Genomic DNA, 107,530 nt, shown 5'->3' on the forward strand with positions numbered 1-107,530 from the left:
AAAAGACAGACACCACATTAAGTTGTATCATTCCTTTCATAAAGCAGGACACCCAAACACCTTCTCCATTGTTTCTTTTAAATCTTCTCTTATATCACCTGGCAATACACTCTATCTTACTGTGGTGGTATAGAAAGTCAAAAAACAACTCTTCCCACTTCTTGCATATACGGAAAAATAAATAGAAACAAGGATTAGAGTATCATGAGAGAAGAGGAACAGATCTCCACCTCAATATATCATATACCTCCAATGAAAGGTGACTCATTAGAAAAACAAACAAAACTTCACAAACAAAGGAAACCCAAGAAACAAACAGTGGGACAGACACGAAGATATTACAGAGTGAATGCCAGCTGCTTACAAGCAGGGAATGTGCATAGCAATGTTCACTGTTTTGCTTGTATGGCTTATGCAAAAGAGACAGGAAAAAACTGCATTAAGAGACCTTAAAAGTTTAATTTTAATCTAACAATTACAGTAATGCTGCTGCCAAATGAGACAAACTTCACTTCCCCTGGAGCAACTAACTCTCCACCTGCCCCACTGTTTTGTCTCTACTCCAAAGAGCAAGATTAAAAGTGAACACAGATGTCATGTGTGGAAGGAGACCAATCTCATTCCCTCCTGAGGACAAGCATCCATCCTTGCAGGCCCAAGAGAAGACATTATTTCCTTTAACAGCAAAACACCAACAAGGAATCTTTCCTGTTCTCATGAATACATGAGTAAGATGATTCTTTTATGGAGAAAGTAGCTTGCACAACTTTTCAGTCTCCTTTCTTTTCTGCCCCACACGGCACAGGCTACTCATTTTGCATATGGGACTTGCAGTTGTTATCAAGTCCTCTAAGACATACCCAGAACTATGCTTCATTCATCTGGGAAGCCACAGGAAAGATGCCTTTCACCTGAACATCTTAGGCACTGAATGCTGTGATCCACTGAGGACACCAAAACATTAAAGTGCATTTCTTTTTTTTTTTTTTTTTTTTTTTTTTTTTTTTTTTTTGTAAAACCTGAATGTTTTAAGGGTCACTCATCCCACATTGCAAACTGGACCAACAGAAAACATGCTATTTTTAATGCTCAACTACAAACAACTTGACTTCTGAAACTACATTAATACAAATAGCAATGCAAGTTAGGACAGAAGAAACAGGTTTCCACAGAACATTCAAGTTATGGAAGAGCAATGAAAGACTGGGAGAGACCTTTTACAGTTAAAACACTAAGCAGCACAGAGCATTTCAATAGTACCCAGCATTTCTGGGGCAAGTAGCAACATATGGCACACAAGTGGAAGCGTCTGGAAGCAATTTCTGGGGGAAGAGCACTGCAGCTGAAAGAGTATTAGCAGTGCCCCTAAAATGCAACTCAGTTTACCACCTCCCAGACAGGAGGCTAACATTACTCCAAACTCTGTGCTGAAAGAGCTGCCAAAGAGCAGCTGTGCTTCAGTTCCCAGGTTGGACCTATTAGAAGCCTGATGTGAATACCTGAAATACTCATTACCTAAAGCATGAACAAAATGGAGGTAGACAGGACAAAAATGAATCACTGTGGATGAGAAAACCTGAAGGACATCTGACACATTTTCCCTTGTGTGATAAGGAGTATTTGCCTTGAAATTAAGAATGGGGAAAATGCAGTCTGTATTGAAAGACGTGCAGTGGCCACAGCCTATAAACATGCTGCAACATAACCTGCCAAGGACAAGCACACTGCACAAACCATCTTGCCTAAAAGATGGATATAGATAAAATGTGTAAAGATAGAAAAAAGAACTTGTATGATAAAGTATAAAATAGCTGATAAAGTAACTTCCCTCTGACAACTAAGAGCAGAACTGAAATAGGCCTAAACACTTTGCTACAAATTCAGAAAGGGGAACAAACACAGAGCCTGGGACAACAGCTTCCAGGCTTCCCTGCTTGGATTCCCATTTCTGGGGGTTTAACCCAAATGAGATACAACTCCAGTTCCAGAAGAGATCTTTCAAAGTACTGGGACAAAACAAATAATCTTCCCCAAAGTGAAAGATTTCTCGCCTCGTTAATTTTACATCATGTTATCATTGTCTGAATCCCACTGAGACTACCTCAGTTTAAGATACAGCCTAGCCAAGACTATCCACCCTATGAATTCTTTCATGGTCATAACAGATGTTTAAGATAAATCAGACAAAAGAAAACCTTGAATTAACTGTCCAGGTATGAGAGAGTATGGTGGGGCTTGCTTTTTGTTTTAACTATTTCTACCACCTTGGTTTCTTGTCATATACCCAACTTTTACCATTCAGTATGTCATAAACACTGCTTTAAAAAAAGAGTCAAAAGGATATGTTAAACACCAAAGATTCAAGTTTAAATATGGAAAATGAGGATGAACACACTGATACAGGCTTGTAACTTTAATTTTTAAAAGGCCCCTACGGTGGAACTAGCTATAGATGGCATCATGCTAATGCAAATGGAAAATAGTTAAAAAAAAAAACCAAACAAAACCACTTTAAATAAGTATGAATCATACCATACATGTGTACATACTTTAAAATTTTCTATGTCAGCTTTGTTTGAAATATAAATCAAGTCTATACTACTAAAAGTTCAGTATGTGCAACATTAACCCGATCAAAGCATTTTATAAATACAAGCTTTTTAGTATTGCAACATACTTCACTACTTAACATACTGAAAAACAAGTCCTACATTTAAAATTCTGATGTAATAGTTCTATCTGCCAATTAAGATTAAAAATGGAAAAATACTTGCTAATCTTTAACATTTTGAAAATGCAAATATATTTCGATTTTTAAAAGAAACAATCTTGGTTATACTACTGATGCTTCTTTAGACATTTGAAAATACTACACTAACAAAATACAAACTTTGTAGTAAGCTTACAACATGTACTTCTCAGAGGCAAAAAGAAAAAAATCTGGTTTGTATTTATGAAGGAACATCCATTTATTATAAAACAAGATAAAAGATATTAGAATTAAGTTGAAACAAGGCAACATTAGAACAACCACTTTAGAGCTTTGTGAACGAAGTGTAGTTTTAAACTTGCAAATCGAGGTGAACGTAGCTCTTAACATGCTGTCCTCTTCTCTATAAATGGGATGAAGTAGAGAAGCAAAGCTTCAAGGTATACGGGTTGGAGCCATCTGTGAGGAGACAACACAGAACAGACTGTGGGCATCTTGCGGAGCCCGGCTCTCCTGCTGATCAACATCACCTTCCATAACCTGACAAGTTCACCAACTCCGTATATTTAAGACTCACACCTCCCTGCCTACCCCCACCAGTGTCCCACAGACACCAGCTGACCTGTTAGTAGATGTTACTGATACTCTACCAGCATTTTTAGACATAAAAACGAAGTGATGGATCTGGCTGCAAGGTAATATACATCAAACTCCAAATGCTGTACTATACACAAGAAAGAATTTGCCATTATCACTGCCCCTCCTCCTGGCTGAACTATTTATAAAAGTAGTATTCAATAGGCAAAAGAGTTCTAAGACAAAAGGCACAGATATTTAAGGAAGTCAAGACTTAAAATGAGGCAGAGCTCTACCAGAGTGGCACTGGACAGTGTTTACATGTGTTTGACTGAGAAAAGAACAGCAGGATGTCCAGCACACCCTTCGGGCCTCTCCAGAAAGCAAAGCATAGAACAACCCCTCTCATTTGAAAAAGGTGTCAAGATCCACAGATGGCAGCACACATCTGCCTCTCGGATAGTGGAAGCTAAGCCCTCCTGGTTCAGCTATCTTACTACAGCAAGTCTGGACCAGCAGTTCTTGGTTTAAAACACTGCTTTTCCCTGTGATAGCTGTATCTGGGATTATGCATTAAGGTTTCCCTTTTTCTTGTTGAAAGAGAAAGATCTTTTGCTGTTACCACCTCTTCAAACTGAGAAAAAAATGAAATTGTGAACAGTATGTTATCAATAATATCTTCGAAAATATTCTGCCCCAAAGTAATCTCAGTCTATTATTAAGATGGTGGACCAAAAATGTGGGAGAATAGGAAAGATTAAACTGTTAATACTTCACAGGGAGAAAAACTCATAATACTTTGGAGAAAGTAGTTTAGAATAGTATTAGACACTGGCTGGATTCAATGTTTTGTCTGTGAACACCTGGAAAAATTCCATTTAATCCAGTAAACTATCTTAATTGTCCAGTGCAGACCTGGTCTACTGTGTATTTGTTCGGCAGGTGAACTCCCCCTGCTCTGTTCTTCCTAGTTTGGAGCTAAATTCAGCTGGGCCTCACAGTTTCTAGTTTCAAAGAGAACCCAGTACAGAAGCAGTAAATTCAGAGTAATAAGCTGAGTAACTTAAAGAATCTCCTGCCCAAGACATTCAAGATTTTTCTCCATTTACTGTGAAAGAATCATAGAATCATATAATGATTTGAGTTGGAAGGGTCCTTAAAGATCATCTAGTTCCACCCCTTGCCATGGGCAGGGATGTCACACACTAGATTATGTTGCTCAGAGCCCCATCCAACCTGGCCTTGAACACTGCCAGGGACAGAGCATCCACAACTTCTCTGAGCAACATGTTCAGTGCTTCACCATCCTCACAGTCAAGAGTATCTTCTTAACATCTAAACTTTAAATCTCTCCTCTTTTAGTTTAAAACCATTACCCCTTGTCCTATCACTATTTGCCCATGTGAAAAGTCGCTTGCTCTCTCTTTTTTTATAGGTCCCCTTCAAGGTACTGAAAGGCTGCAATAGGGGCACCTCAGAGCCTCCTCTTCCCCAGGCTGAACAATCCTTATTGTCTCAGTCTTTCCTCAGAGGAGAGGTGATCCAGCCATCTAATCATCTTTGTGTCCCTCCTCTGGATTTGCTCCAACAAATCCTTCCTGTGCAAGGACTCCACAGCTGGGTGCAGCACTCCAGGTGGGGTCTCACCAGAGCAGAGCAGAGGGGCAGAATCACCTCCCCTCGACCTGCTTTTGACGCAGCCCAGGGTGTCGTTGGCTTTCTGGGCTGCGAGTGCACATTGCTGGGTCATGTCCAGCTTTTCATCCACCAAGTCCTTCTCCACAGAAAAAAATTTCTAGCAGTAAGAATAGGAAAATTTACTTACTTGGGACTCTTATCTGGTAGTGATTAAGTACAGTGAGAGCTTCCACTGCATCCGTCTTACATTCCCATTCCAACAGACCAGACAATGTTTTGGCAGAAGCTGTCCAAATGAGAAATAAAAAAGGGAAATAGGGGATCAGTAACGTCTCCTGGCAGCATATGTTCAGATCACAATTGGAATTCAAATAATTCCCCAAACAGGTCAAATTTTACTTACGTTTTGGATCAAACACTTTGTATTTAATAAAGCTGAGAACTTCATGATCCTCACATAACTGTCACAAAAATAAAATAAGACATAAAACTCCATTAAAAATGCACATAAATACATTAGCAAAAATTTCAAGTTCCTAGAAGAGACACACAAAACCAAAAATACTGACTCTTTCAAAGAGTTTAGAATTTATGGCAAGTTATTATTTTAAATGTTTAGATTATTCTTATTTAAATTATTCTTTAGAATACCATTCTTTAGTACACAAAACAAGGCTCCTATATCTGTGATATCACTACTATCTCAAAGAACATATTTAGATAGTAAGTTCTAATTTTTGACATTCCTACTTTAATACAGTAGCTCAGACGTTGTACACACAAGGACACCACTTGTGACCCAGAGTTAACTTTCAGACAGAGTCAGGAAAAAAAATATTTTTATTGAACTGAAAAAGAACTCACTGAACTGTCAGCAATTTTACCACTGCCTCCAGCTAAGAGGCCCAGTATTGCATGTTTTAAGCATCCAGAATTCATTTAGGACTCAACTGTGCAAAGTGTTCCAGGTGCATTCTTCTCTCCATTCCAAAACATCCTAGCAGTCGTTACAGTAACCATCTCAGGGAATCAGTAAATCTTTTGTGAATTGTAGTCCTAACTTTCATGTATTTGGTTTTGTGTGTCTCTTCCCTTTCCTCCACAAAAAAAAACCACATTAAGCTCTTCAACTTTATTTCCAGGATTTTGTTTCTCACATTAAAAAAAATAAATTAAAAAATAAATAAAATTGAAAGAGTAACTCCAGCATTGTGAAAATATCGCATCTTCTATAGAGAGGGGCTACAAATGTATTTTAAAGAACAGATTCTCCTCCAGTGCCTATGCTATAACCACCCCAGTTATTTCTTTTTAAAAGCAGCGCCATGTAAAGCTGGGATAGAGCCCAAAAGCACTCTATGCCAATCATTCCAATTGCCTACCTTTACAAATGTTTCTTCAGTTACACACAGGGGAACATTATAATAATGCAGCACACAGGAGGGTGGTTGGATGATGTTCTTAGATGCCTGGCCAGCGCTGGTGAAGCGATTGTTCTTACTCATTGCAAAATCCTTGTAACTACTCGTGCCATCCTCTAGTTCAAATATCTGGCTTGGAACTACTGAATGCTGCTTGGAAACACTGGAATTTAAGGATAGATAGAAATAGATAAAGTTTCTTAAATAATTAAGATTCTTAAATAATTGCAGATTATTGATCTAACCGGAACAGAGTTGACATTTCTTTGTAACAATCTGAAATACAGTAAGAACAAGATGTGTTGGATTTGACACCTTGCTTAAAAAATACAGAAAAGATGGATAAGACACATTAGGGAATACAGTTTACTAAAGGCCAATCCATGTAATGCCAATATGCATTATTAATGTAAATAAATAAAATTATAAATCGTAATAAATCAATCTCAGAATGGTTGAGGTTGGAAGGGACCTTAAAGACAATCTAGTTCCAACCCCCATGCCATAGGCAGGGACACCTTCCACAAGACCAGGTTGCTCAAAGCCCCATCCCACCTGGCCTCGAACACTTCTAGGGATGGGGCATCCACAGCTGCTCCAGGCAACCTGTGCCAGGGCCTCACTACCCCCACAGTAAAGAATTTCTTCCTAGCATCGAATCTAAATTCACCCTCCTTCAGCTGAAAGCCAAAACAAACAGCTGAAATTGGAAATCATAACTCCAACAATGACAGCAGAATAATGAGATATTGTCTGAAATCTCATTCCATCTGCTCACTAGTAGACTATTAATCTGATAAAACATATTTACCAGACATTAAGTCTCTTTCCAAACAACTTGACGTTATTGAGATGTGTGACTGCTCTTTCTACAGCATACTCATCACCCATTTCCACCAGTGCTGTGCCTGGAATAGTCTTCATAAATTTCACCTGAGATAGATAAGGTAAAAAAAATGACATTGCAACAAACAGCCCAACCAATAGTTTTATAAATTAGTAGGTAATATTTTTAGACCATCTCAGACAGGTTTTGCCAAAGCATTTAAAAGTAGTAGTTTCCAAGTTTCTAATAAATGATGCCTTACCTTCTCAATGTTTCCATACAAGCAGAACAGGTTGAATACCCTTGAACAGTTCATCTTGAGCTGATGCAACCCACTGACCATGACAACCGACCCAGAAGGATTTCCACCATGCATGTAAGAAGAGGATGCCTGGGGCAATGGATAAGCAACAAGTTCTGGAGTGTCCCGAGATCCCATTCGGTACCGGCTTGGCAAGGGCAACAAAGGACCATGTGATCCTAAGGAGATGAAAGACCATGTTTTCATATTGTTTGAAATAAGCTTCGCTACTTAATCAGGCATTTAAGCCCACATACATAATGCATATTTAAAGGAGACGTTGAAGGTTACGGTAGTTGCCATTAATGCTTTTTCCCTTTTAAAGACAACAAAACAAAGCAAAAACAATAACAACAACAAAAAAACCCCAAACCACCAAACAAAGAAACCCTCTTCTATTCAATTTAATGTTCCAAGTCTCTTCTTACACTACCAGGTAAGATATATCCAAGCGAAAACAGGTATTTCAGTAATTACAAAAATAGTATCTTCCCTGCACCATACAAAATACTTGTACATAAACATATTGGAAGAAATATTTAAAATCAATCTTCAGAAATATTCCCATGTCTACTTATAGAGCTACATGACACCAAGAAAGAATATTACAGAGCAGGGAAAACTAACCAAAAGGAGTGAACTTTTAGCCAGAGATCAGGAGAGATGACACAGCTCTTTTTTCCAGAGACATGAGATTAAGTCAGAAGACTGCCTTCCTACAAAATGCTCATTTGGAAGAAACAGGAATACTTAAACCCCCTACATTAATGCAAAATGAAGCAGTCCAATTTTCCACTACAGGTAAAGTGACAAGTTTCACCGAAAGAGACAATTTCTTTTTTTTGTTTAAATGATGAGACACTACTAGTAAGCAATACCTCTATTTACAGAAAACATTGGAATTACAGACCAAGAGGAGGATCCCTGCTTTCCTGAGACAAAAATAATGTGAAATTCACATAAGCTAAGTATAAAAGGAACCTCTTGTCCTTTTTTGCCCAGCAAAAAGCAGTAATGACAAGGAGACAGTGATATAGGAGGAGACAGACACATTACTTAAGGCAAAAGGATATATCAGAAGAATGAAAAAAGAACATCACTGAATCAAGGTGGAACTTGGAAAATCTGGAGATCTGAAGAACCTTTCAGAAAGAGTAGATAGGATGTCAACCTACATTGTAAAATATCATAAACACCTTTGCAAAGAAAGAGGCAAGGCACATCACATTGCATCTGACAGCTGAGAGAGAAAATAACTAGAAAAGTTATGTGTAGGTGGGAACATTTGTTTCTCAACCCTGAGGTCTTGGTCCAGACAGACCTTCATCTACAGAAAGCACTGGTAACAACTGCAGCAGTAATTCCAGACCATCGTTCCTATACAGTCACACAGCTATACCTTTTCGGAATTAGCTGAATTAGAAAAAACACAGCACCTACAAGTCATAGCTTTGCATGCAAGAGCGTCAGAGCTCTGTGTTGCATCAAACCATTGATCAAGCTATGTTGCTGTTTTCTACAAGGAAACTGCTCTCCCAATACATTTGTCATTTTCTATCCATTGCTAGGCTGATGGCAACTGAAAGGAAACATTCTTCCAAGCAATAAATACGTAGAGCTGGATGCTCTCTATGAAAGGAAGAGGGAAGGCAATGAATGTGCATGGGTTTCAGTGAACCAACAGTGTTTTCAGGACGTAGGACTGACAGCACCGCAGGTGAACTGCTCATGCTGAAGGGATCCACCTTCAAGCATTGATTGAATATTCAGAATTCCACACAACATGTAAAGAAATCATAACCACCTTTCATCTTACGTCACTTACCATAACCATCATGTCTAAAGGATGATGGGTGCTCTCCCAAAATAGCTTGCCTCTGCCGGCCCTTCCCTCTGTCTAACATGTGGGAAGGGAAAGAAAACAGTTTAGTAATCACAACTATGCACTTGACTTCTCCAGTTAAGACACAAAGCTTCTAGTTAAGAAGCAAAACAGTAATCTGAGTCCTTGTTAATTTTATAAATGATTTCTCATTCACTGTATGTCTAAAACCACAAGCTGTAGCCCTGGGACACCAAAATTAAAAAAGACTGCCATCTGTATAACAAAATTGCACTTAAGTTGATTGGGGGCAGTGGCCAATGAGGAGATGCAGACATTTAAAGTTTATGGAAATACCCAATAGTTTTCCTAAACAGACACCACACATTAGTATAGAAAACACCATACAGCAGAATTTACCTATGTGTCTCTTAAAACAAATTTGAAATGCAGTACTTTTGAAAGACAGTACCTGAATCATAATATTAGCTTCAACAGCAACACATTTTCAAAGTGGGCTTCTTTCAAGAAGTTTCAGCATAAGCCAACAACAACCTGTATTACATGGTTTCATAATCAGTAAACAGAGAGCATTACATATGTGTACATATATATTTACAGAACACCTACTGATTTATGGGCGTGCTGAAAGGATTGTACATTATGGCATTATCAGCAGCACGTAACAGTTTAATTGAAGAAAAATATCACTGAATAATGCACTTAAACAGTCAATCCTTTAAGAAAACCCAGTTCTCTAGGACATAAAGTTAAGCAAGGGATCTACATTAATGGAGGAAACCAATGCATCACAGCCAAAGCTGTATTTTCTAATAAGATCCATGCTGCACAACAAAGAAAATCTAAACTTCCAGACTTCTTTGCGGTAAGCAACGATTGTTTTCTTACAATTAAAAAAGCCACATTGAAAAGATGGGGCAAGACATTTATCAGTCTATAACAGTTACCAGGAAATTTAAGTATGACTGCTGAAAATAGTAAATCCAGTCCAATGCAGTTGGAGGTATTTCCCCTGAAAAACAGGAACTATCCGCATTATACAACAGTGGGAGATGAAAACACATGTGCCCTTTCTGCTCAGGATTTTGAGGACAGGTTCCAAGTCAGATATTTACTTTGATAAAAAAGACTGAAGAGAGAACAGTCCTGAACACTTTCAACTATACAGAAGAGAGACTACTGTTGTCAAGTTTTGCTTTTCCATTCCCTTTTCAGGGTAACAGCTCTGGTTCGTGGCTCTAGAAAGCAAAGGGGTGTCATATTTTGAGCATTTAAACTGTATGTAGTAATCATCTTTCAGAAAAATCAGTTCTGTAATTCCAGTCTATGGAGCTAAATCCTTTGAAACTGCCCCCAGTAAAATCCAGTAAAGGATCACATTTTTCAAATAAAGAATTCTGGGAGAACAGTCTGACAAATATTTCCTCCTTGTAGTAGTGTACTCCACTGCTCTCTCCTTGCCCTACACTTGTTCCTTCTTCCTTGAACAAAGTCCCTTGATTGTGCCAGTACAAATACTTGTGTAAACAAGCACAGAAACATACATAAGAACTCATTCTGTGTTAAAAATAATTCTGAAAGGAAAGGTTCTTTATAATCTTGTTTAAGTTTGCTTTTGTTGATCTTTGGGTTTGTTTTTAAATCAGGTCCTTGAGTCACTGACTGTGCTGGTATTACCACCAAAAGAAATGCTCCAAATTATAGTTTGAACATTCTGACTAAAGGCAAGGAGAATACTAAGTCAGGTGTGGGTTTGGTTTAATCTAATGCAATATGGGTTCATAGCAGCAGGCACTTGTAAGGAATTTTACTTCAGTGGAGAAATATTATGTGCAAGTCTGTAATTTGTTACCATAAAGCACTGAAACCAGTTCTTAAAAAAAAAAAAGGAAGTCATTAGCAAAATGCATTTCCTTCCTAACATTTGAAGGGGAGATGTGAAAATCTGAAAGGATTTATCAGCATGTCTGTCCCTGGAATGAAATTCCTTTGGGCTAAGATCTTCCTGCAGTGAGAGCCCTACAGTTTGGGACCCGTGAAGTTCAAAACCCAAACAATGATGTTGCAAGAGTAAGTTGAAGCACAGATACAAAAACACACTGGATCTCTCTCAATGAAAACCCCAACTCCTGAATTACTTTGTGGGCAAAATTGCTCTAGATGTCTGCTTTCTCAAGTACATTTCAGTGTTCATTCAACAATTTATATTCTCATTTTCTAGATAAGTGGATGTGAACCACCAGTAAATGAAAAATCATGCTATATACAATATACAATGAGATATATATAAGGCTAATTTTTTTCCTCTTACGTGTAGCAGGGTGATGTATAGAGAATAGAGAAAGTAACAAAAGGAAAAGAGTAGAATGAGAGTTCTTGAGAAAGAGCAAGCCATTCCTATCCTAAGTTTTTCATTTTCCACTGTTTGCTCAATTTGGGGGAACCTTAAGTTCAGACAGCCATACTTATCTGCAGACCAATTACATAATATAATTAGATGGACAATCTTACAAGTCAGTCTCCAAACACTGCAATAACCAAAAGATATGAGGGTCAAATTAATCCTTCAAATTTTTCAGATTTTTTTTCTTGCCCTTGAGTTTTGAGTTTCTTCAGAATCCCTTTATTTTTAACTCAAGAATTTGAGAAAAAAAATTGAATCCCAATACAAATAGTCATAATCTACAAGCTGCAGCCAATACTGTAGCTCCCTTGTTAACTTTTTACAAGAACTTCATTTTGAAAATCCAAGCCCTAAGTTTTTAGTTGTACAACAGTTTTACAAGCCCAGCGTCTCTGCAGAGTTACTTTGAAAGTGCATATCTCTTGAGACAGCGAAGCCCTGGTTCTCATATAGCCTTTGGTAAGGAGATACTCTATCTTGGTCACATTATCTTCACTTTTCTAACTTTACATTGAACACATTATTGTACATAGATAACTGAACACTGCACTCAATAGTTACAGATTTTTGTTTTCTTCTTTTAAATAAACACTTTACAGGAGTCAGGCTACACAGCAGTTTGACTGTACATATATAATCATAGATTCCACTGACATGAATTAAGCTCTGGTAACTTTTACAGCTGAGTACTTAAGAGACAGTACCAATTATGAATCTCCCTGCTTTATTACTTTTGTATAGCTGAGGGGGGGCTAATGATATTGCACTGCTCAGTTCCAACTATCTACATATAAGAATTAAATTTCCCTACTACTAGACAATATTTACACTGTTAGGTCTGAATGCAACTCTCACATACAGCAAGTAATAAAAAGATTACAATGTCAATGATATCAACAAGAGTTTCTTAATTTTGGATGTTCTCAATTTTTCAGTGGTAATTTTAAGGGAAATAAGACCAGCATACATACAAGCTTTAACAGAATGGGTACAGTCTATCATGTTATTCATCCCATACAAATCTGAAGTACTGAAAATGTCCTCCTTTAAAAACTTGTGGTGGTGTTGCATGCAGTATGCAGACAAGGTAAACTGCAAGTCTGAGTTTTTTTCAGAGGGTTTGTTTGTTTGGGGTTTTTTTTGCTGATGCCGATGTGGTGCATGATGAAGTGTAGAGTCAGCCTGCTGAAGTCCTCTATCCTTCTTAATGCCTTGTCCAACATAGGGGAAAAGAGTCCTTTCGAAGGAGAAGCAGTGTGCAAGTTTGTAGTTTATAAGGAATAGTCTGTGCCAGGTTTCCTCTCCTCCAAAGAGAGAGAGCTGCTTGGAGAAATGCAAGTCCTTGAGAACTGCGAAGGTGCTTGCAGGTGTGGGCTCCTTGTTGAACTAAGTGGCTCAAGCACACGGCAGTAGGGGGCACTAGGGCTCAGGGTTAATTCCCTGGCTGGTGACACAGCCTTCAGCAGCACTGGCCTGCTTTGGAATGACTATTGCCATACAGCCTGACCACGTGTGAAGGATTGTCATTAGTACAGTCAAACATCTACGGGGATAACGTATGAAAACCTACCTCGTCGGCCCAGATATGGCTTAGTGTAGTCCCAACTATCGTTGTCGTTTCTAATGACATTAAGTCGAGTTGGCTGTTCAAATAAAGTAAAAGTGAAAAAGGTTAAGTCTTGACTATATATATTTTTCTAGTAAAATTAAAAGAAAAGGTCCAAGCATTACCCTTGCATATTCAATTTTTAGTGTGCAGCATCCTGCATAGATATCTGCTCCATTGAGTGCAGCCTTCGCCTTCTGGGCACAAAACACTGATTCAAACATACACATCATGTTAAGGATTTTTTTCCCTCAGGTGTCTCAATCATGTCCCTTTTATCTGATACGGCTTTATTTTTGTAGCCTGCAGATATTTCACTTTCGTATACACTACAGGAACTCCATACAGATTTATAAACAATGACCAAAAAGTACATTTGGGTTCAACTTATGTGAAAAGATGTGCTCAGCACACGGTGACACCATTCATAAATTAGTAAATTCCTCAGTGGATTATATGGATGAAAGCTTTGTTTATGCTCTGATCTTATGCCATTTAGAAGGGGATTCTGGTGCAGTTAGTAATTTTCATCAGAAGACACGGAGAGTTACCAGCAAGTCTAGAGAATATTTGATGGGAAAGTTCAAGCTGCATCATTCGGGAAGGAGTCAGAGTTCTGGTGTGAGAAGGTGTGATTTAAGACAACGCTTCCCTTCTCACAGCATTGGCTAGAGACTTGTGGGTAGGGAGAACATGAACTCAGAGAGTTACTTTACAGCAAAACGAACTAAGAAAGTGTACATCCTTTTAGCTTGTTAGCCAAATAAAACCACGTAACTAAGAGAACTTTGAATGAAGAAATCATCATTTTGCACCAAAAGAAATACAACAGGTAGATGCATGTACCAGGCTCCAACCCATAAGTTATTTCATATGCTCTATGTACTCCAAGATTACTTCTATGATTAACAGAAAAATGTACCTGAGCCTTGGCACATCACAACCCATGATCTCATACACACTCAATAACACATGGTGTCAGAAAGCCTGACATTTGCAGCAGAACAGACCTTTTGCACTATGCTTTGATATCATTTAGTGAAGTTTTGGAAGTAGTCTGTAACAATAGCACATGCCTTGAGTTTTACCACATTCCTGCGGCCCAACTTCTTCCAAGGTGATGCAGGTTCACTGTGGAATTTAAAAGTGAGAAAAGCTAAGCTTCCCAGACCTATAAGGAAGTGACACTGGCTAGAACTGTGGGAGCACATTTGCAAAAGTAATGGGTACTGCAATTAGCATTTAATTTTTAGTAAATTTTTTAACTTTTCAGATAAGGCTTGTCTTGAAGCTCACTTTCCTCCTCCCCCCGTTTACTTTTGTAATGCTGCTGCATTACTCACTTGTATTTGTGAGTTTTCTTTCAACTGCTGGTTGTTTTTGTTTTTAATAAAAGGCACGTTACAGAATTTAATTCAAAGGACATAAGTATGACAGTTTCCAAGTGTGGGGAGGATCCTGCACACAACTTCCCTAATCTTTCACAAGACACAGAATAAGCCCTGACTGTACAAGTCATCTGATCCAGACAACATCACTTACCACAAACTTAACAAATACAGTAAGTCAAACTACTATCTGTTAGGACACATAGTTTGTTTAAGTCTTCTACATAAATAGCAATTAGTTTGCTTTTATGGAAGTTAGGGTAGCTGTCTTTGCCTGGGAAATCACCAGTGCAGCCACTGGTTAAGTCCTGTTTTACAAAAAGGACTCAACTAATAAAGCTTGCCCAATTAGTAGCATCTGAAATCACAAAGGAATGATGGAGATTTTGGTAAATTTTGTCCAGATAACAGCTCAAAAATGGAGAGTAATCAGCCTTTAGAAAGATGGCTATCAGAGTTTTATAAGTGAAGGTATATAATCATATCAGACTTTAGACTTTGCGAACGCCAGTAACACACAACCCTGAACATTCGACTCAACCCACATACAACTTAATATCACAGAGTAAAGAGTAGGATAACAGAGCAGGGAACTTCTTCAACACATGATGAACGGGGTAAAGGAGGCCTAAGTTGGTCTTGTGCTTTACTGAAGTCAGAATAGCAAGACAAGCAGTACATGCTGGAACTAATTTAGAAGAGTCTGAAGTCAAATTGCATCCCTGCAATCCCTTACCCACTTCTTGAGTATCAACACAGGCAGAAGCCATGAAACTTTTATGTACAAGGGGTTGTCAAATCTATGACATATTTTGTGTCTGCAATTATTAGCCTTAGGGGCTATAAACATGGCTATCAAGACCACGACTGACAATGCCATTTTCCCACAAAGATGACATGTGTAAGTGCTACCTTGTTTTACAGACATACAGAAATTAGAAATTACCACATCTTAGACAGAAATTAAAAATAATTTGGTCTCAAAATTACATGGTATTTTTCTGACATTCTCACGTTAAACCCATCTGGAACCAAGAACCTATAGAAAAAAAAATTGCACTCAAAAAGGATATTCAACCATGGCTTGTATTCCATTTCTCTTGAATATAACAATGCGCTGAACCTTTCCAACAGGGTTGCACACTGTATACAAAACATCCTAAGGAAATAGAAAAAAATATTTTAGTCAGATGTGAAATTCCGAATACTTTCGGTCCACAGAACATTGGCATTTAAATGCCAAAGAGCAAAGAAAAGGCTTGTTAACTTTTCATTTCTTATTTTCCTCTATACAATTTTTACATTCATGATTAGCATTTTTTATGGATTAATGTAATACAGGCAATCAAATCTGAAAACCAAGAAAAAAACTCCTATATGAAGTACTCATGCAAACATCAGTTTAACAAGTATCTTCAACTGCGTTAAGACCCAGTAATTGCATCCATGTCTCAAGCTCTGCTACCTTTGAAGCCTGCACTGCAGCTGGTCTACCAAAGCAAAGAGAAACAAAGTGGCACTGTAGTTACAGCACATTTCATTTCATGAGACTCTAGCAGCTGAGTTCATGTTCATTTTCAGAGAGTAACCGGGGATAGTCCAAGATGTAAACTTGGGTAGCTTATCAGAAAGAGAGTTTCAATCGTTTTCACCTGAATCAAAGACAGTCCAAGTGTCCAGGTGCTATGTTTCTTCACTTAAGGCAGAGAAAACTTCTGACAGGAAAGCAAATTCATGACTGGATTCATGCAAACCCATTGTTAACGCTCTGCTTTCAGCAGCATTTGTCTGTATTACAAGGAACCAATAAAATTCAAGACCATCCTCAGTGCTGCAGGGGAACCAAACAGTAAGGGGTAAAGGTCGCCTTACTGCACATCAGGCCAGCCCAGGATGTGGTGCTGGGAGTAACTCAAACTACAGTCGATTACACGTAACAGAAACCAGTCTCCAGCATTCATCTCGCCAAGAAAAATAAGTTTATTTTAGAGTGATTATACACCCAAACTCAGAATTCCCAGGATTCAGGCTTGAGAACCCAAACAAACAGGAACTGTGATTTCTGAAAACAATTCACCCATTAGACCATATTCAAACAGCTGAAAGCACATAAGCTTTACTGGACAGCCAGTTTCATAACTACACCTAGCAGGCAAAGGCACTACACCTTGGTGAAACACTCTACTGCAATCCATTTTTTCTTCCTTTTCTTTATATCTAAACCAAATACCTCCAAAATGCTCATTCCAGGATCTTGGGGTATATCCTCAGGTTTATTTGGCTGACATGAGGGAGAAGGGGGAAGCAAGTAGGTACAATACTTATTATTATGTTTTGCAGAATAGAGGAGCAACTGGGAGGCACAGGGGCAGGGGACATGCTGGATTTCTTAAAACTAAAACAAACACAGCCCACGTACCCCCCCACGCACACAAGGAGAAACTAGAAAAAGAGTATGTATTATTGCTGGCTAGAGCTGCAGTAGTGTAACTTCTAGCTCTTAGAAAGTACCATAAGCTTTAATATATTATCTCTAAATAAAAACAAACCAACCCCAACACACACAACAAACCAAAAACATTGGCCATACTCAGGGGCCTTGCTCCAGACACTCTGGTGGAGTGTTTTGCATAGCTAAATGAAGCAAACAGAGGAGATTGTCAACCTTAATATTTTTAGAAAATGGACGGACATTTTTGGAAAGAATTCCAGCATCCTGAACCCATAAACAGTAGGATCTATGAGATCATTTATAGGTATATTTTCTATGCACGCTCCACAGCACAATCGGCTGCCCTCCATCTCCTCTTGTTTGGGAGAAAAGATTCCCAGAAACTTTCCAGCCCCAAGTGACATTAATTTTCAGGCATACGACTTTCTTTCATAATTTTGGCCCATTGGCCAAGTCCAAAATTTGTGTTTTTCTCGTCACATTCTTAAGCTGTTACAGGTACAGCTGCTCTTTCCCAGCTCCTGTGACCCTGCTAGACTACACTGTCTTCAATGAGCTCTGATGCTTGCCAGTAATTCTGGAAATTTGCCTGCTTCTAGCACTCATTGGTATATGATAAGCAAACAGCTGGGTGCAGTGGGAAGGAAGAGGTTGGGAGGCAGTGTTTGTTTTTAAAAAGGAGCTACTCTGCTCGAGGCTTCATCCTCAGAATTTCCATGAAGTCTCCTAGCCCAGAACCACGCTGCTGCCACCAGTGCCTTCAAGCATCTATGTTCAACTCAGCCGCTTATGCAAGGCAAATTTAAAATGCATGAGTGAAACAGAGTTTCCAAAATTTGATCACGGTCACGTGCAAAGAACATTTTAACTTAGTGGATTTGTTGACACAGCTCCAAGCAGGTTCGTTTTTAAACACTAAAAAGCAACTCATACCTTGACATGCTTTTCTATAAAGAAAACTGGCAGAAGAAAATTCATCATCCACTAATGAATCAACAGGCAAAAACCTATCAATATTCACGAAACACTGAAGCACAAAGCACGACATGTAACTGACTACTTGAGGTAATTCCAGGAATACTAAGTTGCAATCAATTTGCTAGCATAATATACAGCACATTAAACAAAACTTAATACTTGCATTAAGTTACATGGTTCCACACAACCCAAACACTTTGACTGATCCATACTGTCCTACATACTTCCCTAAGTAATTTGTGCTTGTATCATAGAACACAATTTCTAATTTTTTCCTGAGACATTTCTGTGCAATTCAACACGTACTATAAAATCTCTACCAAAAATATAAGCATTCAATGCATGATACAACATACACTCTTAAATACTAGCAAAAAAAAAAATCTGTACCTTAAAAAAATCCATGTATGTGTGCCATAAATAAATGGCAATAAATTAGGATGCAACTGTATATATGGTATGACTTGAAATACTGGAAAGGAAAATGTATTGGCCCAAATAAAAATAGGAAGCTTCCATCAAACTGGAGTTGATCATCAACAGATGAAGGTTTCAAGTTTCCACAAAGGAAATACTCAAGAAGGACTGCAATAAAATAACCCTTCTTGCTGGAAAAATTACTTGCTCTTTAAACATACACTACTCAGAGCCTAAAGGCTAAAGAACAATCTTGATGTTGTGGCAACACATTTGGAAGTATTTCAGAAGCATGCAGCAACTTAAAACATTTCAAAATCCTAACCTCAGAAGTCTTCAAATGTATTGTGAAATATCCATACAACACTGAATCATCTCAAAAAACCTTCCCTTTAAAACATTCACATTACCTATGTGAAGATGGTATAAAGCTTTGGTAGGTGAAGTTAATTTCTGACTCAAATTAACAGACAATACACAATGAAAATAATATAACAGAGATTGCTGCTCTCTGCTTTGTATTATTTTATTAAAAAACATCAAATAAAAGAAGAAACATACCACTGTAATTGGGTAGAGAGGATTCTGAATTGACAACAGGAGAACTTTATTTCCACCAGATGGGTCATCAGTGTTCCCTGGCCGAGTAATCCTCTTACTTGTGGAGTAGTTGAAGAAGGCCTGCTGCCCAGCAATATACACAGGTTCATCTGCTGCAAATGTTACACATTTCTTTGCACTTTCTACGTTTTCAAACTCCACCAGAGCCTGGCGTTTAAATGGCATCATCATGACGTAGCTGGTGAGAGAAACATCACAGTAAGTTTCCCTACATGCTTACTCAAAACAACTCCCAAGCCCCACAATGGTCACACATGACATGTTTTTTTCTAAACAAATCATCACAAAGACATACCATATGGTTCCAAACTTTTCAAGAGCTTCCACGAGATCTGCTTCCACAACTGATTCACACAGCCCTCGGACATGGACGACAGGAGAAACAGAGACTTTGTGATGACTTCCCCCGGCATCCTAGCAACAAAATGACATTTTAAAATTCAGCACAGAACAAGAGATACTGTTATCGTTAACTAAAATTAAATTTGGTAGACACCACACTAGGTCCAGAAGCAGCCATCTAAACGCACAGCCTAAGCACATGTTAAATAATTTAACTTTTCTTTCCAAACAGATTGCCAAGTTCCGCTGCTGAAGTCTACTTAAAATAAAAAGCTTTTCAGATTTAATTAATCTGTTGGCACAAACAAGATTTTTCTAATATAAAAAGAAGTGGCCTATTTAACACTGGTTGAATTGCAGGAGGTCTTACACCCTATTCATTAAGAGCATAAAAAAAAATTAGGACATGCCCAATAGCTAAAATATTTCTGACACTCTTCCTGTTTGTTGCTGCCAGTATTTGTTTGAGACAGGTTGGGGGAACAAAAAAAGCAAGAACAAACAAGGGCCATCAGTAAACTGAATGAAAATTGTGTATTTTTCTAATGTATGTAGAGCTGCGCTCCACAATGCAAGAAAATGCCGGTTTTGGACTATACTTGAAATAATTCTGAATATTCTTCTAATTCTGAACACTGTTCATACATGTTTTTAAAGACTCACAATGCTCTCTCCTTTCACCTCAAGGTTGAATACCATTAACAGATCCAGACATTGTACATTAGCATGAACATTCTTCAGAGCTACTGCCATGACTTCAGACAGTCTTAGTGTTCAGTGTGACTGGAGAATTTGGGCTGGAATCAGCTAATCTTTTCATGCAAAGCCTGAAGTAAGGCTGAAATTTACCTTATATATTTTAAGACACTGAGGGTAAAAAAAACCAAGAAATTATGTACTCTAATAATGAGAGAGAATAAAAAAAGATTAGAGATAATAAAGGGCACGATAAAATATACTGCAAATATCCAGCACTCAAATTTCGTATGTGTAACAGCAGTGTAAAGTTGATGTATTCAAATTTAGCAACTACATCAACGTGTTCAATCTAGCAGATCAAGTCTTGTTGATTTTTCACTTTCTCTTAAACAGTAGTATAGCAGAGAGATTCTCATCTGTAGCAAAAGGAGCATTAAGCTCCAGTAATTAATTAAGTAACCACAACGATTGCTACTACTGCTAGACATTCCTCTCTTCCCTGTCCACTTGAACAACAGATTCAAGGAAAGAAACACATTCCAGATAATTACAAATTGAATCGTGTGTTTAACTCCTGTGTTCCATATGCAGTTCTCACTAAAAAATGACACATTTTTTTCTTTAAGTCAAGGATTTGACCATTCTGTTTGAGCCAAAAGCCAGCACTTCAGACTTCCTCAGATGTCAGAACAATCTGCTGTGTAACTTTTTAAGCTTAGCTTACATTTTATTTGTTTGCAGTATGAAAGCATTTTAAGTGGCAACACATTTCTTTGAATAAGAACTCTGACAATGCTGGTAAAACAGCACCAGTGATATTGGCATAAGATATTTATATCCTGAATCAATCAGCTCAGGTCTACAGCAGCAGCAGTGATCAAAGTAGTCATGAAAGGTTAGTACTTTGAACTCCAAATACTTAGGCAACTGCAGAAGGAACAAAACTACAGAGAGGTTTTATTTTCAGCTTATATATTCTTAAATTACATTCATATTTTTCAAAGCAGAAAGAAGCACCTAAGGAAACCTTCAAAAGAAAACAAACAATAATTACCACTTTTTCCTGCAAAGCCTATTGCTCTAAGGTGTTAAGATAGCAGGCACTTTTACTTTATTTACGGTCTACAGAAAAATCAAAAGTTATTAAACTGGTTATTCATTGCCCTGCATAACTGCTACTATATTAAGATCCCAGTCAGTGCTATGCATTTTCTGTTAGGGTTTTTTAATACATTCAAGAAATCTCACCCAATAATATTTCTGTCTAATCAGACGGTAAATATAAGCAATGATTTGCTCACTGAAGCAAAGATTCACTAGAAAGAGTTACTAGCAGGTACTAGCAGCTTAGTACTTGCTACTCGCTACCTTACTGAACTAGTACCTCCAGAAATCAAGTCAAGCTTTTCAGAAAATGGATCATAAAGGAATAGTATTTTGCTCTTCCTCCCCTTCCCAATTCAAACTTCTGTTACAGTTTCAGTTCACATTTGTCATGCATAACCCTTTGTATTAGTAGATACAAATCTTTCTAACTCTCTCAAAAATGAAGACTTTCATACTTGCATCTTCAAATCTGTTATACAGGAGTTATATCCACATATACAGGTGTTCCCACTTCTGCAATTTGAATTATTCTCAGAACCACCAACAAATTCAAATTTTGCTACCTTTTGTGGTTAAAGCAACATTTGGCTTTCCAAGCCGAACTTCTTTCTCCCATAACATCATACAGAAAAGCATTCTTTTAGCAAGGTTTAGTAAGAGATTTAGCAGAAATCAGAAGCTGCTGCTACTAAAGTAACCTGTTCAGAAGCTCAAGCAGCATGGAATAAAAAACAAACAAACAAACAAAAAAAACCCCAAACAACAATCTCCCCCCCCCCAAAAGAACACAAAACAGGGAAATCTTGCCATGAACTTAAGGACTTACCTACATAGCATTTCAGAACCTCATTTACACAGATAAAACCACTGAGGTGGCCAAATCAGAGGGGCTCTGCTTTACTTAAAATAGTTTCTAGCCAGCAGCACAGGAACTGAACATAAGTCAGTCCTGAGCCAGGAAGCCTCAAACTAACATTCACAGAGCATACTGGCTGTTATTGTTAAACAGGTTTTGCAGCTACAAAGCTGCAGTATCAAGCAAATCTAAAATGATCCTTGATTTCCTCTAGAAGGAGAAATAAAACCACTAGACCACATGAAAAAATCAAAGGTGTCTGCATAGCGTAAAGTGCATCTACAGCTGAGGTCAGAATGTACACAACTCATCCAACTGCTGCTGTAATTTCTTTCCAGAGATGGAAAATACAGGATTTTGACCAAGATCTCACAGTCACTGTACCTTGAAAACTACACGAGCTGGCACATAGGCAAAGGTCACATCAAAGCATCTGCTCCTGTACAGACTAAACCACCACCAGTATTTCTCCGCCTACAAAGGAGTCTTGCAGTCACTCAACTCCCATGATGGCACAAAAGCCCCAGGCAAAACTCCACCATGACCCTTGCATTCCCTCAAATCCAGGAGAACAGAGTAGCTGATGCTACTGCTGTACCATTAATACATATATATACAGCTTAGGGGGGTTTGAAAGCTCAATAACAATTTCTTGAAGATCATCAGCTGGAGAGAAAATGCAACTATTTAAATAGATAACAGAAACAGACTTCCTTTCTGTGTGCTCAGGACCAGTAACCAGGACAGAAAAGGTCTCCCTCAAGAAGGAAGCTAAGAACATAAAAATGCTTAACCTTGAAACAGAGCTGAGGCACAAAGGGAAGCACTGACATAACCAAGCAGATGAAGTACAAACAAGTGACTTCATACAGGTAAGACTGTAACAGAAGCAGCTTCAAAGAACGGCTGTAGCATTTTAACATCCATTTTTTGTGACCTACATAGCTCTAGACAACATTTGAAATATATCAATGGTTTCTTGACAACTAATTATGATCTGCCATTCCAAAAAAGAAGAAAGTAATCATGGGCTCTAGGATGATGTCTTTCTTGCTCATCAATTCTAGATTGAAACTTTTTCACCAACTGTTTGCACAAAAATGCATCCTTTGCCCTTTCTCCAGATGCTTTCCAGTCAGTATACTCACATTAGTCCCACTAATTTGTAATACCTTTTTTGAGCATCTGCTTCTTTATCTTTTCACTGCTTACCTCCTCCATCTCTCTTTTTTCCTTACTGCACAAGGATGGCACTCCTCTCTCATATTCTCTCCCCCAGGTACGTAAACATATTGTTATTTAATTTCTCACCATTCAGATTATCCTATTCACTCTCAACTTTTTTCCTCTCTCTGCATGCCTCTTAATTGCTTTGAAATTTCTTTTATAAATATGACAGAACTGGAGGCCGAGAGGGGAAGCCCTAAAAGGTTGCTTAGTAAGTATATAAGTGCCCAAAACTTCATTAATGCCTAATTATGGACTGATCTGCATCCAACTACCTTGCAGAGTAACACAGGTAGCTAAAATTATTGCACTAAAAAGGCAAAGAGAAGGTACACAACACATTTCCTGATAATCTCAGCACTGCCCACGGGGAGTGGTCTGATGACCCCATACTCTGGAAGTCTACCTGACAGTTTAGTTTCATTTTAGATGACGAGTTTGGGTATAATTTCTCTCGTTTAATGCATACTTATTCCTAGCATTCTACACTTTTAATGATTTCAACTGCTACAGAACAGAATATTAGCTCTCTGCCAATTCTGAATTTGCCCCGAAGTGGTCAGGGAGTTGGACTAGATGATTGATGCAAGTCCCTTCCAAATGAAATAGTCTATTATATTTTCCTCTCTGCTCAGCACAATCTGAACATCCTTCAAAAAAAAAAAAACAAACAACCAAAAACAAAAGCCAAGCAAACACCACCCTAAAACAAAACCCCTCACAACACAGTGTGATCAGGAGATTCAACCTGAGATACTGGAAGAAGAACTAGCCTGAAGGTAATGGTTACTTTTTTTGAGAGAGAGGACAACGGAGGGAAGATGACTTACACTTACTCCAAAACCAATTTCTAGGATGTACTTCATTTAAGAAACAGGTACTTGAACAAGTCACTGGAAAATAGGTCAAGATCTGAATTCATTGCATCCAGCTGCTGCTACCACACTGTCTGTGACAATCACCAAGCAACTGAGTTGCAAAGAGAGCTGCCTTCCACTTACCACCAGGCAAGAACACTGCCCAGGAAGTTTCAACAGAGCGGATGAGAAGCTGCACATTTACGTCCCTATCTTACCTTGCGGTAGCTCGTAGTTATGTTTGTGTATTCAAACACCACATCTCACTTCCCCAACTGTAAAAACAGGTATAATAGATCTTCCCTACCTCACAGAAACGTTTAAGAATAGGTATGTTAGAGACAGCGATGAAGTGGATGTTACAGGTTGTATAAATAAAACATTAATCAATAAAACTGAAATTTAAGGGAAGGAGAGGGGATGGAGCTGAAAGGCCCCCTCAACTCCCTTAAACACAGCTCTTAGCCCACATCTTCCCAGTGTCCTGACACTCTGCTACACTGCAATTCTGATTCCTCTGCCAAAGCCTCACTACCATTCAACACTGCCTCTTATAAGGGTCCTTCTTCCAATTCATACTCTCCCTCACTGAATATTTCTGCAAGAACACGTGCTGCTCTTTCTCTGGTCAACATTCTAGTCTGTTCCTGGCTCTCCATGCTCCTCAGCCTGGAGATGAGCCATGAAGAAGAGGGTACACATCTGGGTTATGAGAAGTGTCCACGTGAAAGTCTTATTCAGCCAAACGAAACAATCCCAGAACAGGAAACTGCCACAACAATAAATATAGCCCAGGAAGGAGACCCCACCAACCTGCTCAGCAGGGTCCTACCACAAAAGAGCTTTTATACAACAGGTGCATTTAATCCATATGAGTGTACAGTTCACTGATATTCCAGGGCATATGTCAGGGGAAAATTAAAAAAAAAAAAAAAAAATCAAACAGTGAGGCTACCAGACTTCTACCACTCTTTTTACCCTGGTCATCCATTTTCCCATTTCTCCTCCTAGTTCCCCATTCTCTATAGTTCCTCCTACTTATTCTTTTTCTGTTCTCTTCTGAGCAATCCAGGATACTTCCACTTATTCCTTCCTCTCAGCCTACCTTCATCTTGTATGTCTGAACCCCATACAACTTTTATAAGCTGAGAACATTTCCCTGTAGAAAAATTAATAAGATATGTCACAGAATAAGTAAGTTTCCTGTACAGTTTTGTACCTATTAGAGAAAAAAAAATAATGAAAATTCGTACCAACTCTATTTAATAGATGCTGGCATTTTGCTATTAAATGTTTCACAAAAATTACTAACAAAAGCACTCAGACATTCATTTTTCATATATCCACTTGATGTTATAGCTTACTTTTAAAAAACTAGTTTGATCTCTACTATCAGGACAACTTCTGCCTCTCCAGTAGTGAATCTGGGAACACAGCTTTGCCAATAAATCCCCACAGACCACGTACCTCCTTGAGGTACACTACAACTGACACAACAAGCTGCCTAAAAACCCTCATGTTCTTGACCTGCTACACATTTGCTTCAGTTTCTTTGCTCACAAGACTCAGCACATGCCATTCTTGAGAGCCTAAAGGTAAAGTTACATACTCCATACTCTCATTACCTAAAGGGGCAGGGCAGCATTACTGCACATTAACTCAGATAAAATGAGATACTGATACATCATGAAGACACTCTGAGCCAGAACCCAGAAAGAAGGAAAAAGAGAAAGGTAAGAACTAGTTGATTTCATAAAGTAATGCAGAAAAGAGGAAAGGCCAGAGCAGAATCTTGTTGCAACTTGAAACACTCACTGCAGGATGTCCAGCTCTCCTACACAACACAAGCCTTTAAGACAGAGGCCATTGCTAAGTCTTGACTGCAACAGAGACGATGCTGCATCACAAGAAACTGGAGAACTAAAATAGTTCTCTCCAGAGATGTATTTTGTTGCAGTTTATCAGGGAACTTTTGCAATAATGTGCTACATTTGGCTGGGGTGAAGGTAATTTTCTGCATTGTAGTATGAGATATAATTTGTATTTGTGCTGGAAACAGTGTTGATTAAATACAGACACGTCTTCCTTACTGCTGAGCAGTGCTTACTGCACAGAACGAAGGTTTTCTCTGCTTCTTCTACCAGCTCCACCAGTGAGCACAGCCAAGAGAGGTGACCTCAGCTGACCTAAGGGATATCCCAAACTGTATGACATCATGCTCAGCATATAAAGTGAGGGAAGAAGAAGGAAGAGGGGACATTCTGAGTTTTCTCACTTGTACCCTTCTGATTCTCTCCCCCATCAGACCGGGGGGGGAAGGAGTGAGAGGCTGTGTGGTGCTTGGTTGTAGGCGAGGGTTAAACCACAACAACAAATTGAGCAGGTACCCTCTCCATCAAAAGATTTAACTGATGGAGAAATGGCAACAGCAAATGCTCTCTCACTAACTTATCCCAGCGCTAAGCAAGTTCATTTTAACAAACCATAAAACAGGTATTCTAAATGCCGAGGTCTGCCGTTAAACCGACGTTTTCTTGATCTGGTTTGTTCAAGTAAGAAACAGAAAGAGTCACCAAGACAGTTAGTTAAGGAATCAAACAGCAGACACAAAAGTGTTGTTAGCCCAAATTCATGGCTCGAGGCTATCTTGATACTCAAATGCATATTCATGAAGAAAAGGTACGTCGCAAAAAACAAAATATAGCGAACCAGCGTGCTTATAGCAGTGCTCGTGGGGGAGGAAGAAAGTAGAAATACAAATGAATTTAAAAAGGAGGCAATCGTTTATGAGCAGCCTTATCACTGTACGCTGCCGGACACAAAGGTAAAGCGGAAGGATGAAAGGTACCCTCTGCCTTGGTTTCAACACATCCCCCCATGTTTCTATAGTTACGATCAGCAACAGGGCAGGCACAAAATTTGCAATGGCGATATTCCCCTAAAGGCAACCCAGCTGCCAACGGGAACACCGGCAATCCCTGAGTCTCAGACCCCAAATCCCTCACATCCATCCATCCATCCATCCATCCATTCATCCATCTATCCATCCATCCATCCATCCATCCATCCATCCATCCATCCGCAGGCTCAGCCCCTTCACGCGGGCAGCTCCGGCGAGGAACAAGCGCACGTCTGCGGAGCAGAGGACCCATCCCGGCGCCCCCCGCCATTCCCGGCCCGGAGCGCCTCCATATCCTTGGTGGTCCCGACCCCGGGAAGGCCTCGTGAAGCCCCCCGGCCCCCCCTCGCGGACAGGGCCCCCCCGCCGGGGCAGCAGCGCCGGGGGCGGGCGCGGCCTCGCTCGCGGGAGGGGCGGGACGGGCCGGACGGGCCCCCTCCCCCCGCCCGCATCTTGAGGGGAGACGCCCCCCGCCCGCCGGCCCCGCGTCCCTCCTCACCCCGCCCGAGAAGCCGCTGCCGCCGCGCGGCGCGGGGGGCTTATCCCGCCGGCCCTCGCTCTCCTCCGCGCCGCTGTACTCGATCTCGCCCTCCTCGGCGGCGGCGCTGGGCTTCAGCCGCTTGGCCTGGCTCTCGTAGGCGCCGTCCTCCTCCTCCTCCTCTTCCTCCTCGTACCGCTCCCCGGACGACGGCGACGACATGGCCGCGGGAGAGGAGAGGAGGGGAGGAAAGGGAAGAGGCGGGAAGGGGCGGCGGGCGGTGAGGGAGACGCGAGAGCAGGGACAGAGCCGGCGGCACCGCCGACCCCGAGCGATGCTCTGCGCCCCGGCCCCACACACAGCTCGCCCCGCGCCGGGTCCCGCCCCCCCCCGCCACCGGTGTCGCGATTGGCTCCCAGCCGGGGAGGGAGCTAGCGCGTCGCGGCGATAGGTCAGCGGGGATGTCCATCAGGAGCCAGAGCGGCGGCGATTGGGCGGGGAGCGAGCCCATCAGCGCGCGGTGAGGCGGACCCGGCCCCGCCCCCCGCCGTGCCTCAGGGTCGGGCGGGGGAAGGCGGTGGCAGCGGGGACGGTCTGAGGGGCCTCGGGCGCTCGCACAGCGCCTCTGGATCGGCGGCCTTTTCCTTGCCCACCGCCGCCTCTTGCAGGCCCCGCCGCCTTTGTCTGCTTCCCGGAGCCACTGAGCTGATTGGGCGGCGGAGGACGCGGGCCCCGGCGTGGCCGGCGTGTCCCGGCTGCGAGGGCCACGGCATCCGCGAGTTGCCAAGGTCACGGAGGCTTCGGGGAGCTGTGAGGCCGCTCCTGAGCACCCATACCTGGCCCTCGGCCCCTTGCAAGAAGTTCAAGTGGGCCGATGGGGTCCGGTGTCCACCGGTGAGAAACAGCAGCGCACTTTGTGCGATCCCTGCGAGCCCGGTGAGCATTAGACTTGCTTGCACACCTCACATTGTGCTGCACGCAGGTCTGTGTGCTGGCAAATGGTAGGTCTGCTCAGGTTCCTTTTCAGGGCGATGTTACCGAAGGTGGCTCTGGGAGCCCATTCTCTGCATGTGTGCAGAGAATCGTACAACCATCCAACAGCCCAGGCTGGAAGGGAGCTGGAAAAATCATTGGTCCAACTTTTATGGGAGGGAGCCTAGATGAGGTTATCTAACAGACTGTCCAGTAGCAGCATGGAAACCTCCCATGACGGGGACTCTACCGTCACATCCCTGGGTTCCAGTCACTGGTGGTTCTTACTGTAAAAAAATTCATGTTGCTCCTTGTCTTCTCCATGTGGCTCTTTGTGAAGAGAGATTGAGATATATTGAGGTATATTGAGATTAGCCCCCTGCCCCCAAGCCTTCTCTCCTCCAGAGAGATGAGACCTAACTCCTTCAGTCTTTCCTCATAGGGCAGGTTGTCCTCACCACCCAGTTTAGTGTCATCAGTAAACTTGATGAAGGTGCTTTCAACCCCCATCATCCAAATCATTGTGAAGATGGACAGCATGGAGCCCAGTGTCAATCGGGGGAGGGCACTTGTGAGAGGTTGCCAACCCAAGTTAAAAACATTAATCACCATCCTCTGAGTGCAGCCTGTTAGCCAATTTTCTACCCATCTTGCAGACCACCTATCCAATCTGTGTCTTGCCAGTTTGTCTAGGAGAAGACTTCTTTGTGAATGGAGGCATGGCAAGAAGACTCCCAATGTTATAAATGCCTCACAGGACTTTCTAGCTGAATTAGTTTCTGCAGCTGTGGCTGCCAAACCGAAATGGATGTGGAGTGGAACCTTGCTTGAAGTAGATCACTGGAGAATGGATATATGATTGCTTTTTCACTTGAGCAGCCAAATAGGAGGGAGGGAAATGATTCAGAAAACAGCCAAAGTAAATGCTATTATTTTCTTCTTCTTTTGGTGTGTGTGTGGGGAAAAACCCAAAGCCCCATACCTATCAAATAAAACACGTTGTTCAATCTGAAATGGTACTTGTACGCTTTGAAAGCTAGAAAACAAAGCAGATAGTGTTGTTTACACATTTTCTGTTATTCTGAAACCCAGTAGTAAAGGCACTCCTCCAAGAAGTAGGAGGAGGTTCAGTTTCCCATTCTGCCTGGCATGATTTGAATCTGCATCTCTCAGCTCATCTAATCACCTTATCTTCAAGCACATACACTTGATTTAACTGAATTTGCTGTGTTTCTCACCTTCTCATTTTCTCTTTGGTCTTTGTTTCTTAGTTTATGTTTTTCTTTCAGTATTTCTTGTACTTGTACCTGTTTTTTAACAAAGAGCATTGCAACTTTGAGAGCATACAGTCCACAGGGCTGAAGCTGTGCGTACATCTGTTGTAGGTTGAAACAGTCAATGAGGAACATGCCATCTATGAACATAAAGCACTTCTTTCCAAATACACTACTGATATTTCTGCTTACTTGCCAGATGAAGTTGCTAGTAAATTAGTTTTATGTGGTAGAGCTCTGGGATTTTAGCAGACATTTACACCATAACATTGCAAAAAGTAACAGCCTGAGAAATCACAGAATGTACCAGAGTCAGAAAATGGCATTGAAATGCTGCAATAATTAGATTTTCTTTAATAATATCCTCCATGTACTTAGAAGTACTTTTCTGAAAATGGAGAAATGACACCAGACCCTTCCATGGTCTCCATAAAGGTTTGGAACGAGATGATCTTTAAGGTCCCTTCCAACCCAAAACCATCCTGTGTGTTACTGTTTAACCAAATTCTTATTTACTGAGTGTTCCCAGAAACAGCAGAGTTTCAGGATGCCTCTGTGCAGTATATGGGTTCTAGTGCCACTGGGTAGCAGACCCTGCTTTGCTGACTTAGTACAGTATTTAATTATATGTGGAGATGTTAAGATGTTTTACTTTTTTAACTTGTGACATTGAGGCTTCCTTGCTCACTACTGTGAGCATCCTTGGAGCAGTCCTTTTTTCTGCCTGTGCCTCGTGGGTAGGAAAGGAGGGAGGGAATATGGAAATACACTCCAATTATGTAAGTTTGTAACTGAGCATCTGACTCAGCAGACAGATTTCACTGTTATGTTGCTCGTCAGACCTGCTGCTTTTGTATAAAAGAGAGAGAGAGAGAGAAGAAAGATGCTAATGCTGCCTGAAAGAGTTCTTTTCATACAATTTTTGTTACCTGGAGGTGATAAACAGAAGTCATGGTTTCAGTCCGCTACCCTCCAATAAGAACAGCAATTAGTTTTATTTCTTGCCACTGTGCAGTCGAGTATAACCACATAATTACAGAAAGAGCAGAACAATGATATGAAGAAAAATCCCCAAACCCTGCAGAAATTTAAATCCCATAATTACACTCATAGTTTGGAATTACATGTTGTTACCAGTACAATTTTCTCTCCTCTTCCTTTTGTGCCCTGCCTTTCTTACATCCTTTACTGTAATTTACATTACATTAAGCTATTAGCTCACTGTAGGAGGAATGTGTCTTACAATGCTAAAGCATTACACTTTCAGGGTTTTTGTTCCTTCTTGGGAGTTTAGTCTCAGCAGTTTAAGAAATGAGTGCTCTGACCACCCTCCTGCTGGAAGTTGCCTCTGCCTGAGTTGCAGAGGGATGGTGAAAACACCAATATACCTGGGCAAACCAAACTGGGAATTGCTTCTCAGTTTTAATTATTTTATTATTTTCTTTCTGATTTGTCCATGCTCTCCTCTGGGCTGGACAGTGCTTGCTTCTCCTTGCTGCTTGCTACTCTTTTCAATCCACCATCAGCCTAGAGACCCCTATGTCTGGGTACTCATTGTAGGACTTCTGAAACCAAAGCTTGGTAGTACTAAGCATGTGATACACTAGTTGTTGTCAAGAGAAACCGTGACTGCTCAACATATTTGACACTGGCTTGAATACCTAAATTGGTGTGTGCTTGGGTCGATAAACAACTGTGGTAGAGGTCAGATCCACTGACCAGCAAGGACTTACATTGCCTTACATGGCAGAATCACCAAGCCTTGCATTGTTGCCAGCACTTCCAAAAGGATCACAAATACTGGGATATTTATTGTTTCTTAAGGCATCAGACTCCAAATAACTCCAAGTTTTAGTTCTCTAAGTAAACTTAGAGAAGTTTATCTCTGTCTAATGAGTACTTCTGAAAAAAAAAATTAATTCCTTTGATTGCACCTGAAAAACATGATTTTTAAATGCTTCCATGCCAGGGGCAACCCAACAGTAGTCAGTTCAAGTACACAATCCATAAAATCACAAAAGCAGATCTCGGGTTTTCTTTTGGATCACCTGACACAAAGTTTTCAAATGTTTTTGTTCATTACCACTATGTTTCTGTCTATATATAGAGTCATTGTGCACATAGATGCACACATACACAAGGAGCTTAAAAGTGATGACACTGCTTTCTCTTCAGACAATGTAATATAGGCAAGTTACTTAAACCAGTTGCTTACCATCAGTCATTGTTTTTAGCTCATCTTCTTACACGTGAGCTGGCAACCTCAGAATTGGTTTTCAGAACCGAGTGCAAAATAAAATTGCATTATCTGTGAAATCACGCCTTAAGCATTTCAAATGGTCCCTTGAAAAGTGTATGGCCAGAACACATATGTCCAAAATCTGTCTACATATCAGTCTTCTACCCCTGCAGCAGACTGCAGCAGCTGCTCACTCACATTGCAGTGATGCACTTCCCTACAGCAGTGAAAAATACTCAAAAGAAAACAAGTCAGTTTTACCAGCGATGAGCTGAGGAGCTCTGGGCTCCCTGTCTGAGTGGGAGGAAAGCAAAAACTGAGCACAGCCTGCTCAGTACACAAAGTGAGCCTGAGGCCCCATGAGCAAATGAATCAATGGCTGTAAAATAAAAGTACTTATCACAACAAGTTAGGCATGACGGGACAAAATCAGCTTGCATTTGAAACTTTCATCTTGGCGTTTTCCATTATGTATGTTTTTGACTTTGCATGCTTTATTCTTTTTCTTTGTTATATACAGCATGTGTGATTACCCTCTGTTAAAAGGATAAAAAGGCAACCTGACAGGTCATCCTGTGGGATTTTCAGACTTGAATACAGCAGAGATACACCAGCAGACAAGAGCCACTACACTTGTTTGCACCGTTCAGCCACAGCAAAGATAAAAGTCCCAGAGTCGCGGCTCTTCCCCAGGTATGGGGCCCCTATGGGGGTGATGGTTTTTTACCTTTATGGTTTGTTTGGTTACCAGCACTGGGTGGACAGTGTAACGTATCTGTCTAGCCAGTACTTCCTCTCTCTGGTTCAGATCACTTTTTCTCCATATACAGTAGACACCATTTGTTGTTTAAACACTGTAACAGAATATTCACATCCCCGTCAAGGGATGGCTTTGCTTCTTTGTGGCTGTAGCATTAAATAACTGCAGTTCCAAAATTTCTTCCTTTTGCTGGCAGGTTGCTGGATTGTTGGCATGTCCAGGAGATGTGGATGTGCTACACACATTGGCTGTGCCCTGTGCATAGTCAAGTGCTCTGAAAGAAACCCAGGCAACTTCCTTGTCCTGCCTGGCTCAGGAAATGTGGACACAGAATCATGAGGAGCGAGCAGGACACTGGGGTGTGTGGAGAGAAAAGAGGGCTGACCAACATGGCCTGCAAAGGTAAGAGGCCCTAGCTACCTGTCAGTGTAATGCTCCAATCCTGGGGCAGCCTGTCCTGCTGAGGAGGTCAAAAGCTTTCCTGTTCTGTGGACACAAATCATGCCCTTAGCCGGGTCTGATCTTTGCTTACAACCTGAACTGCCATCTGTGGGGAAAGTTGTATCCAGATACCAGGACTGTCCTCCCTGTCTTAAAATAGCTGCTTCATTTTAAATGCAGAGATCTTGGAAGCATTTTTTTGTTCCCGAGTGTTGCATCCCCAAAGGAGGAATGGCTCACGGTTCTGGATTTATATTAGGCAACACTTCCTAGAAATGACCAGTGCTTAATTTGTGAAGCAGGGGTTGCTTCTCAGAATCACCACTTGGTAAGCACCTGTGAAGAAGAGCTACCAGAGCTACCAGAAAGGATATTATTTGCTAATATAGTAGTTTAATTGAAGTTCTGTGGTTTGCATTTTGCTCTTCAATGGTGAAAACTTAACTGGAGCATAAGGTTCAATATCTAAGTGAGAGAATGTCTGAGAACCAGGTGCTTTCCTACGAGTTATGGTGTTCTATTTCTAACCTGGATCTCCTTTGTCTGTTTCCATTCAAGATGGTGCAGCACCACTGGACTGCTTTGCTTGCAGTGACAGGAATGCAAACTGGTGATGGATTTTGATCTGACTGGTAAGAAAAAATGTCTGCAGGGTGAGATTGGGTGCAGAACAGATGTTTCCCTATCCTTGTACAGGTGGGAGATGCTACAGCCCCAGAGCACAAACCAACCTCTTATACATGTCTTTGCTTGGGCAGTGGTTTAATGCACATTATACAGCACAGATACTTTGTAAGAAAAAAGCAGTTCTGCTGTATGTGGTACATCAGGATTAGTTCTATTGATTATCATTAAAATGTTGTCTACGCTTATGTTCACCTATTCCAAAGAAGGTTCTGGTGGCTAAAGCCATAAAAAACATTTTGTACCATTTCACCTAGTTAGCTGCAATGACCTTGAGGTAAATCCCTTGTGATTTCCCTACAGCATTACTTTTGCCACCTTCCTGGACTCCCCAAGCATGACACTAGCACAAGGATTTTGACTATAACAAAGGGGGTGAGTTCACCAAGTATTGCTTCGCAAGAAAGAAAAGCAAAATAAAATTAAATTAAATAATTCCCACTTGCACTTAGCCCTAACTGACAGCATCTAAACCTGTGACAATGACATGGCTGCTGCTGCTGCTGGCAGCACAGATGACAACACTGTGTGGGGGTGGAGGAATCGGGCTCAGTGAACTCGTGGTAGGTATCTATGTGCAGTGAGCTATCTCTTATGCAATTGCAATACATATTACCACCTGAGCTACTCCATGACTATTCATTTGTCTGGCACAACCTCCCTGCCTGAGGAAATGCTGTTTATACAGATAAGGTCTATGGACCATCTTTGCTACCCCTCTAGAGCTCCCAGTGAGTTGACTAGGAAGTTGCACTTGATGAAGCATGTCCTTAGGGTGCCATTGACACTCTTTCTTGGGTGACACACTTCAGCTTTTCACACTCCACAGGAGCATTCATGCATTGTCCAGCAGTTGCCACCCATTTAGACAGGCTACCTACCATACAGTGATGTAAGTCATTTTAATGACATGTGACAGCAAACTTTGGAGACTTTTTTCATCTTATGATGTCTTTCTGGGAGAATAGTTGCTGCTGAGAAGAAATCGTTATTATGCCAGCAATAATACTTACCTAGCACAAACTGTTTCTCCAGTAGAGAAAAGTTTTTGCAGCCTCCCCAAATTTTTAATATAGCTGCAGTTTTTGCTTTTAATATAACAAGGCTTTCTAAAGTGCAGGTTCTGAGTCATTGCAAATGTCAGATATAAAATAATTAATAACAAAATTGACTCCCAAATTAACCCAAAGAAAAATCTAGTGGTCCAGAAATACTCTCATTAATCATTCTTTAGACCAGTACTGCCAATCCTAGAAATCAAAGGTCATGAATTACACCTGCTCCCCACCTAAACCATGGTTTAAAGATCAGAAGTCACATTTTTGTGGCTAAATCAATCTAAACTATTTTGTTCGCCTTGTGGTAACTTGAGACTGTATCTCATCCTTGGATCATGTTTTTAATTATGCTTTAAAGTCCCCATAACAACTGCAGATTTCCTGTTTAAGGAAAGCCAAGATTCTCCTACATCTGAGGCCACTGTGGTTAAAGAAACAAATTTTGTTACTCTGCTAAAAGTGCAGGTGTTGGCCACCATGAATACAGCTGTTTCAAAGACAGATGACATTCTGTGGAATCAAGTAATACACTGGACTGATTGTGAAATTTTATCTTCACATACCTTTGATTTACTTTTTTTGTTCTTAGAGCATCTTGACACATAAATACTTTTTTTTCTCCCTCTGCATTTAGGATTTTGTAGCTTAAATATTGTCTCTACTGATGTGCTTCAGGGACAATTTTGAGTTTTTGGTATGCCACAATCCACCAGGACTAAAAACACAGCCAAATTTTCTGATAAAAAAGCAGAAAACTTAGCCTAAGGGCTTTATAAAAGGGCCATAGGAAATTCCTAGATAAAAAAAAAAGAAACATCACTACAAGTTTAATACAGAACAGACACTTTACATGTTCTCATAGTTGAAGCCTGCACAATGGGACAGTTGTGAGTTAAAAGTTTGGCTCTCTAATCATAAAAAGAAATTTAAAAATACAATAGAGAGCCATAAGTCCTTGCAGTGAAGCACTTCCAGATTTCCTGTATCATTTTTTTCAGGGATTTCCTTAACAAAGTCTATCATCCTGTCTTACCCTGGGATTTCCATGATCTTTAAGCACTATCCTTAGAGACACTACCCAAGTAATCTTGGCTACATCCACACTGTGAGGGGAAGAGGGCTTGGGAACACCAAAACCATGTCCTCTTGAATTCCAACCAGCCTGGTGTCAGCTGAAGGCAGGGTACAACAAGCCTGTCCCAGGCTGTAGGGACAGTCAGACAAGGCAGGCTGAGCCCCCATGCCCAGCATCCATAGGCTCTCTCTGCCTCCACGAGGCTCTGGGACATCAGAGCAGTCCCAGACTGCCACTTACTGCAACAACAGCATCACCCTTGGCTTTCCAGGGCTATCCCTCCATAAAAAAAGTCACCTAGCTTTAGTTATACCAGTGTTGTTGTTGTTGCCTCATATAGGAACATGTTGGCATGCCAAAGGGTGCTTTATCCAGCATTGCCTGAGGAGAATGGGGATGCTCATACAACTCCCTGTTGCTTTAGCTCTGTTGGTAAAGCACTGTACTTCAGCAGCACAGCTGTGTAGACACAAAACCTGTGTATGCTATGCCTAAATTGGGGAGTGGGGGAATGGATCTGCACATCTGCATGTGTGAAGTAAGTTCTTATCACCATCTGCCTGCAAGCCAAGCACATCCCCCTCGCACATGAAGGCCCCCAGTTTTGCCCTGTGGTTTCCACAAACACCCTCCTTCCCTTTGACTCTGTTTCTTGCTGTTGCTCAAACAGGAACTGCTGTGCATTCACAGCCTTTAGTAGGCGATGCTCTAATCTCCCTTTGGCATCTCCCTGCCAGCTGCGGGTGCAGCCATGTATACATCTGAGAGCAAATTTTCTAGGACAGCACCATGAGGCAAAATGCTTTCCCTATTTGTTTTCTCTGTCCTTTCATCTTATCTCCTCCTGCCCCCCTCCCCCAAGCCCTTTTTTATATCCTCCTCCCCTTTTGCTGTCCTCTGAGTGCAAAACCAAATTGATACTTGTTCCTGGTGCTGGGACCCTTATGTAGGTCAACCCCTGTGAATCATGAGTGTGGTCTGCAGTCAACCTATAGCTGCTTCATGATGCAGAAGGGTAGTTGGGCTTATAATTTCTTGTGCCACTTGCCCTTGCCTTTCTTCTTCTACTTCCTTGGCAGATCCAGAAGTGCCAGCCCATCTGGCTGTGAGCTGCAGTTTTGTCAGTCCAGCAGCCCAAAGCAGCTTACAGGCCTTCCTGTTTGGTGCCTCCTCCATGACAATGCAGAGCCCTCTTCAGAGATGCAGGTCCTTGCAGTAGTGACTTTACCAGTGGAAAAAATATTGAATGAAGCAGAGCTCTCCTACTTGTCATGTTCCTGCTTGACTTGCTGAGGCATTTTCGAAACTCCTCTGAGCCCTGCACCCACTGTTTTGTAGGGTCCTCAGCGCTGTGCATCAGTCTCAGTGTGAGCCTCAGTCTCTCTCCCACAAGCTTTCAGTAACAGAAATGGAAAGCAAATCCAAGTCTTCGCCCCATCAGAAACCGCAGCTGCAAAGCTGTCCTACTGTTGCATAAGCTGCTTTTATTTTTGAGCCTTTAGACCTGTAGCACATCCTCTACAAAGGTTAAATTCAAAATTAGCTGCACAAGCATAGAAAGGAGAGAGGAAAGTCTGTCTCTTGGCATACGTTATAGTCCCCAGCCCCCTCCAAAACAACATGGAAGTGTCTCTGGTTCAAGGCAGCCTACACAACAGCGAGCTGCAGGAGCTGTAAGCTATTATTTTAGTTCCCAAGGAAAGTAATTACTATAGCAACCAACACATCTGAATGGCTCTTTGGCTGCTACTGAGATACAAACAACTTGCGCACAAAGGCACATCAGAAACGTGCTGTGTAAAACGTTCTCGGGGAGCTCTGCTTTTTGTAGAGCTTTATAAAACGTGCATAACAGGCTTCTGAGAAATGACTGCCAGAATAACAGCAAGCAATTGTACCATGCCATGATCCCAAAATAACCTAATCAATGGCTCAGTATATTTGCCCCTGAAGAAATGAAGCAAAAAAACTGCAGGCTCCATTTTAAGCCTGTGTGCCGGGAAGTACCCAGCTGAGCTGAAGATACATTCAATAAGCAGACAGTAAAATGGTGGGGAAACGTCTCCCCTTTTGTTCTGTGTACTGATGCAAACTCCCAGCAGGCTTCAAGTGCCAGCTCATCCCATGGGCTTATACAGAGTTTGTCAGAAAAAGGGATTTAATTACAGCCTTGTAATGCTGGAGGGTGTAAGAAGTCATGTCTGCATTCTTTTCTGTATCTGTGCAGCAATCAACCCCCACAGACCCCATCTCCAGCTGCAGTGCTGGGTACATCACTGTTGCTATTACTGAATAAGGAAGCTTCTTGAGCAACAGCAAACTGTAATCATTGGCCATTGCTTAAGTATTACAGCGTCTGGAGTGTCTCTGTCACCTTCAAATCAAAATGCCACTGGTGAAATAACAGCTTGATAGTTTCTGGTACCTGCCTGCAAAGCAGCACCACTTCATGGTGCTGAGACAAACAGCTTAGATCCCCAAAACGAGATCTGGTCCAAGCAATCTGGCCCAGGAATATTGTCCGAAATTTCCCCACAGGAGACATACACACATGTCACCTGTCTCAAGGATGGCGAGCAACATTAACATTACACTCCTGCTCCATTGCACAAGGCAGCTCTGATGAAAATGGTGGTTATGGGTCTGGGTAACAGAGACAGATAACAGAGATCTCTGTTACAGAGTTAGATACTATAAGGGAGCACAGAGTTAGATACTATAAGGGAGCACATGTCCTTTCCCAAATCTGAACTGCCTTTTAAAATTATCTTTTAATCAGTTGAGTCCTAAAGTCTTGCTCTGGGCCCAGAATAAACTGAAAATTACAGCTGGATTTAACATAAAGACAAAATTAAGGAAGGAAATGTAGTGATGTAATTTATTACAGAAGTGCCCTATGACCAAACAGAAAAAGGATCTTGGCATAGCAGGTTCTGCACGACAGTTTTGGTTGACTGTAGCCTTTTAAGCAAAGTCACTTTATTTTGGATTAAAGAAAAACATCTGAGAAAAGCACAAAAATAAAGAATTCCTAAGAAAATAGCACAAACATATATAAAATCCAAGGACTCACTTCTGTCTTGCAAAATGGTAGCCACCCTATAAGCACCAGGAATTTCCAAACTGCCGATCCCAGGGAAGTAAATTCTCCTCTGTAATTTTTCTCATGATAAGTTTGTTTTCTCATAGTAGTTCCCTCTCAAAAAAAAATGAAAACCCAACAAAACAGTTCTTTATCACAGTGTACCTTTTTATAAGCTCTTTGGTTGGGGAAAGACAGGACCACTCACTCACAGGGTGACTTCCCAGTTCGCCTTTGCTACTAGACAGGAATATCTTGCCTGGTTTAGAGGAGCTGGGACCAGTGGGACCAGGCTTCTGGGCAGCATGTAACCTGCCTTCATGCCACACCTCTGCTATTTCTGCAGGGTCACTGGCTGCAATAGAGCAGATAAATCCTTGTTCCTCACAAACATTTTGTGGTTTGGGTCGGAAAAGGCTGCTGCAGTGCCTTTTCAGTGAGAGCAAGGGAAGATACAGAGTAGAGAGCTATTGCACTGCCCGGCTGCTCATGCAGAGCTGCATGGCAGAGAAGTGAAACCAAAGTCTCAGAGATGAACAGCAAGCTCTTTTGAACACTCACCACCTGTGGAAGTGCCCTGCTACCAATGCCAGGTGGGTCCAGGCCCAATACTGCAGTTTTCTTCTGCAAAGAAAGAAGAAAAAAATGCAAGGAGCTTGCATTTGACCATCACTGTAAGCAAATCTCAGTGCCACAGTGAATAAGGCCCAAAACAAACTCTTCCTTAAAAATAGAAATCCTCAAGGTCATGAAGCAGGACTCTTGGAATACCTTGCTCAGATTCTAAAGCTGACATTGCTTCTTACTGTTACCTGCAAGATTCAGGCTTGTGCAAGCTGGTTTCTTTTCTAGTTTTTCTGCTAGCTTGAAAATTGAGTGGCTACTTCATTAACAGATTTGTCTGTGGTATTGCTTTTGCACTTGGAACAGCCTTAGATGTCACCGGGGCTCGAGTGGTCTTCCATCTGTGAAGGTAGGTGAGAAAATCAGGGTGTCCATGGCTATTACATCAAAGAGTTTGATCTGGACCTTCTCTGCTGCAAATCAGAGAAGTAAATCAAAATGGCAACCCCTGTCATGTTAAAAAACCTCACAGGTCAATGAAATCTGGTCTTTGCAAAGCAAAAATGCTTCCTATGTCTGGAGAAGCACGTTAAGGGAGAGGTGTTGAGGGAGTCAAGGTGCTAAGGAGTGAGCTTCTGGGAACACTCTGCATGTGAAAACACTTCATAAATCCGTTATAAATGAGGTTGTCCTCTCTTCCATCCATCAGGGGCCTTCCTCACTCCAAGGTTTGTGCTGCTCCTTGTCGTGTCTCAAATGGGAGGCAGTATAGATGAGCAGTAAAAAGCATGTTTACTTGCAATGTTGTTTTTGGATAGAGAGCACTGGTTGAGAAGGTGCAGAAGAAAACACAGGAACAGACATTTGTGTTACACAGCAAATATGAGGCCGTCACCAACAAAGAAGTGCAGGTTTCCAAACCATCTCTGCTCAGGCCTGGGTGGGAGGTTTTGTTTCTGTGTTGGATTGGAATTTGTAGTTTGTCTCGTCAAAGGATGATGGCTGTGTTGGAAATTAAGATTTAGCAACCACTGGTTGGTTGATTGAGGCTTTTTGGTGGCAGTTCTAGGAATTATTGGTTCTTTGAACAAGTTCTGAAAATGGGCTCTCACAGAAATACAACCATATCAAATTGTAGTGAGGTTCTCTAGCCTTGCACTTGAGCCTTGCCAAGAGAGGTCAAAAATATGCACATACATTACTTACATGTTGCCAGGGTTTTTCCTGCAGACTGAAATTGCCTGCAAAGACCAGAGACAGGCAGAGGTCAATATTTTGAAAGACAATGATTTTTAATGGAGTCTGGGTCAGAGCCACAACTTGGAGAATAACAACACCCTGGCCAGCAAATACCCTGACCCTGATTTACAGCAGGCACTGCCTTGTGCCTCTTGTGGAGGGGCTAAGGGGGAGAAAGGACAAAGGGAGAAAACAGCATTTTGTCGTGCCACGCTTTGCAAGGGCCGTGAAAGTCGTGTCGGTGTGATGCAAGTGGGGCACAGGAGAGGGTAGAGGCGACGGTCTGTCCCCCGGACTCGCGAGCTGGCGGCTGCACGGCCCGGCTTGGCAGCGCCCGCCTGAGCACCGCATCCTCGTTCCCTTCTTTCCGCATCCTTCCCGCTCCCCTCGGCCATCTCCCGCCGCCCGGACCCGGCGGCTGCTGCCCCTCGGTGTCAGCCCAGGGTGCCCAGCGCTCCCTGCACCGGGCGCGGCGCGGCTCCTCCCCGCGCCGGGAGGCGGCCGGGCCGGTGTTCTGGCCGCCCTTTGGAGCCCTGTGTGCTCCTATCCCGGCCGCCATTGTTTCTTCCTCCTCACGAGCGTCCTTCCCGGGCAGCGCTGCGGCTCCCCGGAAGGGTCGGTGGCCGGCTTTTGGGGAGCGATGACAGCGGTGCGGAGAGAGGCGTTCGGGCGGATGCCCGCGGAGCAGGGAGGGGGAGAGGTGGAGAAGTTCGTCTTACAGTCGGACAGCGTGAAAGTGGAGATCCTGTCCTTAGGGTGCATCATCGCTGCCCTGGAGACTAAAGACAGGGATGGGAAGTTTTCAGATGTTGTCCTGGGATTTGACACTTTGGAAGGTGGGTCTAAATCCGTTTCTTTAAAAAAAAATAAAATGACCCCCCCCCACAATCAGGCAATTTAGCAATTTAACCAGCGTTTACAGCGCGATCTGCTTCTAAGGGTCCCCTCCAAATCATGGGCTGAACAGATACACTTCCTGCTGCCTGTCCTGGCTGGATGTGGTGGATGTTGAACTGGGACACTGGTGGCTCCAGCTTGCAGTGTGTCCCTCTGATGGGGCAGCTCTGAATCACACCTTGACTGCAAGAGCCCTTTTCTGCAAATCTGCAAAGAATACAAGATCCCATCGGGCTGTTTTAATCAGTGGTGAGCTGTGTGTCCTGTTAAACACTGGGAGTGCAGTCATGTATTTAGTCCTGGAGGGAAACAGAGACACCTCTGAGTCCATAAGCACACCCAGAGACCACCTATCCTGTCCCAATCCTTCTGTTCAACCGTGTGCTGTTTTTCTGGACAGGTTACACAAGGAAGCACCCCTTCTTCGGTGCTGTCGTGGGGCGTGTTGCCAACAGGATTGCGAAGGGGAGGTTCACTTTGGACGGGAAGGAGTATCAGCTGTTCCTCAACAATGGGCCCAACAGCCTGCACGGAGGAGCCAAGGGATTTGACAAGGTGAAAATCAGGCTGGCAGTCCCAGTGTCCTCCCAGCACACAGTCTGTGGGGTTGTGGCAAGAGGATATGATGTCTTCCCTCCCGACCCTGTAGCATTTTCTGGTGGTTATTGAGTTGAATCAGCTCAGAAAGTGCTGTGAGTGCAGGAATGGGAGGAAGTGAGATGGATCCTGTGAGCTGCTGGGTTGGTTTGTCTTTGCCTGAGTTTGCAGGGCTCGCTTATATCTTCCTTGATGTCATGGTGAGGGGTGCTGTGCTTCCTCTGTGTGACTGCAGCCCTGAGGCCTCATGAGCCCAGTTCTGATAGGGTTGTCCTGGCAAGGTGCTGCTCCTACAGAGCCTGGCTTGGGACACAAAAGTGAGGACCAACCTCAAGTGCAATGGAGGCTCCCTGGGCACCCGCTGTACCACCCTGGAGTGGGTACTGCAGGTGTGCCAGTGCCCAAAGAAAGTGTCCTGGGGAACAGGGATCCACACAGGCTGATTTCCACTTGCAGTTTAAAGGCTGGTACATGCCCATACCTCCTCCCAGAGTCAGAAGGACCTGGGTTTGCAGAAACTGTCATTGCTACTTGCTTATAACAGCACTTCCAAGTAAGAGGAGAGCAGGGTGGTGCTGCAGGTTCAGTGCAGTCATTGCATGCACCCACCTGGCTCTCACTCTGACTCACAGCAGTGGGGAACTAGATCAGGCCTGAAATCCCAGGATCCAGGACCACTGTGTCTCCTTCCCAGCCCTCCCCTGTGACCTCATGAGTTAAAATAACCTTTCCATGGCACCCAGGCACTCAACCTTTTCCATCTTCTCCCAAGAGCTGTTGCTGAAGTCAAATACTGTCCCTGCACTACAGATGGTGAGAGCAACAGAGTATTTCCTCTCTTGAAAGCCTTGCTGATTACCTTGCTTCATTGCAGAGCAGACTCAGAAGTCTCTGCTTTCCTGGGCTTTGTCAGATCAAATGTATTTGTGACCAGCAGGTAGCTGATCCACCGTTTCCTCAGAGGAACACATGCGAATGTGCTGGTGCAGCTGCTTTCCTGGGTTAATGTTTTATTTCATGAAAGGACATCCAGGCTGATGGGACAAAAGTCAGAGTGTCTAGAAAAAAAATCACTTCTAGGCAGTACAGTGTGAACCGTCATCAGGTTGGGATGAAATGCTCCTCAGCAGCCTCAGGAAAAAGGGAGTACAAGGGTGCCTTGGCTGTTGTGCCCCAAAGAGGACAATTTGGTTTAAGGTTTCTTTATGCACCCTGACTCCTGTGATCTGGAGCTGAAAACATGCACTCCTTTGCACCTGAGGCTTCCGGGCTGTCTTCTGCAGGTGGGAGATGTGGTCTCTTCCCCTTGCTTGCTGAAGGCACACCAGCCTGTTGGGGACAAGGCAGTGACATCTCCCAGCCAGAGCTGTGTGTCCTCTGGCCCACAGGGCACACGTGGGCACCCTCTCAAGACCTCCTCCAGCCAGAAAATAATCACTGTTCAGAGATAACCCTAACACAAACAAGACACACTGGCATTTGGCTGTGACTATGTTGACAGATCTTGTCAGTTCTTCCTGATCTTGCAGATCTCAGTGCTGCGGTCAGTGTGTGGTTTGATGAGGGTCTTGCAGCTGTGCTTGCATGACAGCAGTACATGACCACACTGCTGGGGGACTTCAGAAAATAACCCTCTTATCTTAAAAAAATGATGATACCTCTATGCTTCCTGGACTTTAATAGCTTTTTCTTCAAAGAACTTAAATAGAAACTCATATTTGAAACCATAGCATCTGTAGAGCAGTGGGAGCTGCAGCTGACCTGCACTCTGTGCAGGAGGACCTGCTCTGCAACCTGGTATATTTGGCACCCTCAGTTCCTATGTTTGGTGAAAATGCTGGCTTTTGACAGTGCCCCATTGTTTGTGATCTCTGGGTAGGACGTGAGAAGGATCATCTCAAAAGCATTATCTGGCCCCCATTCCTAAATCTCTCCTCTTTGATTAGACAGTAACTATTCCTTAGGTAGATGCAAAACTCCAGAGCCCAGACACCTCACCTCTTATCACACATCCATCCTTAGCATCAGGCCAGGGTCAAACAGGCTATCTGGGCATCTGTGTGTGGTGAGCTGCCTTGCTTCACTCGCTGGCATGTTTGGCTTCAAGCAGAGCCCTGGTCCGTGTCAAGGGCAAGAATGGGAGAGGTGCCAGCTCTCTGGAGAGAGACTTGTAGATGTGTCTGGCAATACATCTGGTACTATTTAACCCAGTCCCAGCCCCTGAGCAAGAGCTCCTGGTGTGTACTTACATTGTCCTAGAAGCCAGAGCCTAGTGAGCAGAGGGAAGGGTGGCAGCTCGTTGAAGTGATGTTGTACATCACAAGATCCATGGAAAGGGGAATAAGTCCAGCTGCAGGGCAAAAATCGAACATGTGGACTCTCTTAGGCATGCAGTAACACAGGCTGGAACAGACCACCATCAGACTGCCAAACTGCCTTGTTTGTCTGGCTGCTCATTGGAAAACTTGTTCCCTGCTGCTGGTCCTGGCTGACCAAGAGCAGGCTGGTGCCTGTGTTTTCTTCCTTTTTTTTTTTCAACAAGGGAATCTTGGTTTTAGTCCTTCACATGGAGAAAAAGATTGATTGATCTCTTTTTTTTTTTTCCTTTTTTCCCTTCTAGGAGTAAGGGAAGGAAAGGTGAATGAAAAAACCTTTGTTTCAGTGCAACATCCCTTGAGTGCCTTCTGTCCCTGGGTTTAGCCCAGGCTGGGGCAAGAGAGAAGTGATGTTTCCCATCACTGTCCCACCAACAATCATGCTCCTTGCAGGTTCTCTGGAGCCCCGAGGTACTCCCGGATGGTGTCCGCTTCTTCCGGCTCAGCCCCGATGGTGAGGAAGGGTATCCTGGAGACCTGAAAGTCTGGGTGACCTACACCCTTAGTGGCAGGCAGCTGGCCATCAACTATCGAGCCCAGACCAGCAAGACGACACCCATCAGCCTGACAAACCACGCGTACTTCAACCTCGCAGGGCAGGTGAGCGTGGGGAGATGAACTCCGTGGAGAGACATTGTGCAAAGGAAGAAAGGCTGGGAATCCATGGGATGATCTGTGAGCTTCCCATGGGATCATTGGGACCAACATGCTGGTCTGGGGACACAGCATGTTTTTGGGGGTTGTCTCTATGCATTGTGGGCTGCATGCAGGGACAGGACAGAATTGCACAGACCTCAACTGAGGACATGTTGTCTCAGTGCTTCTTGAATATTAGCTCTCCTTTTGTGTGTAACTGGGGAGCTTCAGTCACTCCTGTTCCCTTGGGGAGATTACAGAGGAGGTGCCCTGGTGTGCCCTAGTGCTGGACTGACATTTCTTAGCTGTATTCTGTTGGCACTTCTGAGACAACATGCTGAACCCTTGCATGAAGTGTGTTCCAATCTGCTTAGATGCAGAGGGGAGCCAGGTTCTAAAACATTCTCATAAGCAAGATTAAGGCACAAACGAGGCCAGATGCTGGATCCCAAGACAATAATTCAACTTTATTTTGTAGCACAAGAGAGCAGAGAGAAAGAAGGAAGATAGAAAAGTAGGAAAAGCTAAGGGTAACTGTTTAAAGCACAGGACAGGAGTTACCACCACCATGAAGTTCTGCTGGCTTGCAAGCTAGTAGATCTCTGCTGGGCTTCTTCCCTGGTCACCTTGTATCCTCTGAGGAACGCAGAACCAGCAGGGTAACAGAGTGGCAGCAGCTCCCGCAGCAGTCCTCAAACAGTCCCCCCAGCAGTCTCCGGACAGGGCCTTCAATACCCTCCCCGTGGTAGCCCCCGGATGCCCACTGGCCAGTTCACCAGTATCCAAGCAAAGGTCATCTGCTACCAAGATGGGCCCTGAGTGTCCATTGGCCGGTTCCCCTTTCTCTAAGCAAGATCTGCCTGGCATACCTTATTTGGGAGAGTAAGTCCTTCCCACGTTTTTTGATTGTAACAACCTTTTATGTTTTTTGCTCCTCTGCCTGCCTCTGCTGGCTTGCTAGGTGTCTCCTGAAGCTTTTGCAAGTAGCTCAGCTCCTGCAGCAGCCTAGCTGTGGCATCAAGGGTTTTTAACTCCATGCTCCAGACAATGGTGAAGCAGACTCCATCTTGTAATCAGACTCCATCTTGTAATCAGTCCACTACAGGGTGGTGCAGTTGAGTTCAGGGCCTCTAATGCCAGCACTGAAATACCCACATCAAAATGGGGAGGAGAAACATCATGGAAACGGGATGTGAGATATCTAGCCAAAGCTGCAGAGTAGCAAGGTTGCAGTAGCCGGGTGCAGAGGGCTCCCACACCCTGTTCTGGGTCCTGTCAACGAAATAGGCTGTTAATTGCAGCAGTGTTTTAGTCTCACCCTGTTTATAACTGAGGAGGGAAAAGGATCTAAGAAATAAAATGTTGCTGGGCAGAGTAATAGGATAGTACAGTGCAGTCACGCTTGGACATGAGACAAAGACACTTAAAAGTGTTAGTGAGAGACAAGCCAGCTCCTCTGTGCAGGAGGCTGCTGTTGATAATGGCTGTGCAGTTGTAAGTGTACCCTGTGCTTGTACTCCCAGAGGTACAGTAGTATCAACGCCTGCAGTGTGCAACTCGGGTGTGTTCCAGAGGAACAGGAGACCTTTAGGCACGAAATTACTCCTCAGATTAGATAGTGACCTGAAGGCTCAGCTTTGATCCTGCTCCCCTTCCAGCCCAACAGGTTGCCTGACAGCATTTCTGAGGCTGTGGAAGAGGAGGAGCTCACCCCTGCTGCAATGCAGGAGATGAGCCAGGAAGATGGGTTTCATTCTTGCTTCCTTCCCCCTTTGCCCTTTGCTGGATAGTCAGTCTTCAGGGTGGTACTGCTTGGTGAGGTACAAGCCCTGTGGGATTTACAGTTCTTAGGGCCCATGAAGATTTTTGCCTGGGCCAGTACCTTTGTCCTGTGCCCAAGGTCAGGGTAGGATGATGGCCAGGCACCACCAGATCAGCTGTAGCACCGCTGTGGACGGTCACTTCCCAAATGAGCTTAGGGCTGCTTGAGCAGTGGAAGGGCTGCAGCAGGAATCCCAGCATTTCCCATCCTCCTGCAGGGCTCCCCGGATGTCTATGACCACGAGATCTCCATTGAAGCAGATTCCTACCTGCCTGTGGACGACACCAAGATCCCTACCGGTGGGTGGCGTGGCATGCGCGGCACATGGGGGGAGCGGTTTGTCGGAGGAGTATGTTGGTGTTGGGAGCAGCAGTGCCCAGCAAGGGGGACACACCAGCACCAAGGGGATCCCAGGGGCCCTCATCCATGGGCACAGTCCCGCTGTGCCTGAGCAGAGTGGGCAGAGCCAGGTGCTGGTTACATCACCAGGCCCCAGACCTGGAGACTAGGTCTGCCTAGGGAGTGCAGACAGGAGCAGCAGGAAATGGGGCCAGAGGCATGTGTGATGTGAGACTGCAACATGGGTCCATACAGAAGACAAGCTACCTGGGCCACCTGGAGGAGTGGATTCCTTGGTTCATGTGGCTTTTGCTCAGCTTGGCATGTCATGCCTGTGCACAAGCACAGGAAAAGCTTAAGGACCAAAACCACTGCCCTGCTTCTTCCTGCTTCTTTCACCATGAAGATGTTTCGCATCATGGTTGTGGCCAGCTTGCTACCCCTGCTTTTTGCAGTTCCCTTTTCTGTGTGTAGTCTTAGTCCTGGGATGAAGACAAGATTTGTGCAAGTATTAAAGACACAGCCCTGGCATGCAATGGCTGCTGTATTTTATGTGAGTAACTGAATCAGAACAGTTTCATTTTTTTCCAAGGTGTTTTTCCACCTCATGGCTGAATTGAGTAAATGTGTTCCTTTTAGACAGGATCAGGAGCCACAGAAATGTGCTGCTTGTCAGGTGCAGACTGATGCTTCCCAAGGTTTGCAGGGCACACCTGGTGCAGAGCCACAGCCAAGCTGGAGTGAGCAGAGCACAGCTCATGGGGCCTGCAACAGGGCTGGGATGTTCCCACACCACCATCCCCAATGCTGGCAGCTGCCTGCTGACCTTTGGAAACATCTCTCTTTAGAGAGGGGTAGAAAAAATGTGACTTTAGGAAAACATCCCTCCCCTTCCCTTCATCTCTCCCCTTTCCTATGCCAAACCCATCGCCTTTGGGTTGGCGTGACTGTGTTTTGCACTGTGTTTAGTATGTCTTAGAGCTGTTCTTGCTTCACAGGACTTCATTCCCACAGCAGGCCTTAAAAAAGACAAGAGAAAATGTTGGGTTTATGGTCTTGAACCATTTTCCTGAAACAATGCCCTGTGGCAGCAGGGGACTGGTCCCACTGGTCCCATATTCACCATCCCATAGGTAGACCACCTTCATGGCCATCTCACAGATGTTTATTCAGAGATCTGGGAGGATTAATTTCTTTGTACAGAGATAGATAGTGTCTGTATGTAAATATTATGCATACACAAACATTAATAGCTAAGAAGTTTTGGGTTTATATTAATTGGCTTGTACGGTTACCAATACAAACCTCCCTTGAGTTTTCTTGCTCCGTATCTGTGCTTTGCCCCTGCTAAGAACAGCAGCGCCCCCAGGGGCTGCCAGCTGTGCTGGGGACAAGGTAGTGATGTCCCAGCCCAAGTCACAGTGGCCCTTGCTTGAAGCAGGACACCGCACCGAGACAAGGATCACAAATGGCTAAAACCCCTCGGCTCATCAAGCCAACAGATCTCAATCCTGCCCAGGACCAGCCCCACAGGGGTTTGCTGGTGTGTGGAGGAGTGGCTGACGCTGCTGTTCTCCTTGCTTAGGGGAGGTGGCCGCCGTGCAGGGCACCGGATTCGATCTCCGGCAGCCGGTGGAGCTGGGAAAGCACTTGCAGAAGTTTCACCTGGATGGCTTTGACCACAACTTTTGCCTGCAGCAGGTGCAGTCTCCACGCCTTGTAGCCAGGTAGGCTGGGGCCTTGGCAAGGGGTCCCCAACCCCTAAAACTGTGGGGTGCCCCTTCAGCCAGTCCCTTGGCATCTTCCACTGGCATTTCCCCAGGGCTCGCCACCCACCCACCGGCAGGACCATGGAGGTTCACACCACCCAGCCTGGCATCCAGTTTTACACCGGGAACAACCTTGATGGCTCCCTGAAGGGCAAAGGTGGCATCACATACCCCAAGCACTCAGCTTTCTGCTTGGAAACCCAGAACTGGCCCGACGCCGTCAACAAGGTGAACTGTCTGTTCCCCCCACAGGAGCTACTTGGGTCCTGTGGCAGGCGACCATACCCCCACCACCTTCCTTGTCTCTGGGGCATTAAATATATAAACAGTCTTGGAGAGGCTTTGTAGACACCAGAACAAGCAGGCACAGGTCACAGCATACTGTGGCCTTAGGGAGGGGTCAGCCAGCGCAGCAGGGACTAGCCCTGTGCAGCCCAGCTTCCCAAAAGCATGGGGTCTAGAGCAGAAGACCCCACTGGGGCCTTGCCACGTCCTCATAAATCTGGATTATTTCTCATGGCCTGAGTTCAACCAGCGGGAGGACTTGCCCACTCAGCCAGCTGGCAAGTGACGGGAGGTTACACACTGCTGCTGGAAATGGCTGGGGGGAGCTGTAGGATGATGCCCTGGGAAGGTCAAAGGGATGCAGCTGTGCTTTTATGATTCTTTGCGGTCCTACGGAATTCACTCAGTCACTGATGTGCTGCTGCCTCTCCCCAGCCCCACTTCCCCAACGTCCTACTCCATCCGGGTGAGGAATACAACTCCACCACGTGGCTCGTGTTCAACAGTGCTTGAGCAGAAGGGCTGCTGACTCCTACCAGTGAGAGGGGTAAGTGCCTCCAGCAGCTTAGCCAGAAACCCTGCCAGGTGCTGAACAGAGCTCTCCAACTACCTTGGGTGATGCATCCCACTTGGGAGCATTTTTCTTCCTCTGTGGTTTTCACCCGTGATTTCTGCTGGCTTTAACTCCTGTCACCACCTCTGCTGCTATCTGTTCTATGCAAAGCTCTCTCACTCTGCCTAGCCTCATCCTGGGCACTAGTAAAAAATGCACTGAAAACACCTTGTTTAGGGATATGGCATGTCACAGCTCCAACTACAGCAGGGGAACATCTGTGATATTCAAGCAAAGCACGTGGGAAGGCTGATGCAGTTGTGGTTGTTCATTACAACATCTGCAAAGTGCTCCGAGCTGTGCTGGCTGCTGCTGTCTTTACACAGTGCACAGTGCAGAATAGCTTTGTGGAGGACATTGTGCTGGGATTATCTCACCTGGCTGCCCTGGATCCTCTGGTTCAACTCCTATTTCGAAGCCAGCAAGAGCTGCACAAGAGCATAGTATGGAAGATGCCTTGGCTGCTGAAGTGAAGCAGGCACATCTATTTAGTCCTGAATATACAACTGCAGGAGGAAAACCATCATCTTAATGTTGTGTTTCCACATGAAACATGTAATCTCAAAACCCCTGTAAGAGGGGCCTGTCTGATGAAAACCTCCATGTTTCTGAGGTTTCGTAAAAAATTAGCATAAACCAGGGGATGGCCGTACCATCATATCAGGGAGCTGACAGCCCTCTCCCCAGGGAAACAGGTCCAATTCTTGGGCCAGGCACCCACTTGGAGAGCAAAGCCCAGTAGCAGGGAATGCCAGATTGCAAATCAGGGGAATCCTGTTATGAGAGTGGGGTTTGCCCATCGCACCAGACACCTTGGATACGTGTCCCCTTGCCCCTGACCCAGGCTGTGTGGGGTGTGCACACCCTGCCCAGAGGTGCAGGGCCCAGGTCACAGCAGCAGCTGTCACACAACACACCCGTCAGGGGATCTTTTCCAATTGCTCGCACTGTATGGAATTTGTGGTGAAATCCTCCCAGACTCAGGTGAGAGCTGGAGCTGCGCAGCCTCCAAAGATGATGATGAGCTAAGGGAGACAGCACAGCCACCCCGTTTTGGACACCACAGCTGCACAGCAGCACGGATGCCAGCTTTGTCACTGCTCCCTCTCTGCACCTTGAAGTGCTTGCTGTCCTTTGCAGTGGCCGTCCCTGCCAGCATAGCCCTGCCTCCTTGCTCACATTCTTGCTGCTACACCCGGGTTTAGAGGAACCCCAGCCCCCTACAGAAACCCTGGGCTCCTCAGCTCAGTCTTCCACAGTGTCTCTGGGTACTGAAAAACAGGTACCAGCATAGCTGTCGTGTCAGTCTGCAGGTTTATTGTGGAGTAGTTTTGCCGTAGGAGTACAGAAAAGAAAAGGTGATCAAATTCCAGAGTAGTGGTGTACATGTGCCTCTCACCAGGCACACCATAAACTGGGCAGGCAGTTTATTTACAACCAGTAAATATTCCAAACACGGATCACAGGCTTTGAGCATTTGGGCTGAATCACTGCAGGGTAACATTCGTGCCACCCCCTGCTCTCCCACTGCGGCAACAACGGAATTTAACGGGTATTGCTGGAATACTGGTCATTGCACCTGGCACAGGGAACACCCAACGCCCATCGTGGGCACCAGGGAGGATCCAGGCACAGGAAGCACCACAGCAGTGAGGACCAGGCACAAGGGCCAGATGATGCTGCAGCAGGTCAGCACACTCAGAATCTGGACTGTTAACACTGGAAAAGCTTCATGTTAACAGTAAACCTGGTTCTTGAAAACCACATTACCCAAGGTGTGACCCAAGTTCATCTTGTAACTTTGTTTCCAGGTGAGCTGCTCTGCTGTGGTTTACACATTGGAAGCAAACTGCTATGACAGATTGCATTAGAAGCCCAAACAGGCCTTGCTTTTCATTTCAGTGCTTATTTACTGCTGAAACTGGGATATCTGCTAGATATCCCATCCTAGCAAAAAAAAAAGTTTGCTTTTCTCCCCTCTGCCTACCAGTTTGTTTGTGCAGTCTTCTAACGTTGTTTCCAGTCTTTTACTGTGATCTGTGTCAACAAAGTGCCTTATCATACAATTCTTTTATACAGAATGAGGACAGAGTTTGACACACCTATACACAAATAGTTAGTCCTGCAGGTTGTACATCTGCTGTAAGAAATTAGCATAATTCAACAAAACCATCTCCAGGATATGGAGGCTGCTTTAAAAACACCAGTTTCTGTGAAGCAGGTTAGAACTCCTGAGGTCAGTTGAGAATCTTAAAGGAGGAGAGTTTGAGTGAGCTGCAGAAAGACAGGCAACAGCTTTCTTTCACCTCTCAAACACATTTTCATAAGGTCCTTCAGAAAGTAGCTCAGAAGGCCTTACTCCTTCCCTCAAAAAAGGAAAACCCGCCTTGAGATATTTTAAGAAGTTTTCTTTATATTAACATCCTAAGGAACTAAAAAATGAAACAAATGAAAGTAGCAATTGTCAAGTTATTAATGATTTCTATTACCTTTAGAGGTTTCTGCAGATGTTATCTGCTTAAAAGATGTGTTTTGGAGAAAAGTTTATCCTTAAATTTTTGAGCATCTGGTATCACCAGTCAAACACCAGGGAATAAGCTTTGCAGAATAAGCAAATCAGAGAAAAAAAAATGAATGCCCACTAAATAATCATCAAGGAATGAAACGGTCATATGCCAATTTTTATCCATCTGTAAACAGACATGGATTTTAAATTCCATTTTAAAGAAAGCAGGAACCGATCCTTTCACCAAAGACCATTCAACAGTAGATGTGAAAAGTGGCTGCCTTGAGAAGACACTGACCAGTGTTAGTCATTCCCATTTTAGACATTTGTCATCCACATTACATGGCACACAGCTAAAATTACCCAAATGTTAACAGAAGCAGCAGGGTTACTACAGAGAGGTTTTAGTTAAAAATACACATTTTATTTCAATGTGCCAATAAAAAAGTCCCACATTTTCATATCACAGGAAGTTATTTCATACAATAAAAAGAGACCTGTGCTAGTCTATTGGTGTGACTAACTCAGAAGACCCAGATCATGCCAAATTTTAGTCGATATACTCTTCTATCTACATTCTTACATTTACAAAGACACCACAAAATCCCTTATAATAATGTAAGCAAAATAACTTTCTTCCTAAAAGATTAACTTCATAACTTTAATCCATTCTTTCAGGACTTGCACTTCTTTGCGGGCTTCCTGATGGTGAGCGGCTGAAAGGAAAAGAATCCACAGTTAACATTTCAGCAGTCCTTTGGGATTCATGAATACAGTCATGAATACAGGAAAAAGCCACAGGACGACACCTAGACTCTGGCACTGTTTTTTAATAAAATAACCAATCAGTATGGAAAATGGTAATAGGTTGATGATTTAGACATAATACTTTTTTCTTCTTTCAAATTTTTGCATTTCTTTCCTGTTATTTTTTTATAATACAATTTACAAGTGATTACTGTCAGGCTATCTAATTACTAACAGTGACCTTCAGAGAGGTAGGATACCTCTTCACTGTTCTGAAACATCAGCTTGTCAAAACCTATTGTGATCATTCAGCGTTTGTGAGTACCTACTCATACCCTTGTGATTGTTTGACACTGAAGTTGTAAAAATGAACTATTAAAGAATTCAAATTAGGGAGAAAGTGCTGCTGGTTCTGTCACTACACATAATGCATACATACAGAGAGAAAACTTTACGGAGTTATTGGGATAGAACAAATAATCTATGTGACAGCAGTAAAAGTCACAGGCTTGATCTTCCATTCCTGACTGCTGTGCCAGGTTACTCCACCTTCCCCAACCTCCATGTAGCTTTTAATGAGACTGAAAGCTGATTTCCACATTTATTCTGTGTTTTAAGCTTATCAGTCTCTATGCAATGAAACTGTCAGTGAACTGAAAGGAACAGGGGAGCAGACAGATGGGACGTAACACTGCTGCGTAACCAGTACCCTGAGGAATTACTACCATGTATGCATATTATCATATATAAAGCCACAACCATGACATTATTTCTGTCAAAGAGATTTCAGCAAAACACCTTTCCAGTATTTTCCTACAAGCAGCAGTCAAACTCCTCAGCAGAAATCAGTGCAGATACTAAAATGCCAGCTCTACGGAGTCTGTGTTACTAGTAGGGAGATCAACATACCTTCTCTTTGGAGATGGTGATCGGGACTTTGACCGACTGTCAAAACAGAATATCAGCAATGCAGCTTAAAGATCAAATACTTTCACATTCAAAACTTTTATATTAAAAAAAAAGCATATCAGAAAGCAATTCAATTATTATGGGATCTAGCCAGAAGGTCCTTCCAACATCAAATTTTTCAAATCAACTTTTACTCTGACAGGGACTCTCTATTCATTTAGCGAGGAGATTAATTTTAAGCAACTGTCTTCAGCAGACAGAACAGAAAAGCAAGGGGTAGTACTGACGTGAGGCTTTGAGAAGAGAAACATCACCACAGGTTCCTGCTGTTTTATCAACAGCATTAACAAAGCTCAGGCCCTTTTTCTTATGGATAGAAAAATATAACAACTGAGCACAGTCCCACAAAAAATTAGTAATATGTTGGAAACCACAAAGAGTTAATGAAAACAAAGGGACAGCTTTGGGAACATATTCCCAAGAGTTACAGAGAAAATTTTATAATCTCTGTCATATCACAAACAGATTAGGTGGGGGCCCATGTCGGGAGACTTTTTTTCTAAAGGACCAGGCTCTGTTAATCATGCAAACCTAGCACTGAAGTTGAGACACTACTGCAGGCTCTATCTGTGCATGCTCACCTCTTAGCTGGAGAGCCAGACTTTGATCTGCCATGAGACCTAGACCTACAACAAAGAGAAAAAACACAGCTCAGCATGGAAGCTGATAGCACACATGTTCCCATGTTTGAGACAGCAGCAGTCACACTCAATGTATGAGAATTGTCATGCTGAACACAAAGAATCCTGCAACTTTCCAGGGCTTTGCCTGCTAAGTTTCAGAAGAAAGCTTTAAACATGGATGCTGCACATGTTGCTCAGTACTTTGGTCCCTGGCTGATGACCAGTGTTTGCTGATGCAGGTGGCAGGAATACATGAACAACCCAAATCCTGACCAGTATTTTCACACAGCTAATATAAAGCCATGCTCTAAACTTGCAAGTTTTATTAGGCTTGAGAGACATCTACCACTACAGTTAAACTGGCTGCAGACAGCACATTCCTCAAGTATCTTTCTCCTCTGTGAAGTTCATCTTATACATACACTTGCTTCAAATATTTTTTGAAATGTCTGAACTTGATCCTTGTGAAAATAACTGTCCTAAATGTCAGTCTTTGAGATAAGACTGCTGCACCATGAGAAACACTAATACTGCCTGAAAGCCTAACTGAAATTTTTAGATCCCCAAAGGAAGCGTTCTATATTCCACATCCAAGGCTTTCCACAACAACTTCCAGATGTATGTTGTGATGCTGTCAAACCAGCAAACATCATGTACTTGTTTAGTCTGTCCTTCTCATGAGTACAGAGCTTTTCTCCAGGTGTGACACATTCTTTGGACTCTTCTGTAAAGAAACCATCTCTCAACTGCCTCATGTGAAGTGTAGCAGTGACCTCCTTGGAGTTAAGCACCATTATTTTGCCACTTCTTTACACCTGTACATCTGTAACTTCCTCTGCCTCAGTCACCTACTTTCTACTTACAATGAAAGATGTCACACAATAGTCCAGAAATGTCACTAAAGGTATCTTTTACCCTGCAGAAAACCACCCGGGTATTGAAAAAGAGAAAACAATGGTGGTAAAATCAAGATGTTTTTTCCTTTGAGAATCTGCTGACTGTAGCTGTTTTCTGCTCATCACCAAGAATGAACATTGATGAGCCATGATTAAGTCATGTTGAAACAACTGGTATTAACATTCAACAAGCAGAAAACTGTACCTGATCTACTGCCTTGGGGAACTTCCTTCTCTCTCTTTAGTAGCTTCTGGACTACTCTGTGTGAGTGTCTGCTCTTAATTAAGCCATCTTCTGGTCTTCACCTCTCCCTTCCCTCAAAACTCCCATGATTGCTTGCTGTTCCACTGTCAGAAAATGCTGCCTTCAGCTTTAGGCTTTTCTACTTTCTCCCTACAGATAAAAGGCTCTCTTTATTTTTCTGTGTTTCTTCGTGGTTAACCATTATGTTACTTGTTTCAAAGAGTAGCCCCCAAACCAGGACAGCGGGCACGGGGATGGGCTGAGGCATAAGCAGCACCATCTCCAGAGCAGAACTTCAATTTACTCTTGTTCTCCTGACAGTCCATCCAGCACATCCAGCCTGTCAATCACACTGCCTGGACAAGGCTCTGTGAAACACCAGCTGCATTTACTTACTACGAACTAGAATTTAAGAGAACAGATGACATCTTGTGTTCCTTTACAATTTGATCATTACTCATTACACGTTTATTGGTACAGAATAATTCTAATAGGTGTTTATCTCAAATTGAAGTCAGCTCCTGCAGACAAACACTTTGTTATTCAACAGCGCTGGAACTACATCAGCAGCACTCAGGGCACTACCAAGTCCTTCAGGACTTGCCTGGCTACATGCATTAATACGCTGCCAGAAGGGCATCCTGAGTTCTCTGAAAAATAATGGGAAGAATCCACAATCTTGTGTGTGCTACAAAAAGAAAAATAAACTTTTAAGATAAACGTTTGCTCTGTTAGCTGCTAATGCAACCAGATCAAACCAACAGCTGTGATAACTACGGGGACATGGATGTCAGTGGCATGTAAAACAATAAAAAGAAAAAGAACAATCTTCTGCATTGCTTTTTAAAACTACAAACATCTAAGTTAGTGGAGAGAAAACACATCTTTTTCTGAAAATGTTAACAGTTGTTAGAGAGCCTAAACAGACTTTTAAGCAACTCTAACCAAGTATCTGCAGTCACAGAAGAGATCTTACCTGCTTCGGGGCCATGTAACAGATCTTGACCTAGATCTGGATCTTGATCTAGACCTGAAATAAAAAATTAAGATAAATGAAAAAGGAGTCAACTCAACCAGAAGAGACGACAATTACAGCACTACAAAAATTAATGTCACATGTTGAATTTAAAACCTACATGATTACTAGACATTTTACACATAGAAATTCATTACGGGAGATGCTGCTGTGTAAGGTCTCAAAACTCATTGAATTACCACACCAGGGAATTTAACTAGGATTATCAGAAACTTTATAAGAAGCTGACTTCTAGAGCTCAGCAGCTTTTGAAGTCTGCTATCCAACACCTAATTAAAACAAAAAATTCCAACCTAAGTAAAGCACAGAGTCTTTTAAAAATTTCTACTAATTACCTTGATCTCTTCAAGGAAGCCGATCGGGACCGGCGAGGAGACACGGACCTAGACCTACGAGGAGAAACAGACCGGGACCTACGATAGGAAGCTGACCTGGACCTGCAAAGAAATCAATTAAAGAGTTGTACAAGTGCAGCATTCTCTAACCAGAAGAAGAAAACTGGAATAAAATACAAACTGAAGCACACCTCCTACCACGGCTCCGACTGCGTGACCGAGAATATCTCCTTCCTCGGGACCTTGAGCGGGATCTAGACCGGGACCTGGGTTTAGGTTAGAGAAAACAGATATCAGCAAACAGCTGCAGCAACCAGTGCATGTGAGGCCCTGCTGAAGTCAAAACTTATTTCAGACAACTAAGGAACTAGCATCTGTCATTTGGAAAAACTCTCTGGGCCTACTCGTCTTGAGCATTTTTACTACCTAGAAAAATGTTAAAAGCTGAATTACATTTGCAGAATTACATTAGAATAGAAAACACTGTAATGCGTATTTAAAATAAACCTTGCAAGTTTGCAGGTCGACCCTCTTTGGCCCAAGGTCTAGCAGATCTAGACGATCTAGAAGTATCTATAGCCGATCGCTGCATCTAGGTGTTCTCTTCAATCTAACGACGATCAAACTGACAGCCCAATGAGCCAGGGTGAGGCTTGATTGACGCAAGAAGATTTTTCTAGGTGGGAATGTGGTCAATCTGGTGTTCCTCTTTCTAAACCGGAGGGGGGCCCCAATTGAAAGCCAAATTTACTGTTACGGCGGTCACCGTCTCAAATTTTCTGCCCTTAAAGAATAAGGTGAAGCTACGTGTAGATGGCTCGAGGGGATCTGGCCTCTTATGCTGATCACCTCAAGGTCTAGGAGGATCTTAAGTGTCGGATTTGCAAGGCGCCTCAGCATGAAATCTTAAGGCTCGTGACATTCTGAATCAAGGCGACTGACTCAAACGAAGAAACCTGAAAGGTTTTGACCAGGTTGATTATTAAGATATTAACATTTGATAGAAATAGCAACAAATTGTAATATACACCTATACATTTATTCTAGAGTTAAAGTTTAAAGAAAACTGGTGTAACATTCTGTTCTTTACTAACAAGAACTACACAAAAGCGAAACTGGCGAAGCAACGCGGCCGCCCCGCCCCGCACGTACCTGCTCCTCCTGCGGCGGCTGTAGCGGTGACAGTCATAGGCATAGTGGCCTTTCTCACCACACTCGTAGCATCTGTCGTTGGGGTCAAAGGGGCGCCGGGCAGGGGGCCTGTCGTAACGGGAGCGCCGCGGCATTCCCGTGGACACTTCCACTCTCACCCTCGAGCCACATATCACCCTGCAAAAGTCCGCGATGGCTCTCAGTTAAATGCTACAGTTTACCACACGACTACAAAAGCAGAAGAACCAGAGAACCTCTCTCTGTTCTTAAAACCGGTAAGCATCCGAAATGCACACGTACTTCCCGTCAAGTCCACGCACGGCATCTTCAGCGTCCCGCGGGTCCTCGAACTCCACAAAGGCGAACCCCGGCGGGTTCCTCGCGATCCACACGGTTCTCAGCGGGCCGTAGTAGCTGAAGGCTCTCTCCAGCTCGCCTTTGCCCGCGCCCGTGCCCAGGTTGCCCACGTACACCTTGGTCTCTGCGGGAGCGAAGCGATGTCAGCGTCGGGACCGGGCTCAGGTCCGCCCCCCCTCGCCGCCATCTTGTCCGCGCGGCCCGTTCCCGCCTTCGCCGCGAGCGCGGTGCGCGCGGCCGCGCCCCCTCCCCCCACGGCCGCTGACGCAAAATGGCGGCGGCGACAACGGCAGCAGCGGCCGCCTCGCCTTCCTCCCTTCCCCGCCAGCGCCCGCGGGCCGCTCCGCTCCCCGCGGTAATCGCCCCTTCCCCAGACCCTTCTCTCCCTGCCCCCCGCGCATCCCCCCGCCGCTCGCGGCGCCCCGAGCGCTCTCACCGCCTCCATAGCGGCCGTAACGCGACATCCCGACGGCTCCGCCGCCCGCGCGCACGCGCTACCGCATGCGCCTGCCCCGCGCTCCTGTCCCCGCCCGGCGGCGGCGCGCGTGCGCGGGGGGCGGAGCGCCTGAAGGGGAATTGCACCTTTCCTTGGGAAAGGAAGCACCTGGGCCTGCTGTTGGTGCTGCGCACGATCATCTGGCCAAGGGAAGTAAGGCCAGCAGTCCTTTCTGTCCTGGCATCTCTTGTGTGGGAGCAGTCCTTGGATATATCCAGTATTGGAGGCGATATCCAAATCAGGAGCCAGTGGCACCCGGGAACCACGGCCTCTCCGGGCTGCCCCTTAGCTGGGGGAAGCGGTCCGAGCTGGTGCTGACCCCTCCGAAGGGGGAGTCCCACAAGAAAAGCGAGGTTTGTCCCTCAAATCGAGTGTTTATGGCTCGATCCGCACCAGGAGCTTCCAATGGCAGAGTCACGTGAGTTGGGAGAGCCTCACCTCTCTGTGACTATTGATTGTCGCCTCTGGCGACTGCTAAATTCAAGACGGGAGAGCTGTGGTAACTACACTTACAACAGTGGAGAAAAAAGATCGGTAGGGATTAAAACTGAAGACTTTTGGAGTATTCTGCTCAAAAGGGACATTTAACAAACCACTCTCCTGTCTCTGATCCAGAAGGGAACCAGTTAAACAACTAAAATGCATATATATAGATAAAAACAAATTATGTTTCTTCTTCCCGCTGCTGCTGTTTTAAACGGGAGCTGCTTTCCCATTGTGCTGCTTGCTCTTAGAATGAAAGCAGTTAGATTTGCTATCCCTGCTTTCCAATAAACTATTACTGAAAGAAAGCAGTAGCTGAATACAGTGACACAAGCCATTCATGAGTAATCCCTGTAGTACTGCAAAGTTGAATTGATACTTAAAAACGGAAATTACCTCGTCTGCAAAATACGACTATCTCATTTCATAGCATTGATATATTTTTTTATGCTCACAAAACCATTGCATGCTCACTTTCACAAATTACTGCCATGACTGGCAGCTTGTTTGGTTCATCCGTAGGAAGCTTTTCCTTAACGCTGTTGAAATAGAGCAGCCGGGGTGGGTGGGGGTGGGTGTTGGAATCAAGCTTCTCACCTTCACAGCGGCACAGGGAAATTTGTAAAGGCAACTCAAAAACGGGGAGCAAAAATATCCTGTTTTTATGTACGAGGTGCACACAGCCTGCATCCGTCCCTGTTATGCACAGGGATTAGCGTGCATCCATCCCTGTTTACGCACAGGGATTGCTTGAAAAGGCTTGAGGTTTTGCTTGCTGAAGCTTGCAGTTCCACTGCACTGTCGGCTCCACCTCCTCGTTTTCCAACCGGGCCTCGTACATGTAAACCTTTAAGCAATTTATATGTACACCCGTAGTTAAAAACCCTCCGCATCGGCCCATTTCGTGCTCGCAAACCCCCGGACCGTGGCGGGGAAAGGCGCTCGGCAGCGGCAGGAAGCAGATCCCGCCCGGGCGCAGTTCCCAAGAGCCCTCGGTGGGGACTGGAACGGGAACGGGGCAGGTGAGCGGCAGGGCGGGTTGGGGGCGGGGGGGGGCTCGGAGCGCTCCCGTCTCCTGCTCCCGTGAAGCTGGGATGCTCCAAGCGCTCCCCTTGGCATCGCCAGGGAGCCTCCGGGGAACAGAGCTGCCCCCAGCCCTTGGTCCTCCCCGCACCGCGCTGCCCACATCTCCCTCCGGCCCCTTTGGCGGGGAGAGGAGGGAATGGAATCCAATGCTGGACCAGAGGTAGCTTTGCTCTTGGTAGTGCAGCTGTTGGAGGGGGAAAGAGTGGAACGCACTTGCTGCTGCTCTGCCGTAGAGGATGCGAATAGAGCCGGGATTCGGGGGGATAACGCTTGTCCACAGGCAGCGGAAGGACTTGGACCCCAGTGCTGTGCCAGTACACAAAGCAAAGGCGGTAAAATTTTACCTTCAAGGGATGGCGATCCCGATGGTTTTGTAAGAGGGCAAGAGCAATAAATGGAATGTTTAAAGCGTCGAGTTACCAGAACAGTGATTTTTGAGGCTTTGCTGGTGTGCCTTTAAAAACAGGTGAACTGTGTGGGAAATTACAGAACTGCAGCTGTATGCAAAACACTTGTGGGAACGTCTGCTTTTTAAAAATGGTAAATTTTACTTAAGACGAATCTTTATCCTGGAGGCAAACTCAGTTCTGATGTGAAAAGCAAAGCAAAAGGATTCACTGCGTCTGCTAGTTGCTCTGGTTGTTTTCTAGGTTCTGGATGTAGGAAATATGAATGACTGGCAGAAGAAGAGCCCTCTAGACTGGGAAACATATATGAACAAATTGGTGAAGGTTGTTGCAATTGAGAAACACGAATATGAAGGATGGGTTTTAACAGTTGATCCAGTTTCTGCCAGGTGAGTACCAAAGCTTTTATTTCTGTAAAACTAATAGAAAACAAGGTGGTTTTTTGGAGAAGAAAAGATCCCAAAACTGAAGCAAACTCATTTGGAGCAAAAACTGCACACTGGGGCTGTGTATCTGGGTTTATTTAATTGGCAAGGCCTAAGAGAAAGCAACATTGTAGTTTATAAAAATAAATAATGTAATACAGTGGTACAGCAGGAGGTCAGCATGAGCTGGCACCTCTGGAGAGGGACTCAGAACAAAGAAGTCCTTGGGCTTTTATACCCTTACAGCTCATGTGCCCATTGCTCACATGCTCCTCATGCACTTTGCATGTGCTTCTTGGTCCAGTGGTGATTTCTGGTCTGGGGTCTTCAAACACCTTATTGGATTCTTTCTCTGTGTCCCTGCAGACAGGCCATTAACTGTTCTTGTCGAGTTGCAGCTTCTGCTGATGGCTGCAGCCTTCTTATCGTCTGGTTTGTACTTCCTGTGCACCTACTCACTGACTGAGCATGGGAAACTAAAAAGTCCTTGATTTAGAGTAAGCTCTGCTTAGCAACAACCAAAACATCAGCGTGCTATCGACATTATTCTCATACTAAATTCAAAACTCAGCACTGTACTGGCTTCTAGGAAAATTGCTAAGAAAATTAACTCTACACCAGCCAAATGCATATGTGCAAGTTGAAAGTTCACAGCTTGCAGCCTAAGGCTTCAGCAAATCCATCTGCTCATGTTAAGCAGGTAAAGCTAAGGGAACAGCATACTAAAACACACAATATTGTAACTCTGACTTTCTCTTATTTAAAACTTACAAATGAAACGAAACAAGTATTAGTTCTCAACAATCCACATCTTTAGGACTGCTTTTAATAATATACCAAGCCCTACTTTACAAAGAGAGCAGGAATGCAGGAATATTTTTAATGCTTTAGGTGTTGAAATCCTTATCCTCTGTCCAGAATTCTCACATCAGTGTCCTGCTTTCCCCTCTAGCCAGACACCCATGGAGGTGTAGTGGCTTCTTTGGAGAGGAAGCAAGGAAAATTAGCAGGGGCATTGGACAGAAAGTGGTACCACAGGTCTCTAGTATCTCAAGTGAGTAACTTGAAAACAGGGTTTGAGAGGCAGAATGCGCCAGGCAATCGGCAGAAATTTGTCTCTTTGCTGCCAGAGCTCTTTCATACCTTTTTAGTTTTGAGCTTGTCCCAGACGAGCACAGGATGAAGGCTAGAAACGAAAGCATTCAGCTTCTGATGTGTATCAGAAGAATTGGTTGTTGCTTCAATTCTGGAGTAGCTCTGATAGTCTTCTCTTGGAGTTTCTTACCATTTCGGTAGGAAAGGTGCATGCAGCAGTGAGTGATTCTGGTGAAATCAAGATTTCTCTGGACATAGCCCAAAAAGTCATTACTTCCACTAAGGGTGGTAACAATAGATTAGTGAAGTGCTGGCATCAAATTCTGGAGTTTTGGTTCCCAGAAGAGGAAGACAGTTGTTTGTTATATGAGGAATTGATCCTAGAAATATAACAAGCTGCCTTCCTACCTGCATTTAAGGACTTCTGGGGTGCAAGTGCCCTTAGGAAAAGACGAAGCTTCTACAACATGAACCTGAACCTGCTGTAATGTGTCCCTTTGTAACACTCAAACTATTATTTTCATTTGAGAAACTAGCAACAGTAATTTAAAAAAATATTTTGTTAGTAATGATCAATAAATATTAATAAGTTTTCATTAAAGGTTCTAGTGGAGTTAGCTGTCACCATTGCCTTTAGTATTGAAAATGCTAAATGTATTGAAGACTTCATTGTTTCTGAAAACTTCAGGTTCTTCAGCAAGGTTGGGAAAGCTGCACAAAATTATTTAGATTCCGAGCCCTGGTTTTAATGTACAGTTCACTTCTTTAATGTTCTGCTTGATAGTGTCTAGAGTAGTTTCAAATTCAAGACCACCAATTGCTTGCAAAGCCCACATTTTTAGTATTTTAAGAGTACAGCAGCATTCTTTTCAAAGAAAAATGCTGAGTGCTGTCTATTGCCTAAGTACCTGGGATAGGCTGATGCCAATGAGCACGATTTCCAAGAATCTTGGCCTGCGTTTCTCAGTCTTCAGTTAAGAACAGAGACTTACACATCCTTCTTTCCTTGACAGCATTGTCCTTGCAGCATTCCCGGAGAATGAAAAGGTGTCCATTTCGTTTGTCATGGGCCATGCTGTCCAAGAGGTCGAAATACTGAAAGAAGGGGACAGTGAAATGAAGCAACGCCTTTCTCGCATATTCGCGCCCAAAGAAAGCAAAGCCTACAGCCCAGAGGAACTGGAGAAGAGGAAGAATGACTTGAAGACGTGGCTGGAAACAAACCACATCCCTGTGACGGAGCAAGGGGAGTTGGGCAGGACACTGTGTGTGGCAGGGGTGTTAACAATTGACCCCCCGTATGGCCCCGAGCAGTGCAGCAGCTCCAACGAGATCATCCTGTCCCGGGTTCAAGGTTTGGTACAGGGTTATCTGGAGAAACAACAGTGATGTCTGCTGTTTAAAGCATTTGTCTTTAGGGAAGGGTCTACCTGCTGTGTTTTAGGAACCGTGCTGGGTATCAGTATTCACTGTTTGCAAAAATGCTGGGTTTAGATACTTTTGTCTGATTTTTTTTGTCTGTAAAGAAAGGGATAAAACAAGCGGTATAAACCAAAAGCACAAGCATTTTTCATGCACTATTTTTTATTAAAAGCGAGCCATTAGGTAATGATGCTGTATTAAACTGATTTATCACTTAATGTATCAGTTTAGTATTTTTGTAACAGTATTGTGAAAGGTGATATACAAGAAATTTAAGCTGTGTTTTCCTCTGCCTTTAAAATTAGTTTGATTAATTATCTAGTGGTGTAGGCATGTTTATTTTATAACTGCTTACCAGATTATTTTTTTCTTTTTTTTTAGAAAGAGAATTGTGACACTTGGACTTCCAAACCAGATTTTAAAAAGTTAGTTCAGAAAGCTGTTTTATTTTGTTTTCTTTTGTTTTTTTAGTTGGTTAATTGTTGTTTGTTTTCCTCACAACTGTTCTGGTTTAGAACATGAATTATGATGTTGCCCAAATTTGTAAAATTCTTAGGGAAGGTTAGCAGGCAAATTGCAAGTTTTAAAACCACTTAAAAGCATTCCCTATCTATATTTGTTATTTTAGAGCAGCAGCGATTGGAAAATCAGTGTTCTGTAAAACGAGAATGTCTTGCAATTCAGTTTGTGGTTTCTTTTGCTTTTTTTCTAGTTTATGGCAACACACAATGCAGGAATCATTGTGTGATTATTCCTGAGATTATTAATCCAGTGAGGAGCCTTTAGAGCCCTCATTTATCTCAGGGTGTATTTGTTTTGCCCTATTAGGAGCCAACACCAAAACACATTGCTGTGCTCACATGCAGCTGAAAAGTCTGTCTGACCCTCATTGATAAAAGGCTCTCCTCATTCCTGCTGGGATTTATCTAAAATTACTTTGAATCTGTCAGGTTTGTGTCAGTTTTTCTTAAAAAATGTCTACTGCACGTGCACTCTTGTACGTGTCTCCCTGGAAAGGCTGACACCTGAAAGCTTCAGCTGCCTGAAGGGATAAACCAGTGCCTGAACTCTGCAGCACCCAAGGGGTGGTTGGGATGGATCTGATGTGTGAGCCACTGTCAGGTCGAACTCCGCCCAACAGGTTTGGCACAGTTTGGGAATGCCATGTTATTTGGGAATGCCTTGTTACGAGGTAGGAAATGCTCCTGCCTCCATGCCGTGGAATAAGGACTGTGGTCTCAGCACCTTTGCCCCCAGCCTCAGCAGGGCTAGAAGCCCATATGGGTCACACATGAGGGGTGTGAGGCAGAACAAGGGGCTCTGGTCCCCTCTGCTCCCTCTTGGCACCGCCAAGGCGGGAGCACTCACATGGGGCTGGTGGGGGGCGAGCTGCCCGTGCCCAGGAGGAGCCTCCGGGGAGGTTCGTGGCTTAGGGGCTGCCACGGCCACTACGAGGCGATCACATCCAGCGCCGCCCTCCCGTCTGGAGGCGGGAAAGGCGGGAAAGGCCCGTCCCTGCGGGATTCCACACGCGCGCGCGCGCGCTCAGACAGCTCCGCTCTCGCGAGACCCGCGCGTGACGAGGCGCGTGCCTGCACCGCCCCGCCCCCCGCGCGATGCGCAGGCGCAGCGGCAGCTCCTCTATATAAAAGGTCGCGCCTGAGAGAGCCTGGGCTGTGGTCGGGAAGCCGGGACCATGTCGCGATATGGACGTTATGGTATGGGCGGCGGGGGAGTGGGAGCGAGAGGGAGAGGGATGGGGATCGTGTGGGAGCTGCTACTGCTGCTGGGGGGGAACAAGAGCGAGGAGTGGAGCGGCGGCGTTCGCGCCGCGCTAAGGGTGGGAGAAAGCGTCCGTCGCCTCAGGTAGCCGCTGAGAGAAGCGACGGCGGCGGCGAGGAGGGGGGCGCGGCGGACACACGCAGGGCCGCGGGCCCTGTGGGGCTCGGGTCCGGGAGGGGGGCGCGGCCCGGCGGGAGCGCTCTAAGATGGACGCGGAGTCAAAGATGGCGGTGGGGGGAGGGGCGGCCGCGTGCCTGGCGCGGCCCTGACATGGCGTCCGTTCGTTTCTTCGTTCGTCCGCAGAGACCAAGGTGTACGTGGGCAACCTGGGCACGGGCGCGGGTAAAGGCGAGCTGGAGAGAGCCTTCAGCTACTACGGCCCGCTGAGAACCGTGTGGATCGCGAGGAACCCGCCGGGGTTCGCCTTTGTGGAGTTCGAGGACCCGCGGGACGCTGAAGATGCCGTGCTTGGCCTCGATGGGAAGTACGTATATGCCTGGAACCTCCTGGACTGCTACGGCCGCAGTCTCTGATCCGCCTGCCCTACACCAACCGTTGATTTCTCGTGCTCGTTGTATGAGCGCAGTTATTCCTGTGGTTAACACATACTATGTCTTGTAGGATAATATGTGGCTCGAGGGTGAGAGTGGAAGTGTCCACGGGAATGCCGCGGCGCTCCCGTTACGACAGGCCCCCTGCCCGGCGCCCCTTTGACCCCAACGACAGATGCTACGAGTGTGGTGAGAAAGGCCACTATGCCTATGACTGTCACCGCTACAGCCGCCGCAGGAGGAGCAGGTACGTGCGGGGCCGGGGCGGCCGCGTTGCTTCGCCAGTTTCGCTTTTGTGTAGTTCTTGTTAGCAAAGAACAGAATGTTACACCAGTTTTAACTCTTTAATGTTGTAAGTCAACAGGTGTATATCACGGTTTTATTTTTTGCTAATACATACAAAATGTTAATATCTTAATAATCAACCTGGTCAAAACCTTTCAGGTTTCTTCGTTTGAGTCAGTCGCCTTGATTCAGAATGTCACGAGCCTTAAGATTTCATGCTGAGGCGCCTTGCAAATCCGACACTTAAGATCCTCCTAGACCTTGAGGTGATCAGCATAAGAGGCCAGATCCCCTCGAGCCATCTACACGTAGCTTCACCTTATTCTTTAAGGGCAGAAAATTTGAGACGGTGACCGCCGTAACAGTAAATTTGGCTTTCAATTGGGGCCCCCCTCCGGTTTAGAAAGAGGAACACCAGATTGACCACATTCCCACCTAGAAAAATCTTCTTGCGTCAATCAAGCCTCACCCTGGCTCATTGGGCTGTCAGTTTGATCGTCGTTAGATTGAAGAGAACACCTAGATGCAGCGATCGGCTATAGATACTTCTAGATCGTCTAGATCTGCTAGACCTTGGGCCAAAGAGGGTCGACCTGCAAACTTGCAAGGTTTATTTTAAATACGCATTACAGTGTTTTCTATTCTAATGTAATTCTGCAAATGTAATTCAGCTTTTAACATTTTTCTAGGTAGTAAAAATGCTCAAGACGAGTAGGCCCAGAGAGTTTTTCCAAATGACAGATGCTAGTGGTGTGTTTTTGTTGTTTTGTTTTGTTTTGTTTGTGTTTTGGTTTTTTTTTTTATTGCTCTCTTTTTTTAGTTGTCTGAAATAAGTTTTGACTTCAGCAGGGCCTCACATGCACTGGTTGCTGCAGCTGTTTGCTGATACCTGTTTTCTCTAACCTAAACCCAGGTCCCGGTCTAGGTCGCGCTCGAGGTCCCGAGGAAGGAGATATTCTCGGTCACGCAGTCGGAGCCGTGGTAGGAGGTAGGGGTCTAGCTGTTGTGTTTTCGTTGTTTTTCTTACTCCTCCCTCTGCCCCTTCTTTCCCTTCTCTTTTGAAAAGTACCTTGCAGTGATTTGGTTGGTTTTTCACTTTGTTTTGTAGATCAAGGTCAGCTTCCTACCGCAGGTCCAGGTCAATCTCTCCTCGTAGATACAGGTCATTTTCACCTCGCAGATCCCGATCTGGCTCACTAAGAAGGTCAAGGTATGTGGGTTTTTTGAAGTTGGAACATTTAAGTATTTATATAAGACATTTAATATAAGCATTAAGTTTATATTTTGCAATCTGTGTCTTTTTAGGAACCTTTATGGTGTAACATCTCTCAGAACTAGTCTGAACACTTTCTTTATGTTAAAAACCTAAGCATATGATATAGCTTTGTACCATAGCTTTGTAATAGAAGTTACTTCTGCAAAGCCAACAGTCCAACAAAGTATTGTGTGACTTTTGCAATAACCGATCTCTATCCCAGCTGTATGAATCCTGCAGTATTAGAGCTTCCACTGCTTTTTTTCCTAGATCTCGGTCCAGGTCACGCTCACGGTCCCGGTCTGTTGTGTGGCCTCGAAGCAGGTGAGATACTTGTTTTAGTTCAAACTCGTAATAGTTCTGGTGTGTCGTTTGATTGTGGTTGTGTTTTGTTGCTTGTTTTTCTTCCTGGGGGAATTTGGGTGGCAGGAGTTAGAAGGCTGTGTAGCGTAGCAACGCTTAATTTGTGCCTTTTCACAGACTGAAGTAGTGATCAGATTTCTTTTAATAAACGTGAGCTTGTTTTGGTTTGTGGCTACTATATATAATCTGTGTATATATGGCCATAAGAAAGCATATGTGTGATTTGAGGTCCGTGGAGAGAATTTTTGAACACTAGTTAATGCTTACGTATGTAGTAAAATGATGATGGTGGTGTGTTCTGCCTTACTGTTACTTACCAACAGAAGTCATACTTGTGTTACGAAGTACCAGTTCTGGGTGATTGTGAGTAAAATTGCGATCCAGTGAAAAAGCTACTGGTTATAATGGTAGGAATTGGGAAGGATGGTGACTCGGCACAGTGACTACGAAGGTTTCAAAGCCGTGGCACATAATGTTTCATTTAACTTACACCAAGAGTGTCCATACAGTATTTCTGTAAGTTAATAGACCAGGTAAAGGTGAATCTTATTTACCCTTTAAAAACAGTTCTTAGCAGAAATAGAATAAAAATTGGCCAAGTCTATTGAACTGGGTGTTTTGATGTTGAGTAATAGCACGTGCCTGAATTCTGACAGTCTAGGAAGGCAAATATTTTCTAAATAATAGCAAATATTTGAGTTGATAAGTAACATGATAAACGTGGGAGGAAAGTGTCACTGTTTGAGTAGATTTTAATTCACAAGATGAACTGGGAGTAGTTTACACATCAGTAGCCAGGTACTGAAGAGAAAACCGAAATGTTGTTTTCATTGGCAAAACTGATGAAAAATCTGTATTATAATAATTGGAATAAAATAGGCATTGGAACTTGACCTGAAGAATGCATCAGTTCTTCAGCACATTTTTACTTGTGGCTGATTCCACACTCTTAATGTGCTGTTAAATTTTCTAAGATGAAACTTGAAATTATTATTCCCTTTATAGAAGGGATACTTGCAGGTAGGAAGAAAGTCTTGTCAGTCTGGTCTTCTGTTTTGTGAAGGTGGTAGCTGAAGCTTTGCTGAGGAGCTTCATGTGCTTGCACTCCTGTCTTCTGATAAATGGGGTCTCTGCAATAAGAGCTAAAGGATTCTCCTGAAAAGTCACAAGGAAAGCCTGGAGCACCAGAGCCTTCTTTCTCTCTGTTTTTTGATGCTATGTAATAAGAATTCGCTGTTGCTGTAGCTAACTTTCATTGTATATGCATGCTACTGGCTGCTTTGCTGAGCTTTATTTTTCTCCTGTTGTAGGTCTGAGTCTCATGGTAGATCTAAATCTGGCTTACCTGCTAAAAGGTGAGCGTTTAAATACAAGTAGCACTCAGTTGCTTTTTGTTTTGGTTGGTGGTTTTTTGTGGTTGTTTTTTGTTTTGTTTTATGGGTTTTTTTTCCTCATTATTCAAAATCTGTTTGGAGCAATATTTCAGTTGCATGTGGAAGAGGGTTTTTTGTTGTGTTGTAGTTTTTTTGTTGTTGTTCTTTTAATAGCCGATTTCAAAAACATTTTTCATACAGTACTTTAACATATTTTTTTAATAGCTGATTTTTGTGGGACAATAGGCAATTCAGAAGAATTGAGCATAGAGGTTTTTGTTTCACTCAACATTGTGACAAAAAAGGTATTTGTGACAGGATTTGGGGCATCTCTGTTCCTACCTTTTTTCTCAACTGACTATAGTTCTCCCTCTTCCTAACTCCTCAGTTCAGTGCTCCTGCTTTGCAGGGTTGCCATCATGACTTTGTAGTTGGTTTGAAGTTGTTTTGCTCTTTTCCAAGGGCTCCAGCTTTCAGCATTTTTCTTTCTCACCTGCAGCTTCTTGCTTAAAGTAATCAGGTACACTTGCTACTGGCAGTCTTAACCATGATGTCTTTTAATGCATTTAAACAACACCAAACTGTTCTGGGTTTAAATGGTCAGAAGTGGTTACTGAGACTATCCAAGTGTACAATGTTGATTGTTTGGTTTGTTTGTTTTTTTAACAGTCGCTCAAAGTCCAGATCTCCATCTCCAAAGAGAAGGTAGGAATATCTTTAAAACTAGACTGTGCCATATGGTTAAATAGCACTAAAGTTGGAGTGGTTCCTGTGGAATTTAACTTGGGCAAGGATAAAAGCTTAGTTTTTTTACTAGTCTAAATGTGTGAATTATGAAAAGATGAATTGTTACGGGCACTTCCTGCTACCAGTAGTCAAGATGTCATGATAATAGTTCTAAGGGAATCTACTTCAATGAAATGTTAAAGGACAACAAAGTGTGGGCAAATGAGAATCAAGTATCCCTAAGTTCTTGAGGAATTTAGAATCTGGAGAAGAAGTGAGTAATGTAAGGTGTGGAGCAAACCATGAAATATGTTGTAGGATTAAATTCCTGCTGGTGACTCCTGCTGGCTCAGCTGCACAGCTGCCAAGTTGTGCTATCCACCATGAAGTAAGAAGTTTTTCTATGTAACCAGAGAAGTATGTGCTGCAGTTGAGATTTCTGAGCAGTCTTCATGTCTCACCTGCATCTGATCTTTTAAGCTTAAAGCAGTATTTTTATACAAAAATGTAAAATATAACACTTCCCTCGTTATTTGTGAGCTGTATATGAAAATGGGGCTGGGACAGAGCAGCGGAAGCCTGAGGTAGCATGGAAGGTTTCTGTTGGTTTTGCTATAGGAGTGGTTTTTAATCTCTTCTTTCTCTTTCAGTCACTCACCATCAGGAAGCCCTTGAAGGAATGAAAGTCCTGAAAGAACAAATTCGAATTTCAGAAGTTTAAGAAAAAATTTATTTTGTTTACATTGTAAGGGATTTTGTGATGTAAGGGCTTAGTCCTAGAAGGCTGTTTCTGTTGACTAGCAATTGGCATGAATACTATATCTTTTAAAAGTCTTACTAGCAGACTAATACAAAACTCTTGTTATGTTCATGTTCTGTGATCTGGAAATGTTGGGCTCTTTTTTTGTTAATTGTTGCATTAAAACAAACTGTGCATTTCTAACTAAGAAATAGACTGTGGTAGCCCTACTGTTTCTGTTAATATGTGGCATGGGGAAGCAGGTTGTGTGCCCGTGAGGTGAAAGGTAGAAGGCAGGAAGTGGCAGTCCCTTGTTGTGAGTGGGCTGTAGTGCAGTGGCTGTGCTGCAGGTGTGTGCCTTCATCCCTGCCTGGCACCAGTTAGAGTGGAAAGTTACCAGTTCCAGCTGTCATTCCTGCTGGTTGGTCTGGATCCTCGTGGTATTCCTTGCACCTCATCACAGCTCGGTGAAGCGGAAAAACCTTTTGCGGGGGTGTTCATGTGCTCAGTAATTTGACTTACAAAAATGTCTACGAAGGACATTATCGGATTGGAAGAAACAAGGAATGTGTGAATGCTGGTTGGTCTGTCCTGATGATTAAAGGACCGGTCACGTTCGTTCTCACCTGAAGGTATTTGAAGTAGTTCTGGAATGTAAACTGTCGAAGTAAATATTTTTAGAAATCTTTTTTTCTGTCCTGGTCATCCAAATAGTACTGCTTCTTTGTGATACTTAACACAAAGTGGCAGTTCTGATGCAGAAGATATAATACCTTTAGATACTATTTTTAGGAAATTTAAGTTTTTTCTTATAGTTGACATGTCATAAGCAGAATCTGCAGGTCATGTTTCAGTAGCAGTATATTTGGGGAACCGAGAACTTGCGTTACACCTGTCTGACCTGATCTGCCTGGTTACGTTTGGCAGTGAAGTGTATCCAAGGGCCTTGATGCTGTCCTGATCAGGGGTTGCTTTGGGAAGCCAGACTGTAGCTGCCTGTATATGGATGGTCCCCATCTGGCCAGGGATAGGTTACTGAGAGATTTAATAGAAGTCCGGTAAACAAGTGCAAGATGTTTTCCAATTTGATTTATCTTTGCAGCTGATAATGGCTATTAACAGAGTAGTGAGGATAGAGTGCCAGATAATTTTGACTTAAAAGTCTTTCTTTTACTGTGTTCTGCCCTATTGCTGTGTCTTACCAGCGTGGGAGGAACAGTCAAGTCTTCTGGGGCTTCTGTTTGGGCAGCAGTGGGTGGATACCCTGCTGTGCAGTGGAGCACTGCAGCTGTGCATGGACACCCCCCCAGGGCTTAGGATGAACTTTAATCATTGTTGCTTTATAAGATGTCCAGGAATTAAAAGAATGATAATGAGCCCCTATACATATGACTTTAAAAGTACTCTTCCTCTCTGTCTTACCCCTCCTCTCCCCCATGTTTGTTCATTTCAGTGCACTGGGGCTTAGGGGGGAGGGTGACTTCCCTGCCTGATGATGCTGTGGTTACTGCTTTGCTGAACCATACTCCATTATAGCTGCAGCAGAGGGAGCTGGAAGTAACAGCATTAAACAAGGGTGCCCTCAAAGCCCCTGTTAAACACAGCTGGGGGACAGCATTTATTGGGGTCCCTGCCCTGCTGCAGTGTGCAGCATCAGTGATGAAATTGCCCCATGCAACAGTGCTTTAAAAGGAGGTAGTGGCTTTTTTTCAATTTTTCCTCTCTGGACTGTTGAAGCAAAGCTGACTCCACACCAAGCCTGTAGACTAAAAACTCCTCTAATAATCCCCTCCTCTAATGGGAGGGGACACAGCTGGGACAGCTGACCCCAACTCCCAAAGGGGATGTTCCAGACCATATGGAATGTTCACCATATACATTTGGGGGGAGGAGATGGCCAGAGTGACAGTGCTTGTCTTCCAAGTCACTGTTGGGCATGATCACACTGTGCTCCAGGAGCTGGTGGAACACCTTACTGCCCATAGGAGGCAGTGAATGAATTCCTTGTTTTGCTTGTGTGTGCAGCCTTTGCTTTACCTCAGCCCATGTCTCTCAGCCCATGAATCTTCTCATCACTCCCCTTTCCCACTGCCAGGTCATGGAGATGGGTTGTAGAGGAGGGAGTGGCCCTCTGGTGCTTAGCTGGCTAAGGGCTAAACTGCAGCAGCAGTTCAGCTGCAGAGGCCCTTCTGCTGCACAGGGATGTTGGTCTTGGCACTCCTGTCATCTTCCTCATGTGAGGGTGTGTTGGTGTGAAACTGCTTCTACAAACATGCAAGTCTGTTTTTTCAAAACATCCACCTATTCCCCAAGCAATGTGCCTCCCTCAGCTCATTCCTCAGCCTGAGGGTTACTGCTGGGTAGGGCTGGTGGTAGAGACTGCTCACTCTGGTTTTACCATTAGAGATGACAGCCAAGTCCTGGCACTTAAGGCACTTGCTATTATTTGCAGTTGCTATACACTGAGCAGCTTGGCTGCAGCAATGCTAAGGGGAAGAAATAATAGTGCATTATTACTGCAGGATTTTGCCACACTAGCAATCCATTCCCCAGAGTGTGAGTTTGGATAAAAGTTTCCAAAAGTGGGACTTTTTTCCAGCTGTGTAGGGTGGCAGAAGGACCACCACATACCAGAGCAGGTTAAGAAATTAGCAGTGTCATCCATCCAAGAATTCATTTTTAATGCTCTACAGCAGTCCCTTCTCAGCTGTTCTATTTCTTCCCAGTGCAGCAGGGGCTGGAACAGCCTTCAGGGAAAATGTCCACGCTCTCCTGCAGTTTTACTTTGTCACCAGAACAGCCTGCACTGATCTAACACTGCACTCCAACTGATCCACTGCAGTCTCTCATCAGAGGACACCGTCTGAACTTCAGAACCTCTTGACACAAATCAAAAGGTGCTCATTTGTATGATCGCTTTGGGTTGAACCATGAGCAAATGAACCCCGGTCAGCCCAAACTGACTGCCTCAGTAAAGTCATGGTCAAAATGTAGGAGTGAGTTAAACCAATTTGGGAGTAGCTTACTATGTCACACGCTGCCTCCAGACATTAAAAAAACCAGCTGGATAGCAGGTATTTTTGTGACCAGAAAACACTACTGCTAGGGTATAGTCCCAGGAGAAAACATTTTCTTACTTGGAGGTTTCTACTCCTCCTGGGAGATTTGCTGTTTTCCCATTTCCCAGAGTGTACTGTAAGCCACCTTACTTCCAACAAGCGAGCAAACAAAGGGGAAAAAAAAAAACAACGAAAAAACTGTCAACAGTACAGTTGCCATCCTGTTTTTCCAGAGATTAATGCCATGTTTTGGACCAATAAATATATCAAGACATGGATGTTACTTGGCCTGTAACAGTCTTTAGAGAAAGCTGTTCTGATTGATGTCACTGTGTGGTCACAAGCTTTACAATCATCCCGATGATCCGAGATCCACGGGGGCACATGCACAAATCCATGCTGGGATTCTTGATTTTATCCTGCAGCAGCTGGTCTAGTTCACAGCGCAGCTCTTTCACCAGCTCAGCCACCTGATACAGTAAAACACAGAGGGAAGTGTAAGGCTCGGGACATTCCAAACACCAGCACAGCTCTGCAGCGCTCCCAGGATTATCCTTTCTTTTCCTTACCTGGTGAGAGGCAGCCACAAACCGTATCCACCCGTCATCGAGGGAAATGACAAACTCCCCCTTCTGCAGCTGCATGTGCACCTGCCCGCCCCCGAGCAGCACCAGCGGGTACACGGACACCATGCTGCAGTCCCGGATGAACACACGGCTCGTCTTGATCTTCTCGTGGTACACCAGGTAGGGGCTCTCAAAGTGCCTGGTCTGGAACACACACACCACAGCCTCATTAAAGGGATGCATCTCTTCCTGCCTGCTCGGGTCCCGCCTCTCCTACAGCTGCAAAGAGCAGCAAATGTGCCTAAAATGCACCTGCCTGACTAACAGACTCTCTCTGACCCATAAGAGCTGCCAATAACTTCACCAGTTACCCCATGCTCCTTGCAGCGAGCACATGAGAAATCAGCTAATTCACCAGTGTTGCCTCAAGGCCCCAAGTTCTCCCATGCTAAGGACATTCTCATGTGTGCATCTGTTACGCTCTTTCACAGCAAAAGTGAAAAACAGTTCAAAGACTTTATAACCCAATAATGACTGAAAACTCACTTTTTTTAAGACAAGTAACTTATATCCTGGAAAAGCAATGAATCATCAAACATGGAGACGGACTTCATGAGACAAATATTACCACGTCACGGCAAAGAGAGAGAGCTTTTATCTAAGAATTAGCTATTAAGCTGGAAATTAAATTAACTTCAGAACTTGAGGACTCAGAAACCAGAGTATGTCCCTGAATTATTTAACAGTAGATAATCACTACTGAGAAGCCAGGGCAGCATTGCAGCTTTTTTGCATTCAGCTCTGCAGATGCACCTTTAGAAAAGCTGAACAGGGATCTGCTGCATCCCTAGTTCCACTCCAGAGGCTGGAGTTTAATTGTGTGCCCAAGAAGACACTCTTAACTCAGGAACACACCATTATTTGCAATCCTAATGCAGGACTGTTCAGTTATTAAGATCTTTTATTTAAACATCAATAGGGATCCTCACTGCAATCTTAAATACTCAAGCAAAGATGATTTCTTTTATTAAAGAAAAAGAGTATGCTTTGCAGAAAAAAAAGAATCCTGACCTGATAATTCACAGATGAAGGATGAATGTGAACATAACCATCATTTTTGGTAACAAACTTCAGCTCTTCTGCTTTTGGTTGCATTTTGACTGCTCCTGTACTGGTCTTCTGGTATTTACCCTCTGGCTTTTTCACCTGTATGGTAAGAAAAAAAGTAATAAAAATCTGCTGCACCAGAAAGCCTTTTAACCTTATGTTTTAAATTTTTCAAAAACAGAAATTCTGTAGTAGTAACATACCAAGTCACTATGCTCCAGGTGCTGTCTAACCCTGACTGTTTGTGACCTCAGCCTTCTAAAAAGCTGTAATTTAACATACCTTCTTAACATCTGGCTTCTGTGAGACACTACAATCAGCCTGTAGGAACAGCAAGGTCTCAAACAATACAAACTGGGGCTCTGCTGCCTGTCTCTAACGCTACAAGCAGCAAGCTTTGGCAACCTAAGCCAGGCTCAAAACTACCACAACGAGTCTAGATTGAAAGCAGGTCATGTGGATATGAGAGCAGAAGGAAAAATGAAAAAGCATTCTCTTACCTGGACAACGTTGGGATACAGAGCAGCACACAACATAGCTGAGATCAGCTTGAAGTTCTCTGCATTTGAATTTGCCTGTGAAATCAATGCATGCATTAGGTATTCTACAGTTCAATGTATAAAGATAAACCCCTGCTCCAGGAATGACTGAATTCCTGAAACTGGTTGACTTTTACAGCTGCACTGCTGTGCTCTGTAGAGGAGGACAAGTCACTGCTCCTGAGGTCTCAGGCCAGAACTGGGCTGTGTTCCCCCCACTATCAATGGAGCAAACTGGCCACCACTAACCTGATGCAGTTAGTGCTGAACCGAACTGCTCTCTGGCTACAAAGCAGCTTGCAGTCAAGAGAAAGCAAACACAGGTTGTCCCAATGCACAGTGATATTCTACAGCTACCAAACCCATATTACCCTGATCATCATGTACCCTCAGGACATCTCTGGCCCCAGAGGCAGCACTTTCTGAAGACTGTACACATGAAAAACTGCACTGAAATGCTGTGAATTACCTCTTCTCCTGTGGCATCCAACACACCATCGCCTCCTTGGGACCACTTCTTCTCAATGTCCCTGGCTCTTAATCCCTCCTTCACAAACCCAATGTCAGAAAGCAACTCTGCAAACTGCCGCTTCAGACTGGCAATTTCCTACAAAGAGACAAAGAGCTGATATGTGGTGGCTGCCACACTGAGCAGGGAGAGTCTGCCCTATCACTTACTTCTGTCACTAGAACTCTGCCAGTGTCTCAGCCAGTCCCTGTGAAAGGCCACAAACACTGCCTTACCTGAAGAACTCTTCCTGACAAAAAGTTCTCCCTGCAGTAGTTGTAGCTTGCTTGAGAGCCCTCTTTGATACTTAAACGCCACCCCTAATTGAGAGGATGAGAGGAAACCTTTAATAAAATATTTCCGCTTGAATTTCAAACATATCACAAACCCCCAAGAGAGGCTACAGAATTTTATCTCACCTTATAGGCCTGGAGAAGAGCCAGGTAGTCGCTGTTTCCTACTGCAAACTCCAACTTCTTTTTGTTTGCTTCTTCCCTTTTATCCCATGGTGACACCTAGACAGGCAGTAACAGATTGTATGTGTTCTTCCCCTCATCACTTAGACAAGCCACTCTAGAGCTACATGGCACATTATCTTTGGTATTTTCACAGCAGCTCATGGGTCAGAATGCAAATTTTCTCCATGCAAAACAGGAAATATGAGGCATTCAAAAAGCCAAAGTGACAGTGAGCACACAAACTGAGATCCAAACTGCTCTGCATTCACAGCTCAGACATGTCAGCTCCATCCTTATCATCACTGTTTCCTAACTTATATTACCACTAATTTTCAATTTTTACACCAAATTTCAACAAAATGTCTGCACTTGTTAGTTAAAAATGAAAACTAATATTCACTCTGTTTCTACTGTACACTTACAACATAAATACCATTCTTGTTGCTGCCGCATGGTTTTGAACTTCTGCTGGACCATTTTAACAAGCACTGTATTAACACACAGACAATATAGGCTAAAAAGAAGAACTAAAATACTCACTGCAGTGTAGTATGCTGCAAGTTACAACAGCATTTTGCTGCTGCACAAAACCACAGCACTTTGGTTAAGAATACTTACAAAAGGGGACTTAAAGGCCAGGCTGGCAGCGATCGTTAGTGCGGGATCCAGGCAGCGGAAGATGGTGCCAAACAGCATCAGCTTCCCAATCCTGACATCAACAGGCAGCGAAGCTAAGTGATATCCCAGAGGGGTGAGCTTTTCATCTGGAGTTAACGCTCCTAAGTCTTGTAGTCGCACCTTTGATGCTTGCAGAGACTCGGTTCTAGGGGGCTCGATTAGTCGTGATAGGACAGAGTGAAGACTCTGCGCAGAAAACATCTCCAGGATCTTAATTCTTAAGGAGGGGGGGGGAATTGAAAAGAAAAAACAAAGAAAGAAAAAAAGCAGCTTAGTTCCATATACAGGATAAAAAACCAAGCTTTTGTAAAAACAAAACAAAAAAAAACAAAAGAAAACATGCTTTGAAGCACATGCTCCCTAGAAGAGGGCCTGTAAGACATATTTGAAGTCAGGAAGCAATGTGGAATATGAGTCTGTAAGAACAGATTTCTATGTAGCATACTAAGGTTTAAAATAAAGTTTTTACTGTTAAAATATAATTTGTGCTGTTTTGTTTCCTTTTAGTACTAAGGGGTGCACAGTGTGAGCGAGGATAGGGAGGCCTCTTCATTTAACATCTGCATGATGGTGGTGCTTGATGCAGATTGTAGCTTTACTGGACTGTGCTGCACAGAAACACTGCAAGAGTTCACAGCAGAAAGGCACAAACATCTGTGGTAGGTCTAGGTTACAGGAATGCAACTGTCTTCTCTGTGATGAGAGATCTAAGAGACGTTATTTTTTCCTAGGATGAGGTGAGAGATAGGGAACTTGGAGAACGGGGAGAATTGGTGGAGGGTGCAATTAGAGTGGGGCTCTGGATGCAAGGCAGTGTGACAGTAGGATCAAAGCAACCACTCAACAGAGACTCAGATCTACAGAGCATGTTTCTGGGTTTTGTGATGTGAGAAAACACTGAGGAGTCAAAACACCTCGATAATGTCATTCCAAGTGCTCCCTGCAGTAAAGTAAGGACATTTTTCACACTGGCTTTTTCAAGAAATACAGGGACAACAGCTCACCTTAGACAGAGCTGCTCCAAAGGCACTCTTTGTATTTCTGGTAACTGTTGTTTTACAAGTTGATGGTTGTAGTGGTGGCTACTGAAAAGATGAAAGCAGACGCCTGAGGCTACACGGCCTGCTCGCCCTTTCCTCTGCAGGGCATTGGCCTTGGACACAAATGTATCTTCCAGACTTTCCATTCCTTTGCCTGGGTCATATCTGCAGGAGAGCAAGAAACAGACTTATATTCATAGAATCATAGAATGGTTTGGGTTGGAAGGGACCTTAAAGATTATCCAATTCCAACCCCACCTGCCCTGTGCAGGGACACTTTCTACTAGATCAGGTTGCTCAGAGCCCTGTCCAACCTGGCCTTGAACACTTCCAGAAATGGGGCAGCCACAACTTCTTTGGGAAACTTGTTCTTGTGCCTCACTACAGTAAAGAATTTCTTCCTAATATCCAATCTAAACCTGCCCTCTTTCAATTTGAAGTCATTACCCCTTGTCCTATCACAACCTGCCCTTGTAAAAAGTGAGTATTCATGAATGCAGAGTGAACAGGCTGGAGGTTAAGCAGGCAGATGCTGCCAACTTCTCTGTGGATACAATTCCCACCCCTGCACTTGGATCTGAGTTTAGACTGGCTTTCTCCACTTTGTAGCAGTTTTCTGCAGACCAAGTTTCCTTCAAGTTTTTCCCAGCTCTTTGGAAAACTAAAGTATACAGCTCAAGACATATAACAGCTTCCCAGTTCACAAAACACTGAGGAATGGATTCCAGTACCTTTTCTCTTTCATTTTTCCAGAATCAATCACATAGACCACATCATCAATGGTGACAGATGTTTCTGCAATGTTTGTAGAGATGATGATTTTGGTAACCCCCGCAGGAGGCCTGAGGAACACAGACTGCTGTTCTTCACTAGACAGTGAAGAGTGAAGCGGATAAACAACACACCTGGAAGGACAATATGACAACATGGTCAGTGCCTTTGTCTCTAGCCTTTTCCCTCTTGGGAACAATTTGCCTGCACACACTATTACCTCACTTAGACACTGCCCACAGTCATTCAAAGCAATATAAACCCACAAACCTCCCTGCCATAGCACCTTTAAGACACAGAATCATAGAATCTGTGAGGTTGGAAAAGACTCTTAAAATCATCCAATCAGTAACGCTACACTGCCAAGTCCACCACTAAACCATGTCCCTCAGTGCCACATCTACAGAGCTTTTAAATATATCTAGGGATGATGAATCCCTGGGCTGTTTGTTCCAAGGCCTGACCACCCTTTCCATGAACAAATGTTCCAATCTAAACCTTCGCCAGCACAACTTAAAGCCATTTCCTCTGGTCCTGTCACTTGTTACCTGAGAGAAGAGGCCAACCCCCACCTGGCTACAACCTCCTTTCAGGTAGTTGTAGAGAGTGATTAAAGTCTCCCCTGAGTCTCCCTTTCTCCAGGCTAAACACCCCCTCAGCTGCTCCTCATCAGAGTTATGCTCCAAACCCTTCACCAGTTCTGTTGCTGTTCTCTGGACACGCTCCAGGACCTCAATGTCTTTCTTGTAGTGAGGGGCCCAAAACTGAAGCCAGGATTTGGGGTGAGGCCTCACTAGTGCTGATCACTGCCCTGGTCCTGCTGGCCACGCTATTGATGACACGTTTTCTAAGGGAATGTGGAGTTTATTCTGAGACCTGTCACTTCTGTAGAGTTGAGCAAATATTCTGTCTCTTTTGAAGAGTCTAAAATCTGCCATTTTTAATGCCAGACTGGAAGAAGTCAGTCCAGCTAACCTGGCCATGGACATGTGTGTAGAAATTGTTTAGTCAAGGATATATAATTACTTCTCCATGTAACAATCTGAGGCCAAATAAAACCACAACTGAATGTATCCCAGTAAACATTCTGAAACAGAACAAGGGCTGAGATGAAGTTTCAACAGCCCACTGGATCATGCAGAGCACAAAATGGAAAACACTCATCACTAGGGTCTCCAAGTACTTCAACAACTAACCTTCCTGAGTTGAGGACGAAAAACAAAAGAAGCAAGCCAATAAGAGTAGAAAAGGAATTACCCTGATTGGACTCAACTCACACACATTTAATAACCTTTATTTATCCCTGGATAAAGGCAGGCTTTGTGCAGGAAACAACTATTTATGGGTAAAAACTGATAGTTTTGGAGCTTTTCTGCCTTACCTCTTGCTGTGCCTGTTATTAAAAAGAGCATTAGTCTGAAGCTGCTCATAAAGCATCTTGATTTCTGCCAGACCAGGCAAAAATATCAAAACAGCACCTATATATGTAGATTAAAAAAAAAAATAAATCACTAAACAGAAAGGACAGCATGATATTTTATTAATGTGTAGAAGGCCCAAGTCAAAACTCCAGCTCTCTTTTGCAACTATTGTACCAAAAAAAGCACACAGGCCATAACAGTCCCTCACAAAAGACTTTCCAAAGTAGACAATTCTCTCACTTTCCCCATCCCATGTACAGCAGGACCTTTGTTACTCAACTAGAAATTTATTTTTTTTCCAAAATAATCAGTAGCTACAGAAACCCTGCGTGCAAATCATTAGCTTTGGGCTGTCTGTAAGTGCACAGCTTCCAAGAATCTCCTTTTGTTTGTCTCCCAGGGACAATGAAATTACCTGGTGGGTATGAATGTCTGCCGGCAACTATCCATTCCAGCAAGGCTTCAATTAACTCCAGATTAACTTTGTCCAAGTCCATGAGAGACATTGTTTTCAACACTGCCTTGTTAACCCCTGGGGAAAAAGAAATAAAACACCCAGTTAATCTATCTCTTGTAAAAAACAAGATGCACTGAACCAGTGTGGCTGCACAACCGGGCACAGCCAGCTCAGTTTAAACAGCACCTGGCTTAGACCAGACAGAGGTAGCTCCACAATGACTCAATGTGTCACGTTTTCCTTTCCATGCTTTCCTCTGTTTCAGCCCTTCATTTCTTTCCTCATGCTTACTGGGGCTCAGACCTGTCCTGGGCACAGCCTAGACCAGGATTCATCTACCACCAGAATGACATACACACATACCAGGAGAAAGAGGAGCCAAAGCACTTCATATGTCTGCTTACAGATAAGATACCCCAGGACTACCTTCTCCAGCTCTCTCTTCTCCCTTCCAACGTTTCTTACACCAACTCACAACGACACCCAAATTCCCTTACTCTTCTGAGATGTAACTGTCTAGCAGGAATCTGAAGCTTTTAAGTAATGGCTCTCCCTCAGTACCACTGTGGAGCTCACCATAAGGGTGTGCAGGGATGAACTCTTCAGGACTAAGCATGAGGAGGATTTTGATGATGGCAGAGTACACAGTTCATGGAAATATCTGCCTCTCTGATTAAGTCATTCACAGGGTGACTGAATTTCTCAAAGAAGGCTTGCCATGATGAAGTGACCTCCTTGAAGTAGGCAGATACATGCTGTGCTCTAAGTAAAACTGCATCAGCAAGAACAGATACAGAGCAGAAAGTGGAATTAACAAGGCATCTGAAAAGGGATGGAAAGAGACAGCATCTGAAAATTGTCCATTTTCAGATGCTAAGAACTGGTTTCAGCCAAGATGCTTGCTCCAGTTTAAGAGAACAAAGAGTTCTCTTTTATTTTTTTAAAATGGCAGGAAGTTTCTCATCTAGAACTTCACAAGTACAAAACTCTGAATTATATATAAGCATTCAATTTATAGTATTATATGCTAACATACCATGTTGTCTAGCAAATGTTATTGTGCCAATTCATTAAATATAAGAAGGAGCTCACCTTTATATCGTGTAACGAGTTGCTTCAGAGTTAATTTTTGGTCTGGGTCTGAATCTCTGACAACAGTGTCTGTGCCTTCCAGAAGGCCAGCACGTCTCAGGTCCTCCTCTACTTCTTCAAATGCTGTCCTTTTGTGTCTCCCATTCTGTTTGCTTTCTTGCTTTGCCTTCCGCCTGTAGGGACTACAGTCCTCTAAAACATACCTGGACAGCAAGAGAACATTTGGTGGTGTGGAAAGAAGCCTAACAGTCTCCTTCTAATAATTAACTACAGAGATAGGGTATCAAAAATATTTATTTGTAAGTCTGAAAGGAACTTTGTATAAGCAGGTTGCAAAACCATAGATAATATGAAGGTCAAGGTGTCCTTTTATATGGGGATGTTAGTCTATTAAGAGCTGTGATGTGAAAGACTAGGACTGCAAACTTGATTGTGACAGCTAGGTGGGCTTAGTGTTGCTCAGAGCAACAGAACAGCTGATCAATTTATCTGGAATATCTGAACTGCTGTGACCCTCCAGCAACTATAAATGGTAAAAGGCATCTGCAACCTGAGATGCAAGGTAGGGCTTACAAAAGGTAATTGTTTGGTATCCTACATTTTTCACCTTCAGTGCTTAAATCTACATTAAAATTTCTTTTGCTTGTCAATATCTAATCACCACTGAAACAAGTAGAGCACAAGCACCAACAAAGTATTCTTAGCAAAGCTCACCTTTTCTTGAGTACTAATGTGGTATCTAATGCAGAAAGGCTTGTTTTTGCATGAGATCCTAGACCCCACTGCAGTACAGAAGGTATGGTTTAAAGTCAGTGCTTTAGTAGAACTCTAAGACTGCAGCTGATGGGCAAGATTTGAGAGGATTTGCTTTTTAAATATATGCAGAGAACTACTCAGTCTCAAGGTCAATAGTGCAACCTCAAAGGCCAAATACATTCAAGAATGTACGAATTTCATACCTTGTCATTGCAATCACATCTTCCAGAAAAAACTGATCCACAGGAAATGTTCTACCTGAAAGGAAACATGAGAATAAATCTATCTACACGCCACACAATATACAGAAAAGAGGAAAAAGACCAAAGATTATTATATCATTTTATACAGGTTATTATGACATACACTGGCTTCACAGCTCTCACCTACACTGCACCCTTCAACACAATTTCTGATCAGGACAAACAGTGGGTGTCCTCCAAGCATGGTCTGGAGTTCTTATGGACATCAAAAGCAGCGTGGTCAGCAGGACGAGGGAGGTGACTCTGTCCCTCTGCTCTGCCCTTGTGAGACCCCACCTGGAGTGCTGCACTCAGCTCTGAGGTTCCCATCACAGGAACAACCCTGACCTGTTGGAATGGGTCCAGAGGAGGCCATGAAAGGGACTAGAGGGATGCAACACCTCTTCTGTGAGGAAAGGCTGAGAGAATAGGGATTGTTCACCCTGGAAAAAGAAGTCTCCAGGGTGGCCTTTCAGTACCTAAAGGGAGCCCACAAGAGAGCTGGAGAGGGACTTTTGACAAGGGCATGTAGTGATAGAACAAGATATAATGGCTTTAAACTGTAAGAAAGTAGCTTTAGATTGGATATTAGGATGAAACTCTTTCTTGTGAGGTTGGTGAGACACAAGAGTTTGCCCAGAGTAGCCCTGAGTGTCCCATCCCTGGAATTGTTCAAGGCCAGGTTGGATGGGGCTTGAAGCAATCTGGTCTAGTGAAAGGGTGTCCCTGCCCATGGCAGGAGGGTGAGACCTTCCAAGTCCCTTCCATCCCAAACCACTCAAGGTTTCTGTGGTAACACGCACAATGCACTTACACAGACAGAAGGGCTGATACACTTATGGGGATACATCCATGAGGCTACAGGTTCCTGTCTTGGTCCATGTAATAACTTAGCAATTTAAAAGGCACATTTGGCTAAACGTGTACACATCCAGCTGGATCCTCTCACTGATCCTATTTTCACAAGGATACAGAAGAGTCTTCAGCTGTGGTGAAACTAGCCCAGGGAACCATGGTTCTTGTCTTTTGGGGAGGGAAATTCCTCTGGTATACAGACAACACAAAAATATCTCCATTTCCAAGTCCTTTCTCTCCTAAATATCATCAGTCTTTCCTCTTAAGCCTTTGGAATCATATTTCTTGTGTACATCCTCACCTTGCCACTTTGCAAACTAGCCCCTTGCACTTGAGCTGAGAAACGCTTTGCAAGACGAAATACTGAAAACAAATTTCTAAAACAATGAATGTGATAAGATAATAAAAATGAATGGTTTTCACCTGGTATGTTAATAATTGGACAGGAGTGAAAGTATTGAGAAAAAAGCTCTGCATTCAGGGTGGCACTCATGAGTATAATACGCAGGTCTGGCCTCTGAACCATTATATCCTTCAAAACCAGCAGCAAGAAGTCACTGCAGAAAACAAACAAAAATATATATAAATTTCTTCAGTGTTAACTTTCAGAGTCTCTATTTTTCTCCCCATTCTGTCCTCCTTCCTAGTGTTTTCAACAGCACAGCAATACCATCACAGAAGCATGAGCTTCTCAGAAGGGAAGGCAATCTCAATCTGACTCTTCTTGGTTGTCCCTTACTAGAGTGTCAGGATTACTTAGCAAATTCATTTAAGCAACAAAAAGCCTTATAAATTTCTTACATTAATGACAGTGCAAGAACATTAGATAAGAACAGATGAGTCCTTTTTGCTCCTCTTCTTCCCTGGAAGAGTTATTCAAACTTAGCCACTCTTCCCTACGAACTGTATTCTTCCCTGTATGTTTATAGCTTTTGTGGCATTCCTGGAAGACTGGCTTATAGTGATTTTAGATGACAAGGAAAGAATTCTTGAGAGACACAAGCTTTTTTATGAGGCTACAATATCATCTGAGCTGTAGAGTAACGAGTCACAGACAAAGCCTTCTGGAAACCCACTGCACTGCAATGTTTCTCAAGGAAAATGCCAAAGAAAAGGATCCTTGCCACTTAATTTACAGAGATACTGACAGACATTATCTTTTGCCTGTCACCAGGAGGTAAGCAAGGTAAAACTGCAGGAGCCTAGAGCAGGATAGGATGAGACTATGTAGAACCAGTAAAATCCATAGACTGGAAGAAAACACGAGCACTTGTTGCTTGCAGGTGCTCTGCTGAAGCCTACATCAGGAGAAAAAATTCCCCAAAGGGCATGTGAAGAACTATGGTATTTGATAAAAGCTGAAACAAGGGAAGTATAAGAAACAGACAGCTCTGGTTAAAAAGTCACTTAACCCTTCAGGCCCATCCAAAATGTCTTTTCAACACCACTGCAATGTAACAGCACATTGAAGGCATAGCAATTTGAGAGATATGTTTTCTTGTAAGATGTGCAACATAATTTCCTACTGCCCAAGCACAGGAACCTAAAACCAGACTCCTTCCACCATCCCACATTACTGCCACAGGATCAGTTACTTGCACCTCAGTCACCTTTATCCTTCCTTTCTTTGTTTTGCTTACAGGATAAGAGATTATTTACCTTTCTTCTGTTCTTTCGTGAACTTCATCAACAATAACATGTGTGACTCCCTGCAAAGTCAGATCTCCTTCCAGCCTTCTCAACAGCACACCAGTAGTGCAGTACAAGAGTCTGGTAGCTGAGGACTTGAAGGGTAAGACAAAGCATTCAGTTGACTCTGGGCAAATCAACACAGCGCAAAAAGAATGTATGTTGCATTTGGTTTCAGCTGAGCGCCAGGTTTGACAGAAAGGGAACAAGCAATCCCTGCTGGAGACGGGCTGATGGATTTTAAGTTCTTGACTGAAACTGAGAACACCTGCTTCTTACCAAGGGGCACTGTAACTATCAAAAAGTCCGAACCGTTTTTCCTGTGGATATTGTTTTCTGATAAACAATCAGATCTCTGGTCCTAGAAAGATCCAGTGAACCTCTTTTTTAGCATACTTCTTGGAAAAAGAATCAGCTGCAATGCAGACAAAACTTCTTCCAAGACAAAAGTTTGAATTCAACCACCCCTTCTGGCTGACTATAGCTGTACCCTTGGGAGACAAATGGAAATGACAACAGGCAGAAAAGAAGCCAGTAGCCTTCCTAAGGACAGCAGTATTACTCACAGTCTCAAACTCCATCACCTCTCTCAACAGAAAGCAAAACCACAAGACATAGGACTGCACTCTCATTCTGCAAAGTGAACTGTGCAACTTGAGATGAAATAAAATATAGAATATGGTTCATAATATAGTGTAAAATGTAGATGATACAAACTTGCTTATCTCAGTACATGGCAGGTATAGGGCAGAGATTCTGGACACTAGAGAAGCACTAAGCACATTTTAATAGAACTAAATGAAAACCAACAAGCAAAGCATACATACCTTTACACTTTCTAGACGGATCTGATATCCAACAGTGAGTCCAATCCTTTCTGTTCTTTCTTTGGCTACACGTTCAGCCACAGAAATGGCAGAGATCCTGCGAGGCTGAGTGCAGATGATGTTTGCAACTCTGCTTGGAGATCCTTGCAATGAAGCATCCAAAATAAACTGAGGAATCTGAGTGGTTTTGCCACATCTGCACAACAAAATCAGGGATTAAAAACCTCACAAATCCAACACCTTTATCCATGTAAATTAAGGTGACTGCATTCCACTTGATATTTGCTTTGCTTTACTAGTGTGATCCGTCACATGAAGTCCACCTAGGACTGCTGTCACTGGTCACAGATGGACCACCACCCTAACTTTTCCAGGACGTGGATATGTATTTCACATTCTTCTGTCTGTGTTTTGATACATAAAGTCTGTATGTGCAATCACACTCTTACCCTGTCATGCCACTCACAACAAGAACTTGGTGGCTCTTCAGCAAATCCAGAATGTTTTCTCTCTCTTGCCATGCAGGGAGCTTCTGTCTTTCATACAGCATGGACTGGAAGTGCCTAGAAGACTGATGCACAAAAACAGACAGCACAGCAGTAAGAACACCACTGGAGCGGAACAGAACCATTTGAAACAGCAGCTTATGCCTTAAATATTCATTTTTCTAAAGTAAGCAAGAAAAAAAGACATTATGTTCTGCACATTATACCTTTCTCTGCCGAAACTGTGCGCAGAGTTTAACATTTTCGTTATACAGAGACTTCGCCTGCACATCGTACTTTTTGGAAAGCTTTTTCTTGAGGTTCACGTAACTCTCATTCTCCACAACAACTTGTTCAGGCTCTTCTTCCTCCTCCTCCTCCTCCGCCACTGCCTCTTCTTGAGGCTCTGACACTGTTGAGGCTTGAGACAGAGAGTGTACAGTTAAGTATTCTTATTACTAAGGAACAGGACCTCATCAGCAAGGCAGAGAAGAGACACATGTTCCATCAGCATTCTCAACAAAGAACTTTGGTAGACTGGACCTGAGGGCCTGCAGGACTGTTTTTGACAAGCATTTAGTTCAACACTACCAGCAAACCTCCCCTCACCTCATCAAACCACAACTTCTCCAGCCCCATCCCACTTGTCACTACCTCCATCAGCTGTGCTGCCAACACCATGGTCTGGATGGCCACAGAGTGAACCAGAATGGGAACTTGGTTTGCCTTCCTGAATGTTTTTCATGTGTCTCAGCTCACCTCTTCAATCCAACCCACAACCACTTCTACAGAGCACAAGACTTTGACGGCAGCACCAGCGTAAAAGTTACTGCCAAGTACTTCTAAACCAAAGCTGAAACTGAACTAGGCACTTTGGTGCCCAGTGCCTATGAACTGAAGTGGGATTTGCTCAGACTATCAGCCAGCCCTTAAAATTTTAAGGCTACATTTATCTATGCAAGTTATTTTATAGCATAACAAAGATTTTATAACTAACAAAATTATTTGGAATCTCTGATTTCAATTTCTGGAACATAGCTGTCATTCTGCAGAGCTGTTAAAGAAATGGAATAATTTGTTTTACTGTAACAAAAACATAAGCTTTCACTACTTAAGTGCTCTAAAATGTGATGCAGTTGTTCTAGAAAACTCTGTTAAAGAAAGCTTGGCTTAGATAAAACAGTTTTGGAATTGAGAGCTTGAAAGTCACCTGTGCCACAGAGTTGCTGTCACCCTGCTGTGACAGCCTCAGCTCTCCTCCTGTGAAATCAACATAGTTGCTCTTGCCTACATAAAAAGGGTCGATGCCTTTTGCGACATTCTAGAACCACTTTTAACATTCACTTAGCCTTAAATCCACCTTTATAAAGTTAATTTTGAGGAGGCAATTTTAAGTAATTTTAAAAAAAAGTTTCTGAATTGATGAGTAGCAGATGCACCACAGTTTTGCAAACAACCTTCCCCCTTCCCTTTCAAGTCTCTGGCCCATTTTGGTGAGCTCACACCGTACCTCTCCATGCCATTTCATGGATTGTGTGGGAGTGGGCATCACGCACTCTGCCAAACCAAACTCATTAGCTCTGTGCTCCTTTAACTCAGTTCTGGCCAGCACAAAACCCCTTTGCTGCAGCTTGATTATGGAAGGGACTTCCTGAGGCACAGACAGATCACGGATCTGGCTCACCACATGACATTAATCTCCAGAAATAGATTTGGAACAGATGGATGAATTGGGGGCTCTGCCCTGTCTCTCTCTGTTTTTTTTTTTTTTTTTCCTTTTAAATCTTTCTGACTGTTCTTAGCCCAGAAACCACAGAAGGAGATTTGGTGTACCTTCAGACGGTTGATTTGAACCAGGTGTACTCTCTGTTTGTAGCTTTACAGGAGGTGTTGCCAGCAGGGACACAAGAGGAACACTGTACTTGTGCTGAGTATTGCCAAGTAACTCACTTATTTCATGTTCATCTTCTAAGCAAGTCACTAAGGTATATACCACTGGTTCATGAGACTCTGCAGCTACCAAGGCCTTTCCAAAGAGGAATTCAGCAATGTGTAAACGACAAGCAAGAGGCAGATTCTCATCAGTGGAATAAAATGCCACAAGAGGTGCTTGAAGCGGATATTTGTTTTCTTCAGGAAATCTTACTTCAAGTTCATATATGGGACCATCACTATGCCTGAGATGAGCATCATCTACAGAGTTCTTGGATGGTTTTAGTGGATGGTTTGGAGGGAATTCATGTGCAAATCTGCATTTTGAACCAAACCTGCAGCCTCCTTGGAGATAAAATTTACATATTTCCTTTGAAGTCGGTTTTGCTGCGTCCCTACTACAACCACTCTTCTGTTTAGATTTGCTGAGTCTGTTTGCTAGGTACTCCAATTCCAAACTAAAAGTCCAAACGTGATTTTTAATTCTTTCTACAAATTTTTCTCCACAGATTGACCGGAGGGCAAAAGCTTCTTCTTGTCTCTGTTCTAAACATTCTTCTTGACTGGCTTCAGCAGCTGCTGCAGAAACCTGCATCTTCTCTCCATATCTTTCGGTAAAGCACTGCAATAGCAAATACTCCAACGATGCCCCAATATTACCATTGCAGGATCTCAGCACTGTCCTACAACGCTCACAGTCAAAACCATACCTGCACCAAAACAGAGACAACATGGCAACGAGTGAGAGTGAGAAACTCTCTTGAAACAAAATAACTACGCGTCTGCTTGATCAGGCTGAAAGTGAGGAAGCATGTATGGCACGAGATACTATCACTACCATTAGGGGAAAAAACACACCAAAATATTTATGCTCTTTTAAATGACAGTGGCAGGCAGCAATTTGGTGTCTGTAAATGCCAGTCTGTGGTTTGTAAGATGACAAGTTAGTTTATGTGGCAACTATCTGACACCTCAGAATGTAGCACATAATAGTCACAGGATTAGGTTTTCCCATTGAACTATATAAATTAAACCCTTCAGAAAAAGCTGCCACACATAAAATACTCTCAAACAAAGCAAAAATAAATAGTCATGTCTGAGCAAAATGGATGAAGAACACTTACAAGGTTTCCCCCTACCTGGGAGAAACATACATATAAAAGCAATGCTCCCTGAGCTTTCCTAATGTCTGTTCCACTGCCTTGGAGAAAGAATTTAAAACATCACTGAAAAAGGCTGGAATGATTATTTTCATAAAAACATTATGTTAAATTCACCTAGCTGAGGATTAGATTCTCAGGAGATACAAACTCACCAGTTCTGCACATAGACCTCCCCAGTATCAAGAGGAAGCCCAAGACCCGAGGGTTTACAGTATTGAGACTAGTGATTTAACTCTTTGGGATACAAATTACTCACTAAAAAGCATCACCTGGAGAGTTTGTGCACAGCAAATGAAGACACTTCATTTTCTACAACTCTGTGCTCAGCTGGCTCAGCAGACAACCTTGGTATTACTTCAGAAAGTTCCTGTTCTGTTGACCAGCACTGTTCATCATCGAGGTAATCAGGTTCATCATCATCTTCACCAGCTACACTGATAAAAAGAGTTATCAAATTAAAATGAAACAAAATTATACTGTTGAGTAGACACAAAACTCTGCCTCTGCAGTTTTAAATTCTTCATTTAAATGGAAGATTTGGCTACCCCTTTCCCAGAGTTAATATTGTAGAAAAACAAAGCAGACTCAAAACTGTAGGATTTGAGATAAAATTAAAAGTTAAGGTTAAAAATACTCTTTTCATTTCTAACAGTATGCCTGCTAAAGCATGTTCATCTACAAGAGCTGGAAATAGTGTTTCCATTTAAACTAACTCTGATTCAGGAGCCAGCTCCTGCCCTTGAAGCTCTTGAAGAAGTTCTTTTACTCTTCTCTGATTCTCTGATGTCATGTGTATGGTCTGCAGAGGCATTCTTGCTTCAGGTCTCTGTTTCATTTGCCCTCCTCTTCTGGCAGGGGCATTTGATCTAAAAATTAAAATAGGACACAACCATGAGTTATTTGCCTGGCTCAAATGATTCTGACTGAATTGGGATGTGTTAGGGCCCAACCCTGTAATTCAAAACAAGAAAACCAAAATAAGACAAGTCCATCACCTAAGGATTATTCAGCCAGGTTGAATCACCTCTTACATGACCAGGATTTGTGTGTCTGTATCTGCACACACATACACACCTATTGTAACCTATGTCAAATTCAAAGTGATTTACTAAATACTTTGCTAGGTAAAGCTGTTCTCAGACTACAATACAACATATTTCTGACATGTTTCTAAGACAGATTGGTCAGAACACATACAGGATACTAAGCTAATTCCAAACTGCTTATTTTCTATGGCCCAGCTTCTGCTCTGTATACACGACAATGAATATCCTGTGTATATTAGTGTTTTCTGACCAAAAGTGTTCTGAAATTACGACCTAAGAAGAAAATCAGAGGTTCTAATCTTTAAAAAGTAAAACAGTTTCCTAGCTATAAAATTTATAAGGTGTTAATCAAAAAAAGACATGTAAAAAGTGCTTCATACTGAAACAACTTCATCACACTTTCACTCTTCTCTATATTCAAGGATGTCTGAAAACCACCCCCAAATATCTATGTATCCCACCATCCAAAAAAGTATCCCAAATGTCCCAAAGTATCCCAAACAATCCTGAAGTATCCCAGACGTCTCTATGCCAATCCCCCCCAAATTAAAAGAAATACCTGGATTCCAGCCTTGGTTCCTCGAAGAGACAAAAATCATCTCCATCATCCCAAATTTTGGCTGAACATTTCCTGTTTCCACCAAGCTGAGGCTTGTTTGAACGGCCACTGCTGCCTCCTCCTCTTCCACCGCCTCCTCTTCCACTGCCTCCTCTCCCTCCTCCTCCTCCTCTCCCTCTTCCTCCTCCTCTGTTGGGCTTTCCTCTTCTCCTCACTGCTGAACTCATGTTCTCTTGGTGAAGAAGGGGAAAAAATAGCTCTTAGTTATGAGGATGATTTAGCACATTGCATATGTCCAAGCACATATTATTTGTTTGTCTATGCGACAAGAGAAGACACCCTCTCATTAACCCACAGTTAATGATCCGTATGTGGGTGTGTCTGTATGCACCTGGAGCAAGGAACACTATTCTAGAACATTGTTCAGTAAGTTCTGTGGCTTTAGAAAACAAAAGTAATATTCCTCACAGCTATTCAGCCAAAGCCTGCAGGTTTGACAAAACTGTCTGGCCTCAGACCCTCTGGATTAGCCTACCAGCAGTGCTGCCTAGCCTCGGGGCTCCAGTTCTGCCACTCTGATGGAGTTTTCATGGACACTGAAGCCCACAGGAAAAATCTTAAGGGGAATTTTCGGGGAAGAAAGCAGCCTCTGAGCTGTCAGTTTTCAACTCAGGAGTTTGCAGGGTTGAGAGTAAAAGGGGGAAGGGGAGCATTAGCTGAAATACAATGTTTTTTTTCATGTTAACTCATATCAAACTCCTGATCCATCTCCTCCTGCAGAGAGCTGCTCAGACTGCTGAGCGCTCTGTGAAGCCTGGTCAGGGAGTGATTAGGGACTTGGAAAACAGAACCCCTCCTCTTCTCAAAGCAGCATCTTCCCAGCGCTCCAGAAGCCCATTAGCACTGAGCAGCTGTCAGGGACAGAACGGCCCAACATTATGCTCCAACTGCACATTCCTGCTAATGGAAAGCTATTGCAGGGCAGGTGAGGAGCCGCGGGCAGCCTGTCAGGAGCTTATCACCTGGATCTTTGCACTGGCACCTCCAGAGTCAGGACAAGAACGGCCGTGCACAGGTAACAGCCCAAACGAGGGCTTGGAGCAGCGGCAGCGGTTTGGGCTTAGAAAGCAGCAAACTCCCTTTTTGTGGCCGCTCTCCTCACTGGAGCTCCGCCGGGGCCGGACAGGAGCTCACAGACAAGCCGACCCCGCTGGGAGCAGCCCGCAGTCAGTGAGGGAGGCGAAGAGGGCGAGCAGGGCAGGCGCCCCCGGGGCCGCCTCTCCCCAAGACCCATCCCCTGCCCACTCACCCACGCACCCGCCTCCCCTCAGCCTCTCTCGCAGACCCGCCGCTCACCCCCTTCCTCTCCACCCCCGCTCCCCGCGGAGCCGCGACTCCCTCCGGGGGCTCCACCGCCCCCTTCCCCGCCCCGTTCTCACCTCCCCGCCCGGCACCGGCACCGCAGGGATCCCTGACCCGGATCCGCCGCGTTTCCCTTCCGGGCCGCAGCCGCGCCCGCCCCGCTCCTCCCCGTGGGCAGGGCCGAGGGCTCCTTAGGAAAGAACGAGCACTCAAGCGGGACACTGAGGGTTATGTGCGACTTTAGGCTGCTGTGCGTTTTGTTGCCTTAAGAGAGCGCGGAGAAAAAAAACTCCAGGCCAATTTAGTGTATAAGATAAAATAAAGAGAGTAGGTCCTTTAATCTCAGGCCTGAGGCCCAGGGAATACACATGACGCGCACCCGCCCAGACAGTGGTTCTGTGACTTTGTAATAAGGTCCATCCAGTCCCCTATTTATCCATCCCCGGTTCTGCCCCGTTCTGCCCGCCGACGCGCCCCTCCGGGAATTGGGTCTGTGGGTGTGTGGGACCCCTTCTTCCTCATCTTCATCTTCTTCACAGCACGCACAGTCCTTGGAGTTCCTCCAAAGTTCTGGGCTTGAAGGTCGCTGTGTCTGTGTGATACCTTCCGATCCAGGCTTTTCTACAATTCTACCTTGAAAAAAAGACTAAACACGCTAACGGAATTTAGAGGGATTTATATGAAATGGGGTAACAGGGTTGGGTATGTTTAAATATTATGCTACAGGGTAAGGGATGTAATACAGCTACATTAAAATCTACATTTACTACTTCTAAAATCTACAAAAGTTAAAAAATCCAAAAAGCTCTGAGGCATCAGTTGGAAAATACATATATGTGTGTGTGTGTGTACATATATATATGTATATATACGTATACATATATGTGTATGTATATGTACGCTTGAATTTCAGCCAGCAGCTGTAACAGTGACACTGGCTGTAGTGGTTTTTTAAAGTATCTTTCATATTCCCAAATAAAGACAAACATGGCAGTTGAAAATCTTGGCAGGTTCTTATTGCACCGACCCACAAGTCCTATGAGGAGCGGCTGAGGGAGCCGGGGTTGTTCAGCCTGGAGAAAAGGAGGCTCAGGGGAGACCTTATCACTCTCTAAGACTCCCTTGAAAGGAGGTTGTAGCCAGGTGGGGGTTGGTCTATTTCCCCAGGTAACAAGTGACAGGACCAGAGGAAATGGCCTGAAGTTGTGACAGGGAAGGCTTAGATTGGGTATTGGAAAATATTTCTTCACGGAAAGGGTGGTCAGGCTTTGGAACAGGCTACCCAGGGAAGTGGTAGAATCACCATCTCTGGAAGTGTTGAAAAACCATGTAGATGTGGCACTTTCAGGACATGGGTTAGTGGTGGGCCTGGCAGTGTTGAGTTAATGGCTGGACTCAGTGATCTTGGTGGTCTTCTCCAACCTTAACTCCAAAACTGAGTATGTGGGATCAAAAGGGAGGAAGGCTATAGCAGCTTTAGAGTGAGGGTGATGTAAGTGACAAGAGACTCCAAAGCTGTGTTGCTGAGGGGGGGAGGCCCCTCTGCAGATCCCCTACACACACAGGGTAACCCAGGATAGCTGCTCTGCAGCACATCCCATCGGGTCTTGAGTAATACCTCCATGGAAGGAGAATCCACAACTCCTCCAGGCAACCTGTACCAAGTTGGAGTTCAAAACAAAAAATCCTACCAGAAAAAAAAATTCTGCACTGGTTTGGCTGTATAACAACCACCACACCCCGCAACCCAGACACACAGCAGCTGCCCTGAGGTTGTTTCCTCAGGGTCCTCCTGCAGATGGCCACAGCCACTGCCCTGATGGTCCGCTGGGATCTGCTCTGTCCCAGGCCAGCTCCCCACCACCTCCACAACGGGGTTCAGTGGCGGAAAAATGGTTCATAAAACTGCTGCTGGTTCACACTGTGCCACCCAAAGGTGCCTGTTCCATGGGCCCATCTCTGGGAACAGCCTGTCCACAGGAGATGGAGAGTCAGGTCTGAGAAACAGCTCTGTGCAACAGAAGAAATGCATTGCATGATCTCCTGGGTTTTTGCCTCTCAGATGCTCTCTGTCTTGAAGTGAAAATACTTGTCTTCCATCACTCTTGTTTTCTAGAGGGGAACTGCAAAAGGACACCTGAGTGTGTGCTCGATGCCTCACAACGGGGCCAATGCAACTATGTATGTCAGCAGCTGGAAAAACAACAAAGTAGTTTTAAGTATTCCTTCATTTTAAACTTCCTCTGTGTTTGGAATATCAGTATATCCACCCTTAAAAAGGCACAAAAAGGAAAGTCATAACCCAAAAAGGATCAGATGAATGCTGCAGGCTCTTTTTCCACCTGGGCATCTTGTCACAGCCCAGTCTGAAGACTTGACACATCTGGAGTCTTCAGGTGTCCTCCAGCCTCCCGAGGCTCCTGCAAACACACCAGTCATTGCTGGGAGACAGGTCCCAATGAAACATCTCGGCAGTGTGGTGTTGGTGGTGCCCAACACGTACACCCAATGTGAAAGCCCTACCTGAATGGGCTGTGCACGCAGAGTGGGCTCTCCTGCGTGTGTATATACACCACACACATATCCCACAAGGAAATGGGAGCTCTAGTCATCAACAGCTACACTGTTGTGTGGCTGCCCTTGGTTACTCAGTTCCTCAGGAATTACTGAGGAAGAATAGGAAAATTGCTTATTTTGTTGACACTGTAGAGGAAACAGTCCTTGAAATGATACAAATAGTGGTCTGTGACTTTACTGGATCTAGTCTGGCCTTTTTTTCAGTCTCTTACGAAAATATTGGTGCAACGGTGAGAATTAAGATTATGGCATAGAAGTGCTTCACAGCACAGATTCAAATCCCCAGGCGTGGCTTAGTGGCCTAGGCTGACAAATAAAAGGTTTGCTCTGCCTTGATTCACAGAAAGAAATTCTGAAAAATTTAATTAACCCCTCAGGTTGTCAGGGTAAAGGAGTTATATGCAGTTCCATGCTGCATAGATTGTTAAAATCCCATGAGATTACCAGCAGAGGAGGGGTTTATTGGACACTATGGCCAGCCCCAAACTTCTAAGCTCTTACCTAAATTCCTTGTAAAAGCAGAAACAGGTATATCTGTCATAGTCACTTTCCCCTGCTTTATCCTATCTGAGTGTGATAGCAGACTCCAAGGCAGCAGTGGGAAAGGAAATTGTAATGAAAGGAAATAATAATGTAAGCATAAATATTAACCATTTTCTTCATCTCTCAAATGCGGATTAATGGTGCTGGAAGGCTAGAACATCCTTCTGGAGCAGTTTACAAAGGGGAATTCAGATGTTTCACAAGGCTGGAACCTGCAAATTTCCAAATGGAGCAAAGTACCTCGGACTGTTCAATGAAAACAAGTATGTTTGAAATGGAAGAGTTGTCTAATCTTTTCTAATAGTTTTGATTTTATAAGTTGTAATGTCCAAATAAAATTCACCCCAGGTAGGAGTAGGTTTCTTTTGCTAACAGTGAAACTTGCACTGGGTACCTGAGATTGCTTATCCCAGTTGTGTCCATTTCATGAGATCAGTCCAAAGTATGTATTTCATTTCCAGTCATGAGTTTTCAAGTTGACTATTTCACCCACCCACTTTTTATTACCAGGTCTCTGGGCTCAGGTAGAGTTCAAAGAAATAGAACAGTTCAGACCTCTTTGAGAGCTGTTGTTTCAAGCTGTTTGCATTGTCTGCCTGTCAGATTTGCTAGATTTAAGTTTAACTTTTCTTTAAGTACTTCCCCCAGTCCAGTATCTGAAATAAATCTAAAATGTGTATTTGTTAATATTTGGCCTTTCCTCAAAAAAAACCCCAACAAAGCTCCGTCTTACCCTTCTGACCAAAAATAATAGTCACAATAGTACTAGCATGATGACCAATTCTATTTTTAAGGTGTCAAACTCTGAATGAGATATGTGTTATAGAATGTAGCTGGATACAAAATAGAAACTTGTATGGCAAACCCTAATGTTTGGGGGAAAAATTTATTTCAATACTTTAGAACATATTGAGTTAATTTATACCTCTATTAAAATGGCATGTTAAAATCTGCTACAGAGTGTCTGTCTTTTCCTTATGTATTAGATGACAGATATGGATTCTGTGTGAAGTTAAATCTGTGAGTACTCATCACTTCAGCAGTAGATCACACATGGAGCTTCACAGGCATTTTCTCTCAAAAATCTTAGGGTGATACCAGTACTCTCCTGTGAGAGGCCAGCACAGTGCTTGTCACTAGTAGTTGATCTGTAGAGAAAACCATCTGGTTCTGATTTGAACTTCTGATGTCAAGTAACTAAAATGCTGACGTAGGCACGCCCTTGGTAACAGAGATCCAATCTTTGCCAGCCCCTTCTGTTTTCACCAGGGAATGAAAACTTCTCCTTTTGGTTTGTGACTGTTAATACGTGTCACAAACACGAGTCCCTGACAGCCCAAACTATTGCAAACTATTTTGCCAAGTTTCAGGATTGCTACTTTCCACTTACACAAGATAGGTGCCAATTCACCAGTTCACTGTGGCTTTCATGAGAGAACCACAGCAACTTGTTGCAACTGCCAGATGCCTTCATTTTTTAAGGTAAACAAGACTCCAGTAACTGATTTTAAAAGTTATTTTCCCCTCATTTGCAAGGGATGATGATGCATAGACCATTCTGCTTTATACCAGTTTTCCAGGTATAATGATGAGCTTGATCACAGCTTCCAAAGATCAGCAGAAATATGTGGTTTGTGAGGACTGACATCACATGGCAGTTACCTTTTTCCCCACAGGAGGCTGTAAATCCTTGCACCTTACCAAAACACTGCATAGCAGGATGGGAAAAGCATGAAAGGATGGATTTTTACAGGAAGATCATACAGTAACTGGCTGCATACATCAGCCATACATCAAAGTCAGGATAAACTTAATAGGACTTAATCCCTGTTAACTTCAAATCATGACTGTTTTTTCCTGCAGAGGATGCATGCTGAGAAGACATTAGTATACATCCAGTTTTGCAAAGAAGGGAATATGTTCCTTGGATGAATAACCAGCATGTTTTGTAGGTCAAAACTTTTACAGGCTACAATGTTGGAGAAAGTTAAGGCAGGTACTTACACTACACTGGGAAGCTTCTGATTCCTGGCCACATCAGCTGCCAGAGCAAGAGACTGCATTCTCAACAGGCTGGATTTCTGTCAATACAGTAAGGAAGGTGAAGGAGAATTTTAAGATGAAAATGGAGTGGAGTGGCACATTTCATGGCTCGGCAGCAGTGGGACTGAAGCAGAAGTTGAAAGTGCAGCTGTTTGGTACAGGCAGCAGCATGGGTTAAAGGCAACTCTCTGGGCTCAACAGCTGTGACCAGTTTTTAACAGGCATTGATTTCTTCATGTCTTAATTAAGAATTACCTCTGAGCATGCACGCTAATAGCAGATAAAATTATTTTCTTTTCAGACTGATCAACTGAAGTCTCTTTAAGTCTTTAAAGAAATGAAGTTGGGTAGGGTGAATTCATAAGTGCAGCAGTTGGTGACTGGAATTTCCTATTGGAAAGTCTTAAGCAATCTAAGTAGAAAAATCTATTTGCGTTTTTGTTTGCATTTGGTCATCAATGTCTCTACACTATGAACCTAAGTACTTTGCTTTATAAAAGAGAAAAGCTGCTTTTTAGTTAAAAAAAAAACAAACAAAACACAACATACCAGTGCTGTCAGGAAAAAATGTGTTGAGTCTTTGCTTGCCAGATATTTAATGGAGTTTTAGTAAATACCACCCCTTGCCTCCATTTGAAGACACAATGTACAAGTGCTGTTCCTTCAGATGTGCCTTTAAATACACAGCTAATTTTGCTAGGATTCAGAAACATCTTGGGCCCTGTGGTTTATTAGCAAAATGAAAAACCAGCACATTATCAGCAAATAGACATACTGGGCCATCCGAAACAAAGCAGCTCATGGATCACTTGGCAATATAATGTCTTACAGCCCTTCTTCTTAAACTGCCTGTAAGAAAATCCATATTTGAAATGTTTTGTTCATAGATTCATCTAAATGTTCTTATTTATTAAAAAACAAACCCTTCCTAGCTTGAACTGTTTGTTGAATTCATGGGTATCTTTGACTCAACAAAAATGCACTTTCTGGCAAACTCCTTCAGAATTATAATTTTATTTTGTTCAATTGTGTTGTGTTTTGCTTCTGAAATAGCCAGCTCCAAAAAAAGAAATACTGTGTCCTCTGTCCCTAGTCCTTGACTTCAGAGGTAGCAGCATCTTCCACAGAGCTTCTGTTAATTTAGGAGCTTGTCCTTTCAGCTCATTTGCTAAGGCTCCACATTTATCTGTGCTGCACAGCAATTATACTGATTTAGTCTGTGCAGTTTTACATTTCAGGTTTTCTGCCTGAAGGGTATATTTGAAGTAGATCTTTGTCTTTCAGGGAGAAATTACTTTGCCCTTTGTTACTGTGCCTCCTCCTTTATGTCTCCATGTTCTTACCCTTCAGTCCAGACGGCTCAAACTTTTCCTTGACACATTTCCCTGACACCTGGCCTTGGATTACTTGCATTCTCCACATGCTTTCTTGATGCTCTTTGGAGCAAAAAGCCCTCCAGTAAAGGGCTGATCCTCCTAAGTGAAGAAATGGAGCAGGTGTGGAGGGCTGTTGCTCCCCACCCTCCAAGACCTAATTTGTTTTTACTCAAAGAAAACTTGTCATGATCTAACAAGAAACAGAAAATACTCAAGTGCTGGTGATTCCTGCTCCCCTGCCCTGGCTACTTTGGCAATCTTGCTCTTGGCCCCTGAGCCCTCTTGGCCCTGGCATCCCTAGCGAGGCCATGCCTGGTAAGAGACAGTGTCAGAGAAAGTAGGGAGGAGCTGGTCCCATTTCCCTGTCCCCGTCAACGGGAAGTTGTCTTGTTTGGGTGCTACAGGAGGTACTTAAGATCCTCTGAGCTTGGCAAAGTAGCACAGACCACATCAGCACCTGGCTCTCACCACATGGCCCCCTCTGCCGTCACTTCTCAGGGCTTCTCACCCTCCCTCTGCAGCAGTGGGCAATTCTAATTAAAAAGGAAGAAAATCTGTATCATCTTCTTCCAAGTGCACAGTCCTGATTTTTACATGGGCATGCGAGGATGTGACCTGAAGATTATATAATTAGAAGGCATTTGTTATGCTAGCGTTTCAAATCAGTGATTAGCATGTGACAGTCCCATCCTGGGAGCCACCATTGCTCTACTCTCTCTCCTGTCTTGCACAGTGCTAATTCCCAACTCTAGCAACCGCCGGTGCTGAAGGATCTTCAGCTAGCCTGGGGTAAGTTTAAAATGTACTCGGAATGGGATGAAGAGTGGGATTAATTATACCATTTTTCATATTACTGGAAAAAGCGAGAGTTGTAACAATTTGATATCGTGTGTGCAGCACATAAAGGACTTAAAGTATTTAAAGTACTTTGCATCTTCAATGCCTACAGTTATTTTCAGCTGATTTCTCCTAAAACTCTGTGTGGAGATGGAGCTCCTTAGTGTGCAGGACAATTTTGTGAGGCTGCATTTATAGTGAGGTCTCTAAAATGTCAGTTAAAAAGACCTTTTTTTTGCTCTCACCATCTAAGAGTTAAATTGAAGTATTGTGCTGAATTGAAGTATTTGAATGACAACCACATTAGAGTTAGCTGGAGACAAAATGCAAGAGTGATGAGAGGAAATAATGGGGGGTTTTTGTTCTCTTTTGAGGACAGGGGGTTGCTTTCCAAGTGGGATATTTAAAACAGCAGCAATTTCAGCCAGCAGGACTGAGACAGTCACCAGGAAGATCCCAAACATTTATTTAGGGAAACAGTGGATGCTTAACAACTGAAGTAGCAAAAGTGCATATGGATTTCCCTGCACTGTTGCCCATGTCACGATTTCATAAGAAGCAGAATGGCTCAGAAAGCCAAATAGTAGCTGTTGTCCACCAAGGCTAGGCTGTAAATGCTTTACTGAACTTTGCCTGCTTGCATGCTGATGCTTGGTGTTTGTCCGTCTTTTTAATACATGATCCTCTGCACAGCTGATTGTTTCCGTGTGGGGGGAGCACTGGAAGGGTGAGCATGGTCACATAAATGCAGTGCAGGCTGCAGGACCTGCCTCCCCTCTCTCCACCACACGCAGCTTTGTGCAAAAAACCCACCCCTGTGTTGCCTCAGCAGCATGTCGCTCCAGCCTTGTCACTCCAGCCTTCAACCCTGTGCCTGGGGGATAGCTAAAGAAGGCAACTCACTGGGACCTCCCCATCCCTCCTTCTCCCTTGGGGATCTCATGGGAAGTGGGTGCTGGCTCAGGCTCTGTTAGTGCTCACTGGTTGCCTGCTCTGCTTGGCGGGAGGGGCTGCAGCACCAGCTGCCTGTGCAAGGCACCAGGGCAGGGTTCTTTGCTGGTCACCAGTGGCCAGCATGGCAATCACCAACAGCAGAGGTGGCACTCAGCTTTGGTTCTTAGGCTCAGCAGATTTGGCTGCTGGAGGGAAGATAAAAACAAAAGGGGAAAATACATCCTTTTGCCATGATGGAGGAATGTGGTGGCTTTAACATCTTGAAATTATTCTCTGAGCTTTGCTCCGAAGATGTTATTCTGGCTTGATAGAAGCTGCAAGAATGTAAATGAGTTTTAATGCTCTACTCTGAAGAAATAACCACGTCTTTGCCATTTCTGGTCCCTAAAGTAGGGGACCATGGGATTGAATTGCAGGCCAAGACAGTCTGCTGATGGCTTCATGTGACTGCGTGTTGAGCCTGTCCAGTGGGGAGCTTGCAGAGGAACAATAACATCTTGTTGATGAGGGAACTACCCTTGTGGTGGGCTGGCATATCAGGCAAACTTTGGATTTGCCATGAGTGGAGGTCTGGTAGTGGTTTAGGAAAGCAGCTTCATGGAGGGCTTGTACTTGCTGCTGATGTGCACATGCATTCGTGTATGTGCATATAGGAAGGGATTAGTGGTGTGGGACTTGCTTAATACTGAGACAAAAAGATGGAGGGGGAAATCCTCTCCAGCTTTTAACTGCCTCAAGGGGGCTGTAAAACAGATGGAGTCCAGAATCCTCCCAGAGGTGCACAGTGAAAGGCAATGGGCACAAGCTACAGCTAAGGGAAACCCCAACTGGATGTAAAGAAAAGTATTCTTCCTCAGGGTACTGGAAGGCCTAGAGCGACTGTGAAGACTCCAGCTGAAGAAATATCCAGCTGGACAGAGTCCTGAGGAGCCTGATCTAGTTTGACATTAGTCTTGATTCGAGCAGGAAGTTGAACTAGAGCCATGCAAGGCTCACCTGGACTCTGCTGTGAGCTTAGGACTTATCCAGTGCCAGCAGAGGCAGGATTTGACCAAGCAGCCCACATCCAGGTCTTAGGGCCAAATGTCAACCCTATTTTTCAACCCCTTTTTGCACCCTTTAGGCACAAGCCAGACACTGTTCAGGCAGCTCAGGCTGACCAAAACCCTGGTCAGTGGTGAGGACAGTGTTAACAGCTTCCCCACCCAGCAGTCAGAGGGAACAGAGGACAAGCATTCACTTCAAACCGTGGAGAGGTTCATGTCCTGTTTGTGTTAGTGATGAGGAAGGACTGATTAGTTTTGCTCTTTATATTAAGCAGTTCAGAAGAACCAGGCAGAAAGAGGCAATATATACATATTCACAGAGCCCAGCAGTGAGCCCTAAATGCTGGAAAATAGACAATGTAATGCTATTATTTAATGTAACAAAGAACTAAGGGGTGATTCTGGAAATTGCAGGCTGCAAGTAGAGGACACACAAAGACAGTTACTCTGGTAAAACAGGTAAGATTTTCTGGACCCACTTAACCAAGGTCAACCTACTTTGCAGTGCAGTCATATAGCAGAGCTCCTGGTATGCCTGGAGCAGGAGAGGATGGTGGCATCCCCGGTGTCCCAGTTTCAAAGCCTCACTCCTGAGCTCCACAGAGGACACAGACTGTGCTTAAACATTGTCCTTGTCTGTACAAGTGTAATGGGGAAGCTCCTGAGTTAAACCTTCATGCTGTACAGGTATTGTTTTGAGTTCCCTCTATAAGGAAAAACTTACTTCTGATACCAGGAACCCACAGAATTTTAACAACCTGAGAGACAAGATCAATGCCAAAGGGCTACACCAGCCCTGTGTGGCCCTGAGTTGAAAGTGTATGAGAACAGAACATAAGTAATTAGGCAATGACACATACTCATATGAAGATTCTTCTACAAGTATTACTTCTCTCTTATTTAAATCTCATGTAGGTTTTTTCATATCAGACAAACCTCTTCCTTTGTACTGGACCCAAGACATTTAATGTTATTATCTGTAGCATAGCAGAGGGGTGAATGCCCTCCTGTGAGCTTCTCCTCTCAGGGGCATCACCTCCCATGACAACTGCAGGTGTCCATGTGTTAGGGAGTGTGCCACAGATGCATCCTTCACTCTCAGTCACCACCTGTGAGACTGATGCCATAGGCCTGGTGATGTGCTGGGCCACAGTGGGACAGAGACACATGTATCTTAAGGGAGCTGGTCTAAGAGTGGAAGTAGAGGGCACTTGGTGCAACAGAATTATGCTTTAATTCTGGCTTTTGGATGCCTTTAATTCTGGATGCCTGCCATTGCAACCTGTTCATACATTGTTTGCTCATGCATTACAGTCCCTTGACTCCCCCATTTAAGGCTGTGCAGCAGTACAAATGAGATGCTCTCATTTTTGCATGCCCCCAGTGTTCTCGGGTCTGGCAGGGTATGGTCATCCTGACTTGTGAAGGCCAGAGGTATAAATGTCACATTGTCACTGGAAACTTAGTGATCCCCATAATAATTCAGCAAGTGGGTAATAAAATTATAAAATCTTTAAGACAGGCTGTGCACTTAGTGTATTTCATGGTATATTAATACAACTAATTTCATACTAATTATACTAATTGATGTTTGCTTATTATTATTGTTATTATTAATTATGAATAGTTAACAATTATATACTGTTATATTGCTATAACTGGCATGGTAAAATATTAATAGCAGAATGGGTAAAAATGTGCTGAAGAGAAAAAAATTAATGAATTTCCAGCAAAAAGCTGTTTTCATTGTTTTCACTGAAAACGGAGGAAGTTCATGTTTCTTTCATATCTGTTTTGTCTTTCCTTTTGTTCCTTTTCTCCCAACATTGCAAAAACAATTCTGAATTTTGAAACCAGTTCTCTGTTAAACACACGAGTCCCAGTTCAACAGCCTAATAACAAGAGCCTCAGCCTCATGGCACTGACTAGTTTAAATTGGGAGCAAAGTTTTAACAACTTTGCTACACAACAAGCTGCTACTGAAGTTGAATTTAAAGGTCTGTTTCACTGAGAGACACAAACTTAACAAAACTACAAGAGAGGAAGTTTAACTACTTCAAAAACAACTCCATTTTTATGTGTTTTGGAAGCAAATAACATTCTTGCCATTCTCTGCAATACCTATCAGAAAAAGAAATAACTTTTTCTGCTGAAGAGGGCTGGAGCACAGGAGCACAGAGAGGCTGAGCGAATTGTGTTTGTCCAGCTTGGGGAAGGGAAGGCTGAAGGAGTTCTACAGCCACCTGCAACTACTTAACAGGGACCACCAGTCCAGTCAGTCAGGCTCTTCTCACTGACACAATGAAAGAAAGGATAAATGGCCAGGGGCACAAGCTCCAACAACGGAAAGCTTGATTGGCCGTAAGGAAAAAAGTCTTCCTCATGGGAGCAGTGCAGCCCTGGGAAAGACCCAGAAAGGCTGAGAATCCTCTAGCCTGGGACATACTCAGATCTTGACTAGATGTGGCCCTGAGCAACCTGGTCTAGCTTTGGGGTTAGCCCTCATCAATGGTCCCTCCATCTTTGCTAAGTTTTTCCACCTGCCTCACCAAAAGATCCTCTGTCCTGATATGTCAGTGGATCTTCTTAGCAAGTGATCTCATAAGCAGCTCTCTTACAAATAAATTTATCCTTTCATTAACCCTCAATCTTAAGAAGATGTTCAACCCCAATTCCCTCCAGCACTGGGCTAGAAGCCTTTCAGTCCACATCATACCCTCAGCAAGAGGTCGGATGGGCACTGTCACCATGTTCCTCCCCTGGGAATTCCACACTCAAAAGCTCTCAGGTTGAAAGTGTGGGACCCCCAAGCTACACTGCTGACTGCTCCAGAAGCAACTGCTTCTGCCCTGATTTCCTATAGCCATCTAGGGTTCTTGCATATTTTGCACATCTCCCATCTATGTAATGCTATGTGCCTTTCTCTGTGCCTACTTCCCTGAAAACATCATCCCAGACTTCTCTGAATCACCACAGTCCTCTTGGCAGAGCTGAGTCAGCATAGCTCTGTACCATAATTACACTGGCCACTCCAGTCCCATTAGCAAAGCTAATGATGACTCACATCAGTCTCCAGCATATCCATGTCCAACAGGAATGGAGGTAGGAGGCTATTCTAGAGTCCTAAATCTAGTTTACTAGTAAGGTTGGACAGAAGTAGACTTGAATTATATCCTGGGGAGGGGAAGTGTGGATGTGGGGCAGGGCCCATGCTGATAAGAGCTGGTGCGATCCATTTTTCTGTGTCTCTGTCCATGTCATTAAGCAGGCATTATCTTAAGACTGTTCTACATGTCCTAACCCCAATACCAGACTGATGAGACACTTTGCCAAGGGAGTGGCTCGGGCATGGCATCATGCTCTGTTGTCCCTGGTTCCTGGAAAGGCTACATCTCTACACTTTGGGGTGCCTTACAGCACTCCTGTGTCTCCAAGTCAGAGAGACAACAAACAGAGAAAGCAGGCAAGGCAGTATAAGTGCCTCCTAAAGTGCTGGCAGAATTGTGTAGAAGCATTCTGAAGGCAATATTCTCTGTGACCCAAACACAGGCCTGAAAGACATTTTGGGTGATTAGTTGCATAGGAAAAGGTTGGTTCTTTGATGCAGAGCACTCATGCAAGTTGTTCATGTGCTGTTCAAACTACATCATATTTTGATTCAGTGTTCATATAAGAAGTATCTTGCTGAGCAAATAGTCTCTGTGGGATTACATAGTACTTCTTAGTCACCTGTGCATGTAAGCACAACTGGCCCTGGGCTGGGAGGGAAGTGTCTGTACCAGCACCCACTATGTCTGTGGAGGCACTGTGAACCCAAAGAGA

The 107,530-nt window shown here is 43.7% G+C and overlaps 7 protein-coding genes across 18 annotated transcripts; 4 read left to right on the plus strand and 3 right to left on the minus strand.

Moving 5' to 3' along the window:
• Window positions 1-2,347: 2,347 nt before the first annotated feature.
• HNRNPLL (heterogeneous nuclear ribonucleoprotein L like) lies at window positions 2,348-27,995 on the minus strand. The gene is made up of 13 exons (XM_027709864.2): window positions 27,668-27,995; window positions 19,477-19,595; window positions 19,122-19,359; window positions 15,787-15,872; window positions 13,451-13,547; window positions 13,290-13,362; window positions 9,298-9,369; window positions 7,434-7,651; window positions 7,157-7,278; window positions 6,307-6,508; window positions 5,328-5,385; window positions 5,112-5,210; window positions 2,348-3,169 (listed from the first exon to the last, which is right to left on the minus strand). The coding sequence occupies exons 1-13, from the start codon at window positions 27,866-27,868 to the stop codon at window positions 3,114-3,116; spliced, it is 1,641 nt and encodes a 546-aa protein (XP_027565665.1). The 5' UTR covers window positions 27,869-27,995; the 3' UTR covers window positions 2,348-3,113.
• Window positions 27,996-28,257: 262 nt separating this feature from the next.
• Window positions 28,258-53,724, plus strand: GALM (galactose mutarotase). 2 transcript variants are annotated; one of them, XM_039381418.1, is made up of 11 exons: window positions 28,258-28,582; window positions 32,652-32,824; window positions 33,088-33,293; window positions 33,891-33,964; window positions 42,332-42,486; window positions 45,297-45,503; window positions 47,579-47,660; window positions 49,286-49,427; window positions 49,523-49,697; window positions 50,190-50,301; window positions 53,552-53,724. In XM_039381418.1, exons 4-10 carry the CDS (start codon window positions 33,946-33,948, stop codon window positions 50,265-50,267), a joined length of 858 nt encoding a protein of 285 aa, XP_039237352.1. In that variant the 5' UTR covers window positions 28,258-28,582; window positions 32,652-32,824; window positions 33,088-33,293; window positions 33,891-33,945; the 3' UTR covers window positions 50,268-50,301; window positions 53,552-53,724. The 2 variants fall into 2 exon arrangements, with proteins under 2 accessions (XP_039237352.1, XP_027565645.1); XM_027709844.2 differs by lacking the exons at window positions 28,258-28,582; window positions 32,652-32,824; window positions 33,088-33,293; window positions 33,891-33,964 and adding an exon at window positions 41,482-41,870.
• LOC113982021 (serine/arginine-rich splicing factor 7) lies at window positions 51,735-59,742 on the minus strand. The gene is made up of 9 exons (XM_027709845.2): window positions 59,669-59,742; window positions 59,176-59,356; window positions 58,876-59,052; window positions 57,915-57,989; window positions 57,724-57,825; window positions 57,329-57,382; window positions 55,171-55,215; window positions 54,530-54,565; window positions 51,735-53,589 (listed from the first exon to the last, which is right to left on the minus strand). The coding sequence occupies exons 1-9, from the start codon at window positions 59,694-59,696 to the stop codon at window positions 53,535-53,537; spliced, it is 753 nt and encodes a 250-aa protein (XP_027565646.1). The 5' UTR covers window positions 59,697-59,742; the 3' UTR covers window positions 51,735-53,534.
• GEMIN6 (gem nuclear organelle associated protein 6) lies at window positions 59,132-65,578 on the plus strand. Of its 10 annotated transcripts, none has more exons than XM_039381444.1 (3): window positions 59,132-59,150; window positions 61,948-62,093; window positions 64,238-65,578. In XM_039381444.1, exons 2-3 carry the CDS (start codon window positions 61,966-61,968, stop codon window positions 64,611-64,613), a joined length of 504 nt encoding a protein of 167 aa, XP_039237378.1. In that variant the 5' UTR covers window positions 59,132-59,150; window positions 61,948-61,965; the 3' UTR covers window positions 64,614-65,578. The 10 variants fall into 10 exon arrangements, with proteins under 10 accessions (XP_039237378.1, XP_027565648.1, XP_027565649.1 ...); XM_027709847.2 differs by lacking the exon at window positions 59,132-59,150 and adding an exon at window positions 59,504-59,587; XM_027709848.2 differs by lacking the exon at window positions 59,132-59,150 and adding an exon at window positions 59,785-59,881.
• A 677-nt stretch (window positions 65,579-66,255) lies between these two features.
• On the plus strand, window positions 66,256-72,409 carry LOC113982025 (serine/arginine-rich splicing factor 7-like). Of its 2 annotated transcripts, XM_027709853.2 has the most exons (9): window positions 66,256-66,364; window positions 66,732-66,912; window positions 67,050-67,226; window positions 68,178-68,252; window positions 68,373-68,474; window positions 68,790-68,843; window positions 70,193-70,237; window positions 70,925-70,960; window positions 71,632-72,409. In XM_027709853.2, the coding sequence occupies exons 1-9, from the start codon at window positions 66,343-66,345 to the stop codon at window positions 71,654-71,656; spliced, it is 717 nt and encodes a 238-aa protein (XP_027565654.1). In that variant the 5' UTR covers window positions 66,256-66,342; the 3' UTR covers window positions 71,657-72,409. The 2 variants fall into 2 exon arrangements, with proteins under 2 accessions (XP_027565654.1, XP_027565656.1); XM_027709855.2 differs by lacking the exon at window positions 70,193-70,237.
• Window positions 72,410-74,380: 1,971 nt separating this feature from the next.
• Window positions 74,381-94,471, minus strand: DHX57 (DExH-box helicase 57). The gene is made up of 24 exons (XM_027709852.2): window positions 94,410-94,471; window positions 92,971-93,206; window positions 92,079-92,231; window positions 91,635-91,799; window positions 90,104-90,912; window positions 88,498-88,691; window positions 88,235-88,356; window positions 87,786-87,981; window positions 86,929-87,053; window positions 85,693-85,826; window positions 84,376-84,430; window positions 83,417-83,619; window positions 82,283-82,399; window positions 81,828-81,924; window positions 80,407-80,580; window positions 79,640-79,840; window positions 78,576-78,852; window positions 77,919-78,014; window positions 77,736-77,819; window positions 77,461-77,598; window positions 76,953-77,027; window positions 76,417-76,551; window positions 75,349-75,549; window positions 74,381-75,249 (listed from the first exon to the last, which is right to left on the minus strand). Exons 2-24 carry the CDS (start codon window positions 93,195-93,197, stop codon window positions 75,106-75,108), a joined length of 4,122 nt encoding a protein of 1,373 aa, XP_027565653.1. The 5' UTR covers window positions 93,198-93,206; window positions 94,410-94,471; the 3' UTR covers window positions 74,381-75,105.
• Window positions 94,472-97,466: 2,995 nt separating this feature from the next.
• MORN2 (MORN repeat containing 2) lies at window positions 97,467-99,673 on the plus strand. The gene is given in 4 exon segments (XM_027709824.2): window positions 97,467-97,640; window positions 97,643-97,719; window positions 99,550-99,572; window positions 99,574-99,673. Coding segments are annotated over 4 exon segments (261 nt in total). The 5' UTR covers window positions 97,467-97,579.
• Window positions 99,674-107,530: the final 7,857 nt, after the last annotated feature.

The sequence above is a fragment of the Pipra filicauda genome, unplaced genomic scaffold (assembly GCF_003945595.2).
Source record: "Pipra filicauda isolate LSUMZ 115617 unplaced genomic scaffold, ASM394559v2 scaffold109_size3271384_pilon, whole genome shotgun sequence".
NCBI classification, from domain to species: Eukaryota; Metazoa; Chordata; class Aves; order Passeriformes; family Pipridae; genus Pipra; species Pipra filicauda.

Coding starts and splice junctions, on each gene's coding strand:
- HNRNPLL (XM_027709864.2), bottom strand. CDS start 27,868: ATGTCGTCGCCGTCGTCCGGGGAGCGGTACGAGGAGGAAGAGGAGGAG. Junction 19,360..19,476: donor GAAAAGTTTGGAACCATATG/GTATGTCTTTGT, acceptor TTCTCTCACCAG/CTACGTCATGATGATGCCAT. Junction 7,652..9,297: donor CTTTAGACATGATGGTTATG/GTAAGTGACGTA, acceptor TCATCTCCTTAG/GATCACATGGTCCTTTGTTG.
- LOC113982025 (XM_027709853.2), top strand. CDS start 66,343: ATGTCGCGATATGGACGTTATG. Junction 67,227..68,177: donor AGCCGCCGCAGGAGGAGCAG/GTACGTGCGGGG, acceptor ACCTAAACCCAG/GTCCCGGTCTAGGTCGCGCT. Junction 68,475..68,789: donor GGCTCACTAAGAAGGTCAAG/GTATGTGGGTTT, acceptor TTTTTTTCCTAG/ATCTCGGTCCAGGTCACGCT.
- DHX57 (XM_027709852.2), bottom strand. CDS start 93,197: ATGAGTTCAGCAGTGAGGAGAAGAGGAAAGCCCAACAGAGGAGGAGGA. Junction 79,841..80,406: donor GGAAAAATGAAAGAGAAAAG/GTACTGGAATCC, acceptor GCTCTCCTGCAG/ATATGACCCAGGCAAAGGAA. Junction 75,250..75,348: donor TTGTGGCTGCCTCTCACCAG/GTAAGGAAAAGA, acceptor TTACTGTATCAG/GTGGCTGAGCTGGTGAAAGA.
- GALM (XM_027709844.2), top strand. CDS start 41,675: ATGACAGCGGTGCGGAGAGAGGCGTTCGGGCGGATGCCCGCGGAGCAG. Junction 41,871..42,331: donor GGGATTTGACACTTTGGAAG/GTGGGTCTAAAT, acceptor TTTTCTGGACAG/GTTACACAAGGAAGCACCCC. Junction 49,428..49,522: donor TCTCCACGCCTTGTAGCCAG/GTAGGCTGGGGC, acceptor GCATTTCCCCAG/GGCTCGCCACCCACCCACCG.
- LOC113982021 (XM_027709845.2), bottom strand. CDS start 59,696: ATGTCGCGTTACGGCCGCTATGGAGGCG. Junction 59,053..59,175: donor GTGCGTGGACTTGACGGGAA/GTACGTGTGCAT, acceptor GGACTTTTGCAG/GGTGATATGTGGCTCGAGGG. Junction 55,216..57,328: donor GTTACATGGCCCCGAAGCAG/GTAAGATCTCTT, acceptor TCTTTGTTGTAG/GTCTAGGTCTCATGGCAGAT.
- GEMIN6 (XM_027709851.2), top strand. CDS start 60,134: ATGGCAGAGTCACGTGAGTTGGGAGAGCCTCACCTCTCTGTGACTATT. Junction 60,263..61,947: donor ACAGTGGAGAAAAAAGATCG/GTAGGGATTAAA, acceptor GTTGTTTTCTAG/GTTCTGGATGTAGGAAATAT. Junction 62,094..64,237: donor GTTGATCCAGTTTCTGCCAG/GTGAGTACCAAA, acceptor TTTCCTTGACAG/CATTGTCCTTGCAGCATTCC.